Here is a 143,620-nt window from a genome sequence, read left to right as displayed (position 1 = left end):
CTGATGCCCTGCATTGAATAGGGAAGCCTAAAAAACAGCTAAGCTACTTGGACTTAGTCCAGGGATTTTTAAATAGGGTGCCAGGTCCTCCTTGAAAAGGGTTCACAAGCAGCTTCTGATTAATCAGCAAGCATAGGTTTAAGAAATGCAGCTAAACTAAAAACACCTTTAGAGTCTGAGATATAGCCCATAAGGATTCCATTCAGCCTGCAAGCGACCGCTCATTTCCAAACTGAAATGAGAGTTCGACTCTGAATTGGGCAGGAGACAACAATGCAATAAGAGAAGGAAGGTTGGATCAAAGAGGTTTTGTAGAGAAAGCCAGGCTACAGGTTTTGTTCAGAGCAGCATTTACTGCCAGTCCCCCCCCATTTGAGGGGCGGGTAAGACAATATATAAAAAAGGTAAGGTTTGAAGTTGGATTAAGTATGCATAGCATGATCAAGTCAGCTTTGAGTTACTTGGAAAACTTTTGGAAAACTCTTTTGAACAGTTTGCTGGCTAGTGAGATTTCCACGTAACCTCAGCAAGCATGTTTCTGAAGGTAGACTGGCTTTTAATTTCCCCTTGCCTTCAGCCCCCACCCCCCAGCTCCCCATGCCTTTTGGCACTCCTTGGATTATGTGAAGTTGCTAACTTGCAAATGTACTGTTGAAACATCACCCTGTTAAGCTCTAGCCCTGTCAGCTCCATTCCCTGTGAGCACCCTTCAGCTTTCATGTGTGTTCTATAAACAAGTAAAGGAAAGGTAATGCCGTGAAGTGACAGTCCCCCTCTGGTGAGCACTTCATCTAATTCTGCACTGGTCTAGAACTTCACAGAAGCACTTGTAGCCCTTTGTATTGTGTCTCTGTAGCTCTTATCCTAAGCTGGTATAAAACTGACTGTGAATTACTTGCCATTATTGCCTGCAGATGCATGTGTTTCACAAGCAGAGAAGTTGCTTTTAACTCATGAGTGCAGTACTAAAAGAGTTTGTCAAACTTGTGCTTGCCAAAGTCTCTAGCAAAACTCTCATTAGTCTGAATTGTAAGGAGTACCATCTATCAGCATCCTTCTACAATTTTTTGAAACTTTTTTTTCTTTTCAATAAATTAAGGCCAATCCAAACATGTCTTAAGTGTGAGCTGATTCTTTGTTTCAATCTTTTAAATCTTTGGTCACTAATCTTCCTGTTCTATAGTTGCTGCTCGTTCAGTGTAGAGATTTCCATGACATGTCCTCTTATTACTGTTATTGTTAGATCCCACCTCTACCGCTCTTTTGAAGCTTACAAATTTAAGTAGAGGCAGTCATTGAAGACTGTATACTTAGTGGGTAGTTGCAAGTCCGAGAAACTGTCAGGGTTAGACTGTGAAAATCAGTTACCACTTTCTAGGAAAGCATGTTGACGTGCTGCTTGAAAAGAGGTCCTAGAAACACCATGTACTAGAAAAAGCCCAAGCCTTCCCTGTCTTATGATGATATGAGTGAGAGAATTCAGTACTTTTGAAGCTTCCCTGTTGACTTTTTTGAGGTTTTGAGTCAGACTGTAAGTTTCTTAGGATGTGTAACACATTTCCTACTCATTCCCTGTCTGCACATCTCCTACCACAGACTAGCATTTCTCAAGTCTAGAAGCCCAGCTTGCCCTCTCATTGAAGCCTAAAGCCATAAACCCAGCTACCAGTGAGGTGACTGTCAAGGATGAACTGAACCACCCTGGATTTTTTTCACCTCCTCCTTGTATTCATTCAAATTCAGAAACAACTAGTCCTAACATTTGTTCAGTCACAATAATAAACTGCAATGGCTTCCTAATTTTTTAGAAAAGAGGATCCTTGTGTTGCAACTAACACATTATTGTTAAGGTCTGTACTGAGCAATTTACACTGCAGTAAAACTGAGCAGACAAAAAGATTTCAATCCGAGTTCTCATTTTAATTCCAAAATTATTATTTTTAATTATAGTCATTATACAAGCCCTTTTCTAGAAAAATATTTATCTTATCTGAATCTGCTGATTTATAAGAATGACAATATATATATGCACTCCATGCATAGGTAATTTATGCACACATATATCCATACATAGTGTAATTGCATATGCATAGGGCTGCTTATTCATGTTAAACCTAATTCCACTCTCATTTATGGTAATATATGTTGGGAGTAATTTCAATTAATTCAGTAGAACAGGGCATATAATGCTGGAGTCATGTCTCAACAAGGATCCTAAGTTACATGTGTGAGTACATAGGCTCATGTTGGCTGCTTATACTGCTTTGTAATTGCTAGCTTACTGAAGCAGGTCAAAATATAATACTTTGAAAGAACAAATAAGTTTTACTAATTTCTATGCCCCCATGCCCACTACAAATTGCTAGTTTGCAGCTATATTTCTACATGACCAATGTAACAACTGTACTATGAAAAGTGTTATCTTTGCTGGTAAGATAGCATGAGACAGATCCTGTGTAGATGTAAAACACTAGCTCTGAGTGAGCTCTGCCAGTTTAGGCAAGTTCAAAATCTGGACAGATATACCTTATGGCATTCAGACAGTCTCCTCCAAAAATTCTCAAAGACAACAAAATGTGTGAGCGTATAGCATATAGAGATGTGGGAGAACCAGGAGTAGCCAGAGTGACTTCAGAAGAGATGCTAGGAAAACAACATAACTTACCAGAGAGGAGACACGTTATTGCTGCTCTGGGAAGCTGACATCTGCATCTCTGTGTGGGATGATATAAACCTTACGTTGGATTCCTGAGCCTGTACAGAGAGGCCATGTGCAAGTGAGAGGTATACACAGGCTTCTCAGGCTGTGAACAGTTTGAACAGTTTGCTCCAAACTAACAACTTGCCTAATACTATCATATGCACAGTAATGCTGGGCTGCTTAATAGTATCTACAAAAATGAGGGCTTATCTTTCTTCAGAAAGTCACTGTGCAGAGCTTCCAGCCTTCACTGATGTCCTATATTGTGAGCCTCTCTGCCTTCCTAGGCATATGCAGGAAAAATTCATTTGAGTTAAATAACCTACTTAGCTTGCTTTCCCAGCACTCTGCTTTCCCCTGCTTTAGCAAAAAACCCCATGTCTTTACCCTCTTTATACAAAGGATGGAGTAGCTAGAGCTTCTGCTGTGCCCATCCTTATCCTTCAGCTATTTCTCCATCTCCTTTCTTTCCGGGGGGGCACCTGGGTTTCTCTCACTGCTGTGGAATTTGACAAAAATCTCCAGGCTCCTTTTGCTTTTTCTCAGCCTTATCTTCCACAAACAAGAATGAAGAAGAGCAGTAGCTGGGAATGAAACTGGGGGGCTGTAATTTGGAGAGCAACCACATGGTGGTTCTAAAGGGTGAAGGAGTGCATGGAGCACATAGTTACTAATGCAGGTGACATTTGTGTGCTTTTGCGTGTTATCACCATTCACAGAGAGAGAATCTTTTATGAGGGGTTCTTTCTCTAGAGTATTATTTGTGGAAGAAAGGGAGAAGATCTTTCTTTGTTGAAGAAAACGGTAGGAACTGAATGGAGGAGAACCCATTTTGGAAGCTATGTGGGCATGAACGGCCACTGCCGGTGAGCCGATGATGATATTGTGGGAGATGAAGCAGGAACAGAGAAAAGTTTGCATGTTGAAGATGAAAGGGAAAATTTCTGTGTTCTCTGATTCTTTCTCTGTTCTAATCTTTCTCCTGTTGCATTTGAGAAGGCTACTCTCCCTTCTTATTCCTGTATTCTGTCATGACAGAAGAAAAAACTCTTGTAAGGGGACAGTTAGAAAGCAGTCTCAATTTCTCACCCATATCTTTGCAACACTCTTTATGGTAAAGGGCGGGGGTTTTCCCCTCACTCGGGCCATGCAGTTCAGCTGTAAGAAAAAAACCAGTGCCTCCTCTCACGTTGAGCTGCCAGCACTGCATTACACACTCTGCTCTCTCACTGGTGCCCTTGAGCAGATGTAATGTGAGTCTGGTACTTGCTCTGAGGATGCATTCCTCATGCGGAGGAGAGGAAGGGCTATCTAAAGGTAACTGAGCTGGTTTGGAGCTCAGGAGACCTGCCTGAAAACTCCGGCCATAACTTGAACTTTCTGTTTAATTTTAAGCAAAGACCTACAAAGGCATTTTATGCCTCAGTCAGAATAGTAGTTTCTGACCTCGTAAGAAAATTGTGAGAGTAACTGAGCTAACAAAGGTTTGGATGTATGCTGTGATATTGCAGAACATGTAATAATCTGGTTCTATAGAATCTTTTTTGTGTCCCTATGGAAGATTGTTGCAAATGTAGTTTTGGATGACGTTATACTCCTCCACCCTTTAATTCCTTATTTTTAACAAAATCTTCAGTATTCATAAGCAATTACTTCCTCCATCGCCAGTCTTTTTGTTTACAGCAAAATGGCAATAAAAAGTAAATTACTCTGTTTTCAGAGCTAAAGAGCAATAGCCACTGTTTGATGACAACTCTCATCCCCTTTCTATTACCCTTCTGTGTGACTGAAAGAAATCAATTTGTTGTTAAACTGGCATTTATTTTGTTTTACATGTCAGGCCATTATTGCAGGGAGTGAGTGATTCTTTTTCTTTGGCCGTTTTCTGATTCTGTCCTGTGAGGACATGTTCAGCATGGGTATAAACTGCTGCACTCTTCTGAATGGAATTAGAACTGGCCAGACCAGCCTTTTCATTGCTAACAGCAGGAGGTGATTCCAGTTCTGTCACATGGTAGATGCCCGTGTAAAATCTACACAGGCATTCTTTAGAAAAATAAAATCTAAATTTTCTTTCCTCTTGTTTCAAGAGGTTCATAGCAGTAATATCCCAGGCGATGCCTAACTTGGCATGGATTCCTTACAACACACTGTATTTTGTCTTATGAGGCCTGTTGGTCATTGTAACAGACCTAGATCATGAAGTGTGCAGCACAAACCAACTGTTACTGCTTCAAACTTTGAGATAATAAATACACACGATCATGTTAAGTAATGGAAATACATCAAGTGTTGCACATCTGGTTTCAGGGTTGCATATAACCCAGACAAAAAAAATAGTCAAACAGGGAAAGTAGAATAATTTCCAGGTCAGTAATAATAACTGTTCATACAACACTCAGGGGAAATCAAGCATGCGTATTTGCATTCAGATATGTACTGCAAACTCAAGAAGTCTGCATACCCTTCTATAAAAGCATGCCAGAGTTTCTTTGAAAAGTTGTGTTTTTCATCACATTAATTACATGTTGGATTTGGGTAGAAGACCACCATCATGATATGACATCAACGACTTTTGCACTAATATAAATACCACAAAGAATCCTGCAAACTAAAGTGAGCACACTCTATCCCAGAAATCTCCACAGAACATGATTTAGCAGGGCAGACCAGAAATATCACCCTACTTGGTGCCATGCTCCTGAAATTTAGAATACCTCATGAAGCAGTGATGCTCTTCTAGAAAGGGAGAAGGTATTTTTTCTGATTTCCAATTTCTTTTTTTTTTTTTTTGGTATTTATTTTTCTATCTTTATATTAAAACATGGTTTGTTCTTAGGTGTATTTCTCCTGTGCTTTAACATGGATGTAAGTGGAAAACTAATACAGTGCCTTGGAAAGTTCCCAAATTGCACAAATTCTGTGAACAGCAAAGAGTGCGCCCCTTTCCTAACTTAACATCAGAGTCGTGGGGCATTTCAAATGAAGATAAAAATGCTTACCTCTGTGTACAGAAAATACTTTCAAATGAAACATAAATTGGAAAGAGAAAGCTCCCTCCCTAGTGTTTTGGTCTTGCAGCCTTTCTAAAGTCCCAGGACTGAGACTGAGTCACAAGTAGAATTTGAATGCTTTATTTGTTGTTGTTCTTGTCTAAAATAATTATATGCTGCCATGTTAGTGGGAGATGGATAGTGTATGGAAGAAATAGCTAAGGGTAGTTAGATATTCAAGACAGCTGTATGCTTTATAGAAGCTATGTCTAAGCTGGAGGATAGCCCAAGTTTCTGGATCCGGGTGCATGACACTGTGTCCATCCTGGTGCAAGAGTCAGCTTAGAGTCTTCTTGTGTCTTAAGGACTAGTGCCCTAAGGCATACAAGGGCATGCACCTAGAGTTACTTTCATTGCAATCTGCATGGTTTAAAATGTCAGAATAATATAGTTGGGTTGGGTGCGCTTTGAGTTTTTTTCTGCAGAATACAATGACTGACTTTTTCATCCCGTTTTTCCAAACTAGGGTCCTGGCATGAAGTGGTACACTCTACTTAGCAGCTATGTGGCTTCTTTGCACCAATGCAAAACTTCAGAAAAAGAATTTGATTAAATGAATGGAAAAACCAAATGTATTTTTATTCTCAGTCTTCAGAATTCTTGCAGATTCTAAAGATAAGTGGGAATTAGAAATGTGAGAAAAAGGACCCAAGCATAGAGAAATTAGTGCCATTGGCATGTTACAGTAAATGTGGTTTGGGAACGCTCAGATATTCAGTATTGTATTCCTCCAGCCAGCCCAAAACAAAATACATTATAATTCCAAGTGTTGTTAATATTCCATATTTATCTGTTGTTTACAGTGTGAAAACCAAGCCCAGTGTTGCATCCTTACTCAAAGACTATGTTACAAGATCTTTCTTATGTGGACTGTGATATAAGGAAAGATTATTCACATGATAAAATCATGGCCTTCCTACATATTTCCTCAGGCCTTTTGCCCTGAAAAGGTGACTCTCATTTTTGAAGTGCTAACTTTGAGTAGCAGTATACAGCAGAAGTATATTATTTTTTAATTTTTAAAAATGAATACTGTCTGTGCAACTTTATCATGCGTGAAATTGACAGTGGCTGTTGGAATTATACTATCTAATCTGTTGAAAGCCTTGAATTCACACCTGCAGGTAACTGAATTAATAGCACTCAGTTTTGTAAAAGAGCTAAATAATGGCAGTATTATGCCGAATATCTGACAGGTGGAATACATATGAGTTCTCTTCTTCTGCTAGTATTGAAATATTGCTGAGATCTTAATGTTCATGGCTCCAAAAACTGTGAGTAAAGAATTGTAATCTCATGACTTGCTCCTTTCTCCACATTGTTCAGAAATGGTTTTTCTGTTGTTGAGCGCTTTCTCTGTTGTTTTCTTGTGCTGTGTTAAAAGCTGGACCACATTCCAAGTTTAAAAGTGAAGATCTTGTATAATTTGTGCACTTCTGCTTCTGTCTTCTGTTATTCTGAGATTCTGCTCTCGCATAATAAATGTGTATCTCTGCTGAAATCAATATGTAGGGCAAAAAAAATTTTTTTTCCAGGCCAATGGTGAGCTTTCTCAATAGAAGAACACCTTTAAATGTTTTGCTATAGTAGGTATAAAGCAGAAGGATAGATGTTGGGGGAAGATGTGTGGTAAGATGGCTCTGAACCTCTCTGCTAGAATATTTCTACAAAGAACACATGCCAAGAAAAAAGACCTACAAAACCTCTTTACTGGTTGGATTATTCATCACTTTCTGCTGGTCTCATGGTCCATTCTTGCCCTATTTTCCTTTCTTGAAGGTAGCTATAGCCTACTGAAAGGCCTTAAATTTTGGAGCTGCAAGAAGGGAGGGACCTAACTCTTGTTTAGGCACCTAAATAAGGACAGACAGAAAGGTCCTCAGTCTCTCTGCTTCTTTCACATGAAGTGAACATAAAAGCCACTTTTGGACACAAAAGAGGGCTAATGCATCCTTTCTCTTCTTTGTCTATTGCTCACCTTTTCTTTACTTGATACTTTTCTTCTGCATCCTGGTCCCTCATATCAGTCAAAATCCAGTGAATAGTTGAGCTCAAAGCAGACCTTTAATCTGTGATATTCTGGGGAGCTTTAAATCAAATAGACCCACTTTAAGCTTCTTCAGATGCAAAACATGACAAATGTGTCTTGAACTTGTAGCCTAAGTCAATTTTCCTTGCCATTCATTTGATTTCTTCCTAATGTAAGCTTTTTGAATGGTATTGGTCTGAAGGTCTTGGCTCATGGAAACATTCTGGGACAATACAGAATGTTTATGGAAAACTAAAAGAAAAGCAATAAGAAGGAGGGATATGGTCAATTGTACTTACTGTTCCAGAACACAGTGATACTTGTGTGGTAGCTGCAGAGCTTCAGAGGTGTTAATGAAACAGTGTTTGTCATCCTTGGAATAAAGGAGAATATTACTCTCCTTGGTTTTAGAGAAAGGGAAGGATAGTCTCCTCAAACATACTCTCCGATACTGTTATGACTTTTAGGTAATTTTCAGAGGTTCTGAACATCAATAACTCCAAATTAAATCTCTGTGTTGTTCCCAGACAATCCTGCCTCCCACTGTAGCTTCTTCCAGGGTCTTTCGAGTTATAAGATTATCTGGCAGGGTAGAAACAGGAGGGACTTTTATCTACAATGTCATCCAGATTTTCAGCAGCTATGTGGGAGGAAAGCCTCTAACTGCAAAGTATTAGAACTGGAATTGAACCCTGATACGCAGAGATTAAGCAGGCCTGCCTCTCATCTCCCCTTTATCATAATCACAATACATTTTTTCAGCTAAATGCAAGGTAGCAGAACAGATTGGATTATGGTGAGTTCCCCAAAAAGTCAACATACCATCTTAAATCAGAGACAATACTAACAGAATAAGGATGAGCTTTAGCTGGAATGCAGGTATTTGCTGTGAAAGAGGGAGTGAAACATGAATCAAATTCTACCCAGAGTTTGCAAATGAAAGAACTACTGAGTTGCAAGTGAGTATTTTCAAAGTACTGCAAGAATATCTACTAGAGTGCCAAGGGACTTCTGTCTCATGGTGAATTATAAGCAGAACACAGGTAAAGGCATTGATTTGACTGAAACATTCAGTTTGAGACACAGTGGAACTTTTTGCCATTTGATTAAAATTCCTTGTGCTAAACCACAAGCAGTTCCTCTCACTTTGTCCCAGAGGGCTTGCTATAGGGGGGGACACTGAGCAAGTGAGCACATTATCATTCTATTCGTTCAGTACATACACCTTCTGCTAGCTGTGTATGAACAGGAGGGATTGAGTCAAAGCTGAACAGAGAATTACGGTGCTGTTGGAATTTGGCCTGCAATCACATCCATATAACGCCACCTTAACTCCAGAACAATTACGTTGGTGTAGGTCAGAGTAAATTGTGATCCTGTGCTAAGGTAAGTTGTAGGTCTTGTGCTATGTGCTGCAGAGAGCATAATACCTTTTCTGATTTTGCAGTTGTTGTTTGTTGTGTTTTAAGGCTGAATTTGTTTTCAGTATTGTTCTCAGTGCTATAGATGCAGCTTCCAGTACTGCCTCAATGCCCCAACTTGTAATATTTTGTGGAAATGAAGTGAGTGAGAGCATGTATGTAGGCAGAGTTACCATCTAATAATGCTAGAGTTTATGATGTGAGTAAGAGCTATTAAGAAATTGGCTTGTGATTCTTCAGGCATTCCCCACAAAACCTACTGCTGTGAGTCACCCCCCTGAGATTGGTAGGATCATTTGCTCCGGTGATATTTTTCCAGTGGTCTTCTCTTTACAGAAGCTGGTGGTGGTGACACAGATGTGCTGGACTGGTCACTGGCCTTGTTTCAATTTGAAATATGGAACTGTGATTTTTGGAAAGCTGGAGATGAAAGGAATGTGCACCTTTCACATCACAGTTGAAAGACTACGCCGGGATATGTTTCTTGAACAGCTTTCAGAGTTAACAGCCATTAGCAGTGTTTTGCTGTTGTACTACAGTTGTGGTAGTGTTTGCACACAAGAAGGTGTTGCAACTGTACTATGAGCTGGGGAAATCATGGCAATTCTGCTGCAAGACTCTCAGGTCACACTGTTCTCTGCCATAACACAATGCGCACACCGGCAAACGGCTTGGCACAGAGGAGGTTAAAGTTCTTTCCTGAGGTGAGGGAAGGGAACATGCCCCACCCTGATGATATTGTTTGAGCTTCAAAAGAGCCTCCATTTGAGACTTCTTAAAAGTTTCTTGGTAAATTGAGAAGCTGCACAGAGCAATTAGAGACCAGACCTAAAGGTAGAAATGTTTAATCCTTATTTTTAGCACCTTGCATTTTACGAGTGCATCCCACTCAGTTAAGTAGATTAGTAAATAAAATTAAAGATGGGGAAATGTAGGCATAAAACTAAATAATTTTCTCATAAGCAGATGGTATGCTGGTATTAGAGCCAGATGAGAAGCAAAGAGATTGTAGCCTGAAAGCTAAATGTCTCTTGGAGCAGTTCTCCTTGACCGTAGTTAGATCTCAACTTAAGGATCACAAAAAGAAAGAAGAAGTTTCTTTTCTTCACTTGAAATGAACTTATCTGTTTTGCATCCAGAAGAAGTGTGATACTTACAGTTTAATAATTCTCTGATGTATTTAACAATGAGAGGCTCTTAATCCTTAGATTCTTTGAAACATGGTGGGTTTGGAAGATAGGCTATATGTGCAAACCTCAACAGAGTTATTTAAAATATCTTACATGAGGAAACATTTCTTGAGAATCTCTGTGTATATAATAGATTGGCATTACTGCCCTGTGAAGTGGATGGTGATTTCTCAGGCACTCAGATTTGTGAAGTCTTGGTTTTGTTTCTTAATCCTGTAAAAGGACAAAGCCTAACAATGATTTTTGAACCCTGTACTGCATAAGCAGTCCAGCCAAACTTTAATTATTAGTAGGCAGAGACCTCTGCTGGAAATTGTTCAGTACTTCAGGGAAATACAGTTTTCTATTAACAGTTAGAACAAAGCTTGGAAAACCCTCCTGGTGAGAAAGGTTGGAGGTCTGAGAAGGACTACATTAATGGCAGCATAGATATTTTTTATGTGGCTTTTCTCTCTGTACTTTCTGTGAGAGCTGAATGGCTCTCTTTAAAGAACATAAATGATCTAATTTGGATCTGTACATGAGTACAGCAATGTCATCACTTTTGGAAAGCCTCTGGGAAAAAGCAGTCCATTTAACCCACCAGTGTCTTGGCAGACAGCGGTATATCCATGACATTGGCAACAGCCATGCAGGAGTTGCACCTTTGGCTAATGTAGGGGACCCCAGGGAGAAGAGAAAGGCCAGCTGGACAAGTCCTTCTGGCAACTACACCATGGTAGTAGTACCAGCATGTACTAAGTAGATTCAGAGTGAGCCATTAACTGCATCAACAAATGATCAGCAAAATGTTGAAGCCATGATCCCTGTGCTAGTCTGTCCTGCAGAAGCTTCCTCACTGATATTTTCTTTTATTAATAGTTGCAGTGCTTTTGGATGTGATGGTACAGATAGCAGGATGCTGCCAGTTTCTCATCTCAGGGAAGGTTGTATAAAGCTAAAGCAGGACTTGATGCAATAGTTTTTCCCAGTAGGCTGCAAAATTTTGTAGCTGTCAGAAGCATTGTCTTCCCATTTCTGAAAAGGAAACCAATTTTGCTCTGGGACAGCACCAGAAACAGCAAACCGCTGAAGCTCCTGAGATTCAACGAGTATCCACCAGGCATAATTCTGAAGAGTCCCAAGTTTGTCTCCTAACGATAGGATTCAAGCTCAAAAATAAAAGAACACTTCTCATGGTAATTGCAACTTATAAGCCTGTGCTGTTGTTTTCTCGCCAAATCCATAAAAAGTCACAATAAAATATCTAGAAGCATCTGGATTCTTTGCAGTTGATCAGTCAGTCCATTGGTCTAGCACAGTACGGAGTTACAAACAGTACAGTCAATGCAATTTGGAGTAAATTATGCTATAAAATGGCTCTCATGCAAAGTTTACTAGCTAATGGAAAGACTCCTACTGACTTCAAGTTTTTGATTGTGCTCAAACAGAGCATCTCCACCAGCTACATAATATGCATTTATAATAGATCACATTTTAACAGTTTCCCTAGCCATTTACAACTGCAGTTTTCTCTGCTTTAAACTAAGCAGAGTGTAGCTGGTGCCCATGTGTACAAGGAATGGTAGTAAAGTTTTCAGTGTGAGTGACAGTCTGACAGACTTCTTAGAGGGGTTGAGACATTAATTTTTAAACTAAAGCTTCCCAGTGGACTTCCCATTTTTGTTAGAAAAATTTGCCAAAACTTTCTTGGTTTATCCTCAGACTAAACCCCAGTTTAGAAATCCTAGCTTTGTAGTATTTTACGGTTCTGTCTGCTAATGTTTCTTTCAGTTAATTTTCACACAAATGCATTCCTTCTCCTATTGACCTAAATAGCCAATACTGAATACTTGTGAACTTGTTCAGTTCACACACATCTCTTTATTTGAAAGAATATCCAGAGTCACAATTTTCTGATTAAAGAAGAAATCAGATAACTTTGGCCTAAAACTCTTTCATCCAGTCCCCCATCCCAAAGTCCAGTCTCTATACAAAACTGCTTGTTCAAAATTCCTTCTCAGTGAGTTTTCATGTTCTGCCTGTTCTTATTTGGCCCTGTCTCTTTTCCTTTGACAAACCACTTCTCACACCGATCCTAGTTATATCTTAGGAATTCCTGGACTGCTTGGCTTTTGATTTTTAGAAGAAACCATGTGTCTTACAACCTTTGTCTTACACAAAGAGCCCATTGACCTACCCATTTCAGTGACGTTTAATAGGCAGAGGATTCTCTGATACCTCCTTCCTAACGCATTGTTTGACTCTTCTTTGATCTGTGCTAACACCACCATTTTTCTGCAGTAAGTAGGATATGTGGCCTTGGAATATTTAAAATATACAGAATATATTACCTTAAATACAGAGTTGCAGTCATACAGATTAGCTTCCCTGACATGCCAGAACAGAACAAATCACTCAAATATATCTTACAGTATTTACTACTGATCATGAATAAAATTCATATTGTGATAACTCTTGCTATGATATTGGGCCTGCATGTTGTTCACTTCTGCAAATGTAGCCAGTTTTCATAACCTGTCTGTGTCTAGGTTTTGTGACAAACATTTGTCACAGACAGGCTCTACGGGGCTAGGTGCTAGACGTGCACAGCAAAGAGAAAGTTTGTCATTTTACTATACACTCCACCATAACATTTCCAAGCACTGTGCCTGAACTTAGTTTTGTACTGCTTGTCCCTGTGAGCATGCCAATCTGCATGGACATTTTAGGTTACTTAAGCACTCTAGTCGCCATTTTAGTGTTGGAGGAGAAAAATGAATACAAATAAGGAGTTCTGAGTTCTTGGCTTCCATGTCATCCTCAAAAATATTCTAAAAGGTCTAGTGATCCAAACTGAAAATAATTTGAACAGTTTTTGATAGAAATTGGCAGCACGAGCAATGTTCATAAAGAAACACGTGGCCAGCTTAGGACAGTAAGTACAAAGCTGCAAATTGACTCCATTATTTCACAGAGGATCAAACACTAGGCAAAAGTTTACTTACATTGTTGTGCTCAACTCTGGTGAAATAATTGAGATTGCAGCTGGAAGGAACACATAGCCCACCAAATCCTTTAAAATGCCTGTTGTTTTTATCAGTATTTTTACCTGTTATGCACATCATCAGCATTGTAAGGAAAGCAAGAGTCGTAATACATGTACTTCTGAAAGCCAGCTAATTTTAGAGAAAGCCAATGTTATCTTCCTTTAACACTACACATAAGATGATTAGAAGTACAACGGAAAGCAAGAGTGTTTAGAAATTCTGCTTTGGAAGCCACTTTTCAAAGCATTTGTATGTTATAAATGATCACAGAAATGAATATGAAAAAATGCATAGATGAATTTTGAAATTGTAGAAGTTTTGGCAAGCGAGAAGCCCTTTTCTCACAGTGTCATCTGTTTTTACTTTTACACTAAAACAGCCCTGCGGTATCCTTTTAAATAGTGCAGGAGCCCCCAGCTGGGCCTCCCTGACTTCTAGGGCAAAATGCACCAAAACGTAGAAAAAAAGCTTTCCCTCTAAATAGCAAGAGCCATGTGTCAAAAGTGCATATGTATATGCTATAATATAGAACTGAGTTGTATTATTTGAGTAGATTTTACAGATTAGAAGTTAAACCAGTTTTGTCACCATATTGACACCTTCTTCTAGATGAAGAATTCAGACCAACCAGAAAACAAAAGCCCAGCATTGGGACTAATCAGCCTTAAAGATGGAATAAATTAACATTTTAAAAGCAAATTCATTCCCAGCTGATTTGTTAGCCAAGAAACGGAAGGCTCCACTGAATCCAGTAGAGATTCAGCTGTTGACATTGCACAGGCATATTCCAATGCATGGTGACACCATGTCAAGAGATAACATCTTCAGTCTTTTCCTAGTAAAAACCTTTAGTTTGACGCTGCAGGATTTTTCATATGGAGGCGTCTCTACTACAACATCTATTCTACTCTCTCAGTTATTCTTGAAGTTTTTTGTAGGACATCTGAGTCAGTATATGGATAGACAGTAAAAATAAAGCTCCAGGCCTTAGGAGCATCGCAACATAACTCAGATTCCCATTGATTGCAGTAATAACAACTGTACATGTTCTGACTTGGCTTCTGCTCATTACTGTACCAGCAACTCAGAGTACTACTGCCCATTCAGTGGAAGACTGGAGTTCAGCACGCTGTGTGGTGGGGCAGCAGCCTTTGACACATCTCGCAATGAACTACATGCCACACATCTAGAGACAAGCAGTTAGGTGCTCAAATCCCTAGTTTTTAAGTGTTTGAAGCACAAGCTTCAAATAAAGGAGCTTGCAGGGGCACTTCACTAAGAAAAATGAGAGAAATTGCACATTTGTCCTTAATCCAAACCAGAGTGGTTACTGACAGAAGAAGGACACTGATAGGATCAAAGCTGTTGCCAAAAAAAATGTGGTAGTTAAAAGAGAGGGTGCAGCAGTATCCTCATTCCTACAGATACTTCCCTCTCAGCAAAACGCTGAGAGAGACTGCACATAAACATTTTTATTATCATGTCACATGATGGTGCTGCATTGACGGTGATAGATTTCCTGGCAAATGTTTGTGTATAAAGGCAAACATATGGCAGAGTGATCTACTATGAGATGGCTATTTGGACCTCCGCCCAGCCCTTCGGGGATTCTCAGGATCAGTAAGAACCAGTAGGTTCCTTATTGTGTGTGTGTGTGTGTATGAGAACATGTGTGTGAGAGAGAATGAGTTCATATTCAATGAAATAAAGGAATGTGTGTATAACACTCCCGATGTATGAAGATTTACATCAGCTTTGTGTGCGTATACTTCACTGAATACAATTTTACGTGATATATGTATATCGTTTAAGTAATGTTTAGTATAATTTTAATCTTCCAGTTTTTCATTAGTAGTCTGTAAGTGTGCAGAACTACGTAGTATTTATAAGACTGAAATTCTGTCTGGAAAACTCAGATGCAGAATCTTGCTGGTTGTGCAAGTGGGTGGTCAGAATTAATGGGAGTTTTACACTCAGCAGGCTTGCATGAGTGTGCTTCCTTTCATTGCCTTGTGCAGCAGAGGACTGGGTACACCAGGCACGCACTGGCCAAATTATTCCTTGCATTGGTGTGAGCAAAGTTGCTCCAGAAGCATTTGGCCTATTGACCTTTGTTACAATTACAATTATCGCGAACTACCCATTTGCTGAGAAATTAATTCCTCACTTGAATTTGCATACCTGTTGTCACTTTATTAACCTTCGGAAATGAACACAAAATGGAAACATCTTTTGCCTGTTCATTTAAAGTCCCATTGCTGAAACAAACAGACAAACAAATTGCACAAAGTCTATATAATGGCCAGTACTAGATGTAAAACAGCTTATGGTTTTCAGTTATAGAACAGCCTGCTGTTATTGGTTTATATTACTACCCTGAATCTCAGTTGTTCATATCCCTTGTTAACAATGTTAATTTTACGTTACGTAGACATTACTGATATCCAGGTAAATAGTTTATATTGGTTCGAGTCCTTCTATATTGGATGCTGAAGTCTACATGCTATGAGTTGCCTAAGCTACCATAGTAAGGTAAAAACCATCCTGGAAGGCTGGTAGTGGGCAGAGGAGGACTCTGCATGGCAAAGCAAACTGCAACTCATTTCAATTTCAAGTCATTGCTGCCTGAGACTTGCCCTTCACACAATGTATGGAAAAGCGGATCTCTTCCTGTTGGCAGAGTCCAAAGCAACATACAGGTCCAGAGCTAGTCCTTGGTTTAACTCTGCTTAAACTGAGACTTGTGGGGCAGCACAATTTAACTAAAGGTCTGTGGTGCCTAACCAGATGTACCAATTCTTGCCTTTCTACTACTTCTCTGCTAGCCGTGCTCCAGAAATTCACTGTTGATCACTGGATGACAAAAAGCAGCTGTGAGTGTTCAAACTACTTCTCCTCTTTGGGCACTATGGGACACACGGCAACAAAGACTGATTTTTGTCTTCATAGGGCCAGCACCTGCCCAGTACAGCAAGCTGTCAGGCCCCATGAAGTTGCAGAGGGAGGAAGCAATACAAGCAATTAATACAGAATGGACAGAAAACTTGGATATCGCTTTTGGTCCCAAAGTCTCTGCTCATCTCTAGACAGGCAATACGCCCTTTGAAAGTTTCAGTGGGAGGTTTGCCTGAGTAAGACAGAGGCATCGTGTCCAGTGGGAGTAAAAGTCTATAAATACCTGTCCATTATAAGACTATCATTGCCAATTCTGTTTGGCTGCTTCATATCATAATATTCTCTTTGACTTTTCTAATACTAACCAGCCTAAATATTTTATGCTTGTCTTCCAGCAATATACTAAGCCCCTTGCTGCTAGTCAGTGAAGATAGGTATCATTTTTCTGTTTATTCTGAAACATTGTAGTTCTCTGAACTACAGTGGGAAGGTTTGAACTAGTGTTTATGTTCCAGAAGATAGCATCCACTTAAACATAAGTAACAGCTGGAGAAAAAAATAAGCAAGTGGCCAGAAACAAGCCATTTCCTTACCAAGTCACTATGTTCTAATTAAATAGTAATGTTGTCACCTCTCTAGAAATATGTACATTTCCTGGCTTATAATATTTTCTCTGCAAATCTCTTAGGATGTATATTATTTTGTAATATTTATATTGTCTTTGTATCTTACTTAGATTTTACATTTTAGCAACTCAGTTTCTCAGTGATATGAATCAGGAGCAACGCCACTGTATCCCAAGTAGATGAAGTGGCATAAACAGTAGCAGAAACAGACCCTTTGACTTCTAAGAGACCAAGGGCATATTGGCTGTTTGCTAGCAAGTGCAGTAGCCCTGATTTATTATTATTCTATTTATTATTTATAAACATATAACTTTCCAAACTCAGAAGAAGAAAACCATGTCTTCTTTGAAGAGGGCAGCGTTGAGGAAAACAAAGTCAGACTATGGGGAAAGGGATACATTATGCAACAAAGGAATCACTGAAACACTGGGCAAGGTAATGTTAATTACAAGTTATAATCTTAATTGTTATTAAGCATGCTAACTTCCTTTCCTCCTCCACATCCTACTGATGACCTTTTTTCTCATCCTATATACCACTTTAATTCCAGGCTCTTTACATTCCTGTGCTAACCCTTGCTCATTACGGATGTGGTAGACCTAATCAGCTGTCCTGGGTGTCTGGGAGGGATGGAGTTTGGGGAAGGAATTCAAAAGAAATGAGGTTGTGATTCTTGAGAAGCAAGATATGAGGGACATGTCACTAGCAGGGAGTATAGGCTGCTGGAGATCTCTGAGAGACAAATAGGTGAGTGGGATATTAGGTTTGGCGTGGTTAATGGGGAAACAGTCGACATGTGGCTGCCATATGACAAGATGTAAGTAGGAAGGGGCAGTCTTGCGGGCCATCACAAGAAACATGATCTGGAGGTAGTGGGTATGTGGAATGTGTGAAGAAATATGCTTTTAAGAAGTTCTCACGGGAGCCAGCTGGAACCAGTTCTTGCATTGCACAGGGTGGTGTGCTGATCTTTCAGAGTACACCAGAAAGCTTAAGTGACAGCATTTCAGACCGAGTGTGGTGGTGGTGGGTTCAGCAGCTTCAGTCCCTCCCTTCCAGCTTCCCTTCACTCCCAGGAGAGGAAAGGAGCAGCTGCCCAGAGAGCTGGGTCCTTATTTATTGGGAATGAGGGAGGGAGACAAAATAGCTTGCCCCATTTTCTGCCTGGCCAGTGACGAGTTACTTCCCCTGCAACCCATCAGGTGCAATATCACCCATATCCACTTCCCCAAGCACTTCCTCATGCCCGTTTTCACCCTGGAACCCATCATGGTCATCACCCTCAGCATCACCATGGCCACACAGCCTGAGGACTCTCCTCAATGCCTTCAACCCCAGTAATATCTCAGTCCTTACGCCCAAGGCCCTTTGAGCACTAGTATGATCCAGGAGTCAGGGGGATGAGGCAGCAGGTCTGGGCAGGATGAGGGTGGGAAGGTGAGAAAAAATGTATTGCTTTTGGCTGGGATAGAGTTCCTTTTCTTCACAGTAGCTCATATGGTGCTGTGTTTTGGATTTGTGACCAAAACAGTGTTGATAATACAGGGATGTGTTTGTTGTTGCTGAACAGTGCTTATGCAGGATCAAGGTGTTTTCTGTTTCTCACGCTGCCCTGCTACTGACTAGGCTGGGGGTGCACAAGAAGTTGGGAGAGGACACAGCTGGGATAGCTGACCTCAACTGACCAAAGGGATATCCCATACCATATGATCTCATGCTCAGCAATAAAAGCTGATGGAAGAAGGAGGGTGGGGCAACATTTGGAGTTATGGCATTTGTTTTCCCAAGTAACCACTATGGTGATGAAGCCCTGCTTTCCTGGAGAAGGCTAAACACCTGCCTGCCGATGGGAAGTCATGAATGAATTCTTTGTTTTGCTCTGCTTGCCCATGCAGCTTTTGCTTTCCCCATTAAACCGTCTTTATCTCAACCCACAAGTTTTCACTTTTACCCTTACGATTCTCTTGCCCATCCCACTGCAGGGGGGGAGTGAGCAAGTGGCTGTGTGGGACTTAGCTGCCTACTGAGGTTAACCCATAGCAAAGAAGCAGCAAGATGCTCAGTCCAGTGAAGCCAATGTTTAAAACACAGGTATGGCAGGAAGAAGATGTTTCCAAGTGACTCTTGAACAAAGCAAAGTGATTATAAAGAATTGCAATATCCTCAAAGGCACTGCTTCACATGGACTAAAGAAAGAGGGTATGTGGATGGGAGAGGACAAGAAACGTGTAGTGGTCATATCTGGAGAAAAGTGCTGTCACAGGGAAGAAAAATGCTCATGGAAAAAGAAAGATAGTAAGATTTGGATGTGGCCTAGGTAAAAGAGGTGGAGAAAGATGATGGTAAGACCCATTTTATAGATTTGAGTCACTGAGTTTGGTGATGTTGGCCATGGGAATAGAGAAGGGTGATCTGAAGAAAGCCTCAGAGGTGACATCATGAGAAAAATGCTGAGAGTTTTCCTGCTGATTTCAGCAGAGTTGGGATGACATTCCCGTCATTCAGTTTGGATTCTGTTAAACTCTTGTTGATGCTAAGCTATCCAGGAAGAAATTTGTGACTGAATTATTAATTAATTCCTTGTTTTTCCTGTGATAACACCTATGCATCAGACTGCATTACAACAGGTGAGATTCAGAGCTTGGGTTCTGGAGCTGTGAATTCTAGAGCAATAGGTACATTCCAATACCAAACTGCTGCTCCTGAGAGGGGGTTCTATGGTACAAAACAGCCACAATCTCAAGAAGTTGCATGCTGGCCACATTATTTCTTTCTGGTCCCTGGCTTCTGGCACTGTCATTCAGCTGACACAAAAGTGAAGTTACAAAGCTCCTTAAATAAATATGTTCCGTTGTCCATGTTGGGATGTAATTATTCCTTAAGTCACAATGTAATTATTCATTAAGTCACATTCCAAAAGGCACTTTGATGAATGCACCAGAGGGCATATGAAAGAAATCCTTTTCTCCAGTATTTATGAGGGGAAACTAAGATGGGGTAAGTGTCATGAATCTGGCACTAAATCTATTGTTCCTGTCAACTCTCAACGTATTTCTCACCCAATAAATCTCTGAGGCTTTAGATGACACATTTAAAATATCTCTCCAGAGGAGGAATGTCTGTTGCAGGTTTTCTTTCCTAGGTATTATGGCTTTATAGCTTTAGAGATGGAGTTTCTCACCTGGCCATTTGAAGGGACATTTTATAGATTAGTATATCAAATGGGGATGAGATGTCATTAGTTTCACTGTAATGACTGATATCTCTACCAAACACTTCAAAGTATGGTAACAGCAAAGTAAACTGTGCAACTTCTGTCCAACAAGATAATCTTCATAGCATGTGTAATGTTTACTGCATATTAATAGAAATACTAGCTTTTGATGAGTGTTTCTCAACAAATGACTGCTAAAGCATCTCACATGCCACAAGGGAAAACTCAAAAAACAGTGAAGTTGCAAAGTCAGGTAGTCAAATGTTGGGAAATACTTGGGCTCAGGTTGCTGGTGCAACTTTAATTCTGCTGTCTTCTTGGGAAGTTTGTGATACAATCTTTAATAATCTCCTTTTGGGTTGGTTGGTTTGTTTTTCCCCCTCGCCATAGGAAATCTCAGGCTGGTTACCACTTAGAGACTCTAGTAGGTCATAGAGTCCAATACCTTCGAATGCAGTGTCAAAATTTCCACATAAGCAGATGAGTTAACTGGCAGCATAGTAACAGATCATTAGTCTTTGTATGCAGAAGTTACCAGAAGAGAATGAGATGTGCTGGGCAACAGAATTTTGTTAGATAGTGTGGGGGGTTTCTTGATGTATTCTATGATATTCTGAAATCTTTGTCTTCTTACACTCATGGCTGCTTTTACCTCCATCTCCTAATCCCCTTCTACTTTTCTCACGTCCTTCCCAGGCTTTAGCTCCTGCTTCCCTCCCAGCTTTTCCCAGTTCTTTCTCTCCATGCAGATCTGGTCACTCCACTCTGGTATACTGGCTAGGTACTTGTAAGGAGACAGCCGTTTTTCCTCTCATGAGCTTTGCTTCCATAGTCATCTCCAGTCATGAGCTGAATCACATTCACATTAGCCTAGAGCATGTTTAGACCAGACAGAACATCTGAGACTTGTTTATCGACCCCTATTGAGCATGTATGAATGCTTTTCAGACTCCTGCAACTTGGCTACATTTATATGGTACCTGGTAATTTAGTAGTTTTAAAATTATTTCTTCTACTGTCATTGTCAGAAGAGTTTTGATTTCTAGCCACACAATCATCATGGAAAATTTCAATTCCAATGGTTAAATTATGAAAAATATACAAGCAGCTGAAAACAAAGGTTTGAATTGGAAATTGTTAAGCAGCATTGACTGTAAGCATCTTTTGTCTGCTGTAGCTTTAGCTGAAATGCCTGTAGAGAATAAGGAATGGCAGCAATGCATACTTGCTAATAACATTTCCATCCCATGCAAACCTTTCCAGCTAATAGTGGAAAGCTCCCAACCAGAGAGGAAGTTAATTTTAACTGAAGTGCTCCGATCTTTTCTGCCTCTAGGATACGTGTTCACACCTCTGCAACATGTAAAGCAATCACCTTAAAGATTGTCTAATTTAATATGATTAGGAGATTGCTCTAGTGTATAACATAAGAAGATTCATGAAACTGAGTATGGATAACTTGCTCCAGCTATGATACACACCCTTCTGCCTTCTAAGCTTATTACAGAGAAGGCTTCAGATCCCCTGGTGAGCTTCTTATCTCCAGTAATTAAGAATATCCTAATGGGCATGGTAAGTGCCTTTCTGTGCATGTTGGCATGGACATATAACATCATGGCCTTTTTCTGCCTGACATGAAGTAGCTCTGTGATTTCAGACAGTGCTCTCAGACGTGTCTTGCACAAGGGAATGGCTCGGTTGTGACTCAGAACAATTTCCTATTAAAATATTTAACAGACAAGCACTAGCTGACTGCGGACATAGGCAAAATACTAATCATCATAATCATCAATGACACATTTTTACATACAGGAAAAGGAAATGCAGAAGGAAAGAAGATTATATCACCTATAGATAGATAAGTAAAAAGAAAAAATTGTATTTCAGTACTTTACAGTAAAGTTGATTACGCAAGTCGCCATGCTGCAGAGCATTTATAGTCTGATCTCAGAAGGGATTTGAGTGGGGAAAGCAAAAATTGTAAGGTGGCCAGGGACAGAATTTCAGAGGCAAATGCAATAATCTGTGTGGCTTCTACAGACACAATATAGGTAGCAACTCACAAAATGGCAAGTGCAAGATAGCAGCATGAATAGTGTCCACATACAAGACAGTTTGCATACAAATGTCCAATATATGTGTGCAAAACTATGATCATGGAGTATTTCATGCAAAACTTACATATGTTTAAAAATGTATTCAATACTTTGGAGGGTGCTTTTGAAATTAGGCCTTTTATGTCCACATGCTCTTTTCTTAAAGATTGATCCACACTTCTGAATCAATGGAATTCATTCTCCATGAAAATTTTCAGCAAGGAACGCAGTTACTTTTCTCCTCATGAGAATAGGGGGGAAATGATCAGGACTGGCTTAAAGCTTAAGAACACTATTTCCTGGGAACTACTGGCAAAGCAAAATTCAGTAGCGTGGTAGTGGCCTCAAAACAGTTATCTCAGGCACCGTCTGTCCTGAGTGACTCACGGTTTCACTGCTGACCACACTACTGGTCCTGCCACCTCTCTGCACGGTCCTGCTGGGCCTCTGCCTTTACTCCCTTCCCCTGCTCATACTTGTATATGCTGCCCTGCTCTGGAAGTAAAACACTTGTCTGGCAGGGTGAGAAGTGAGAGGGAACTTGGTCTTATCGTTTCAGGGAGCTTGGGGGGGAAGGAGCGAGACATCCCTGCTGCAGGTCTCCCTTGCTCAGTAAGGACGTGGTGCTGCTGCCTCTGTGACCTGCTGATCTTTGTCTGTGCCCAAAGCAGACTCAGCTGTTGACTTCTGTAGACTTAGGACCTGGCCTATATACATGTAGTGTATATATACTAGCAAGCCTCCGCACTGCTCCATTCACAGTTATGATCTGAAACTGCTCTTGAAGTGTTTGGAAGAAACTCTCTCCACTCCTCTTTCCCACTTCTGCGTAGAAGGGGTAGATGAACTCTCCTTTGTAACAGAAGAGAAAGGAACAGAATACAGGCAACAGAGCAGGAGTTCTCAGGCTTTGTATGCTCTGACGAGTGGCTGACAGGGTTAAGCACACTAAGAAACTCCTTTGCTGTTTGTGCCAAGGTGGTTTTCTGTCTTGTTAATGTGTGGAACATTTGATTTGTTTTTTCATTTATCAGCAGGGAAATTTGCCTTTTTCTTCCCCATCCTTTCCCAGCATCTTAACCATGGCTCGATGGAGAAACTGTCTGCGAAGTGTGTTTAAGAGTTTTCAGCTGGCCAAACCTGAGCAGAGTTCTTACCGTGGCAACTCATTTATCCTTTGCAGCCATACACAAGAGAAAAAGAGAGCTGCATCCTTGCATGTCTATGGGATGAGTTTTCTTTGGAGCTCTAGTATGAGATTATCTTCGCTGCAGACTAGAAACATGATTCATTGACCATGTTCTCTGCAGACACCAATGCTGGGACAAAAGGAAGTTAAAAAGTGGACATTTCAATGAGATGTTTCAGTTCAGTATCTAGTCACTTTGAATTTTGCTATTCTGACATTAGCAATACATTGTTGCATGGATGTGTATATAACGTGTACAGTTTCCTTTTGGAAGAAATTGGCATACGTCCTGCTCCTTTCTGACTTAAAGTCGCTAAATAACTTACTAGAAAGAGCTATTCATATCTGAGATGAAAAGCAAATAGTGTATTTAAAAACAAACAAACAAATAAACAAAGCAGCTCCAGCTCTCTAGTAAGTATTCTGGAGATAAGGCTCATTTGGGGACATATTAGAGGTATGGGAGGTAAGACACAGCACATAGGATTATTCTGGACAGACTTGGATCAGAGTCCACAGCTCCTATACTCAGAGATTTTATAGTACATTTTTCTGAAGGGAATTTACACTGAAAAGAAGTATCAATTTAAAAGGACGCAAAATCCTATCTGATGTGAAAGTGAAAGTGCGTTGCTTGGCCACATGTCTATACTGAAGGTGGCTGCGTTGGCAACCCTGTCACTGATCTCAGTACTTCAGGAACAGATAACAACATTGAGCACAGTGCAGGCTAATCATCTAAATGTTTATCCAGCTTCCTGGATTTTTTTTTCCTTGTTAGTCTGCTACTGATACCCGAGTTAATGATTTTACAGCACTGCTTCCCCAAACAGAGAAGTGCTTATCCTATTTTATGACCCAGAGTGACAAATTTTATTGACTTGTGCGCTACCAACAGCAGCACTTGGGTACCAGAACCACATCTGGGGACACCATAAACAGTAAGAGTCTTCTTGGTCCTGTTACAGCCCAGGAACAGGTGCTGGAAGAACTGTTTCTTTCTCTTCTTTCTCTGCCATTCCCAGCCCTTATAGACCAGTAGTGCTCACTATGGTCCACCTACTCCCTCCCCAAAATGTGACCCTACAAGTCTTCAGCCACCTATTTCTTTCTTCATTGGCGGGAACTCCCTGTGGCCAGGTGCTTTCCTGGGGACTCAGAGAAGCACCCAGCCAGAGCTGTCTCCCTAAACTTTAAGGGGATAGTTGCCATCTTGCATGTGAGAGTGGCTGGGGAACCCACTGCTACGGTCTCAGCCAAACCTGCAGAAAAACCTTTCCTAAACTTTTCTGCTTGTGGCGCAGCTTGCAGGTGCCTTCCTAGTTTTGCTCCTCTGGACGGTACTTAGGTATAATAAGTGTCAATAATAACTGATTTCCGAACATTACAACTTAACCGGCAACATTATGGTAAAAACAGCAACACCTGGGGTTTGGATTTGTGAGTTCCACAGAGGTGCATGTTTCTAAAAACTGGCATCATCTGGCAAGAGCCAGAGCTGTGCGGGGAGGCCTCTGTCGTGAATCTAAGCAGATCCCAGGTCCAGGTCTTTGCGGCTGTGGGTTTTTTTTGAGTCTTAGGCTGAGAAGGAAGGTGGAGGGTTGGCGGCGGGGAAGAGGCCGGGTACGGGAACTGGGAGAACCCTGTGCCCCGGAGCGGGGCCTTTGCCCGGGCGCCTGCTTGAGGCCGGCTGTTTGGCTGCAGGCTGCCTTTGCCCGATGCCCGGGTGCCAGGGGAGGCCTGTCGACAGGGTCTGCACCAGCAGCACTGGGGGGCCGAGGCACCCCGTGGGTCCGGTCTGTGCTGCGGCCTGGGCCTCCGTGAGGAGGGGGGACAGGGCACCCCCCCGGGCCCGAGGGCCGGGAGCCTCCGACCAGGGGAGCTCGGCGGCCCTGCTGCAAAATTCAGCCGGGCTCAGCCGGCTTCTTCCTCGTCGCCCAGCCTCCATGTCGGGCGCGCATAAAGAACCATGTCATGCTTCAGCTGGGAAGGAAGGGCCGGGAGGGACTGGAGCCGCTCTCTGCTCTCCTATTTTCATAGAAACCGATCTGTGTACCTAGAAAATAACAGGAAGGGAAAGCGCGGGGGGGAGGCGCGGGCGGGGGGGGATAAGAAGATCCTGTTTTCGGTCGCTGCCCGAGGAGTAATTCGGAGGAGACGGCTCCATATTCCCGGGGCCGCGGCGGCTGCGGCGGGGATGGAGCGGGCGGCGCGGGCGGCGTAGCCAGCTCGCACGGGGGGGCCGCGGGCAGCGCCGCGCCCGCCCGCCGCCGCGGGGTGAGGGCTCCCCGGCCGCCCCCGCCCGGCCAGGCGCCCCGCCGCCAGCCGGCTCCCTGGTACCGGGGGCTGCTGGGGTTGTGTCCAAGGCCTCCCCCTCCCCCGCGTACACACTCACACACACAGACACACACACACACACTCACACACACACACCCCATCTCCTCCTGCCGCCGCCGCCGCCGGAGAGATCGGGGATTGCCCGCGGCCCGGCCCTGCTCCCGGCTGCGCCCCGTGCCCGGGCGCATCGCACCCCGCGGGGGCTCGCCCGGCTGCCCCCGGGGCGGCGTGTGCGGGGCGAGGGCTGTGGGAGGGCGGGGGGACACACGGCGGCTCCCGCGGCGGCTCCCGATGGCTCGTCCGCGGCCCCGAGAATACAAGGCTGGAGACCTGGTGTTCGCCAAAATGAAGGGGTACCCGCACTGGCCGGCCCGGGTGAGTACCGCGGCGGGGGCGCCCGGCCCCGGCCCCGCGCCGCCGCCGCCGCCCCCCTCGCCCTCCTGCCGGGCGGGCAGCGGCCGGGCCGCGGCGAGCCTCCGCCGGAGGCCCCGGCCCCGGGCCCGCCGGACGGGGGGCCGCGACGCGCGCCCACCCCGTTATTATTGTGCATCTTTTCTTTGATCTGCAGATTTCTCCCCGGCCCCCCGGGAGGAGGAGGAGGAGGAGGAGGAGGAAGAGGGAGAGGGAGGGAGGGAGGGGGGCGAGCGAGCGCGGGCTGTACCTGGGTTGTTATCGCGGGGAGGAGGCTCGGGGAGCCGGCAGCCCTGCCTGCCTGACAACGATGCTGTTTATTATACGCCCTCCCTCCCCCCGGCTCCCCCGTGGGGCAGAGGGGCCCCCACCTTCCCCCCCCCCCCTCCCCTCCCCTCCGCGGCCGGCGCCTGGGGCAGGGCAGGGCAGGGCAGGGCGGCCGCCTCCCCCCGGCCCAGCGCGGCCCAGGGCCCGGGCTGAGGGACGAGGCTTCGGGCCGGGCCTTGGCGACCGGTGTGAGGAAGGGGCACGGCCTGGGGCAGGGCCAGGTCTCGAGGGGCCGTGTGGGGAGGCGGCGAGGCCTGGTGGCACGGAGGGGGAAGGGGCCGAGGCCCGGTGGCACCGGAGGGGGAAGGGGCCGAGGCCCGGAGTCGGGCTGCGGTTGTCCCCCGGGTGGCGGGTGCGAGGAGAGCCCGGCGGCCAGGGCGCCGGTGGGAGCGGGAGGCATGGCGCGGTACGGAGAGGTTGGGTGAGGTGAAGCTGGCCTGGCTCCGAGGCGCGGCGGGGTCCGTGCTGGGTGCTGGCATCCCCGCAGCTCAGCGGCCGCCCTTCCGTACGCGGGGTTTTAGGGTGTTGGGCCTCCTGCTGTATTGTGTCTCTTACTGTGTTGACTTTCTTTCACAGTCCTTTGTCATTTTTTGATTACGCTGCCGTGATGTAACTGAGGTGGAAAGGCATCGTGGGCATTCGGCAGTCAGATAAGCGCCCCGTTGTATTTAAACATCCATTTTTGGTGCTCCTGCAGTAACGCAGATTAGAGCCTTCTCTTGCTGCTGGGGGGTCTGGTACCGTGGCACCCTTACACGGCCTGTCCCTTCCCTCCTTTTCGGTCACTGTTGTGTAAACTCGCTGTGTAACACGTGTCGTGTGAACTCATTGGCAGGCATCAGCCAGTGAGAGTCTGTATTTACTTGTCTTCTGCGACCTTACCGGGACGATTGCGATTGCCATCGTTTTCCGGTCAAGGAAAGTTGCTGGTCTTTGCAAAGAGCATGAAGATAATGAAGTGTTGTGTGCGGCGCGCAGGAAAACAGAGATGGGCAGGATAAAGATGGACTGACATTTAGCATTGCCCTTGACAAGAGAATCCTGGAAAAGGATGGGTGTAAGTGGTGGAAAGGTGTCCTTAGTATAACCAACTGAGGAAGTAGGTGAAGAGGTGTTGAAGAGCAGACACCATACAAGGAGGGAAGGCCAACACCACAGGCTTGAGCAAAGGTTGGTGAAGAAAGGATAGTTAGAGGGTGCTAAATATCTAGAAGCATGTAAATAAGGTGGTGCATTCAATTATTTTGGCAGAGCAGGCTAAAATTAGCATGCAAAAGGCCGAACTTAATCAACACTGGGTTGCGGTTTTGTTAGTCTATTATTATACAGGTTGGTGGATATACTGCCTAAAAAATGGCAATTTATGTCAGCAGAACAGCATGAGCCACTGAAAATTGACTTCTTTCCTACCTCTGTCATGGTTTAATTTACTGTGAAAATTTTAATGTGAACAGTTGAGACCATTACCACGTTGAAGCATGTTAATCCCTTTCCTTTTTGAGCCTTTGTAAAACTCCCATTTGTTTACCCAGAAGCAGAACAGGGCCTTTTGTTTTAATGACGTTTTCTTTCCTTTAAAAAAATCATTATATGCTATGCAGCTGGTCATAGCCTTCGACTGGGTGTCTAAATAGGTACCTGAATGGCAATAATATCCAACAGAGTACATCTTCACTAGGAAAAAACAGGTGTGTTCTTAACATAACTTACTTCCTTTGTGCAAACTAACAGGATGTAAAGTTCAAGACAAAGCAGTCTCTAGTTGTAACATGACTTAGCAAGCGGAGGTAGAAACTGTAGAGACCCTAGAATCTACCATCAGGTAGGGAGAGAGCAGTCAGGCTAGGGAAGCATTAGTACTGGGTTTTAGTTCACCTGAGTGTCAAGAGGCACAGAATGTGCTCCTGTAAGACGTGATGCCATTACATACAACTTCATGTTAGATTGGGCTGATGTCTGCCTGAACCTAACGTATTGCTCATGAAAAATATAGTTCATACCATCTTTACTAGACCTTTTCTTCATCTTGGTTGCCAAGTTTTGCCTGATGCAGACTTCCTTAAGCAAAGGAAAAACCTAGTGAGGACATTAGTCTTTATTTCGTTTTGCAGAAAACATCACATATAAATAAGAAGAAAAGAAGTATTTGAGTTGAGAATGCAACTCAGATACTCTGATTAAGTGAATGCCTTTTATCCAGGGGGGTCACTTGTTTCCAGATCCTTGACTGTTTGCTACCCACTTCTTCATTCATTATGCAATTAGCGTCTTTGATCTTTGTATTGTCATGTAAAAACTTACATTATTTCATCCTAATATACTAGCTTAATAATACGAGTAACTACGTATAAATGGCAGTGTTATTGCCCCTACCAAATGGTGTTTTGAACCTCTGAGACCTTTGGCATGAATTTCCTGTCTAGGGACAAACTTCTTAAACTGTGTTTAATAAACCTGAGAAGTGTTAAAGCAGGACAGAAGGACTCTGCCTACCCTTTAAAGAAACACACAGACATAACTGACCTGGCTCAGAATCAACCGTGTATTTTTGTGTGCATGCGTAGTGTCATACAGAAAATCTAACTCAGATCCCAGAAGCAGTCCAGCTGCAGTAGTGGAGATCTGCACCTAGCTCAGTTACTCTTGTCTCTCATTAGGTATAGTGCTCGTGGGCTCAGCCAGCTCCATGGGGCGCAACACTGCAGACATATGCAGCGTAGGCAGCAATCTCTAGTCCTAGACTGTTAGCTTTCCACCCCCCTCTCTTTGGAAGTATGTTGATAGAGCAATCAGCAAGAACAGGACTGGCAAGCCTGACTTTCATCACTGTGAGTAAAGAGAGAGAAACCGTGAAGAAAGTGGCCAGATAGTGATGGTACGCCCAGGGATCATTGAAGAATTTTGTCTAATAATTGATGGTGCATTATAGCAGTCAAGCTGCATTTAAAGTTCCTTTGTGGATTGGTCTAGAATTAATTTGGACCAAGCTTGCCACACTTAGCCAAAACGGTAATGGCCAGTAAATCTTATCTTTACATATCCTGTTAAAATAGAATTGGTGAATAAAACCACTCACTTCAAAAGATGCTTTTAGATACTTGGTGTCTGAAAGATGTCACTTAGGTCTTATTACCTAGAAGGGCTGCTTTGCATTTTGGTATCACATTTTCTTGGGCAAAGCCAAAATTTCCTTTAGGTTAACTGGAGGACAGTGAATAGGTTTAGGGTTTAGGCCCCAAGAATTCTATTGAAGCTTAATAATAACAGTAGATAAAATACTGGCAGCAGTTTGGTTTAACACGGGTTTTATGTCAGCCTGTGATGTCAGTTGTCTTCAGATGTTCATCAAAAAATGCAGAATAAATACCAACTGGCCAGGTCATCAGTCGCTGTAATCCAACAAATAAGCAATTGTGTATCCAGGGTACATGCAAAAATAAAGAGAAGATGCTGTTGTGGTTAAAATATAGGAAATAAGGATTTAATTAATTCTACATTTCATGAGTCGTCTTTGCTTTTGAAGCACTAAATCCCTCTGTGTCTTAGTTCTCTGTTTGTAAAAGACAGTTAACAACACTTTTCCCTTTAAAAAGGTGTTGTGGAGACAAAATCACTAACATTTATGAGTTGCTTGACTACTGCCGTGATAGGAGCTGTATTAGCACACATAGACAGAAGAAATCTCTTTCTTCGGATACCCTAGTTTATCTAGGATAGATGTCCTGGTTTATTGAGAAATTGCCCCTTCAATAGTCACTCAGATGAGATAAAAGGGAAAAAGTAGTGGTAGATTCAGAAAGATCAATAATGGTGTTTGTTTTATGAGTGACCCTGAAGAAACAATAAGCACTTAGTTGCTGAAATTAGCTGCTGATTTAAAAATAGGAAGGAAGCTGTTAATGCAACTGTAGAGAGCGGAGGAGAAAGTCTGGAATGACCTCAATAAAATAAGAGTGTGCCCAAGTAAATGGCTGATGCCATTATTGAACAGAAATCTAGGATCATACAGCTGGGGAGACAAGAACTGTATTTGGGTAAACACAAGTAGTTTGTGTAGGGATGATAGAGTTGATTTGGGACAATACAAAAGAGATCCAAGCAGGTAAGACAATGTATTCTAGTGTAAAACACATGGATGTTTAGAGCTGTTCAGAACATTTTGTGCTGGGAAGAGAACGCAGCCTTTAAAGTGATGGTGTCACACTAATTATTATGAAGGTGTATTTACTGTCTTGTGAAGGTGAATATCCTGTTTTCTCGACTCCTGTTTGCCTTGTGCAGTCCCTTTATTGCTACTCTGAATTAACACCTACTTGAACTCTGGATTTGCTGGTTAGCTGACAATCCTCATATGTGAATGTCACTATTAAGCATCTGCCAATAGCAATGGCAAAATGGTATTTGGGGCACTTTAATGTATTAGAGTTGCAAATGGGTATGAAATTTTCAGTATATTGCTTAGAGTAATATATAGTAAATGCTGTCATTTTAATGGGAACTAGTGTCTATGGTGGGCTGAGCATCATAAATGTGATGATTAAATGATAGTTTTTAGCTGAGTGCATTTTTTTCAGTATTGTTGGCTATGCCCCCCATCCAGCAAGGCATGAAAGTAAGACACCTTAAAGTAATCCAAGGGAAGGGCTTAAAGGTGAGCTTATGCTTAAAGACTTTGTTAGACTAGAGCCTAAAAAGATAAGGCTAATAACACTATAGTATTATAGTGTAATATAATATTATAGACTGTTAAAAGGAATTACTACTACAGAGTGATAGAATTCCAGAAGACTTTCAGTATCAGTAAAAAAATGTTAAAAATATATTTTGGACACTGCTACACAGGCATTTTACTAAATAAACCTCCCTCTTCCAGTTCAGTGAAGTATGGATGGAGCTAGTGGGTTGATTGTGGTGAAGCTTGTGGTGTAGGACCAAGGCCTATGTTATGACATGGTTTGGTAAAATACAAGATACTTAACCAGGTCAGTTATAATTGCAAATATGACAGCTTGGAAATATCAAACTATCAAACATATCACAGAAGAAAGATTCTACATAAATGTTTGATATTTAAAACAGACCATTTGTTTTCTTATTAGTATAAGGATAAGGGAAGGTAGGTTCCCTGGCAAGGTTTATCTTTTTTGGCAAAGAATGACAGACAAAAATCAGATTAGATCCAGAAAACTTCAAAGGGTCCATCAGAAATAGACAACAGATCTTTCTCTGTGTTTTTCTGCCAAAACCCAGTCTGCAGTCTTTCGAGCTTTTCTCCTTGGCCATTTGGGACCTGTCCAGTCCTTCACCATGTGCTTTTCTCCTTTTTCCCCTTTTGGTTGCTCTGGTTTATGACCTCACTTTTGCCGTGTTACTAAATATGAGTCTCCTGTGACTTCTCCTTTACCAACTCAGCTTCTTCCATCTCAATCCCTCTTTAATTATGTACCTCACTCATACATCACTCCTCAGAGATCTGCAAGCAATTTTTCATGGCAGGTCTCTGTTCCTTTCTGAGATGAGACATGATTTGCTGATCACTGCAAAGGTCTGTCTTAACCTAGGAACTGAGGGTGAAGTCATGGCTTCTTCAGGCAGCACTCCCATGACTTCTGCTGTGGTGCATCTGAAAAGAGCACATTTGAGGCAGCGAGTCCTTTACGGGATTGTTTTTTACTTTCTAAACCTTCTGCACCAGGTTGACACATGTTCCTTAGATAGTATTTAAACTTTTATTTGCAGATATCTGGTCATATTTAGAGTAGGTGTGAGTGCCTTTTCAGTGACTTCATCAGCTCATTGAGTACTGTTTCCTTCATATCCTAAAACAAAAATAACAAGGAGTGAAGTGTGAATTCTCCTAGTGTTCAGAAGGTGGGGAACCTCAGCAGCCGATGGTCTTTCTCCATGCTCCTGCATTCTGCTTTAAGTGTGACTTAAAAACAGATTTCATCTGAGGATTGCAGCATAAAATGGGAGTAATTTTTATACATAAAGTTGAACCATAGCTTACAGTAAAACCTTTCCAGTTGCTGTTGTTTGGCAAACGAATAATTTTGGGGCCAAGATGTTTTATGTTTGTTGTTACCACAGCAGGGATATTTGGTGAAACTTCTTTTAAATTCAGTTCTTTAAGTCTCTCTGGTTTGGGTGTGTTTGGTTTTTTTTTTCTTTGATTAGTTTAAATAACTAGCCCCAAATGTGCAAGTCTGATCTTTCTGTGTAAATGACAATAGATGAATACATTTTCTTCTGCAGTGTCAAGATTTTAAGTCCAAATGAAGCTAACCCAGAATGAAGGCAGTTGTCTCAGAAGTTTTGAGGCAATAAGCAATTAAAGTTTTTCATACTGTACAGACTTTTTGTTAGTTGTTTTTCCTTGTAATTTTGAAGCCAGTGAGTAATTTGCATCAGCTGATCTCATGGAAATCATTGGATATATGTTTTGTCTGAAGGAAGGGTGCCCCTTTCAGTGAAATCTGTAGCCTCTCAAGTCAATCTGTATGTTCTTACTGCAAAAAGATATGAGAAATGTTAGTTTCCATTACATTAATTGACAGATCACCTCTTTTTATTATCATGTAAAGAGCCTTTCAGGACCCCCAACTGGAATGAATTTTTTGTAAGCATAGACAGCAAAACAAAGGCTGAGTTTTCAGTCTTAACTTTTCATTTCCTGATTTCCCCATCACAATAATGCATTAACGAGTCTTCATACATTTAGGGTAATAAAAATCTTGTAAGCAAGTGATTCTGACAGTAAGTATATACAATTGTCATTTGAGGATAGATGAGAGGATTTCCTGATAATGCTGGAAAAGTGATGACAATGTAGAGAGCTTGGACATTATAACTGTTTGAAATGGTGTTGTCTGAGCAGTAAAGACCTTTCCACTATATGCTCGAGAGGCGTAAGGGAGAATGAGTCTGCCTGAGGCCTCTCAGTAATACTGTAATTCAAGTGATAAATATAGCAACAAACACTGGAAAGTAGCCTGTGTGGAGCAGGCAGGAAGAGGTTGTGCAGCCAGCTTTTTAAAGGTGTTAGGAATTAGCTGAACATCAGTACTTCGCTGTGTCTTTAGGTACCTTGGTACTTTTCAAGTCTACCCCTGTATCGTCTGTATCTCTGATCTCTACATACCATGGATATGTATGTGTGTGTATACACATACCTATTCTGTGCATAGGTATACAGACTCCCATAGAAAAGATAGATGCTTAAAACATAGGTGTAGCACATTGCCATGGTAGCACATCACTTGGCTCTGGACTCCAATAGAGGCAGCATCAACAGAGAAAGGCCCAGTAGTTTGGCTGAAGCACAATAGGAGCAACTAGAATGAACAGTTACTTGAAAGATTCCAGGAAATACTTGGCAAACAAGAGAGTATCATGAGGTAAAGCTTCTAAAACTTAAAGAAGGAAACAGATCCTTGCTTCCTCCTCTTGGGAAGGTCTCTGCATTACTGGCTTTGCACATCTGAGATTGTTTCATTCATTTGTGTAACAGCCAGTTCTAAACCTGATACAGAAATTGGAAATAAACTGCAGATTCATTTCCAGTTTTCTTTTATTCTACTCAGACTATTTGATATGACAGTCTTGATAATACCTACTTTTACCTGAAGCATATATGAGCCCTGGCTTTGGGGTTGGGTTTTTTTGGTTGGTTGGTTGGTTGGTTTTGGTGGTTGGGGTTTTTTTTGTTCTAGAAAACAAAAGGAAGGTAAGAAATTTGAGTAAATACTACAGCATCTTAACAAAACAATGAACTTCCCATGTAATGATGTAGTTCCTATTGCCCTGTTCTGAAGTTCCTCATCCTTCAAATGGTCTCAGGCCAACCCAAATATTATCCTTGGCATCATTGCTGCTCCAAAAAGACACATTATGTTCTTGAATTTCAGAAGGATTTAATCTCTGTCTCCTGGCCTTTTGTAAAGCCCTGCTGAAATCTGAAAATGCCTTCAGAGTCATCATAAAGGGAGGAGACGACATTGTACTGTGCTCTGGGTAGGACAAAGCCCAGCGTTAGAAAGGGCAGGTGTCCATAGGCTTTGGTCTCTGCCTCAGAAAAGTACATCTAAATCTCCTTCAGTTTTCCATTAGCAGACTGAAAGGATAATTAGCATAAATCTGTAGCCCCAAAAATGCAAACTGGAAACAAGTGTTTATTTTGCCTTGCAGCAATGTGTAAAAAACCTAGAGAGAGGCTCTTTGCCAGCTCTAGTTTGGCTGCTTGAATAGAAGACATCATGTAACAAAGGAGGAAAAACAGGGCAAGGAATATCATACACCAGAGAATTTCTTTAAGACCATCAGTTAACAAAGCATTCTATGTACAGCAGAGTAAGTAGGGCCAGGGAGGAAGGAAAAAATTCCAGACTGTTGGGATCTTACAGGTATCACTGTGGTGTCACTGATGTCAACTAGGAAACAGTGTGTCAGCCTTTGGTCAGCAACTTTGTACACCTTGGGCTTGGAAAGCACCTACCTGTGAAGCCACTCAGAAAGTAAAACCACACTGAGGCAATGAGTAGAAGAAACTTTAAGTCTGGGAGAGCTTGAGTCACAATTGCACAATAATGCAAACCGTTTCTGGGAATCAATCCCATATCAGACTGGATTACTAAATGTACTAAGTATAAGTACATATTGAAGCTTAATAATAACATAGGGAGTGACCTTACAGAGATATGTAGCATCAGTCTGGAGGTGCAATCCAGGTGGGAGAAGCAGCAAGAAAGTATGGATAAAGGAGCAAATGCTATAGGTGCAAAGAGCAATTCTGGAGTTGCTGTCCTTCCTTAATATGTTTGTGTGTTTTGCATAGAAAGTCATTGGATACAAGCAGCTCTTTTTTGCTAGTTTTTCTTCAGCTCCACAATTCTTACATTTACAGTGTTCAAGCCTCCATGAAAGGGATACAGTGAACCCCTTTTTTAATTCCTGGAGGACGGGGTATCCTCCTCCACATGAAGACAACAAGAACACAGGTTTCCGTTCCTGGTTGTTACCATAGTCCTTAACCTATTGTTTGGTAACTAGGAGGCAGTTCCTTCAGCTCCTCTTCCACATATCCTTTGGGAAAACTTTAGATGTAGGGCACTTACGGTTCACTTTTTGTATGGCACGTATTAGTATCTTCCCATTTCAGCAGCTGTGGGGTGGAGGGGAAGGGAGGAAGGCACTGATGGAGTGGCATTTAGACTAGCACGTGCCATGGGTTGGCCATCGTGACAAAGCAGCATAAGATGATGCCAGAAAGCAGAGCACTCTGCCACAAAAGGAGGTTTGTGTCCTTCCTCCTCTCAAGTTTTGCCTTTCTCTTTCCTACTGCTTGTGCAGAGACCACCCAAGCACAATGGCTGAGGGGGCTCCAGAGCCAGGAGGCACCGAGGGGTGTGATTTGCATCCCATAGCAGAAGTGAGGCCGTCCATGCATGGCCTGTCTTCCTTCCTTAGGATATAGTTTATTATTCATCACTGTATGTAAATCAACCCCTCTGGCCCCATCGATTGCTTTTTGGTGTGTGTGCGTGTTGACATAAATACCTGTGTATTTTTCTTTAGCTTCCTTCAACTTGTTACCAGCCTGTACGGGGATGACCTGCACAGGGCCAAAATAATTTTCCTGGGTGCGGTCGCACCACGTGAGGGTTGTCTGCCAGCTCTCTGGCAGGATGTGTGTTTGCATATGGGGATTTCTGCATATTGCCTTGACCTTTGCAGCACATTGGTTGTTCAAATGTAACTTGTGGTCCACTATTGGCTTCCTGTAGTGTTGCTGCTTCCAGCTTTCTCTCTCTTACATTGCCAATCCTTTTTCCCAGATGTGTTAGCTTTTTCCTTTTGCAAACTAAATTTTGGGTTACTCGCAGCTTGTATTTCTCACAGACCCAGGACTCTGTGAGTCAGTTGTCATATTGGTTTTACCATCACTGGATGTAGTGACGTGACTGCATGTTTATACATACACACATAGGAGCATAAGAGACTATCTTTGTCTTAATATTTGCAAAGGTTCCCAGCTTGCTGTCCCACATGCCTCTTCCAGAACATGGAAGAAGGTGTTAAGTGGGGCAGCTCCTGGCAAGGAATACACCTAAGCAAGGCATCTCATGCCAGGCACTGTGCCCTAGTGTAGTGGCATCTTTTGTCATCTTTTTCTTAAACTAATTAATCGCTAGTCAGTTTTCAGCCCAGATGTCGCTGTTTCCATCTGAGCCAGTGTAAATTTGTATTTCTGTAAGGATTTCTTCAGACACTATTATCTGGAATCCAATTAGGTAGCGTTCATTCAGGATTAATCACATGTGGAAGTGTTTGCAGAATTGAGGTTCCTGTGTTCTTAGCAGCGTCCTATTACCACTGTGTTTCATTATCCTCCAGCAGGCATGGGCGTGGGCTTTTTATGTGTTCTAGAAGTAGCCCTGTGCAGATCCACTGCAGGGCTGGAGGCTTGCTGTTCTGGTTGTTGTGGAATAGCGGAAGGAAGATGATACCTATCCCGTGTCCCAAAGGCAGCAAATGAGTTCGACTGCATAAAGATTCCTTGATTTCAATAAAACTGCTTACATGTGTGCTGCAGTGCCTGTGGAAACATAAAGTAGGACCACAGCCTAAGGGAGAAGGCAGACGTTCATCTTAAAAAAAGAAAAAAAAAAAAAAAGATGACATTCCTTACTGCTGTGCCTCTCCAAATACCAGGGCTTTTGAAAGATATTAGTGGTGCAGCAAACTCAACAGATAATTCTTTTCGTATGGTGTCTGGATCAGGTGACTCACATATGTTCACATTTTCAGGTATCCCTTTTGCTGCTTTTTATCAAGAGTTCTTTTTAAAAACCTTCCTCTTGTGCAAACTTTATTTTACTTCATCACAGTCAGTATTTCTATCACAGCTTTTAGAAGAAGGTAGCATAAAGTTATTAAGCCTTGCGGTTAGAATTTTAATGTCTGTGAAGATACATCACCAGTAATAAGCTTGTTCTATCTGTTATTATTTTGTTTTCTTTGCATTTATTTCAGAGACTCTGTATGGAGCTTTGATTGTTGTTAAGGGAGTGGGCCAGTTTTCTGAGCAGGTTTTTTGAATTGGTACTTCTGGTAAAACGACAAGAATTCCTTGTTAAAGGATGAAAATAGGTTAGAGAAGACACATTTGTCAGATAGGGCTCTTCAGCATTAAAATTCTGTGAATGTTTTCTCCTTATCTTTTGGAAGATATTTTATGCCATCTCCTGCCTCACAAATGAATGGGTTCACCTGCGTATATAATTGCCATGTTATTGTGCTGGATGGGATCTGATCATACAAAGACAATGGCTTTGTTTATGCTGCCAAACTGTATGCCCAGCTGTGCTTGCAGGATCAAGCCTCTAGCTGTTAAGTTTCTAGAAGCCCATAATAATAAAGATTTTAGTGGCAATATGTTAAGAAGAAACACCAGCTTCTTTAGCAGATGTGGGAGCAGGGGGAACAATTTTTTAATGAGAAAATTTCTGAGTTTCTGAAACATTTGCTGCTAGATGAACGTGTTAGTTTACTTGTTTGTCAAATGTCAGCAATACAGTTGACCTGGTATAGTAACAGGAGTGTCAGGGATGTCTCCAGTGCAGATTTATTGAAAAGGATGCCATCATGATTGCTACATGTAAGACTGAACTGGGGATCTTGACAATTAAAAGCAATGTGAGCTAAAACTCGTTGGTTGTGGAGCATGGTTTGGACACGTCATGTGTCATCACCAGTGCATTAAAAAGTAAAGGCAAGTGACACTTAGAGTTAAAATTTTGAATACTGACTGAAAGGCTTTTGGTTGGATTTTGTTGATTTGTATGAGGTGTATATAAACACTGTATCTGGATCCTATGAATAATTTGTATGTGCAGTGTTCCCTAATGTCCTTCTTAGTTCCAGATATGTATCTCGCTGACCAAGTTCTCTTTTATGTGTAATTGCCTTTTCCCAATTATTTGCACAATATGAGTCAGAATAATACACTTTTTCTTTACAGCTGCTTTTTAAAACAAAATGGTAACCTGATTTAAAACACGTTTTTTTACTGAGCTGCCAAGGGAGAGTGCTAAGCTCCCATGCTTGGTATGGATGCCGTTCCTGATTCAGAGGTAAAGAGTGTTTTAAAAATTTAATATTAATGTATGCGGGAAAACAGCTATTACAGTTCCACATGTATAATTTGTCCCTTGGCAGCCTGTATCCTTTTAAGATCATAATTTCTTTAAAATTAATCTTCTGGTTACCCCTCCAAGTCCAGTATAGAAATGAGAGAGAGCAATGGCCAGAACCCCTTGGTCTTGTTTAGAGAAGGGAAATTAGAGAAAATCAGAGACTTTGGGAAGAAAGCAGATTCTGGAGTAAACTTTGTGACTTCTGTAACTTAACTGCAGCTGAATCACCAGGTTTTGTAGATAACTCGTGCTCATGGAAACACGATATTCTGAGAGGTTATTTGAAAGAAACATAAAATACTTACAGATACCTCATACACATATTCATGTTAACTTATTGGATAGAAAGAAAGGATGTTATAAAGTAACTCTTAATCCTACAAGTATATAAACATATAGGCAACTTCAAGCCCATGATTAATCCATGTAAATTAAAAGAGAGTACTCACATGTTTGAAACTCATATTTAGTGTTTGTGATGTGAAATATATTTTTTAGAATAATGGGCATGCCACCCTAGCAAGTCTGATCACTACCATATTGATATTTTCATCTTGTCTCTGACATTAATGCCACTTACATGTCTAAAAATACATCTTTTTGTCTTTCATGTTTTTATTATTTCAAGTAATTTTTCTCTAACATGATTTAGTAATTAGGATTTAAGTTCGTAGGTCTGCATTTACATAATGGAGTGCTTTGTACATTTTTATGTAAAGAGTTTCATTCCTGTAAGCTGCTGCTTGAGGGGTTTTGGGGGGCTTTGAGGGGTTTTTTTGAGGAAAATGTTCGTTTTGATAAATGAGGTTGTTAATCTTTTAGGGACTATCTAAGTAAATTTCAGCAACATTATATTTTTGGTCAAAACTAAATGAAAACTCTCATTCTGAGGTTTTGGAAGCAGAAAAACAGGCAGGTGGGGAGGAGTATGACTTGGCTTGGAAAAACTTGTTCCTGAGTCTCTTTAGGCAGACAGATTAAAATTCCTAAGAGTTTAACCTAGACTGAGGGACTTTGCAAAGAAGGTATTTGACACCATAATGACAGCTCCTGGAAATCTTGAGCAGAGATTGAAAGCAAACCCTGTAAAAATACCAAAGTTGGGTCCAAGTGCTGCACAGAGACCACTGTGACTCCACAAATCTCTTTTCATTCCATGGTTTTAGCGACCCAGTCAACACAGGCAAAAGTTCCATCTTAGCAAAATAGTCTGCCGTTTTAATTGGTTGGTTTGTACCACAGATGGTGGTTAAGGCTGCGGGAGTAATGGAAACAATTATTTACAGACAGTTGTTAGGTTTATAGCAACCCTAGGCTTTCTACAGATGCCAAGCTTTTCTGCAGGTACAAGTTTGCTATTTGTCAGCAGAGTAAACAGGAAAACCTGCCTTTGAAAAATTATTGCAAATCACTCCATTTCATTGGCTTTGCAATTAGATTTCATTGCTTCTCATTCCCCTCAGATTGTGTACATGTTGTTGTTGTACGTGTTACTTGCATCACAACAAAATAATTGGCCTGTGTGCTGGTGGTGCTTGGTGATTATACTTATCCCATAGTCTCAAAATCCAGACTGAGGCCTCTCCCCAGCCGAAGAGTCCCAGTCCACCATCTTCACACGAGCACCCTAAGTGCCATGATTTGGTGCTCTGAGCATGCCTCTGCTTCTGCAGTCCTCAGCGCCAGAATGTAGTGTCTGTTCAGGGACCTCCACCATACTCGGTGCCTGCAGAAGATCCCACTTCGTGTGGCTTCTGTGCTGTGTATGCAGCTCAGCTGGTGCAGACGGCCTGTGCCTGCAAAAAGGTGGGTAGGTAATAGGTAAATTAGTTTATGATAATGTGAAACAGAAGTTTATGTTTTGAAGTAGTTGCTTAAATCCTGTAAATAGGGATTCTGGTGTGAACACATACACTCAGGTATTTAAGATCATGAGTCTTTATGGTCCGTGGGTCCACAGAGAGCAACATAATGAAGACAAATATATGCTGAGCTGTGTCTCCATTCCCTCTGGAGGATTGGTCAGGACACTCATGTAGTCTCATCAGCACTGCTGCACCCAAACCTCAGAGGGCTGCAGGAAACTAAAAATGTTCTGTGCTTTTAAGGGACACAGATTTTGTGTTCTTTTCCCATGTAACAGTAAGCATTTTTCCTATGCAGGCACTTGTTCAGTGACAAGGAGTGTTTCAGTCCCCTGATATTATACTCCTTAGCTGCAACTGACGGTAACAAAGCAGGTCACAGAGGAGACAAGCAGGAAGGTTTTCTGTACCCAGAGGCCCAGATGATAGTTGCAACCTCCAGAGTGTCAAGCTTGAATTCTCCTTAGCAGGAGCCTGCGGTCTCCAGCAAGCGAAGCAGATTGTTCCCTTCGTTGTCTCTAGTATGTTTGTGTCCACCCTGACGCAAAGTGGAGGCTCGTGTTCCGGGACCTGCAGTCTCCATCGATCACGTTTCCTTACTCAAAACAATTTTAGCCGCAAGCTGTAGTGTCAACAGGGTTTTGTGTACTTTGTGGGAAACTGGACCAAATATTGCACGGGGACACTCGATATTCTTCAGCCTGGAAATATTGTGCCAATCCAATTTTTTTAACTGACTTTTGGGGGGAAGTAAATTACATTGGAAAAAAAATAGTAAATTAAGCCAGCCAATTCTAGGAGAATGCAATCTTCCAGAAGTTTGCTTACCTTTTGGCTTTAAGTGTGCCAATATGAGTATAAGGACTAGCAACACTTCTTTTAATAAAAGCTTGAACAGCGGAATATGGAGCTTTGGATATGTTGAACAGATGAGCCTCGAGTATAAAATTTGGTTGTGTGTATTTGACCAAATGTCAGTGCTCTAGGCAGGCTGCATCTGATTGAAAAGATTTTGATCAAGTTGACTGGCTAAAAATACCTATCTCATAAATATAACATTTTTCCTTAAAAACAAACAACATCAATGAATTAGTAAAATTCTAGTGTAAATATTGGAAGGCCAAAAAATATTCCTCAGACGAATGAGTTCTTACACCATTCATCCCCTCTTTCTAGCAGATGTGCTACGGAAGGTGGCAGGGTTTATCTAAGCACTTTGGGGAGGAAGATGATATGACTTTTCATGTCCCTTTGGCTTATGAGAAGAGAGTGGCAGGAGAAAAATATGGTGTTTGTGAATGTGCAGTCCCTAAAATTCCTTGTTTGTTGATGCCTTGACTGGTTAATTAGTTTTTATTTGCTGTATGTCTTCCAAACACATTTTTATATGTGCATTTCTTGCACACTTATATTTCAAGACAAGTATATTTGTAGTAAGATAATAAAGTAGGATAACCAGATTTTGTCATCAGAAACTTTCATTTGGTCTTGGTGGGCTCACTAGAGTTTGCTCAGGTGGATGTACATTTAAAAACAGCATTTTGATGTCTGAGGAATAATTCAGACAAAGGAGAATCAAGCTTCACTATGCTTGAAGGGAAGAAAAGTACACATGAAGTGCCTCAGAGCTGGCAATATTTGTTGAAAATGAACAACCTCTCCCCACCCATCCACAAATAAAAAGTAATTTTGTGAGCCATGAAACTTAAGAAGCTTATTTTTCTCTGGCTTGCCTTTATGTAGATTCCTTGTTGTCTGATGTTTTGGTTGAGCCTGCAATTGCAAGCTGTCTTTCAGCATATGGACTACTTGTCTGTCCATCTTCTGATGGACAACCTATCTATCACAAAATGTGGGGAAGCTAAATATCTTTGTCCTTTCTCCTTTTGGCTGGTTTGGCAACATTGTCTGATTATGTCCCTGAGTTATTGCAGGTGAGAGTCAGACTGAAAATAGTGTGATCACATCCTTTCCTTTCCTTAGGGAACAGACTGGGGGAAAAAAATCCTAGTGGTGGCACCATTGCTTTACTCACAGTGGCAGGGAAACACTTCATTTGGAGAAAATGGAGCATTTTTGCAGCAGTCTGACTTTGGGGTGTGCTCAGTGGGAGGATTTGATACCAGTTTGGTGCCCTGAAATCCTCCTTTGTCAGAGCTGGAAGTATGTTCTTAGTAATACCTTGCATTTTAGCAGTGGATCTCAAGTGCTTTGTAACGAGAACAGTATCATAGTCCCCATTTGTAAAAGTGAGACTGAAGGGGATGCAGTGATGTGACCAAAGTCATCCTAGAGGCCAGAGGCAGAGATAGGACTATTCTTTGTATCCCCCGAGTCTCCTTTTCTGACAGTCGTCTTGTCCACCAGCCACAGAGGACTTGAATCACATGAATAGATCTGTTATCTACAAAGTCATGCATATAGATACCAGTCACGCAGAACTAAGCTTTGGCCCCATTTTCATATTGAAGATTAAAGCAGCTCTGCAGAAAGTGTATTTCAACTTTCTGTCTTAAAAATATGCTGCTAATTAGGGATGTAAAGGGGCTGAACTCAGCTGCAAGACTGCTGATCTTTCCCAGTGAGACTGCCTGCCAGCATTGTTTGGACTCCAACTAACCCTTCATTGTCTTCTATCTCGTTGAGGTCCTGAGCATGCACAGAAAAAAAGGAGGATTGATGTCTTTATATTGTCATTTCTGGCTGTCTGCAGGATACCCTTCAGCCATTTTCAGCAGTGCTCAAAAGTATGCTCTGCTGTTTTTAATCTTTTTTTGCTTTTTGTTTTTGCTGGTGGCACTCTTCCATGCCCAGAGAGTTTTTTAATTTTTACTTTTGTAGCTGTGCAATTCCACCTTATTAAGTTGGATTCTGCTTCCAGTCTCACCCTTCACAGGGTTATCTTTTTTAATGGGTGAAAAAGTGCATATGCCAGCATTCCACACTAGAAGTTCTAGTATGTGATGTACATCGGGGAAGGAGTTGTGCTCTACTTCAAATGTCTTACAGTCCTGATAAATGAGAGAAAAATTCTGCAGTCTCCAATCAGCTTTAGTTGGATTGCTGTTCAATTTAAGTACTACAGAATCTGAGTCACAGTTTTTAGCTTGAAGGAGGTTGGATTTTTTTTTTCTTTTCTTTTCTTTTTTTTTTTTTTTTTTACATTTTAGGATCCTCTGGCGGGGGGGGGGGGGGGGGGAATTAATATTTTACATTTTACAGAACAGTATTTTAAATAATGGTTTAGAAAAGATACTGCCATGCTGCTGACTCCCAATAGCATTAGCTATTAAAAACCATATTAAATCCATCTGAATAAAAACGTTGTAGAAAAGCAAAATATCCTATTTTAATAATGGATTTTGAAGAGTATTTCTTTTATCCATCTGGAGTTTTGCTAATAAGCTAACTGCAAAATATCAAGCTGCTTGCATGTGTTGGGCAATAATAAGCAACTTGAACCACTTTCCAGCAAAAATACTATAGGCCTTTGCTCGACTGCTGTGCAGTGACTCCAGGGATTTCAGTGGGAGATACTGATCTCTGCAATGCTTCTGTGTGCTTTTGCCAATCAAAGGCATTTACAGTATGTCAAAACAATCAGCGATTACTGCTCTGCAGTTTTAATTCCCTCTTTTTGCAAAATAAAAGGACTTGTTCTTGTGGTTTCAATGCCCACCTAAGCATCTCTGCATGCTGAAGTAAAGCTTTCTTGTCTGTACACGTGGACTGGATAGGTATTTTTGCATACTACCTTTTATTTGCAGCGTGAGATTCTGTTGGAACATAATGGAATAGGGTCTGGTCTGAAAGCCACCCTGACAGCCTGGAATTCCTGCTTCTGAACAGCAGCTTATCCACAGCACAGAGATTTTGTGATAGCCATACAACATGACACCTGCTGTCCCTCCAAGTGGAAGAAGACGCATCTGGGATGCCCTTCCGCCTTGATGGGCAGAACTGCCCCTTTCTTGACTGCTGCAATAACGTAAACCTCACAGAAATCTGCTTTACACAGGCAAGCTGAGAGACAAAGCTTGCCGTTTTCTCTGTGTGTCTGTCGGAGAGACACATTTCCCGTTTTGCAGGGGATGTAGAGCTCTGCGGAGCAGAACACCCAGGAGGGGGTGCAGCTTCCTCTGGTTCTGCACCAGCCCTCCCAGGGCGCTCCTCCGCCTGTCTGGAATATGCCGCTTTATCCCACTGGCAGGCACGGGGATGATTTGTGTTTGTGGGAGCCACTGTTGTTCTCGGAGGGCCGCTCTGCGCTGTCCTCCTCGCAGGGCTGTGGCTCCGCAGCTCCAGCCCAATCCACCCAGCCGGTGCCTCTCTCCTCAGGGTCCCTAACCTCATGGCAACTGGGAAGAAAGTGGTGCGGTATGAGTACTGCCAAACCCAGCCTGTGAGAACCAGTTGGAAATACTACCTGAGAAGTCAGTAATTGCTCAGCACCACTGAGAGCAAAATATCTGGGCTGCGTCTACATCCTAGCCTGTAAACTACAATGTAAGGAGACAGATTTCTTGCTTGCACATTGGTAGTCCCTAGCAACACCATTTGATGAAGCCCTGCTCCTCTGGTTTGAGAGGTCCAGGCTGAATTTTCTGTTCAGTGTTCCTGACCCTAGAAGCCTGGCTTTTGTTTACCAAAAAAACCCAACCCAAAACCAAAAAAAAGTACAGTTACGTCTTTAAAGCTCTGCTGCTTGGTTGGCAAACGAATGCTGGGAAGTGCAGCTCTGCTGAGGTTGTGCAAAAAAAAAAGCAATTGTTATTCATTAAGCAGATGACAGCAACGGGAGCAAAGGGGATAAAACTCGAAATCTGAAACCACCTGCTTTAATTTTAGCCATAATTGAAGTGGCTGCCCATGATGTTGCTGATGCACGTATCATATTTGCACACCATACACTGCTGTCACTGATTTCTGTGGCAGCAAGCTCCAGCCCACTGTCTGCTGTGGTTCAGGAGGGGATGGGTCTCCTGTTTGATTGCAGGTTATAGCAGATACTTTAGAATCTGTTTGTTTCCTTCCAGGAGCAAAATGCAATCGCAGTCTGCCTCTGATAGATGCTTTAGTCATTAGTGAGGTTTCTGTGACTACAACACAGTGTCCTAGTATGGGTGCACTTATCTCTTTTGTTCCTGGTTCGAAGCAGTGATGCTTTCCTTGCTCTTGTGCTTACGCGTTTGCTCTCATTCTCTCCCTCCCTCTCTCTCTATCTTTGATCTTGCTGATATGGGGAAAAATATCAGATCCAAATCTTCAGCATATTTAACCAAAACATCTTGTAGGATGGGAATGCATTGTGACTGAGTGCAGCAGCAGGAGGCTGCAGTATGCTTGCTTATACTGCTTGCTTTCTGTTACTACAAAACAGCAGCAATCACCAAGGAGTGCTGGGCTTGGTCTGCAGCTAAATAAGCACTTAGGGGCTCAGAATTGATGGAGGGCTAAGGTGTTTTTGCTGGAAATGGGTGGACTCTGCAAAGCCCTCCTCTCGTGGTCTGTAATGCAGGGATTCATGTGAAACAGGTAAAAAGGGAAGAGATTTTTCCTAGTGGCAGAGAGGGTCTCATCCTTCACTAAATTCCCTGGAGTTTTTGCCATGGAGTTAAATGGCCGTAAGATAGCACTGTCATTTCATATTCAACCTCATTACAGTACTAGCAACATAAGCCTGAGAGCTGGGAGCTCACAGCAAAATCAGTGAAGGCAGCAAAAGTCTTGACCTCAGCTGCACAGTGAAATGTTAGAGTGCGAGCATTAATGGTCTATCCTTGAGCTGTTTAGTGCAGATTTATACTGCATGTGTTTGTATGTGTATGCCAACTTTCAAAAGCTATGAAAAGCTTTTTTTATGGTTTCCTGTGATGATACGTAGTCAGAGGGGATACTCGGATGAATAAAGAAATATGCCACAAAATGGGGAGCAGGTGAGCTGCATGACAGATGTGTGTGCTGTCCTTTGTTGTTTTGGTGCTGCTTCTCAGCTAACGGTATAAAGTGCTGGGAATACAACATGAGGCTTAACTCCCCTTGGGATGTTGCTTAGGAGAAGATCCTCACTGTTTTGGAGCATAGCACGTTGCTTTGGAGCATATCCCCATTCCCTTCTGATCAGCATTCCCTTCTAAGCATGTCTTCATTCCTCTGCTTTACTGATCATTTACAGCTGTTCACTTTATTTCACGAGAAATTCTTAAAGGGCTGAGACAGTAACTGGACTGCACTGTTCTGTAATGCAGCCCAGAACTGGCGCCGCGTTTCAAGCGGCCAAATGAGATTCATACTCAAGTCCCAGCAGACGTTGTTTGTCTCAGTCACGGGAGTCCACATTTTTTCTGGGGTCTAGTATCTCTCTGGACATCTTCCTTGTCATAATAAAGAGGAGGATGGCTATGGCATCCAGACAGTTGAGGTGTATTGCCTCCGTACTTGGTAAACTGCCAGCACAGCCTTTTTTGGTCTGACTCATAGATAATTCCATCTTTAAGGAGGCATAATATGTGTTGCACAGTGGGACATACTATCCCCATGACTTGCTATCTGTTTGTAAAGTAAGTTATGTTGGTTTTCCCCTGCAGTCTTTTTATCACTGTTACAGTCTAATACCTTTATTTAAGTCATTTATTAGTGAACAAATAACCACATTATGGGTGGGCACTTACTTAAAAACAAATAGTTAATGTCAGAAAATAATGAGTTCTAAAAAAACATCTTTGGCAGTGTTTCCTCTATGTATTCCTGATGATGAAGAGGACACCAAACAGCCTGTCATGTCATTTCAGTTCCTTCTTACACACAGCTGAACTAAAAGTGAATGCACGCTTCCATCTTCCACTAGTGTGTATCTTCCTTCTATGTGCATTTAAATAATAGATTCTCCTTTTATTTATCAATTCATTAGCCTTGTTAAGTAAGAGAAGTTGGGTAATGGCGGTGCCCACAAGGTGTGTGACACCTGACCATCGCCGATTGTCTCCTGCAGACCGTGCTGGGCAGTGAGTGCACAGTGACACAGGGCCCGGCGTGCCAAGAGCCCCACCATCCACATGCCTAAGTCAGGCCGCAGAAAAGGGACAGGGAACGGTTTGGAAGTGCTCTTATATCCCCTGATTTTGGCATAGCTTCAGAGGATGCTTCACTTAGACCTAAAAGATAGGCATCCATTTCTTTTGCAGAAGGGAGTCCTGTGATGTTACAGCTCCACATGTGGCTCTGGTTTCTCTGTCCCCAACGGGTGTCCTTGCAGAAAGACCAAAAGGACTTGAATCCTTATAAAAGTTTGCACTCCTCTGAAAGCTACGTAGCCAGCAGATGCTTTACAGTGAAAGAGAACGTCCTTTGAAAACAATCTGGTGTTTATTAATCAACAAGAATTCAGTGTTTGGGGTCCTTCGGCACGAAAAGAGAAGGAAAGCACATGTGGGCCTGGCCTCCTGAGTGAAAACATGCAGGTTCCATCCCCGTACTCTGCTGAGGAGCAGATTTCGTATAACGTTGGTATGTCAGCACTTTGCTCTCCGTTCCAGTGACATTTGGCAGGATTCAATATGCTTATGTTTAGATTGAGTTGCCTAAGACCCAAGCAGCAAGCCATTCACCTGCTCTCTGGTGTTGCCCTATAGATAACTAGATTCATTAGGCTCCCTCTTAGCCAGAGAGTTCTCTGGACACTTAGTTTTAGACGCCCACATATGCTCAGAAGTGCCATTTCTGGGAAGGCAGGCACTTAGACAGTATTTAAAGCTGTGCTGTGTTTCTGGATTATGTGGGTAGGCACCGGGACTCTCTTGTTTCTGTTCCAGAGGACTGAAAAATTAGATATGGACAAGTCGAAGTCATGGGCCTAACCTCCTGCCTTGTGGCCAACGCTTTCACTCGGACATTGGAAGACGGGGTCTAGGCACTGCTCAGCACGAGGGGTTTGTCCCAGTCCCAGCTCTATCTCAGGAGAGCACCTTCACCATCCCTCCCTTAGCTGTTCGGCATCTGTATCTTGAGAAATACAAAGCCAGGGATAAAAAGTGAAAGGAGAGATGGAGTACAGAGGGGAGTGGTGACCAAAAACAGTTATTAGGATGCCGCAGTGGAAGGCGAGTCCCAGGCCCTCCTCCCTGGTGTACGTTACGCATTTTACACTGCATACCATCATCACCACCCGGAAGCACCGATGGGAGATTGTCCGGTTTTCCGGCTGCAGAGTCTCAGAGATACCATCTGTTCCCCATTTGTTGCAGAAGTTATTTAGGTGGCTGTGTGAGACAGACAGGATTACCCTCTGGGCTTCGGTGCCTTTGATGAGCAGCATCTGAAGTTAACACTTAAATTAAGCAGACTTTATTTTATTGCCTTTGTGTATTATAATGCCCATGAAATCATTAAAACTTTTTGTCTGCTTCTTGGTCTCCTGTTGTCTCCCTGTAGTGTTTCTGTTGTATCTGACTTTGTACAACCTGCCTGCCTCAAAAATCAGCAGCCGTCTTCCCTTCCCCACCCCAGCACACAGGGGACCTCCCAGGCCTGAGGGATACCTGCACTAACACTTCCATGGCTTGGTAGGGATTCTTGGACAAGGGACACCACATTTGGGAATAATCCTTTTTCCATTTCTGTCTCACAGATTGATGAACTCCCTGAAGGAGCTGTGAAGCCTCCAGCAAATAAATACCCCATCTTCTTTTTTGGGACTCATGAAACGTAAGTGAATGAACACGATCTTTCTTTGCAAATGTCTTCTACTGCAGCTAACGTCATCTCCACTTATTTTATTGGAACAAATCCTGACTGAAGCCATTGGGAGGCTAGAGATAGGTCCTACAACCCTAGCTCTTTTGCATTAAGACGTGGAAGTGAAACCTGAAAGTAGGTGGGAACACTGCTGCATGGATGGGATACCATGATCTGAGCATAAATAATAAACAGTGCCTGTGTTTCCCATAAAGAAAAGTGTTGGCATCAATTTATTAGAGGGTCATCTGAACTCAGATGCAGGGGCAAAAATTTTTTACTTGGATGTACATGATAGCAGAGATCAGGCTGCTGTATTCGGACATGTTTAGGTTTGTATTGTGTGTGAGAACTCGCTTGGTAGTTTGTAAAATGAAAGGAAGGAGACCCCAGCGTCTCACGCAGTCCTCACATAGTTTTAAAATATATGCATTCCTGTGAGATTTGTGCTGGGGATATTGTAGGATGGAGCTCTCAGAACTGATAGAAAAACTGAGCTGGCTGAGCTCATAGGGAAAGAAAGGAATCAGAACAGAAAGGATAAGTTAGGTCTCGTAGTAATTGCTACAAAGTACAGAGTTTCAAAATTATAATGTACTTGTCTCTATTTTAAACTATGTCTGAGGTAGTTAAAAAAAAAATCACAGTTTCCATTTTGCATGAAATGCTTACATTTTAAAACTTTTCCTTTCCCACTTGCAGGGAACATGTTTTCTAGAATTCCTTAAAAAATGAAAAAATTAAATTCTGATGACATTTTAAATTTAATTTTAGAGGTTTGAAGCTTTATTTAAAATTATTTTTTAACATTATTCCAGAACATAATAGCTCATGCATCACATTTTTATTGTAAAATTCTTTAAAGGCAATTTCTGCTTAATAAAGATCAAAATAGCCTCTCTTTAGGTAAAATATTTCTGCCTATTGCTGTAATGAAACAACCTGATGTTTTGATATATTGTGATCTACTACTACTGTCACAAAATATTCCCAAATGAATAACATTCAAATAAATTTATGCTTTAAAACCAGAAACCAAAATGTTTTTGTTTTTTTTTAATGGAAACATTTTTCTTAAGAAACATTTTTATTCTGAAATGAATGAATCCCAAACTGCTAATCTCTTTTGTTTTAGATTGTGTTAGCCCATGATCTGACTGTAACATCTGAAACAGGAAAACAGTTTGTAGCTGCTACCTTAATAATTTAAAAAGCATAACTGTTAAAAATGAGCTGTAGATTGCAGCTCCTTAGTTTTATAGCAGAGCAGTGGAAACTGTTATACTCTCCCAGTGGCAATGAACATATTTCAAACAAAGATGTAGACAATTTTTCAGTGTTTACTGTACATAAAAGGCTGTAGAAACATTTCCATACATTACTGTTGAGCTAAATTAAGGTCTCTCATGGTAAGTTTCATACAGTTTTCCTTTGTTATTTGTGTTAGAACTGTTTGTATGTATTTTTGGCAACAAGGAGACATCTAGTATTAGCAAAAGCATAGATAAAATAATTTATTCAGATCCCTTGCTCTATTGTAGCTTTTAATATTAACAAGACATCTGTTAGTTTGGAAATCACTTTTGGCTTTCAGGTAGAAATGCATTCTTAGCTTTGTAATTATATAATTAAGATATTTCTCAATGAGACAACTGAGTGTGGATACCCTTCTGTCTCCTGTGTAGTTAAAAGGAAGCTCTTTCTCCAGAGACTTGTCATCTGATGCCTTTAGCCACCAGTTGGCTCTGTACTGGCAAACTTCTTGGCTGGTGGGATGATTTAAGTGAATGAACTTTGCACATTCATAAATGCTGGGAAGAATCAGAGCATAAATCGGGCATTAATCTGAAATAACGTTTACAGCACGGAAGAAATATGATCCTGTAATTAAGGTATTAGACTGAGACTGAAGAGAGTTGGGTGTTCCTCTGTACTCTGCTATCAGTTTGAGTTTGACCTTGGGCAAATCTCTGTACCTCAGAAGTCCATCTGCAAAAAGGGGCAACTTCCCAACCTCATGGTGATCTTACGAGAATATATGTGTTGTAAATGGTGGAGCTCCACGGTAACGGAGACCATAGAGTTAACGTTAATTGCAAAGATCATCATGAAAGTAGGACAGTGATTATAGTGAAGGACACTGTGACTTGTTCAGCTCCAGTCATTGCTAACATAGAATCTTCCATGTGGGAATGAAGGGGGTTTTTTCGCCTTCGCTGTTTTTAATTTAACTTATGATTAGCCATCCCAGTACCATGATACAGAGCAAAGTCAACACACTGGATATAGATACCCAATGAAAAGGAAATTATGCTTTCTTCAGTTTTATATAAAAAGTTAGACTTTTACTGTAAAGTATGTAGAAAAAGCAGGATAAGTCACCACTCTTCTCTTTTTTTTGTAATTATTTTCCTCTGCATTGTGGTGCCTGTGCCTGAAATTAGTTGGCTCAGTCCATAGCTGACTTATGCAGCAGCAGAGCACAAAATCCCTCCTTTGCTGTGCTGTCTAAAAAAACAATTTGGCCACAAGCACCCTGTGTGTCTCATTGTTTCCTTGTGTTACTCATCTGCCTATATTTACCCATTGTTTCTTGTCTTATATGAAATTATAAGATTTTTGGGAAAGAGAGCACTTTTATTGTGTTTGCACAGAATCTAGCATGTGGGGGGCTTATTCGAAGAAAGAAGCTCCCAGGCTTACTGGCAGTATAGATAGATAATAATAAATGCCACTGTTTTTTCTTTACTCCCATAGTTCAAGGAGTAAGTTTTGGCTTATGGGTTCTCTGCACTCCATACATGCTTTAACTTTTCATATGGTATTTTTAGGCCTTTCTGGATTTGTAACACATAGGATTGGAAGCTTGGTCCCTTGCTATTGCAGGCAATTACGTCATATAATCCCTTTCATAAACTGTTCAAGTGCCAGTTCCCAGCAGTAGTTAATATAATAAATGAGACTTGTCTTAGTTGTTTCTAGAGAGACCCAGCATGATTTTGCAACATCAACCATCAGGATGGTGAGCCAATCCATTAAATCAGACTCAGAGCAGTAACTCAAAGCCAGTGTGTTAAATAAATAAATAAATAAATAAACAAATAAATAAAACTGAAAAAGAAATGATGGAATGAGCAGAAGAATAGGGAAAACATTTGCACTGTTAATTTTTTATTTTTTTTTTAAGAGGAGGAATTTAAGTCCTTTTTTGAATGTTACCTTTGTTAAAATGCAGTGCATTCCTGGGGCCCAAAGACCTTTTCCCATATAAAGAATATAAAGATAAGTTTGGGAAGTCGAACAAGCGAAAAGGATTTAATGAAGGCCTGTGGGAAATAGAAAACAACCCTGGAGTAAAGTTTACTGGATATCAGGTAAATGACTTTCACTTCTATTCCTCCTTATCTTTCTTGTTTTCTTCTTTGAAGATTTCTTGTCAATGCAAACATTGTATGAGTGATGTGGAAGGTCCTAGTTTTGGTGGAGCTAGAAAGTTTCACAGCTTTTGTAATTGCATAATGTAAATACAACTGTGATCTTGCACTCTGTGACAAATTGAACTTTAATCATACTGCAGAGCCCCTTGCTTTCTGTGATATTCTGGGGTGGTGAAGTGGAAAATTCTGCAGCAGATTTAGTTGAATTAAAAATGGAAGGTTTTATTTACTCCCATATAAACATGAATAATTTCTGACTTCTTCCTGTTGTTTATTTTTATATCAGGTTCAGTGTATTTTACACAGACCTTAAGGTCACTGCACTTTTGATTTTTACATTGGTAATGTATAACACATAGGACAGCACTGCCAAAGTTGTGAGGGGTGAGAAGGTGGAGGTTTAAGCTGCTGTTAGGAGATAGTAGCTGCTGTACAACAGCTCTCCCTGTTGGATGTCCGGAGCAAAAAGTCAGTGAAGGGGGAGAAGAGTAGTTGGTGGGCTGTATAAAACCAAAGAACTTTTCTTATTAAAAAAATGTGGTCCTTTGAAGGCAGAAATCACCTCCAAAAGCAGGCGAACACCTATTACATTATTAGCACAAAACCTTACAAACCAGAGATATGGACCACCTGCAGACAAGCTGCTGCCCCTCTCAGTTCCTGTTTCATATTTTCAGCCCTACAGATGTTTTGCATACGCTTAGGGATTTAAAAAAATCTAGTGAATAGTCTGTGTGAGATGGACTGTCAGAGAGCTCTCAGCCTTCTGGTCAGTGTTTGCTTTTTCCTAATACAGAGATCTTGCCCTTTGAGGGGGTTTTGTAACAGCCATCTTCTCTCCTGAATACGTCTCTCCTATTGCAGCCAAAGTCTGAAAGTTTCCATAGTTTTGCCCAAAGTAGAACATGCCAGGTCTCTCCACTGAGCAACCCTTAGTTCTCCAGCAAATACATATTTGTTATCGGCTCTCCTGTTTCTGTGTAAACCCTTCAGAACATGCAATCCCAGAATCTGCATCTGATAACTATTTTCAAGTGGTGACTGAGAAAATTGCCTTTGCAGCCCTTTTTCTTGATAATTCCGAGAATAACCTGAGTTCTTCCTGACTATAGTGATTAAAGTGTAAGTTGTCTGTTACCAGTACTTCTCTCTTCAATACAGAACAAAAATTAAGTAATAGATTTTAGTGATATTTTTTGTTTATGTTATTGTTATTTTAAAGGCAATTCAGCAACAGAGCTCATCAGAAACTGAAGGAGAAGGAGGAAATACAGCAGATGCCAGCAGTGAGGAGGAAGGTGATCGGGTAGAAGAGGATGGAAAAGGAAAAAGAAAGAATGAAAAAGCAGGCTCAAAACGGAAAAAATCCTACACTTCAAAGGTTATCTTCTGAGTTTTTCCATTGTTACCCATGTGCATTCATAATTAGACTACTGTCCACCTCATGGCAATCTGTTCTTCCTTTAGCATTTTGATTCCAGTACCATAACAATGGTGTTCAAACAGGCAAGGAGAAGTGCTCTTGCTTTTGTAGACAGCCTTGGTGAGACAGCAGTTGAAATACTCTGCCCTGTTCTGGTGCCCACACTTTGAGAAGGAGATGAAAGTATGGGAAGGAGTTCAGAAGGGCTGGAAAGAAAATCCATGCAAAGATGGACTGATAGGTTTGATCATCTTAGTATTTCCCCATGAAGAGCAAAAAAAAGCCTTCGGAGCATGCCTCCTGGAAGACATGAGTTCAGGTTTGGTTCCTGTCCAGGAGAATTCAAGCTTCCCTCTCCCATCTCCAGTGTGAGTGACCCAGTTGCTATGCTAAAAGACACAGTAGGGTCAGATGTGCTCAGCTGCTCCTGTTGTAGCTGAGTGTAAAATACTTCAGTACAGGATACAGAATGGGAGGGAAGAAGAACTAATTTGTTAAGCAGGGAGTAAGGCACTCAATTTGTAGATAAAAGACCTGCATTGTAGTACCTACCCGCCCTATCAATATCTAAGTAACAGCATAGATGAGGAAGCTAAGAGTAATGTGTCTCAGACTGCCTCATAATGGCTGGTGAACATAATCACCTGCGCAGTGACAACTTTGGGTTCAGATACACTTCTCACTTGTCACCTGGGTGAAAAGGACCAATATTGTAGTCACTACCTCCGGTTCTGTGTGTACCTCCAGATCTGTACTTTGCTTAAAAAATTGTGGAAAGTGTGGCAGAGTCATGTTCATTCACATTCCTGTTATTCTTTGAAAGTGAAAACTAAACAAAATGAGAAGAAGCGAGCAAACAGTCTGATCCAGGCTCAGCTTGGGGGAGAGTGGGAATTTTCACGGTTCATCCACTGAACAAAATGTATTAAGTAATTTCACCCCCTTTGTGTGTTTTACATTAGAAATTCAGGTCTGGTCTACCACCTTCTTTCCAGAAGACTCTGGACAAACAGAGGATTAGGAAAATGGTGGCTTAATGCCACAATTTATCCTTTTGTACTGTAGAATTGCATAACATAAAGGGAGCAGAGGAGATGTATTGGTTCCACATGGTTTTAATGTTAATATATTAAAGCTGACAGCACTAAAAAAAGTATGGAAAGCAGCTCTGCTAATGTTATTCTCATTTTACATCTCTGTGTTTAATCAAAACTTCTGTCAAGCTGGCACCATCTGTTTCATTAACTAACAAAACCTACAGGTGACCCAACACTAATACCCATCTCCTATTACTGTGTCTGTCTCACAGTCAATTGTGCTACCAACCTGTGTTCAACACAGAATTTCTCCTTTTGCTTCATTGAGGGCAGTAACTCCTTCACCTGAAAAACGCTTTTCACCCCACAGATCCTCCCCAATATTCACCTTGAACAGGGAACTGCATGTTCAGACAGCATTCCACAATCACTTCAAAAGCATCTTTCTATGACTGAAGCTCAGTTTTTACTTTTTAACTTTGTTGTTGATCATTTTAGAAATCCTCCAAGCAGTCACGGAAATCTCCTGGAGATGAAGATGATAAGGACTGCAAAGAGGAAGAAAATAAGAGCAGCTCTGATGCTGGGGACGCAGGCAATGACACAAGAAACACTTCTTCAGATTTGCAGAAAACCAGTGAAGGGGTAAGCTTCTGTTAATATCATTCACTTCCCTTGCAGTTTGCTACTGGGGGGCTTTGGAGCTAGGGGTAAAAGGCATTGCATTGCAGTGACCTGTGCCTACCACATGCGATCTTTTTACATTGCACTTCAGTGCTCAGAATGTGTCTAGAACAGAAACATGGGACTGGTCCCTGCACTAGTACAAATTTTGCTCTAGAGAAATGACTGAATGAGAGAAGATACTATAAGCATTATTTTTGTTTGAACACTTGCATGGATGTCAGCTGACAGGAACTACTGAACACCATGAACTGGAATGAAGCAGAATTGATGTGAGAGCAGAATGAGACTGTTTGCATAATGCATTTTGGCTAACTAAACAGTGGGAGCCTGCTTATCCTTTCACACTTATTTAAAATTTGTGCAGTCCAACTGACTTCTTTGGAGTTCCTGAGGGTTCATGTGCACGTTACAGACTCTGCATACTGTGGGTTTCAGGGCAGATCCTGCCTTGGGATATGACCTTCAAGGAGGGGATATACAGTCTGCTCCAGAGCAGCTTCATACAATCTCCTTACAAGTTTGTGTCAGTTGTGTGTTCATATCAATATTACTTTGTTGTGACCACAACAACAGAAAGGAAGGCTGCTGAGCAGGACAGTTAGCATGGGAATTGGTTAATCGTCAGCCACCTTTAACAACCACAACTATTTCTGAGCCTTTGGAGCAGCACAAGCCTCCCTGCTCCAGGAGTTACAGCCCCAGCTCAGAACCAGTTCTTGTGCGGTTCCCATGCCAAGGCTCTGCCACGTGGCCAGCAGCCAGGCTGGGCTGTCCCAGGAGCTGCTGAGTGACACGAATCCCCAGGTGTGAGAGGAAGCCAGCCAGCACAGGGTCTCATCTGACATTGCCAAGGTGCCTTAGCACCCAGCTGCATGCCCAGTGTCAACCCTTTCACACAAAACACAACCTCTGGGGAGCTGCTGTCGCCTCCCTCTTAAAGACTCCTCCCAGAGCTTCCTTTCCCCTTGTCTCTCTATGGTACAGTGTTTGTGGTTTGTGGCTCTTCACCTTTTAAAGACTTTGATATGTGGCTCGTGGGGTCAGGAAGATAATGTGCCCTGAGCCTCTCCCATTCACTCTGAACAAGCTGCTGGCTTGAGCCAGAGACTGACACAAGGAGACACCATGCCTGGCTGTTCTTTCACAGCACCTCACCCACAGAATTTGAGAGTCTGGGGGTGACAAGTGTGGTGACTGCATAGTGGATGTGTTGCCCAAGTTCTGGCTGGTGAACCCTGTGACACTTCCATGTCTTCAAATAGGTATTTGAGTGAGAAAACTGGCCATAAGGTTCACCCAAGGTGGCAAGAGGTTCAGGAAGGCCTGCTTTGTTTCCCGTGTTTGTAGCAGTGATGGGGTATGTGCCTGTGAACTTCAGGCATGTTCTCCTTGCAAGGACCAAATGTTTACTGAGTTAGGTCAGTTGCAGACTAAGTGGCTAAAAAGTCATATGGGATGTTGGCTTTGTGGCTGGTGACATTCATATAGCTCTTCTTCCGTACGTGACACGCTCGTAACCACTGGGAGGTAGAGTCCAGCATGCTAGAACATCATGGTGCTCTTCAGCATTTTCAGGATTGCAGATATTTTAGCCTCTGTGCTGAAATATCATCAACAGTCTGTGTCCTTCCTTCCAGCATTGACTCCACAGAAATACTCACAGTCAACACTGTCATACCCATGTGAGGAGTTGGCTCTGCTCTGACTTCTGCAACCCCAGCACTCGGGCCTGACCTCACACTTGAGCGACCATTCTTTAACTAGGTCTTGGGTGCTTTTAACATTATGGGAAAGGTGGAGTTTTAGTAGCATGTACTAAAGAGAGATGAAGAGATGGTTTTAAGGCAGCTTGAGATAAAAGCACTGATGAGTTTGGAGAAATTCACATCCTGATCCAGATATTTCACCTTGGGGTTTTCTGCCGCTGAATCAGCATCTCGCACGTAAATAAATCCTCTTCAGGGTTTCTTTTGAGATTTTGTCAGTAGTGCAATTCTCTGTAAGGACCAGGAGGGGACACTCCATCTCCTGGTGTCCTCAAAGCCAGACGAGGTGTCTTTTCAGAAGGTATGCCTTCATCAGACACAAGGCACTCAGGGAAAGAGTAATCAGAGGTTGTTTTTTTTTTCAGCTGGTGTTAAACAGCCAGCCACACAGCGTGTGTCTAGATTGACCTCCTGGGGTACAGGACAGGCTGTCCTGCAGCCAGGTTCTGCCTGACATCCAGACTGGGAGTCTGCCGGAGGGCATTGAGCTCCTCCAGCGCCCGCACTTGGACTTCTCTTCTATAGAAAGGAAGGTCAAAAAAGACCGACACATGCCTGCGGAGTTGGGATATGGTCCTCTTGTTCACACGCGTGAATTCAGAAGAATGTCTAGGTCTGCTAAAAGACACCATCATAGATGAGATTATGGTCTCTTTAAAATCATTTAGCTTGTGAGAAGAGCATTGGACCAACAGCACGCAGTCTGAAGAAGATGGGCTTCCTCCTCCCCGCTGTGCAGCGCAGGAGCTGCGTACCCGCCGCTTCGCCTTCCTGCGGGGCCAGCCAAGCTCAGGACGTTTAGCTGGCCATGAGATGGCGCCAGGAGCACACCAAAATGAACCGGGGTGCAAACCTGCGCCCTCCCCAAAAAGGTAGGGTGCTGGGGTCTGCGTGAGACTCACGCCAGGACAGAGTTTGTTTCAGAATAACTTGTAGAAAGGTACCGAGAAGGCAAGGAGACAAGAAAAACAAAGAGTTCAGAGCTCTGATCTCGAGGATAGGCGCGTTTCATTCCCCTGGTTTTGCCACTGTGACCAGCTGCTTAAAAGATGCCTGGTAGTGGAGGCTGGGAAGGGCTGTGGAAGGCAGGTGGGCAGAAGGCTGTGGGCTCAGCTACCCTACTTGTAGTGCTCCCCACGGGCTGCGTCCCGGAGAGCCTTTGGCTCCTGTGCTCTGCACCTCCCAGGTCTCTGACCATGCAAGAGTTGCCTAAAGGGCACAAGCAGCTTTTCTCTTAATGATACTAATAACAATGAGGTAGTGATTGTGTTTTATAATGCTTGGACTGCAGGCTGAAGACTCATCTCCCCTCTTCAGATCAGAGGGAACCTTGCCTTTTAATCACACGTTTACCCTCAGCATTATGGGGATCTTCTCGAAGGGTTAACAGCTGAAATCAAATGATTGCAGGACCATCTTCACCTATATTTTTTAATGAAATTTCTAACCTCCAGGTGGTAGAGGAAAGCTTAAAAATGAGAAGTGATGGCTTCCTAAAGACTCAAACCCAGAGCAAATAAAAGGACTTCCAAAGCTATGATATTTTTTCAGCCAATTTCATACTGTTCAAGGGCTCAACTTGTGATTTATTTTTTTTTATCCCTGGGGTTGACAAAGCTGCTTTCTTTTCTTATCTCCATCCCTTAGTTTCTCAACTGTTCTTGAGGACTACAGGCACTCTCAACAGAAGAGACATTAACTTCCTCAGACCAAGCCACAGTTTATAATTGCATCCTGCCACTCCCTGTTTCTCAAGCTCTTTCCCTCACTTCTGTTCTTTGGCTGATTCCTTCCCCAGAAAGATGCAAAGCCTGAACTTCAGAGTTTTATTATCTAAAATTAATTAACTAATAATATATTAGCTAAGACATCCCATCCCAGAGTTTGCTCAAGTCAAGAGTCACAGAACCCCTCCATGACAGTCCTTTGCTGTTAAATACTAAATTGTTTTGGCTTTCTCAAAATATCACATAAACAGAATATTCCAGTGGAAAGGTATTCATGGCTCTGTGTTGTTTACTTTCTGTGGTACAAAATTAGCTCCTAAATCAGTGAATTCATGGCAGCAGATTTACATTCCACATTTATATCTCCAGTGACTTGTGTGTTTGGTTCTTGGCTGGTTTAACTCTGAATCTTTATAACTGAACACCTAAGTCGCTTTTTACTTTTACTCTCTGGATACCCATATAATGACATTTGAAAGCTGGCTGTAGTCCCTGCCCTGTAGAGAGTATTTGAATGTTAAGGTCAGCACTCAGGGTATGTGGCAAGTTTTTCTTTTGGTATTCATTATTTTAGTTACAGTCCAGACATTGTGTTGGTAAATGAGGCATTCTCTTTGTGTACAGATGCATGTGGTTGCCTTTCAGGAGGTGAATGATTTTACTGAGTCTTTGAAAAATAATACATTTGTTGGAAATGAAATACATTTTTTAGTTCCTGGTACAGCCCGAATATTAAAGTGGGGTAAAGGACTGTGATCTTTTTACTCACGCTGACAATCAGTTACTAACATGGGAGTCAGTGGATCTATTTGTGGAGGTGACTGCTTGCCAGCATGAATAAGGGGATCAAAATCTGGTCCAAAATTACTGCCATCTGATACTATTGCAATTGGGAGAACATATTTAAAACAGCCTGTGTCCGGGACATATTTTTTTGTTGTGATGTTCCTGTGGGGTAGCAACAATTCCATTTACTGCTGTGAAAGACAAGTGCTATGGCCAAACTGGCCAGAGTACACAGGTTCACTGTGCCCTTCTGATGTGGCTTTGAGATGTTTGGTTCCTTTGCTCTTCCTTCTTTACTTCTCAATAACATTGGTTAGGCTGTACAACAGGTTTGGGGTTGTATCAACATTCAAAGCATAGCATTTAGGGCTCTATTCAATGTAAAAGCATTTATGTGAGCATTTTTCCAGAAAATGAAAACAGAGTATGTATTTCTCTCTGATTTGTTTTCTGCCATTTGAGGTAAGTTAAAATCTACCCCTCCAAAAAAGATAACATTTGTAAAAATGTGTTTAACTATTGCACAGTAAAAATTTCTACGTAAAAATCAAATAGTGGCACACTCTCTGGTGTAAAGAGTTGTGTTGTCTGCTGCCTTCCTAGAGCTCAGGATAACAGCACCGCTAAGTAAGGCAGTGGGACATAACTCAGGAGAAACATAAATGTCTGAATGCAAGTTGAGATTAAAGCAGCCAGTATAGATGAAATACACTCTTTGCCTCTCTGTGTACATTGAATCCTGAAACCATCTTGACCTCAAACCAATATGGAATAACAATGATCGTACAGAGCAAGTAAATAATTATCCTTCTGCCCATCCAGCAAGAGCTTTTAAAGTACAGGATGGCTGAGTCAGTCGCCAGCCACTGTTGAGGGAGGAATTTTCAGTGCCAGAAAAGACAAGGCAATTTGTGGATTTAGTTTTTTTCCCTGCTCTGTGTTCTCTGTCCTTCAATTTTAGTGATGGCTGAAATTGTGCACTTGAATCAGTCAGATTCCCTGCTATTTCTTTTGTGTGCAGTAGCGTTGGACAGTGCGGCACACGTTGTGCCATATCTTACAGTAAAGCCGAGAGACTTGTTCAAACAAAGATGATGCGAGTTTATCTGTTTCTGAAGAGACGTGAAACCATGGAGACCGTGGAAACTGCTCAGCTCTGCCGCATCTGCCGCGGGAGCCTGGCAGCACGTGCTGCCAGGGTAGGGGAAGGAGCCGAGGTCCCTGTGCAGCCCCGCTGGCCCCGGGGGCTGCCTGTGTCTGGGGAGAACTGCTCACTGCTGGGGCACCTAGGAGTGTGCCTAGGAGACAAAATGTGTGTCGCACTGGAAGATGGTACTGGAAACTGAAAATCCTAGAGGGTGATTTGCATACCTGGCTCTTTGTTGTCCCTCCTGTTCCACACTGTGGCCCAGTGGACCTATCTGTGAGACAGTGGGGAGTGGAAGTATTAATATTCCCAGCACCCCACGTAAGAATGGTGCCTAGCCAATCTTCTGGCCTTAGCCCAGAGGAGAATTGTTGTTAATAAGTGCAAAGGTTTCATACTCCAAAGGGACAGCTTTCCTTACTGGGTCTGAGAGTGATACCGTAGGGACCGACTGTTTCACCACCCATCCTGCCTGTCAGTGCTGGGTAGCAGCTGTCATTAAGAACTTTAGCAGAAGGCATGGTTTGATTGACTAATCATTTGTAGTTGTTTTAATGGGTGTCTGCACTTCCCTCTGAAGGGAAAGAAACGGCAGTGAATCCCTCCAAGCCACGTCTCCAAAGCATCTGTAAGTACAATCTCATTGACTCTTAAACAGGAGAGAGGTCAATGGAAGTGTGGTGCTCTGGATGAGCGGTGCATTGTTACACCTTTTGGGGGGAGGCAGGGCTCAGGCAGTTCCTGTAAGCCATCATTACATGCATGAGGATTTTATAATAACCCCTTATCATGTGTCATTAGTCAGGACGTACCAGGACCTCCCACACGGAAAGTGCAGGTTTCCATTACTTACTGTTGGCAAAGCCCTTGTCGTAGGAGAGAAGAACCGCACTGAACAAACACAGCCCTTAGTTCAGAGGTGCAGCAACCAGACTGGGATCCCAGACTGCTGTGTGGGCCCTCGTACGCTCTTACCCTCTTGGACAGAGAAGCATAGTCCACTATAGCCATGGCATCACACACAGCAGGTAGGATGGGCCAGAGGGGGAGAGAGCGTAGGCAGCAAACTGCTAGTGCAGGGATGTTAAAATGTCTTCTTTTCATGTTTTCCTCCGGATCCTGTGTAAAATGAAAATTCCATCATCCCCAGTGGATTTAACCTGTACCCTCTCACTTATTTCCTGATGTTGATTTTTTTCTTGGATGAACGATCACACCAAATACAGTACTAATTCCTTCATACTGCTTGTGTGTTGTGTTTCTTTCCGTCTGTCAGGGTGTGGGTGGACAAGCATTCACGCTCTGAATTCTTTACAAAGGAGAAGGGATGCCTGGCTCAGGGTTAGGTAGTCATGTAGCATTGCACGTCGTCGTGTCGCTGGACAAAAGTATTGTGTCCCTGTGCCTGTAGGTGAGTTTTGCTATCTCTGTTTAATATGAAGAAACGGAGACTTGGAGACACTTGCCATGATCACACGAGCACAATCTGATCCTGTTCCCACTAATGTCAGTGGAAGCAAGAGCTGACCTTGACTCAGTCATGAAGTGGGAGTTTCTTCCTTTTCTGTCATCACCTTACAGTGAACTCCAAGCCAAACTGTTTCCTTTTCAGAAGCAACATTCAGATACGTTAGCTATGAAAACTGTTTATCTTTCTTCAGGCCTGCTGAGTGTTCATTGTTTGAATGAAAGGGTGTTCTCACTGCAAGGCGTTCAGGAATACAGCAGTGCCTGAGCTTTTGCATGAAGCATATCGGTGATTTAGCGTAGAGGAAAAATGCAAAATTTGGTTGTCTATGAAGTATACTACAAAATTCTTAACTAAGTGATTGGGGAAAACAAAAGAACAACCCGCATACATGACTGGAGCTGCTTATTTGAATAAACCCCTGAATGTTTACTTTTAAACTGTGTTCTTTAATATTTTGTAGTGGCATGTTTAGCTGATCTAATGTAAGCAGTTTTCTCTAGAAAAAAAATCTTGTTCAAACAGACCAGGTGGTTACTTGTACCTGTGACTTTGAAGTGTGGGAATAAGGCATTAATGATATCGTTTGTTATAGCCTGCTTTTTCTTACATTAAATGTGATATTTTTCTCTCTCTCTCTTTCAGACTTAACCAACATAATGACTGCTGAATATTAAGGGAAAACACAAGAAGGTTACATGTTTGGTTGTCTAATATTCTTGGATTTGATATGAGTCACCACATCTGTTCATTAGTATCATCAACAGCATCCCAGTTTGTATGCACATTATTCACATTCCTATCTGTTGTGTTTGCAGAAATGACATTTTACCCTTTTTTCTAAGGGTTACTTTTGGATTTTCATATTATTTGGTTGCATGAAGTTGCCCTTTACCAGTGGCTGAGGTTTATGAAGATACCGCATACTTGAACATGTTTTAGATTCCTTTTCTAGAAAGAAAAGGTGTAACTCCAAATTATATCATTCTAAATCAGCATTTTTTTAAAAACAAGTAAATCTTAGAAATGAGTCCCCTCCATACAATACAATATCTTCCACATACAAACATAATTTTAAATTTCCCTATATCCATACTTTCTTGATTTTTGATCAGTTTACAACATAAAAGAAAAATTCTTCTTCAGTTGAGATCACCGCCAAGTTCAATAATGTAATAAAATAACCTTTCCTTATTAGAAGTACCTAGCTAGTTATACTCTTAATACTTCTCAAAATCATGATGTAATGTACACTATCTGACTTAGTTCCTATATGTGGAGTTAGTGAAAGTCTTTTTGTGTTTCTTTAGATTAATACAAGGATTTTTTCCAATGCCAACACAATTTGAAATCATTCATTTGGATGCTTTCCATTTTTAAGCTTACTGTGATATAGAACCCTATGGGAAACCAAAAGAAAACATCAATTTTAAATAATGAAAGGCTTAAAAAAGGATGCTGTCATTCTGGCTTTTTTTTTTCCTTTTGGAAATAGAACTAGACTAGTAAGTAAGCATTCCAAATCCATTATTCTGTGTACATTATTGTTGCTATTGTGATAATAGAGATTTTTATTTATTTTTATGCCAGCTTTTATTGTGAAAACATATTTAGTCTGGTTTTATCAATCCCTGTTATGCTTGTCCTTGGAACATCTTTTGCGTATTCAAGGTTTGTAGTTGATGAGTTTACTGTAAAAAACTAAAAAAAAACCACAACAAAAAAACAAAAAACTAAACAAAAAGAAAACAAAAAAAATGTATTGTTTTTACAGAATAAATTTATTGGAATGTGTATTGGGAGTAAGGTTTGAGGTTGTAAGCAACTAAGTTAGCGTCATATTTGGCTTCATACGTGTAATAATGTGAGGTATTAATGTAAGTCAAGTATTAAAGCAAAACATTCTGTTAACATGAGTTGACCATAATAGATACAAGTGCAGGTGAGATCTTTATTTTTTCTGTACTTTGCCTTTTCTGGATAACAGGAGGTTATTAAATTCACCTTGAATGTATTCAAAGTTTCTTTAAAAACATTAGAAGTAACATCGGAGGCTCAAATACCTGTTTGTGAGCCAGCATGTCCTATTACAGCCCACCAGCTCTGGGTTGGTTTTCTTGGGAGGATGCGCTGGGATGGAGCTATATCCCCAGTTCTAGTGTACATGGAAGGAGCCCACACCAGGGAGGCTGGGTGCTGGAGGAAATTATTGCTAAGTTCCTTTTTGCCAAGAAGCATTGACTGAGATGTGTTGTGGTTATTTTGGACCTGCCCCTTTGGCTGGAGGTATAAAACGGTGGGTTCTCTCTTCTGAGCACTGCTGTGAACTACACCTCAGTGTTCAATGGGAGAGTGTTAAAGCATGAATTTCTTGCTGCTCTGAAAGTCCCCTTGTGCAGGGTGCAACACGCATGCGCATGAGCTGATGCTTTCTTGTTACTGATTAGGTTTAAAAAGAAATTTAAAATTCTCTAAATCAAAACACCCAAACATCAACATCCCAAAATAAAGTGTTTCCAGTTAAAATGTATCAGCTAATTTAATCTGTGAGAAGGGCTCTAAGTGTACTGCTTTTAGTATAAATACACATAGAAGGCATAGAAACAGTTGTAATGGCAAACAGAAACATAAACTACACAAACCAAGGTCGCTGTATTTGCTGCTACTTGTTTATGACCCAACAGCATTAGCAAAATTAGCTGCAGAGAAGAACACGGCCAAAAAAACCTCCTCTCTGAAAATGCATGCTATGGTGTAAGGCCTGACTGTTCAAGATAATGAGCCCTCCGTGCCCAGTTCAGAAGTGCTAGTAAGCACATGCTTAACTTCAAGCAGGTGAGCAGTCCTTGCAGAAGTGAATCCTTAAAAGAATTAACAAAACTCTATCATTCGCTTATCATATATGGAGTCTTACCATAAGAGTTGATTGCTTCTGAAAAGATTTCTTGGGATTTTTAACAAGGCTGACCCACGAGACATACTTTTTGACAAATAAAACCTGTGCATGTGACAGAGTTATGTATGTTAATTTTTCACACTTTAAAATGTTGTCCTTCACATTCTATGGTAGCTCTGTATAGGGATTGCTAGCGCTGATATTCTTCAGTGTGTGGAGGCTGAACACTGACATCATCATTATTATTATTTAACTTCATGCAGTATTTCTAAAACTGTCAAAGCAGCTTACTTAAAAATAGCTGTGTGAACTAGCAACTCCACTACAGCGCAAAGTCAAAATGTTGAGAAGTGGTATTGAAGGCAGTCATCTTTATTTTCCCTTTTTGAGTAGGATAAACAAAACAGACCGTGCAACTTTACACAATTGTGCAATTTTACACATCTTACACGCTTCATTTGGGTTCTATCTGAGCAGTTCAGTTACATCCCAACCCAATAATATACATAGCCAAAAAGAGGAGCTGAAAACAGTTGTGCTATTCTGTTTTTTCTTCTTGTTTTGTTTTCATAAAAAACTCTGGCTTGTTGACACACCTGTAAGCCAACAGCTGGGGAAGAATCCCATACATTATGTTCAATATCAGGAAAAACTGTTTTGCTTCTTCAGGGACTCTGTAGATGTAAGGAGTTCGAGCATGAAGAGAAGCACCAATATGGGAAAATTGAGCCTGTGGTGTGTATATAACGTATATATTAAAAAAAGGTAAAGTTGATGTATATTTTGGAAAGACAGCATAATCTGCATGCAAGTATGCATCTCCAGTGACATTTTCCAAGCCAGCCCTTTTATTCCAGAGTTATCCATCATACTTTTGCACAGTGGTATAAAAATACAGCCTAAACTAAGGTCATTAATATCTTGGTATAAGAGGCATAAATGGAACCATCAGTGGCACAGTAGGAGGTTTATTTTATGCACATGGTGGCACTCATCTTTATATCAGGTACAGGATTTCACCCTTGGCTTATAGGTGATTATTCATGCAAACAGGGTCCACAATCCTTCCCCAGGCAAATGGCTGCTGAAGTGTCCATCACTGTAGAGATCTGCACTCCTAAGCCTCAGCCCAGTAGTGGGGCTAGGACTTGCACACACCTACCTAGGAATGTGGGGTTTGGCATCAACAGGAAGCAGAGAGACACTCGCTCTGAATAAAGTTAGAAAGGGAAATTCTGGAAGCTATGTTAGTTCTGGTTTGGGGGATTTTTTGAATCTTAAACCCAGTCTTCCAGATTCTGATCCCAGAACTCCTGGTGACTTCAGAAAACGTCTGCAATATTTGGCTTTTGGGCTCGGGGCGGTTCTGAAGTATAGGTTAAGTTTACAGTGAAGGTTATACGCAAAGACAAGCTTGCTGAGCTGAAGCATATTTTTAGCATAAACAAACGTTTAAAGTTAGAAGCGTCAGGATAGTCACTGTCTTTTGTCTCCATCTGTTACCTGCTATTTCAAGCCATGGCTCATTCACATCAATTATTGTGTGTCCAATTTTTATTTTTTTTTATTCTTAGTTAGCAGTGGAGGAGATCTGAGAAGAACATCAATTTGATCTTAAGCAGAGCAAGAGAAAGGGACACCGGGATTTTAGTAACGCAGAGTAGTACACTCTGGCCAAATCACATCCTCTGTTCTGGCTTCAGCAGGAGTTATTTTGGACTCAGAGAACACAGTTCCATTCACAGTTAGCAAAGTAGAAAGTGTAATACAGTGCAGGTGTTCTAATACACACCCCTCTAGCAAAAGGTTAGGCTGAGACCATACATCAAAACTGAAAAGGAAACTGGTTTTCAGGTGATTCTAACCACCTCCACTGAATAGGGAGAGCTGATCTAGCAAACCTGAGTCAGGAAACGGAGTAATCAAATCAAATACAAACACACTTCAGTAGAGTGCCACTTAGCATGTTTCTGTAAATAGCTATTACACAGTAAACAGATGTTCAGGGGCATGCTATCAGCAGCCTTTTTATACCGGCCTCATAATTCAGTCTGTCTCTTACAGCCTGTTTGTTCTTGCCTGTCTCAGGCAGGAACTGCCTTTGGCACCTGGGTGGTCTTGCTCAGAACCCTGCTGCCTTTCCTTGCCTTAGAAGCCATCTCAGCCCAGGCAGCCAGAGCATTAGCGCTCAGCAGCAAAGTCCTCTTGTTATATGAGGTAGCTGTTTCCCAGGCAGATAGCCACCCACCATCAGGCTTCAGGTAGGAGGTTTGGGTCTGTCTGATGTTTACCTGGACATAATAACAGCCTCCTGCTAGCATTTTAGAGCCTCTTCTAGGGTGAACAAGATGCTAAGCTATGTACCTCTCTGTGGAGGGCTGCAAGGCCTGCCTGTCTCCAAGAGTGGCCAGCTGTGCATCATAGTAAGTTAATAGTAAATTCATAATAAGTTCACAGTGAGCCTTGTCAGAAAGAGCTGTAAGGGGCTGCTTCTGAGAGACCCGAACTCCCACAGCCTCCTAGATGCCTTTGAAGATCTAAGCCTTATTATGTGGTCTTGTTTCTTAGAAGAGTTGTGGTGCATTAGTAAGCTTTGAGCATTATAAAAAGAAACAGTTTGTTCTATTTGTAGCCCATGATGATTTTTACTAGCTAATGATGTACCATATAATAAAATTATTGTTTATTAGACTTGTTTTTCGATATAACACATTGCTCTTTCCTTTCATTACCAGGGAGGATATTTAGGTCTGTTAAAGTCACTTTTTTTTTTTTTTTTTTTAATTTGATTTCCCTCTGTGGAAACTGTGTTATGTCTTTAATCTCGTGTTTCCTTTCCATGACTGTACTCTGCTTCTGCTCCACCCCCCACCCCCTTTTTTTTTCTCCCTTGGGGCAGGGGGTGTAACTTAAAAGCAAATCTCTCACTCACCAGTAGCCCAGTCCTGCTCTTCTTTCAAGTACCAGGCAGACTTGTACCAAAATCATGATCTTAAGCAGTAAGAGCTGTTAGTTACTGCAGATCTCTGTGCCTGTTGTGCAATAGGCTGGCATTGCAGTGAGTGAGAGCAACCTTGAGTCTGTTGTGTTACCTCGCTGGGATCAGGTCCTCTCAGTGAATAAGCCGTTCCTTGGTGCTTTCTGTTATTGAACCCACTCTAAGTGGAGAATTTTGAGGATCAAACCCTAAACCTTGGCTGAGAAATCAATCAAATGAGATGCTGTAGGTGAGCTTCTAAGGTAGCCTTATCTGTTTAACATACAGCCTTTGTTAAGCTTGAAGCCTCGGCCAGCCTGCTGATCAGGCTGTCCCACAGCAATTGGAAGCTGCCTGGTACTGGACATGGCACTGCTCAAATTGACAACTGCAATTTGTGTATGCCTGCTACTCATTAAGCTTCTTGTCTTTATGAATTAGTTTGGGTTTGGATTTTTTACAATATTTTTTTGTCTCTAGCCTAATCATAGGCAATGCTTCAAATATTTCTTTACCCTGCAGTCAAGAAAGCCCTCCAGCCAGGGACAGAGAAGGGCCTGGAAAAAGGTTAGGAGTCCTTCTTCACTCTGTGCCTTCTCTCTAAAACTGACTAAAATCAGGCAAAGACTGTAACTTATTTTGGAGGGATTTGGACCAGGTCTTTTGAGCCTAAGGAAAGCTATCAAATATGAGTGGGGAGAAAGTAACTTAGAAAAATATGTTCCTTGGGTTTCAGTTCTCTTGTAGACAAGAGACACTGCAGCAAGTAGCCACAAAAATTGCAGGATTAAGGAAAACACATGAGGAAGGAGTAGACAAAAACTTTCTACATCTGAGAGAATAGGAAAGTAGGCTATGGAGAGTTGGTGAGACAGAATGGTTTTGGATAGCAGGACTATGGCTCTTCATCCCTTCTCATGTGGCTCACTTGCACAGGGAGATAGCAATTTAATCAAAATCAAAGGCTATTCCAACCCTTTTGTATAATCAAAGCTCCTGGTACTTTAGTCGTGTGACATTTAAAGAGTTCTTCCTGAAGCTTCAGAAAGTCCAGTAAGGGTCACAACCTGGTTTTGGAGTTTGAATGTTCGTAACAGAATAATTCAAGCTGAGAGCTACATGTAACTCTGAAACACAGTAAATATTTCTCTTTGTGTGTGAGAGGCTAGGCACTTTTAGAGGTTATTAGTTTAGATGCATCACATGGTATTTTGAGACTTGTTTTTGTAAAAGGGACGTACTTCATAATGATAGAAATAAAAGTAATTAAAATCTCCACATTCCTTATCTGTAGGAGCAGTGTTCATTCCAAGAGAGCAATGCCCACTGTTTCCATTGTTAGATACTTACCTTTATTGGACCTTTGTGCATAATAGAAAGCAAAATGTGTTTCAGTAACTACATATGTTTTAATTATCAGTTACAATGTTTTAATTTGAGAAAACACTAGACAAACCTGGAAATGTGTTTTGTGCCCAAAACCAAAATAATATAGGAGTCCTCAATTCATTGTCGCACAGGTTTTTCATCCCAGGTTGCTCACCAAGCCAAATCAATTAAATTATGTTCAGCTGTGGGATGACTGAAGTTCATTCTGCAGTGCATTAAACTAAAAACTACAAAAAAAAATCCCAAACCCTCCCAAACTTAAAGAAATGTTTTTTGAAACAGGATAAAATGTGGGAGTGTGCAGCAACATACAGTTCTCTTAATCAGTTTTTGTCAGCCCACAGTTTTTGCTTGTGCCAGGGACAAGCTTTAAAGAGTAAAATGGGAAGTTTTGAGTGTTAGCTTTGGGTTACCAGTAGCTTTTCTTCTCCTTGTCTAATGTGTAAATCAGCATTATCCTGAAGCCAAACCACAAGGGACAACAGAAGGGTTTTAGGCTTCAGCAACAGAATCTTGCTTGTATTAATTGTACAGCTAAAATGTACAAAGTGCCATTACAAAAAAAAAAAAAAGTGAGTGTTTGTTATGGGAAACATTTAAAAGAAGGGGGAAAAAAACCAAAACAAACCAAAGGAAAAAAAAACCCAAACCAAAACAACCACCAAAACCAAAGCAAACCCCAACAAACCAAATCAACCAAACAAAAATTGCCTCCAATCTGGGAGGCTGTTGTTTTTGGTAAATTTGCAAGATTGTGATAGTCAGCACACTGACGTCTGGTTTGCTTTTCCTTGTGCTAAATAATCTTTGAAGGAGCGGTTTCTTTCCTGACTGTCTGGGGAATTCATGAAACCCGAGTAATCTGTCAGTAGAGAGAGGTTCCTGACACTGGCTTGCCTACTTTAGCTAGCTTGCGCTTTTTTTAGATTAGATTTGGGCCACACAGAGTTGTATAATATTTATGATACCTTTTGAGCACCTAAACCTCCTCATTAATATGCTTGCCAGATCCTGTTTTGATATAATTTGGTAACTCAAGATTCTCTATAAACTGTTTAGAAAAAAAAGTCATATTCTCTGTGATAATTGCTCACAAACAGAAAATAAAATGTCACTCCCCCTCATCCTTACTGGGCAATTTAGCTGGATCATAGTTTGTATCCCTGATTGTTATCTCAGGCCTAAGGAACAAAGTGTTGGCCTGTGTTTGTCTAATAGTAGTACTTGAATTACACTTATTGCGACATCCCTATGTTCTCATTATTGTTGCAGGATTATGTGCATATTTTTTGCATTGTCTGGATGCTCAGAGCGCATTTCGTTTCCTACATGCAGTACAAATCAATTGACACTCTGTCTCAACTGTTTAATGCTCATCTGTGTGTCATGAGAAGTCATTTACTAGCTCCTGTTGAATTTTTTTCTTTTGGTCCGTCTACTCGTAAGCACCAGCACCATCTAGTAATTAACTATAGTTGTTTATTTCAAAGAATCAGAACAGAATAAGTTAAGAAATATGATCATTGGTCTGCCTTTGGCAGTACAGGCATGTCTTAGTGTTACCGTGGTTTGTGGTCCAAGAGGTTCCCAGTGTTATATCGACATCATCAACTGATGTCATCTGTTTTGTGTGACTAGTAGATACTTTTTCCATTTATATTTTTCAAACTACCTAGCTGGTCAACACACATTATGGAAACAATGTATTGTACTGTTTTGTTGTGTTTGGGGTTTTTTTACATGGTTGACTTTAAGACAGGCTTCCTTCACGGTCTCAGCTAAAGAGTGCATAGTGCTTAATAAGGTTTAAATGAGCCCAATAAAAAGATTCGGCAGAAGGAGAGAAGTCTACTAAAGCAAGAATGCAGCCATTAGAGACATGTAATAGGTTTGATTCTCCACTTCCTTAAATTAATTTTTTACAAATACAAAAGGTGATCTGAGTTAGAATGGCATAAAACCTGCATGGGAAGATCAAGCCCTGGGCCCCTTATTTATTCCATAGGTCTCTACTTATGAACTTGTAATTCAAGAGCGAACATTTTACAAAGAAATACCTGAGCTAGTCCTCCAGCATGTATAAGGGTTATATCAGGCATCCAGGAGCAACCAGGCACCAGTAGGCCATACAGAGCAATCACATAGTATGGCACAGAGTAGAACATGTATGCCAGCATCTGCATTTTAAACAGAAATATTAGTTGCTTTGCAGCGTGAGGGAGATGCATTTCAAAATTAGCCAGCTGCTGACTGAGGAGTTGAGACTATTCAAAACTACACTCCTGGCAGCAATGATTCCTGGGCCTTTTTGCAGCTATAACTTCTTTGAGAAAAGCGTTTCATACCCAGATGCTGTTGACTGAATCCAGCTACCCTAAGGCCTCCACTAATATTGATGGCTGTTGTTTCTTTGCCCCCTCCAAATCTACTTCATCCCAGGACGTGTTTTCCTACCCCTTGCCATCTTGAGACCATGCCAATAAGCATGGCTTGACCTAATTTGGTGTCCAACACAACATGGGTGTCCAGTTCTCAAGCTCCGTTGCACTTTCAGCTGGGAGGTATGAGAGACACCCAAGCCACCCCTTTCCCAGAAAGAATAGGTCCGGCAGAGATACTTGTTTTCTGCTCATTGCCTCCCCTGTGAATCCTCTTACTGCTTCAGGCCCTGACCCCATGCAGCAGCCAAGGTTGCAAAAGAATGGCAACCTTGCAAATAATACAAAACTAAAGCACAACATTCCCTCCTCTGCAATGCTTGTGTAAATAGGGTTTGTAAAAAGTGTCACGTTTCAAGGAGTGTGTCACTAGTCACAGAAGTGTAACATCAGCTTAAGGAACATAGTCCTACTACACCCCTTTTTGCTCCATTATTCCAGACTGAAAGTCTACTTTGCCCTTCTAAGGAAGGGGAATGATCATAAAAAGCATGCAGATCTGCTTCATGGACTATATTAAAAGAAGCCTGAGTAATTAGGATGTGTAACTCTAGGTAACTGATTTGAATCTAAGTTTATCACAGTGAAGATTTGGTACCCTGTAATGGCTGTAGTAGAAAATACGAAATACCGTTTAACTTGCCATGAACAAATACTTCCCTTATTGATCTTGCCATCTGTGAAACCCATGGCTTCATCTTTGTGCCAGTCAACAAATCACTTCTTAACACTCTATGCTCCACAGTCAGTGCTTTACCTGAAGCTTAGGATAGGCAGCAGGATCTTTTATATAAGGCTCATGAAGTTGAATATATAGCCGGCAGAGTTCAGCAGGGCAATCCAGAGCAATCTAAGAAGAATTTTTAAAACTTCCTGTGAACAAAGAATTTGTTCTAAAACGAGCTAACCTGACACCTGTTACCAGCCTAAAGATTCACTAGTGGTCTGCAGCACTGCTACCCTGGAGGCTTGCTCACAGTCTACTGCAACAGTGATACATCTGATCACCGGTTAAAAAGCTGAAATGCAGCCTCCTCTCAGCTCCTGCTCAGAAAGTTTGCAAGGAAATGCTGACAGCCTGTTTTAAAGATTTTGACTGGAAAAGAATTCAGTCAGTTGGCTATGCTGTACTAGAAGTATAATTGCTATTGATTTGCTCTGATAAACAGACTTTGATCCCAGCAAATGAACTTTCCAATGGAAAATTGTTCAAACAGTGGAAACTTCAGGCTAAGCACCCAATTTTAGGATAGTAAGCTATAAATGTAGTCCAACAAAAGAGTTGCATTGTGGCAAGGTAGCAGTGGAGAGCAATGCAGAGAGACAGGTGTTACTCAAAATAATAATAATAACTTTTAAGAGAGTAGCAAGAGAGAGATTTTTGGATTTTACATTCCTATAGAAAGAACAAAATTCCCAATAAACATGAAGAGAGACCCAGTTGCAAAAGTAGTTCTTCTTCATAGTAGCCCTTAAAACTACTACAAAAAAATACTATTCTCAAATGAGTTAGCAATCTGTGTCAACAGCTGTCACTGTAAGTGTTTTATGGCAAGGCATCGTTAATGCCTAAGTTACAGGACTGAACAGTAAGTTTTCCACAACTCAATTTCATGTGTATTTTTTTGTGTGACTTCGAGAAGAAATGCAAAGATTTACAAACAGTGGATATTCTTCCCTGTTCTTTTCCAACATGAGCATCCAAGAAGCAGGTCCGAGTAGACTATAACGGATTACGTTTTATTACCTTTTTCACAAAATCATGGTTACTGCAGCTTACACAGAGATGTTCAATTGATCTCTGTATGTGTAAAGTAAGGCCAGTAAGCAGTTCCTGTTTGGTAAAGGAAATATGTAAGGAAATGACCACACTCTCAAAATCAACAAAAAAATTCCTCTGAGAAATGAAGAAGTGGCATTGCAGAACCAAGTTAGATGCTAGAGCATGAGATTAACATTTCCCACAGTGAAATTACAGGTAAAACAGCTGATTAACCTGCATCAGTGGTGCTCTGAAATAGCATGATCTATAAGAAATAAAGCAGTCTGTGACAAGTTAGAAGAAAAAAAATATTTTGAGAGGCAAGTTTTCAGAGAAACAGCAGAAGATGACAGAGTAATGTGAGCAACAGAACTACAAAAGAACAATCTGTGCTAGGTAAATAAAATGTTGCTTGGGTACTTATTGTCCCCTCTTGAATTATTCTAGACAGAATCAGATCTACAAATCAAGCAAGCAGGCATTTGTCTAAGACACCTAAACAATTGAGTTCTGTTCACTGAATGATATACAACTTCCCTTCTGCTTAAGACAGAAAAAGCTTTAGACCTGACAGGACTAGATTTACCTACTACTGGATTTATCTACTTCAAGCATTTTCAGTACTGATTCATTCCCTGCAAAATTTTAATTCAATCAATCAGCTATGCTTAAAAAGCAAACATTTTTTAAAAATTAGCTCTTGGTAAGTAGAAACAACATGTGTTGTTCAGGTAATGTGGATATTTTTTTCTTCAGGTGGACATGTTCTCCTCTATCTCATGCAGTGTAAATTAACTTGGTTTCCTATATAATTTTAACTATGCGTCTGTGTTTAGAAAAACATGAATACAGATTTAATTTAGTTGGTTTGTCTCCATGTTCTTGGCCATAAATGTAACACCAGACCAATGAGAAGAGTTTTCATCTGCACTTGGGATGCTATTTACTCTTGTGATTCTGCACCTCCTTTTGAAAAACATACTTTACACAAGGCAAAATGGAGAAGCAAAGCACCACTAATTATCATAAATAATCAATTTGTCCTTTTTATATCTAAGGCCTATTTCAGCTCTGAAAGTCACAAGATTTCCCTTAACCAAAATGTACATACTTTTTCACACAGACACGATTTCAAATTTAAAAGTTTGACTGAAAATTAGAGGCCAGAATATTAAAATATCTTCAACTTACCATGCCCCTAAATATGCAAAACCCCGTTGCTAGAATGAGGTATGCAGCTAACATTAAATCTATTGGTCGTCTTAAGAGTCCTTTCTTCTGAATTTCTTGAACCACCTGCAACACAGAACATGTTTAGTGAGTACAACCAGGTTCCATATGACATATATTTAACTCCAGATCAGTCACTACAAGAAGGGTGAAGTGTTGAAACATTATGATAGACGCAGTTAGTTATCAGTTACATTACCCTATTTATCCACTGATTTCAGAGACAGAAAGATTTCCACATCTAAAAAGGTGACTTCAGACTTTATAGGATGCAGTGAGGAAAATTAATCCAAATAAACTCTAAAAATGGATAAATCCAATTAAAGCCATTTCAATACAGATTAGTTTACTTTCAAAGCAACCTAAATCAAATGAACACTAACTCTGCAATCACATAAGGCTTTAAAGCAGCATAACTAATTTCTTCAAAGTTGCGTCTTTTGTTAATTGGAATGAATTAATTTTCCTGAATGTCCCTAGGTAGAAAAGCTTTGGAAATGTAGGTTTGTCTCAAACATTTGAAGTTGAATCTAATACATTTTGTAAAAGAACTGTTTGGAGGGACAGCAAAATGAGGGTCCATCTCATTATTGACAGTGAATGCTGGTTTTCAGCAACCTGTGACACTATTGAAAATAATGGAATATCAGTGGCATAAAATAAAAGCCTTTCTGTGGCCAGTTGAGTTCTCTGCTCAGTTCAGTGAGCAAATAATATATCTTAATATGTACTTCAGAAATCGAGAAATGCGTGTGTGCATGTATGGACCATATGGAAAATCCTCCTTTCATTCTTTTATTACTTTATGCTATGGATTCCTCTGACGGGCACTGAAGCGCTTCTCGGCATCTGGATCTGATTTGTTCTGTACCTCCTTTCCTCAGCCTCAGAACAGGAATCCCCCTGCTGCACCACATGGGCAGATGTGAGGGGTTCACACTCTACAGTAGAAAAGGCTATATAGATACCTAACATGGAAGATGGCTTGGAGGAACCAAAGTCATCTCTTTGCCTACACAGTAGAACTTACAAGACCCATGGAAATAATTCAAGGTACACTTTCAGCACTGTGTAGTCACAGGCAAAATTATAAGCACATCAGAGTATCTTTATGTAGTTCAGAGGGAAAACTTCCCCATTTATATGTGTTACTCATTTCCTCTTCCTTTTTTATTAGCCATGTGTTGGCATGCAGACAGCAAAAGAAAAACCTGATTTCCTTCCTGTTATACACTTGTGGAATTGTCTCCAAAGCACAAAACAATAATTAGGATGTAGAAGCACAGTTAAAAGCAGTCAGGATCAAGATAGTCACAATACAGTTATTGAAACTGGAGAACTGATCTTGCAAGCACAATTCCTGAGTAAGAACTGCAAGATCTGAATTGTAGGTTAACAAAAATAAGGCTATTTGAAACAGATAGGCTGTCCCTTTCATAAAACTATTTTTTTTCTTTTAAAGGGTCTTTTTCAGGAAAAAAAGAAGTTACACCTTTGTTTGTTTTTAAACACAAATAACAGGTCTGTTTTGGCAGTATGGTGTCACTTCACAGTATTTAAAGAACTAGTGCAGGAATGTTTATAATATTACCTGCAAAGAATATCTATATTCTAATATTTATTCCTATGAAAGACAAAGGCCTCCCATGGCTGCTGAGTTGCAAGTCATTTTCAGATGTAGACTACCTAAGGATAATGGAAAGTTTGAGGGTTGATATATTTTCTTTCCACTTTTGTCTAAATATGAAGCTTATATATATGTATCACTCCTCATTTCAAAATGTATATTAAATTAACGTGCATATTTACTGTGATCACAAAGCCACAACCAGAACTTTGTACTTAGAGGTTCTGGAGACAAAGCCAATATTAGTGGAAACGACTTTTAGCACAGTATGAGTTTGTGAAATTGCCATGGTACAGAAAACTCGCACCTTTTTTTCTCTATGCATACATTTATGCAAACAAAGTGAAAACACAAACCTTAAAAAAAACCAGAAGCAAGAATTTGGAAGACAGTATGCGCTTTGCTGACAGACTTCAGCTACATAGTAATTTTGCCTTACCTTTCTTTTATACAGCAAAGTTGCATCAATACATGCTAAAATGAATTACATGTTAAATATGCTGGCTGAGTAGAGATGACCCGCCACAGGTTTCCCATTTATTGCAAACAACATTGAACTCTGCACAGATCTTGCCAACCCTGCTGTTTCTTTTGTGTAGCAAGGAAGTGTGTAGGCATGCTTTGCAATTTCTCTCACTTCCAGGAAAAAGCTATTTTCCATAACTTCTGAGAGGCTCCTTACATGACCAGTTTTAAGGAATCAGAGTAGTCTTGTGTGCTGTCCATAGAAGTCAGTCCCTTCAGAATTCATGTGCAAATCTGAATTTATGTGTATAAATTGTTAATGAATTTTAAATTACATTAAACTTTTCTGAGCTGATATACTTGTAGATAAATCTGCTGGGCTTTGTAAATACTGCAGCACAACTTGGTTTGATTCTAAATGAGGGCATAACTCCACTCCTCTCGCATGCACCCACCTCTGTTAGAAAACACCCAAAACTTGATTACCTCTTCTCTGTCCCCACAGTGATTTATTTATTTTTTAACTAACTGGTTTATAATATTATAGCAATTAATACCTTGGCCAACAGAATATACCTTGCTTCTGTTCCTTTCATGTAAGTATTTTTCTATATACTTGCACTATTAAGTTTAAAAGCATTATTAAATTTTCTTCCTAAATCTTTTAATACCAACTCTGAATGATAGCTAAAAAAAGTTCCATTTTATAGCTAATTGCAAATGATCTATTGAAAGAGAACTAACTATTTTCAGGACTTACAATGACTAGCTAACTGACTAGTAGCATTACACACAGTTATTTCCTGGAAACAATACTTAATTTGGGACTGAGAAAGTTGTATAAAAAAAAAGAAAAATTGATGAGTTAAATCATGTTAAGATTTAAAGGCATTTCAAGGTATACAGTTATTGAACAGTATTTATGCTTGGATATGGAGCATAAAAATAAATACGACTTCTAAAAAAGAAATTACATAGGAAGGGTAGTAGGCCCCAGGGAAAGGAATCAAAGCTTCTTCTATCACCTTCTGAGCAAGGAAGTGTAGGTTTACAAGAAAGGATTCACTAAGAAGTGCAATGTTAAATTTTCAGATCACCAGCTTTTTATGCACTCTCTTTTTGAAACAGAATTTAAAAAACTAAGTTTCTCTGCAATATATACTGAAGTAGAATATCAAACCTAGGTAAGCAATTTAGCTCCTGATAAGCTTAGGAGCTGATAAGCTATATTTCAGCAAATAAGCAGTCCATCATGTATTTTCTATAATAGCAATTTCTGTGGTGTTCTCAGTACTAGGAAAAAGAACTGAAACCTTCATCCATCCTCCGTGGAAAGGTTGTTCTCACTAATATTATATGGCAAAATTCGCCATCACTACCTTTAGCTACACTTCTCTACCCTGATGACTCTAAAGAATGTGTTTCTGGCCAGAACTAGTGACACCTTTAAGTAAGTCATCTCAAATTGCTTTGGGATGGATGGGACATGTAGTTTCTTGTAAGCCTATGCAGGAGGGTAGAAGAGGGTTTGGCACCTGAAGTCTCTCTCCCAATTTGCCTTTCACAGGGACTTGCCCTAAAGGTGGTGATTCTGTAGCAGTTCTTCAAACTTCAGGAGATACTCATATCTATCTATACCTCTCTTTCCTACTGAAGAATCATGAATGGATGGCTGAATGTTACCTTTCATACATTTCTAGGAAAATCTGTCAGTGCATCATCTGCTGTTATTCTATGCCCTAGGCTATGCCACTTGCACACTGACTGCCTATTAGCTGTGGAATAGGAACTAACTCCTTCATCTGTGTCTATGTTTTCAGTTACAGAATGAACCTGACTGAGACTCAGGAGCTCTTGTGATGCAAAAATATTAATTGATTATATTACTTAAAACTGATATGGTGTGCTGTGGCAATAAACTGGCTTGCTTATAGCAACAAAGAGTTAAAGATCTGTTCTGTGCTTTGTACTGCAGGGATTTTTTTTTTTTTTTTTTTTTTATAAAACAGTCCATAAATTCTTACTGCATTTCTTGATTGCTCAGTTAAACTTATTATAGCCCAACTATTCAATTCAAAGGCAAAGGTCTAAGGAGTTTTAAGCAAACATTAATTTCATGGATTTTTTTTAATAAGAAGTGTGTAAATAATTTTCATATCAATTAATGTACAGTGTCTTACTTGTAAAATCTATTATTGCAGAATGCACATACAAAAAATTATTAAATTACATGAAATCTGTAAGTTGTCTGCAGAAGAATACTTTCCTGCAGAGCTTCTGTCAGGATTTTGTGGTGCTTTATGAAGCTGGTATATGTCAATATTTTCATCAGCTATGAAATTGAAACAGAAATTGAATAGATAGAGGTTAGTAACACAATTACACCTAGAAATGGGTTCTTTACTCTAAACATGAGATTCTTTTGCTTTTTCTTTAGCCCACCATAATTAAATGGTCCCACAGTATAGATATTTTTACAGTGTCTACGCAGCCTGGCAGGAATTGTCATAACAGTGAACAGTTACAGTACATTCCATGCTCACCAAGGGACCTATAAAACTCAGTAGAAACAGCCAAGCATATTTCATTTTTCCTAACAGCAGCCAACACTTAAATACAATAATATTACCTTGACTGGAGTGTCGTGAGTCACTGAAGGTTGGTTATAAATTCGGAACCCAGCCCATATGGGAAGGCAAATATATGGCACACTTAGGAAAAAAGCAGGACACACTTTTGTTCCATATTTGCCTGTTAAAAAATTATCATAGGATGTATGAGAATTTGTAAGCTGTGTTGCAGAAGAGTTAAAAAATGTCCTATGTAATATCAAACCTGAAGCAGCTATGGTAATGTAGACATAAAATATTAGAAATAGCTCTTAAAGCAACACACAAATCTTCTTGAAAATCATGTGCTCAACAGTGGTAGAGTCACAGGTGACAGAGAGCCATCAGACAGGAAGCCATTTCAGAAATTAAGGGAGTTTTGAGGGGACAGGAAACCACTCCTGTCACTCTGTCACTCCTATAGGATGGGACAGCTTTGAAATCTCTTAATGGAACCTGTTTCAAATACAGACATCATTCTTTTAAAAATGGAAAAAAGGAATGCATCCATTTTTGAAGATCTGATATTGCATTTGTTTTCCAAAGTCCTGATTTCTCCTGCAGGCCTGTACTAATATTTAAAGACAAAACATAAATTCAGAGAGCTATCCTCAGCACAAGTAAATCTGGAAAATCCATGTCCTTTACACTGGCTACTCCCTATGTCAGAAAGGAAGGCAGAAGGCATGCTCTTGCGAACAAGTTTCTCAGCCTTCTCTAGAGGAATGAGGAAAAGGTATTGTAGCGTTAAATCTGCTGACTGTTTTATCTGTGGTGCCTGTGTATCTACAATGGAGGGAACTGGACTGGCCCCAGGCTGCACCATGAATATTCTTCCTCTGTCATAAAAAGCAGTGCCATCGTGAGCTTTTCTACAGCTGACTACAGGATTTGGACACATCAACATTTTTCTTAGTTGAACACTTGTCAACTTTGCATCAATTTAAGCTTTGCTAAAAAGGAAATCTTTAATTGAGGGGGGTGGCACTCTTAAAGGACCACCTACCAGTAATAATGATGTAAAATTTTGTATTACAATTCTCAACCTCTAGCAGCACAGCTATGCACTGATTTATGTTAGAAATCTAGGAACGTTAAATTTATTTTGAAAATAGAATCACTTCCAGATTTCAGTTCTAAAGGTGATTTGGATGCCTCTTGTAAGCTGCTTGAAATATTAAGTAAATTGGAAATTTTATGCAAAATAAGATTTATATTTTTATGATACTAAGAGACAGTTATTGTCTCATTGCTTAAATTAAACTTAGTTTGGATAAAAGCCTTATGGGTGTCACAAAATACTTTTCTTTTTTTTTCCTTGAAAGCAATGTAAATTGAAAGGGTTTTTTTTTTCTGGTCTCCATCTTCCCTTCCTCATATTTAAATTTCAAAATATCTTGCATCGCTTTACTGATATTCCTAAAATTCCTCTTTCATATTATTACAGAACAAACCAATACTGCAGTAATATATAGATAGCCTAATGCTGAATTTAGAAAATGTTTCACAGGAAAAAGTTAGTCATAAAATTATGTCCTTACCCACAATGTTTCCAGGCATAAAGACAATGATGCTCATGATAATGGAACCTAGCCAGTAGAGGCCAATGGTTCTATAGCTTTGTCTGTGTAAAAAAGAAAACAAGACATAATTATTGCACCATCCCTAAAAATGCCCTACCTCAAATCACCCTAAAATATGATACTAATTGCCATGGTTGTATCTTAGTAAGTAAAGGTTTTAAAATCTGTACCACAAGTCAACAGTGGATTCTTGCCTCTGAGAGGGGGATATGGAGAAATCCTACATACGTGTGAGAAGGTTATCACATGACCAGTACAGGATTTGTGCATAATTAGTTATTTGCTGTTACGTTTCACTCATTTGAAGGCTGCATGATTTTGCACATCGCAGGTTGTACAAAACTATAAAAGAATTAATAATTCATTTCATTCTGTTAATGTTTTTATTACCAGTGGATACATTAGCCTCTGGAATTTAAATACATATTTTCTCAAACTCTTTATTCAACAGCAGGAAACATAAGAATCTCTAGAAATAACCATTTTCTCTTAAACTGCATGGTACTCTCTACCATGGATGAGAGATCATCATCATGTTAAGCAATACATTATTCCTACCATAAATATGTTATTTAGGAAAAAGAAATGTTTTCGCACATGGTTTTAACATGCATCATCTTTAAGCTTTCCTTTTAACTAACACAAAGCATGCAGATGGGCTATGCTCTCTGCTGCAGAGTGAAGACAGACTACAACTCAATGTATTTGCTGGGCTTATTCAGGTAAGAGTAATTTGGTGAGGGTACAATTCCTGAAAGTAATGGAATTTTAAAAGCATTGCTTTGGCCTAAGGCATGAAATGGTCCTGAAAGAAAAATCTAAATACTGCATAGAAAAGAAAGCCCTTTGTAGTTTATATGAGAATGCAAGCAAAGTAAACAGTACGTAAATCAAAATTACTTACTCCCATGCAATAGCTGCCACCATCAACAGATACATCAGATAATGAACAGAGCCATCCCAATAGCAGATCACATGGCCATATGCAGTGTTGAGATACGGTTCACCCTACGGAACATTTATTTTAAAAAAGATACACTGATTAGAGGAAGAAGAACAAATAATTAATAAAAACCAACAGGAAACAATTTCAGAAAAGTAACTGATGTTCTTTTAATCCAGAGGTACAGTTTTTGACTGATGATACACGTTGCCAGGCACAAACCTGATTTAGGTAGGATTAGGTATAATTAAATCAGTTCTATAGTTGCACAATAGAGTGCAAGATGGAAGGGAAAACTCCTATGTATGACTGTCAGCATTGTTCTACTTACATTATGGAAATATTACTTTTGCGTATTTTAGTGATAAAAGCTAAACAAAAAGAGATATATTTAGCAACCTAGAGATCTAAAACAATATTGAATATATCGATGACAACGTATAACCTTGTAAGGTCCAACTCATTTCATGCTAAAGTTCATGGAATCTTTTCAATGACTTCAGTGACTTTCATATCAAGCTCTTACTGAGCTATTTTTGGTGGATGTTGATGTTCAGCAGCCAACAGATTCTGCTGACTACGTATCTGGTCATCATTTTTTAACTCTAATTCCTTTTAGTAAAGTGATTAGGCAAAAAAAAAAGGAGCAATTTTGTTTCCTTCTTGGTAACACATGTAGGTACTGCAGTACTCATCCACTCCTGAGTGCTATCTATGGCTTTCTGCAAACATGTACAGTCCATTCAATTCCCACAGAAGTTAATACAGAACAGTATTATTTAAACTAAGTGAAATACCATTGGAGCTTGAATGGTATGCTATTTTTCCCAAATGAGTCAGTGATTTCAAATCAGTGAAGGTTTTGTCCATAACAATAATGAAACAGGTCAATGACCAAATTTGAGAAAACCCTTTTGAATATGTAAGTGGCTATTTTTCTGTGACAAATACCATACCAAGTTATTTATAGTAAAGATTTTATTTACATTTGTAAGGCAAACAATTGTTTACCTCTCTCAAGTAATGAGTCATGAATCCATCAATAATTCCATCCTGCTCCAGTCCAATTATTAGATTCACTACACTGGTAAAGGCAAATACAGCATAAACTGTAATAAGACAAAGGGGAAAAAATTTAATGAATTAACAAAGATTTGGAATCATGCAGTTGCTTCACAGTCCAATAAATTCAGTCAGGCAGAGATCTATTGGACTAGATGCATCTGCTTGGAGGTCACAGATAGTTAATGTACAATATGACTTTCCTACATAGCTTAGTATTTTTTAATTAGTGGTTAGTCAAGAGTTCTTAGGAAGCTTTTCTTAGGAACGTGAAATCCTGCAGAACTGTAGGCACAGCCTCCGTGGAAAGTCAGTGTCTGCAGAAAGGACTATGTAGCCGTTCAAAACTCTTGGTCACACGAAGTAGACAACCTTGACTGTACTCATCTCTTGGAAAGGAGAAAGGACAACAAAAGCGAGGTGGAGAGGGAAAGGTGACTTGCCATTTTTGGACGTGAGCAAGGCAAACTGTATTAGCCACAGCAGTCCATAGGAGATCTGTCTGGCAAGTTAGCGAGTCACTCCTTTGAGACAGGAAATTTATTTGCAGTACGTTTATGTTATTTATTTCCTTTGACTTCAGTGTGAACTGAGAGTTCCTGGCCTCACGCAGAACACTGGGGACAGATGCCTACGAGTTGTCATGAGGAGGAAGACAGAGGGCAAATATACGTGGTCCATACGCTGCTTTGCCTATGGGCCCATCTTGTAAAATTTAGAAAAACAGCAGTGTTTTTTCTTCCAGATTTTTGCTATAAAGTAATCTAGATCTAAGGTTTCCTTTTCAAAGGTAATCTAGATCTTTATGCTTTTATGGCAAAGTATCAATATAGAAATGTTTGCCCAAGTCTGCAGACAGCCTGAGCCAGGAGTTGGGAGTGCTTGGAACTTTCTTATGTATCACAAAGATGAGTTAACACAGAAGCCTAATAAAAATGGCAGAATTAAGGAATTCAGTCATAGGAAGAACCAAGCCATAGAGGCCATTGATCCAAAAGATCCAAAAATCCCTAATGAGTCCACTCAGGATGAGACAGGCATAAGAGATCTACTGTGGTGCCTAAGTACTGCTACAAGGAGGATCTTAACAGAGCAGGTATGACAGTATTTCAAACACTTCCACAGCCCAACTCGAGTGTTATTCTTGTCAAATAGGAGGTCTGGGTTGTCCCTAAGCTGGATCTCCTATTTGAGAAGAATAAAAAGGTTCGAAAGAAGCATTATTTCTCCTCTGTTTTCTCCAGTCTTTCTTTCTTTCTTGGCTCCTTAGCACCTCACCAGACTGGGTTCTGAAGCCCTGCCTTAAATGTTCAAACTGAAATAACTGTCGCATATTATCATTTACATAAATTAACACTTTCTGAATTTAGCTTCATTGTTACCAAGACATACCATAAAACAGCGGGTCTTTTGGTGGTTTTCTTTTGACAAGAACACGAGCCAACAGAGCAATAAAAACCAGAACCAGCAATCCAACTGCAACAATTACCCAGGAACTGTAACAGTATTAAAAAGAAAAAAAATTTAAAAGACAGAGAAAGAGACAGAATTTTGCTTCTTCAGCTTTTCTTACTAGCTATCCTCAAATGCACATACTCTCAAAGTAACTTTGAATACTTTAAAAGGCTGTTTTTAAAGTCCATCTCATAGTCTGTCATAGTACCCATTTTATAGTTTTGCAGAATTTATGTGCCTGTCTTTTCACACGTGATCATCTAAAAAAAAGAAAATATGGAAATAGCTAGATAAATAACATATCCAGGAGTCTAGATTTGTCCGACTAAAATCATTTTCATACTAGTATCTGCAAAAATAAATAAAAATGATGGAAAACTTAAAGGCCAACAAGAGGTGAAAGTCACAAACAGAGAGATTTCAAAGCCAAAAAGGATCATTAGGGACATTTAGTCTAATCCCAGCAATAAATTATCTACTCAGGGAACTACATATTCACAAATAAAACACATCAGTCCCATGGAATACGAATAGCAGTGTGGAGCGCCTATGATGGATCTAGGTTTAATTTCCAGTGTTGGAAGTGCCAGGGTCTCTCTGGCCCTATAAAGCAGGATCACTTTTGGGGGGGGGGGGGGGGTGGGGGTGGTGGTGGTGGTCAGTAATCAACCCAGGTGGGCTCGGCAGAAAAGACCGTTTCTCTGAAGATGGGGCTATAATGTTAGTGCATGTAAAGTCATAGTAGCGGAAAGCACAAAAATCTTCAGCACAAAGCAAATTTGTCTCCTTCCCCAAGAAAACGCAAGTTAAGAAAATCAGTTTGAAATTGGTCTATAAGCTCTAAGTGCATCAATCGTATTTAGTTCTCTTTAAGACAGACTCTCCTTCTCAGTCTTCATTTTTGTGCTTGTGTATGGGGAAAAAACAGGAGGGGGAAGGTAGGTAAAGTTCAGATGCATAAGCTAAAAATATTTGGTACATAATTTTATACATAGTACCACTCTGCGGGCCAAGAAAACAAATTGTGTACAAACAAATAACATTATGACCATTTCAGCCTTAGTGAAACCTGACTTAAAACTATTGCAAAGAACTTGTAAGATCAAATATTTCGGAATATCTACACACATACTTTCTGAGTCAGGATGAGCAGTACTAGCTTGTTGATTTTTTTACGGTTTGAATCTTCTGCTAGTCTGTTTTCCCAGTGATTAATTTCTTCATGCCGTTACAGCTGTTAATATCGCAGTGACTTTTCACTGCGGTCTATCAATTTGAAATAAATATTGGCAACGAATCAAGTAAGTCAGCACGTGTTATTCAGCATTTCTCTAGCAATGAGAAACAAAAAATTAAGTTACGGGCCAGAAGGAGGAAAATGAGGAAGGAACAGATGTAGCAAAGCCTTAAAAACACAGAGCAAATATTTGTGCAGTAAAGTTGCAAAACACCCCAGGCTGTGGGATCACAAAATAGCACACGGACCTTTAAGTACACTGGTTTTTCCATGAGGAAAGACCTTGCTTTTCTAGACCTGCGGTTTACCCTGGGATCCTATTTTTTCGGCAGAGCGAGGGCATATGGGCATTTCCAGTTAAAACTCGCACGTCCTACGGGCTGCCGGAGGCGCGGGGCTGGGGAGCTTTCCGAGGCTGCCGAGTTCTTCCGTTCGTTTTCAAATAGAATTGGATTTTGTCTGTGAATGCCTTGACAGGGGCGCCGGCGGGAGGCCGCGGAGCCCCGGGACGGCCTCCAGCGCCCGCTGCCCCGCGGTTCAGGCGCGGTGCGGGCGCGGCTGCCGCGGCGGCCGGCGGCACCTTCCGGGCCGGTTTGTCCTTTCGGCGTTACCAGCCGGCCCCGGCGGCGAGCCGCGGGCGGGAGCGGCGGTCGCCCGAGCCCCGGGGACGCCGGGACACGCTTCAGGTGATGCGAAAGGCGCAGTTCCGAGGGTCCTGGGGTGAGGGGCCGGGCCGGGCTCCCGAGCCAGGAGCCCCGCTCGCCTCTCCCCGGGTCGCATCCCGGCACGGCTCCCGTCAGAGGACGCGGGCAGGACCCGGGAGCGGGTCTCCGGCTCCCGTCAGAGGACGCGGGCAGGACCCGGGAGCGGGTCTCCGGCTCCCGTCAGAGGACGCGGGCAGGACCCGGGAGCGGGTCTCCGGCTCCCGTCAGAGGACGCGGGGAGGACCCGGGAGCGGGTCTCCGGCTCCCGCCCGAGCCGCTCCCCGCCGGCGCCCGGCTGCCCGCGGCGAGGCCCGACCCGCGCCCTCCGCTGCGCTGCCCCGCTCCGCCTCCCGCCCCGTCCCGCTCAGCCCCGCGGCCGCAGCTGCCCTCTCCCTGCGCCGCCGCTAAAAATACCCGCCGGGCTCCCCCGCCCGCCCGCACCTCCCTCAGCCCCGCCGCTCCGCTCCGCTCCGCTCCGCTGCCCTCCCCGCCGGGCGGGAGCCGCCCGGCCTCGCCCGCCTCACCTGCCGCCGGCCGCCAGGCAGTTGAAGAGGTACGTGACGGGGATGGCGGTGAGCGAGAGGACGAAGACGCCGGTGGCCGCCGAGGCGCTCATCCCCGCGGCGGGAGGCGGCAGCCGCCCTCTGCGCCCCGAGGCGAGCGCCGCGCCTTGCCCGAGGCGCCGCCTCGCCTCAGCCCTTCACCCCCCGCGGAGGGGCGCCCGCCGCCCCGCCGGCCTCTGCTCGCCGCCCCGCCGCCCGCCCCATCGCCGGCGCGCGCCCCGCGGCGGGGCGGGCCGCCCCCTCCCGCCCCGCGCGGGGAAGGTTAAATCCGCCTCAGAAACCGGAGCCGCCCGCTTGCTCCTCCGGAGGCTCGGGGAGGGCCGTGGAGCTTTCCCCGGGGGTAGGGGGCTGCCCCGAAGGCGGCGCGGCGCCGAGCCGAGCCGAGCCATGATGCCGGGGGTGATGCCGCCCGCGCGGGACCGCGGGCGTGGGGCGTCGCGGCGGGGGGGGGGGGGGGAAGGGGGGGGGAGGCGGCACGGCGGCGGCAGGGAATGGGGGGGCTCCTCCGCCAACCGCCAACGAACGACGGGGGCGAAATGCCAAGTGGATGCTGTAACAGTTGAACTAAGCGTTGTGAAAGAGGCTTCCCGGGTTAATTATTGACTGATGGCACCGCAAGAAACGGCAGGCGGATGCAGTCGTGTGCGCGGTGCCTTTTCGGAGGCGATCCGTTTTCGTGAAAGGTGGTAGGTGGAAGAGAGGTTCCCTTGATCCGACTAGTGCAGGAGTCTCTCTAAGAAACCCGTGAAAAAAATCATGCTTCTCTTTTTGCGTCAGAATTTAGCTGGGTTATTAAGAACAAGGACATGAGCGTTTTAAAAGTGTTTCAATTGCGAACTCGCCTTTTTTTCCGTTTAAATGTCAAAAAAATAACAAAAATCAGGCATACGTTTGAATTTATCCATCAGCATTTTCTTCTGTCTTCAAACTTTGTTTATACATGAGTATCAACACTAAACTGTCAGTGTGCAAACAAAGGTGGAATGAGTCTTGTGTGCAAGGCAAACAGAGATGAAAGCCATTATTCCTAGAAGTTACTGGGCATTTAAATCCAGGACATTGGCAAGAGAGAGTGATCATCCTGTGTGGCTTGGGGAAAAACAACAAATGCATCTCTACCGTGCCAGGCCAGCTCTTTCTGGTAGTACCTCGGGAAGTATTAACACCATTGTAGAAGCACCCGTCTGCAATAATGGGCACGATTCCGATTCCCTCGTGTTGAAACGATACAAAGGAGGACCACTAAGGTGGCTGAGGAAACAGGGCACCTGTCCATCAGGAAGAGGCTGAAGAGCTTGGCATACGAGTGCTCTCTGTAAATACTTGAGGAGTTAACACCAGGGAGAGGAAAGAACTCTTTAATGTGATGGACAAAGCTGTGAAGAAACTTTCACTAGCTCTTGGAAAAAGATTTTTAGCTATGAACAGTAAAAGGTCTTCTAAGTCTTTTACAGTAGAAGTAATGAATAAATAAAAAAAAAAGAGTTCAGTTTTAAGATAGTATTTGATAAGTTTAAGCAATAGACTAATTGATATGATTGCCTCTGACAGAAAGGAACTTGATGACCCAGAACATATCTATGTCCTATACATTACATACAAACAAATCCTTGCATAGTCACTTCAAGTGAGAAAGGTCTAGAACCTGGCCATAGGTATATGAATGGGTTAAATCATGCTCAATCAAACTATCTGGTAAAAACATGATGCAACTCCTAAAAGTAATTTAGTCCACCCAAGTGTCAAAATTGCCATTGGATGAGTCAGGGCTAAATTTACCACCTCCAAATGCCTACCTTTCAATGCACAGCCAGTTTACTTCTCAAGCTTTCAAACGTATAGGCTGCTTATTTGTATGCAGCTGCCACAGTGCAGGCTGAAGATTCATGTCTTGAGCTTCGCTTCTTAGTTCCTGTGTCCGTAAAGTCAAACGCTATATGGGAAACTTCTTATCACCCTGCCAGCATATTCCACCACTGATTTACACCGGGCTTGTTAATCAAGTCCTGTTTCGGCTTCTGAGTAGAAACTGTCAGGGCACATTGTGTGGTAGGCCCATTGCGTGGTAGGCCCATAGCAGCTCACCTGTATGGGATGCATTGTTTGATTCTGTTGTGTTGAGATCTATCACCTTTTGATTTAAAAAATAATTATGAGCATTTGGTAGCATAAACGACCCCTGAAATTGGATGTTTGAAGTGTTTGTTCAAAAGGACCTGTTTTGTCCTTTCATTTTCATCTCTCGCCCTGTGAAAGAAGCACTAGTGAGTGAGCCTTTTCCAGCTCCATCGTTCCTTTCCACTTCCTCATGGAGGAGGCCCCCAAGTCTACCCATGATGGTGTTGAATATGTGGATTCTGGTATGCCATGCTTTCGTTATCAGAAATCTTCATTTCTAGTAGCTACAGATCCTTCTAATTCCAACTTGCCTTCTCTGTGCTGAAATGTCCTGGCTTCTATTTCGGGCTTTATGAAGAAAATAACATCCCCAGCATTCCTGTTGACTTTATTTGTATAGTTGACACCAATTCTAGAGAAAAAGGGAAAACTTGCTCAGTTAGCACAGCCCAAAACTATTGATTGACTTCCCCAATGGCAAACAGTTCAAAATTTGGCTTTAAGTCAGAATTTAAGTCAAACAGCAAACTATCTTACTGATCAAACAACACCCTCAGTTTAAAAGCAGGAGTCCTCAAAAACTAACACATGCATTTCTTGAAAGCTTTAAGTGTTCTTGTGGGGGAGGAAGGGGAAAGAACTTCAACTGTATGTAATACCACCCTCTATTCACATGCAATATAAAAATGAAGGTAGGAACAGGGTGTCTTTAACAATATAATTACTAATCAAACTGCTACATGAAAGCGGTGTTGATAAGCTGCTGTCACCAGAATGTGTAACCTCTCAGCTTCCTGTCATTTACTCAATTATATTCATTTCTTGATGTTGCAAAATCATTTGTTCTTTCTTTTTCCTGAATTTTATAAATGGCAACATCATCATGAGGCACCTGGATGCGATCACTTGTAGAAAATCATACAACTATTTAACTATTTAGCAATATTAGATGTCAGATTAAGATTGAAAAACATGTATATCCTACATAAACTGCAGTGAAACTTAGGAAAGCAAAATGGAGTAGTGAAAACATGAAAATTAAGACTCCTCCCATGCAGAAATTGTCAGAGGTTCATACTTATGACGACATGAGATTCCTAGAGTTCTGATCTTATGTTTCATCTGAAAGACAGTCCCTTCAGCAGCACAGTATCAAAATTGACGATCCTTCACCACATTGTAACATTCCTGTGTCAGAAACTACATTATTTGTGTTTAAATGGTCATTTTTAGTTAGGTAGTCCAACTCCCTCTCAAATCACAAGTATCAGCCTTATGCCACACGACAGATTCCTCACTGGGAATCCTGATGGCAGCAACAAACCAGACTCACTTGTGTAGCCCCTTGCCTGGTAATACTCAACTCACAAGCAATATGCTCAGGCTGATCTTGATTAGACCTTACTGGATCACCAACCAGTATTTATAATATAAAAGATATATATGTTTCTCTTCAATCATATATATTCTCTTCAATCTCTCTGTTAAATGGTGGCAGATCAGGCTTGATGTCAGGACTAAGAAGGCATTTGTAAGTGTGCCAGCAAAAGAATACTGTGGAGGACATAAAAATGCTTATTTATTAATAGTCAGCTTCAAAGTAGGAGACTAACTGGCCATTAGGTCTTTGCGTCTACTTTTAGTCTGGGAAACAGCTCTTATCTTTAATAACTGCCTGTTACATCATGACAAATTGTAGTGTTTAACATTATTTTGAGACATAGCTGATTTTATTTTAAATCAAAGAAATGACATTAATCTATACAAATATAGGTAGGTGAACCTTAAGCAAGCACATGAAGATCAATGCAAGGATTAAGAGGTGCTATTTATAGCTCATGGAAGCATTGCTCATGTGTTCACATATGGCTCTGCCAAGCAGCAAGCTTTCATTGCATTATGATGCCAGCTACAAAATACCGTCCTGGTACAAAACAACTCATGTCATCCAATTTTTATTGAACTAAGCTGATACATTCTTGAGACTGTACTTCCTGTATTTGCAAGTGAGTTTTTAAGGCGAGAGAAGTCAGTAACCAATAGTCCAGATAAAGATGGTTTAAAAGGGGAACTAAAAGATGAATTGAAAGCTTCATGTTTGGGACTTCTGTTAATTTGCTGGGGAAGCAGCTTAGACCACACATAACTGCAATCCTCTAGCAGCTTTAAAGCCAAACTATTCTATTTCTGAATTTCTTGTTAGTTGATGCTGTAAGACCTAATAAATGATGCTGTATAGTGAATCACAGACTGCATGGTGCACCAGAGGCAATATAATGTAGTTCATATGGTATGCACTGGGGGTCAGGAGGCCATGTGCAAATGATCTGCTGAGGATTTGGGGGTATTCGGGGAGATTCTCCAGCAGCAATCACAGCACCAAAGAAGCATGCAAAGAGGAATACATGATTAGTGTCCATTCCACTTAGAAAACTGAATATCAGTACCTCAAAAATGGAGCTGCTTCTTGTGCTACAGCCTGTCTATTCACCGACAAATAATCTTAAGAGGGAAAGAGACATGTCAGAGTAAAATTAATAGGCATTACAGTAAAAGGGAGTACGTTAATTTGACTTAAACTGTAAATGGCAAGAATGTGGCTTCTCAGTAAGAATTTTGTTAATCATGTGGAAATTGAACTGCTAGCTAAATACCCTGGTAGAAATGGAGGAAATGTGTGCTCTGTCTGGAACGCTGCTGTGCCTCAACACATTTAGCAGCAATTGAAAAGTAAATAGCTTCACAAAATAGTCACTGTTCAATCATAAAGATATGCTGGTAATAAATAATAAAAGAATTTCCTCTCCTTTGCTTCTCCAGCTATGCAGTAACAGAACATTTTTAATTATTTTAAAAATATGTCAAAGTATAAGATTTTTCATAGAGCCAGCCATGTCAGTATTTGAAATTGTAAGTAAAATAGGTATGTGGTGAGTAGAATCTTCTAAGTCTTAATTAATTGGGTTTGTTTTGTAATTACTTTCAGAGAAAAGTGTGAAGAATGTTGCCATTGCCATTTTTTTAATATTTCTGAAATATATAAATGTGCAGAATGAAAAATGAAAGAGCTACCTCCACAACTGGAGTAATTAAAAACTTCCATGTGATGTTTGCATCAGTTGTGCACATCTCTGAGTCAGGAGTCTGAAAATTTTCACAGAAACACTTTGATTAGCAGGAATGTTTATGGCAACAATGTACAGTAAGCAATAATTACAATATATTAAGGGAAATTAATGTGGAAATTATGAGTATTATCAGTAAAAATCAGAAAAGGACACTAATATAATTGAAGGGACAAGAGACATAATAACCTTAATACTCCAGAACAACTAACCAGCACAACTGAAAATGCACAATGAAGTGCTCACATACAAGCATTACTTGTAGAAATGATAGGGCAAAGAATTATGAATTTTAAAAATTCTGAGAAAGTTGCATACTTATTATGGCTTTTTAGTCAATGTTATATAGGCACTTTACAAGACATAAGAAAAAAAAATGTAATCCCTGCCCTTAGTTTTCCTCAGATCTAAGACTCTAATTTGTTTTCTGTGCATGGATGGATCCAGTGCTCCAAAAAGTGCAAGGTTATGTTACCTGCAGACCCCATATCACAACAGTACAGGTTAATGCAAACCAGAGAGAAGGTAACAATAATAATCACAATAAAAAGCCCAAGGAGATAACGTCTTTACTGTTGTTGTTGTTGTTGTTGTTGTTGTTGTTGTCATCATTATTATTATTATTGCTGTTGTTGTTATAAAGCTACTAGTAATTCAGTCACAGGAATGGTCATATGCATGTCTGTCATTCACAACAATGGTATGGATCAGAGGTAGGGGATTTTAAGAATCTAATTGAGCATGGAAAGGAAAAGATGCCATTGAATGGCCCCAACCAGGAAGTTTAATCAGAAACAAATCTGTGATTTACTCTGAATTATTCTCTTAAGCAGAGAAAGGATGCTAACCACTTATGAGAACAATTGCTAATCACTGTAAAAATATGTGCCAGCTCAGAAACTCTGATCATAACAACAATCAGCTCCTTAGAACATACACAAAGCTGTGTTCACGTGGAGAAAAGAAGGAAAGGGAGGAGAATTTAAATAATTTCAGGAACAAATGATTGAAAACAATATACTTTGTAACCCAAACCTTTTTGATGGCTCTCGCAGAACTGGCCCCGTTTCTCTGGCAGGGAAGGCCAGGGCCACTGGGCAGGCATTCCTGTGTCTGGGACATCCCTGGCATCACAAGCACCTCAGAGATCCCTGCAGTTTGATCAGGACATTCTCTGGTTCTTCTTCAGTATATGTAAACCCACTTTGTCCTCTCTCTCCCTGCTGACAGGTAAAGGAACCTCAAAACTTGGAGAGTACTTCCTTCATGAATTTCCAGAGAAAAAAGGCACCAGGTCAGCACGAGCTTGCCCAGGCCATTATGTAGACCTTGAAAAGGAGTTGCTCAAAAGTGTAGACACTCCCTGACCTTCTGTTTTGCTGGCTAGTGATCAGGACAACCTTCACAGCTATATAATATAACACTGTTGAACTTTTGTCTGCAGCCCTTGATTTGTAGCCATTCTGTTACATGAGATCAAACAAAAAGTTGTTCTTGGGCCAATTTATACTGCTTATGTTATATAAATATTTTTCTGTATTAATTTCTGCTATATTTCCTAGAAAAAACCCGAGCATGCTAAGAAAACAAACAACAGGACAGCATTTTAGTGACATTCATGTGTAGCCCTTTTTGGGAAGAGCATTGTGTATTATTTCTGATCTGGACTGGTGAATACAATCCCATGACATCACATTTTAAAATGGCTATGATCCACCTACTGATAATGCCAAAGAAAAACTGGCTGATTTTTTTTAAGGAAGCTGGCACAAAGTTGTTTCACAAGGTGAAACAACTGCCTGAGGCTCATTGTCTACATGCAGAAAAGCCCAGTTTCAAAGGGAAATCTGTTACTTAGTATTTTCTTAGCAGTCACTTCCAAAACTGTTTAAATTAGTGCATTTGGCTTTTAGCTGATCAGATCTGATGGGCATACAGGTGGCATTTCTCCTTTTCTTTGTCTCCTTTCCTTTGTCTCCTTTCCTGTTTTTCTTTTTTTTTTTTTTTTTAGACTTTTGATTTCTTTCATATTGCTTTTTATTTCTGTTTCTTTCCCCTCATTTTCTCCCTCAGCTTGCTTTCTCAGCCCATCTCATAGGTCTTTCCCCTTTTTCTGTCTTGCATAGCTTTGTCTTCTTAGGATTGATTTCTCATCCCTGAAGCCATCCTACACACTCTGTCTGCCCCAGCCGCCCTCCTTCTAGTTCTTTGGCGTACCTTTCCCTCTTTTTTTCCTTAACCCTCTTCCATCTTTGTTAACTTCCTCTAGTGTGTTACTGACAATACGTTGACTTTTTGTAAGCAGAGCAGTCATGGCTGTTGGTTTTCAGCTGACAAACTAACCCGTGAGTGAACACAGAAAGGTAAAAGCAGAAAGACAGCAATGACGGAAATTCTCATTAATACCCACATCATCCCATGACTGAAAAAAATACCCCCAGAAAACTATTTATTCGTGTCCATGGTGTCACTGTTTCCGTCACGATTTTTTCCATCTCTGTCCCTAAGCTACTGTAGGGAATCTGGGCTTCTCCTGCTTTCCCTTCCTTGCCCACCTTGGGACAAGAAAAGCGCAAAGGTGATACCTTCATTCTTCTAAGTCAGCAGTATGATTTTATTTTTAAATATAGCCTCTGTGCAAAGCTACTTGCTGCTTTCTGGTTGGTATACTATGTCTTCTTGTGCCCTTTCCCACTATAGTTTACCGTGCTGAAATTGCTTCCATCTTGCTTAAGGTTCTCTAAAACTTGTTCTGCGAAACGGACCACACTTGTTTGCTCTCAGTTTTGTCCTAATTATAAACCTAAATGCAGAGTGGTGACATATTCTATTCCTCTTTTAGCCACACGCTTCCATAAACGCTGACAAGCGTGATAAATAGCTTTCAGCTCCGTAATTTAAATTGCTGCTGTATTTACAGCAGAAAGCCAGTAGATGGCAAAATTCCACCTTATTTTTCATCCGACAGGGTCTGGTTTGACAGGACTCTGAAAAGGCAAACATACCTTTTTTTTTTTTTTTTTTCTTTCCTCTTTCTTTCCCCAGAGCCACCAAGACAGTACACTAAACACGATCGTATTTTGCTTGTCAGAACTTGCCAGATTACTTCACCACCCAATATTCCCTGGTCCAAGGACGTTGAATTTGATGGCTACTGCGTTAGGCACAAAACCTGCACTGCCTCTCCGCTACGTTCACCGTTGCCAGTTTTGCTTTGTTTTTTCTCCTCGGAAGTTTAAAACACGTAAAGCCGCGACACACTGTAAATGGATTTCACTGTATAAAAACTGTAAGCCGAAGTCATTAATGTTTCAAGGCTGCCCGACTGTCACAACGCTCTGTGCTTGGCATGCCTGGGTTTTCCCTCTTCGCGGCTCTGGAAGCGCATTCCCACTGCACACGCGGGCACCGGACCCCTGTATAAAACTAACGAGCGACACGGGTCGCCTCTAGGCGCGGCCTAGACGACCCGGCCGACGCCTGGGAGACCGCGCTCCCGCCCGCGCTTCCCCTCAGGCGGCCGCTGTGGCAGGGCGGACGGGCAACGACGCCTCCGCCGCCCGCCCGCGAGCCTGCGCGAGGCAGAGGCGCATGCGCGGCGTAGGGGCGGCTGAGCGGCTGACGTCGGGGCGCGCGGCGGGGGCTCGCGTGCCGCCGGCGGACGGAGCGGCCCGGCCCGGCCCGCCCCCCCCCTCAGGGCGGCGATGGCGGCCGCCGGGGGCGGCTCGGGTGCGCCCGTGGAGACGCCCGCCGCCGCTACCGCTACCACCACCACCGCCGCCGCCGCTGCTGCCGCCGCCGCCGCGGCGGAGGCCGGCGCGGTGCTGCAGCGCGAGCCGCTGTACAACTGGCAGGCCACCAAGGGCTCGCTGCGGGAGCGCTTCGCCTTCCTCTTCTCCAACGAGCTCCTCAGCGACGTGCACTTCGTGGTGGGCAAGGGCAGCCCCCGCGGCGGGGGCGGGGGGGCGCCCCCCCGGGCCCGGCCAGCAGCGCATCCCCGCCCACCGCTTCGTCCTGGCGGCCGGCAGCGCCGTCTTCGACGCGATGTTTAACGGCGGCATGGCCACCACCTCGGCCGAGATCGAGCTGCCCGACGTGGAGCCCGCCGCCTTCCTGGCGCTCCTCAGGTCAGGCCGCGGCCGGGCCGGGCCGGGCGGTCCCGGGCGCGGTGGGGGCTCCCGGGCCGGGGGCACCGCGCCGCGGGGCGGGGGGGGCGGGCCTCCCCGCCCGCCGGGCCGGGCTGGGCCGGGCCGGGCCGGGCCGTGGGGCCCCGCTCGGCCGCTGGTGTCGTTTCCTCGCTCCGCGGCCCCTCCTGGCTCCCGTCCCCAGGGAGCCCTTCCTTTCCCGCGGGCCTGTCCGTGGAGGGAGATGCAGAGAACACGCGTAACCACCTTGCGGGCCGGCACGCAAGGTCAAACCGCCCCGCGAACATGCTTTGCTTCCTTCTTGCTCGTTCCCCTGCATCCTTTTTGCCGAGAGAAGCGCCTTGATTTTAGGGCAGCCGATTGTCCATTCAGAAAAGTACTTTGGTAGTGGTGAGGGTCTGGTTTGGCTTTTTGATTCCGTGGAGTTGTTTTAAGTAAGGTGGTGGGAATTAGTGGTTGCTCGGAGTGTTGCAACTATCCATCCACCTTCTAATAATGACTAAGAAAGGACAGAGGCTGTCGTACCAACCTTTTCCTTTAATTTGATACTGACTTTGAAATTGTTTTCATCTTACTGGTAGCTTTTCTTTTTCAGCCGTGGTAATGAATTGTTGTATCTTTTTAGCAGAGGCATAGCCATTGTAATCACACTTATTTCAGACACTTTTGGGTGGAGAGTGAACATGCAGCAGAAGGCAGTAACTGATTTTTACACACAAACCACCCAAGGGAGACCATGAGTGCAGTGATGGCAAAAAGTATGTAAAATAGGTTAGTGATTTCTAATTTGGGCGGAATAGGATCTGCTGCTTATCATGCTCACAAAACTGATGAGTTGATCTACCTTTGCTTTTCAGTCACTGTAGTCGTAAATAAAATTTATGGTGTTCATAGAAACAATTACTGATCATTTCTTTGTGCATCGGGCTATGGTGTGGTAATATGACTAAACTGCTTAACCTTAAGGTTTCTCTCAAAGAAACTCCTCTGTTAGGCAAAACCTTTATAAAATATATGAAACAGATTTCTGTAATGAGCATTTGAGAAACAAGTAATATTATTGCCTGGAAAAAATATGTAGTGTCTTGAGGCTTTCTGTAATGGGAAAAGCTCCAAAGTCTTAGCAACTTTCTCTGTGTTTTGAGGCCTAACAGATAAGAACAGTGAGAAGAAGAGTCACCTAGTCTTTTTAGTAATCATGGACACAGAAGTGGCAGCAACTGATTTGAAAAAAAAAAAACAACCAACAACAAACCACCATGCAGCAGCAGTGATGTCTCTGTTGCCATTAGCAAATGAACTGTATTTATTTTGTGGATGCTTGGCAAAGAGAGAGTGGCAAAGTGAAGAGTTTGTGTAGCAGAGTGGGAGATGGAGGGAAGCGTCTTTCAAGCAAAATGGTTTCAAAGGTTAAAAGTAAATGACTGTGCACATAGGTGTGTTTGTCTATATATATGTGGAAAAAACACTGGACAATGAAAAGCGAATCTAGTGAGAGAAGTTTGGGTAAAAATATGAACACGGAAACAGGAGAGTTCTAAGATAAGAAGGAAAGTATTTGAAAACTGTAGAAGTGAATGAAGAGATGTTGTTATAAGCAAACAAAAGCCATCTTGTGTTGGTAGAGCTGCTAGTACGTAATGGCCAGGGGACTTACGTAAGTAAACTGATTATACTTGTATCTTGTCTAAATATCACCAGACTGATGAACTGCTGAAACATCTCAGGTTTGATGTCGTCTTTGTTATGAAATACATGGCAGCTTTTTAGGGCATTGTTCCATATTATATATATTTTTTATCTTATATTGGAATAAATATACATTGCAACACCTTCTTAAAAACATATCTAAGGAGAACTTCTATAATACAGACCAGTACTGGACTTCTTCCACGCTCATATACACTGTTTGTTAAGTACACCAACTGTAAGACAACCTGGGTTTTTTCCTGGTGTTGGCCAGAAGAGGTGAGAATTATACCTTGCACTGTTGGTCTCTCTTATCTATCGTTAGTAAATTGGTCAGATAATAATGGTTGCCTTTTATAGGACCTTTCTTTAATCTTTGCAAGGGCCAATTTGAGGTGTATTGGCTAGAAATTATGTTGGGATCTCTGAATGCACATAGCAAATGAACATGAAGGTAAAGGAAACATTTAAGTGATGCAAAAACTTTTAGGGATAATTTACTAATCATTTAATGTTCCACAGCTCGTTTCCATTTTATTAACTCATGTGGTTTGTTAGGTCCTATCTGTAGTTGATGTGTTTCATAAAGATCTAATGACAAATGCTACTTGTAAATTAAAGCCAAAGGAAAAGATTTTCTGATGAAAAATTTTCCGATTCACTTAAAAAATTAATTCCATCTGTATCTGTGCAGCAAGGCTGAATGTCATTTCTCTGTCCTATGATGTCAGTGTTAATGTTTCATCACGAAGTAGATGGTAGTTCAAGAATTATGTTTATGGTGAAGAAAAAACTAGTTAGAAATTGAACAATTAAAACATCTGATAGTCACCAAGTTAATGTGACACCTGGTTTTTTATTTTTCTTCTGGGTGTATTCACACACAGTTTAAAATCGGCTCAGTTGCTGCCTTTTTCTGACAGGAGACTCTAAACTGATAAATTTGTAGAGTTAAAGTATTTAAAAATAATGAAGTGAAACTTTAATAGTACCACTGCAATTCCAGTAATGCATTTTAGGGTTTCTTTTTTCCCCTAGAGGAAGTTGGGTAGTCCTCCTTGTCTGTGGGCTAAAATCTTAACTGTAAAGATGGGAAAAGGGAAGCCTTTTAAAATTGGCTGGGGAAGGGGAGAGAACTTTCTTAGAAGACAATTGGCTGAGCTCAAAGGCTTAGAAATGACTGTGGTGTGTGTTTTGGATTATCATCCCGTATTCCTCTTGCCTGAAGAGTTTTTGAGCATGAGACAGAGGGGTTCTTTAAAAGCAGCTGACTACTTCAGTAGTTTGACAGATTAAATCCTTAAGAGCTGAAATAATATCAAAGTCACAAAGTTTGAATCTGCGTCCCAGTTAAACAGCGCTTTTGTTTCCTGTTTCTGTCTGTACAAATTGAATAGCAGTGATCAAGAAAATTAAAGTTGTCTTAGTAGGATTCTGCTTTAAGTTTTCTTTTTGTTGTTGTTTTTAGTAAGACTTTTTTAAAATTTCATTTACATTTTACAGTAATTTAATGTGTCCTTTGATCATAGTATAAAGGAAGGTGATGACCTGGTACAAATTTAGCAGTTCATCTTCCAAATGTCTTTGCAGAGGACTTTGGCGAGCAGTAAATAAAGGGGTAATTGTAACTAACTGGAAGAAGATTCCTGTGTGCTTTTATAATGGTGAAAGTATTTCAGTTGTTGGGAAGATGCTAAGACTAGAGGAGAAAGAAGTGCTAACCTGAGAGGGAAGAAAAGTGGCACAAAATGTATGAGAGGCTTATGTAAATGAATGATCAAGTGGTCACTTGGAAAAATTGTTTGTTCTGGTCACTAAAAGTGTTCTCCCACTATGCAGATACACACACACACCCCCCATCCTGGATGACAATAAAATTAGTCAATATCTAAAGAGCAGGTTGTTTCTGTAAGTCTGTCGAAGGGAAGGAGAGGAGGGAAGGTGGAGGGGAGGAAGAATAAGTGATCTTGAGCCCCACTGAGTTAAGTGGAGGAGGAACAGTGGTATAAAGGTGTGCTAGTTCAGGCATGCCATGAATGGGAGAGTTAACACAGAGATAGAGCTCTTGGCACACGAGCAGAGGGATTTTTAGAGAGAAGACACGCCTAGAGTTCCTCTTTTATGAGTAGATGAATACATCATGATCATCCATCCATATACTTGAGGGAAATAGGATTATACAACATCCTAGACCAATGTACTTTATTACCACTTCTCATAGTTTTTACAGCTACCTTTTAACTTCACAAATTCACACTTTTTAGTATTTGCAGAAGACTACTGTTTGGCTTTGAAAATCCCAGAAAAGTATTGGCATTGTCAAAAACTTGAAATATTAAACTCGAAAAACTGATAGTGTGACTTTGGGCACTTCCTGCATGCCCCATCCCTGGAATTGTTCAAGGCCAGGTTGGATGGGGCTTTGAGCAACCTGGTTTAGTGGAAGGTGTCCCTGCCCATGGCAGGGGGTTGGAACTAGGTGATGTTTAAGGTCCCTTCCAACCCAAACCATTCTGTGATGCTTGTCATGAGTTTTCTCAGTTTCAAAGTATGTAACTATGTGCTCTGTAACTATGAGTTGTTAGGCCCTGGGGTGATCAATGTCTACAAACAGATAATGAGGTCAATAGTACCCAGTAACTCCATGCAACACACCACCTCTCCTGTCCTGAGTGAATACCATAACAGATGGAGCCAAAAGTTGTAGGCCAAATGAACTCAATGAACATTTTATGGATATTTATGTACATTTTACAGACATTTTATGGGGGAGGGGGTGGTTAATGAGATTGTGTTGCAACAGTGTGGGACCTGAGCATGATATAAATGGTACACCATAAAGGGTGGCGAATGTGCTGGATTTGGCTGGGATAGAGTTAAATTCTTTAGAGTAGCTTGTATGGGGCTATGTTTTGGATTTGTGCTGAAAATAGTGTTCATAACACACTGATGTTTTAGTTAGTGCTTGAGTTGCTGTGCAAATTGTACTTGTCAGAACTTCAGTCAATTAAATCCTGTTAGTTTATCATTGACCCACTTTCAGTTGGGAGTGTCTCTTAATGTATATCCAGCCATACAGCAGCAGAGGGATTGGAGCATGGAGCCTCAAGCGTGTCCTTTGTGGCATGAAAATGCATCTTGTTAGCTCAGGGAACTCACATGAATGAAAAATGTGCATGTATGTGCACTGTTGCCACATTTGAATTCCTGTCATTTGGCCATGTGATTGGTTTTTGATCGTATGAGGAAAGAGCCTGCAAAATTTCTGGGAAAGCAAGGGTCAGAAAACTGCAGTTTGGGACTGCACCGTGGTTCTTAAGAAGGTGCAGTAGAAAGTGAACCACAAGCCAGATAAGCTCCTCTGGTGTGTCAGTTCATTGGCTTCAGATTGGACGCACTTTAGGAATAAAATCAAAATCATGTTCCAAAAACAACTTGGTGGGGGGTTTTTGGGTTTGTTTTTTTTTTTTTACAATTAGGTAAAATTCATTTATAATGTAGTTTGCACAGTAGTGCTGGGGTTTTTACACCCTGTTAATGTTCACCTGTTCTGTGATTTGGACTCCAAGCTCCTATAAAGTCATACAAAGAAGGTTAGGGCATTTTAAACAGTTTTTTTTAAAAATCTTAGAACCAAAATCTAAATGCACTATTCTAGTGCTTTAATGAACTATTTGTCAGTTTGGTACACCAAACTGTACTTATGAGATCTTAGTTTCTTAAAAGTAAATTAGTCAGTGATTATGACTGGCAAGTCACCCCATCATTGTCATCAACAGATAATAGTTTATGGCTTTCATAAATCAGTTCCAAATCCTAAAAAAGTTAGGATTTAATTAAACTCATTCTTTCTAAAAGCTGTTTGATGTAAATCCAGTTTAATAAATTAATCTAGAGCATCATTCACGTTTCCTAAGTGCCATGAAAGCTGGCCGTTTGAATAGATTGGAGTATTGTAATGGTAAATATGTAAATGTTGCTAAGTGGCAGCAAATTTAATGTTGAACGCCACGTTTAGTTGTGTGTTAGCAGTTGCCAAGAATGAGAGTTCTCTTGGAATATAAGAAATACGAATAGTGAAGAATTTTAGTTGAAACTTTACTTAGGTTTCTATTACTTAGATCTCCCCAGATTGCCAACAAGTTTGAGTCCATTACTTTCAAGAGTTTCTTCTGTTAAATACAAACTGCTTATTGTTACATTTAAAAACCCTTCTAAGCACACCTTCCGTCTCTACATGTTGTTTGTCATTCATTTCCAGGAGGTTCTGAAAAAAATATTTAAAAATATAAAGAAAAGGCTTGGTCTTCATTGTGGAATTTCTGCATTTGCTAATGTGCCCTGGTTTTTTATGTTTAATCACCTGTGTGCTGGGGACAAATGTATTTTTGTAAATCACAGGCTATTCTTGATTATTATCTGAAAAACTGATTTAATATTACTAAGATTATCTTCAATGTCACCTTTAAGAAAAGTTATTTTTAAAAAGTCATGTTTTCCATACAGAACCTTAAATGAAATCTTATCTTGTCTGGTCTCGAATAACAGCTGCTCAGGGAACAGGTTTTTTTCCTGGTTTTGGTGGAGGCTTCTGTCTTTTGGTTCACAGCTTGTGCTAAAATCTCAACCAATCATCTAGCCTCAAACAGTGGAGGCAAGCCAGAGTGTTTTGCTATGGCAGGAATAGAAGAGTCAAGGTCATCTGCGAGAATATTACTCTCTTTCTTCTCCTCTGAACACTAAGAATGGTAGTTTTGACATAAGATGTTATCACAGTGTAAGTCCTTGACACTATTCTCATGGTGGGGAAGCTGGTGTGCACTGTCAGTAAATTAAGTTCAGTAATATAGCCATAGAGGGTTATGTATTGATATTTAGAAATGCAGCTCTTCCTAGTGAATCAAAAGCACATGCATTCATTCATATGTTAAGTAATTCTGCAGCTCAGCTGTTGTTTACAGTTCAGTAGCTATGTATAACTGGTACAGCCAAATCAGTCTTAGGGAGTAATACATACTTAAAACAAATGTATGCCATTAGGTTAACGTAATATTCTTTCTTCAACCCTTCAACTAGCTTATTTGTAAAAATGCTACATGGTCAACTGTTGCATGTTCACAGTGCAAATCTTTGACCTGTTTTCTAAATGCAAAGAGACCATTACGTTGTGCTTGACTGCCCCACTCAAGATACATTTTTATGGATGTGTATTTGTGTATTGATTTCTAGGTTTCTTTATTCAGATGAAGTTCAAATTGGTCCAGAAACAGTCATGACTACTTTATACACTGCTAAAAAGTATGCAGTCCCAGCCCTGGAAGCACATTGTGTAGATTTTCTAACAAAGCACCTCCGAGCAGATAATGCCTTTATGCTGCTTACTCAAGTAGGTAAATTTAAGCTTAATTTTGATTTACTAGGAAAATCAGTATTTGGAGGGAAATGACTAAATATTACTTCAGAGGGGAGTTACTATTACATAGTCTAATTTATGTATGAAAATGTCTGTTGCTCTGTTAGCATTTTTACAGACTTAGCTTCTTATTAATGTGGAGGAAAGGCATCTTTCTTGTCTTTCTTTTATTTTTTTCTCCCCCCCCCCCCCCCCTTTTCTTTTTTACTATGCAGTGGACTGGGACATTTCAAATGGAGCAAGTGTATTCTACAGTGTATTTCCATGGATCTCTTAATTGTCTTTTGTTAAGACTGTGCTTCAGTTCACTATAGCGGATTTGATATGTACTTTTTTTCTTATATTGCCAAAACTACAAACATAAGGATGAAGGAAGACTTGCATGTAGTGAATTCTCCTTAATTATGTACTGTTTTGAGAATTTAAGTGCTTTTTAAGGTATAAACACAAAAAGTACTTAGACAAATAAACCTATTTTAATTTAGATGTATTCTATGGCAAAAATACTTGCTTTTTAAGATTAGTGGTTTGTCAACTTTATGCTTAAGATGTTTTTCTTTACCTTTTTAGGCTCGTTTGTTTGATGAACCTCAGCTTGCTAGTCTTTGTCTTGACACAATAGACAAAAGTACCATGGATGCAATAAGTGCAGAAGGCTTTACTGACATTGATATAGGTAAGTTACTTTGTGTGTTCTAAGCATTAAACTTCTGAAGGGAATTGTAGGGCACAAGAAAGCTTTGCTACAGTAACCCAGGATAGTTTGCTTCCCCCATCTGAGCATGCAGAGTCCCAAGCACGTTACCTCCTTGTCAGGGTAACCTGGCGTAGTTCACTTTTCCCCTCATCTGCACCCACCTTTGCACAGGCGCCAACACGATGTCCAGCTGCAGATCTTGGAATTTGGACAACAGCACCTGCATTACATCAGTGAGTTTACTAATGAGCAAAACAGGATATTGCATATGTATGAAATGTTAATCAGTGCAAGTTTTGTTATCCACCCCTGCAGTGCTTTCCTTTGAGCTTCACTTCCAAGCAGGGTTCCACTGCGTTGAGTCCCCATTTGATTAGTGTCAGTGTCCCGGGGCACCCACCATGGCAACACTAAGCTTTCATTAAAGCCAAAGCTTTCACTCACTGAATGTTGTGCCTCATCCCTGGGGGATCCACACCTGTTTTTCGTGTGTAACAAGAATCACACTGTTTTGTTGCTGCGTGGTACTTCTCTATTCAGAGTTGCACAGATCAGGTACAATATATGAAATCTGTTTTAAAAAAAAAAAATCTAAATTGCTGGTTTCTATGTTTCATCTTTTATGAAAGGTAGCTGTTGCAAATTTGCTTACTTAATTTCATTGTTACTATATGTGTCTAAGTCAAATTCCGCTGGAGTCTGTGAAAAACTCAGACTGAAGGAAGGTATTCCAGCTGCTTAAAGAAATAGTAAAGTCATTGTTAACTCATGTTCAGACTGAGTGTTCATCTCTGCTCTTGATAAGTCCGAATCTGGTTTGACTTTCCAATATGATATTTTCTATGACTTCAAACATCCCTTGTCTATATTCAGGGCATTTAAAAATTCCCAAAGAAGACAGAAGATTCAGAATATGAAAACACTTTTTTTTTTTTTTCAGGCTTGTGTTCTGTGATAAACTCAGAATTTTTGCATAATTGTTATTCATAAAATGCCATAACAAGTCAGAAATACAGGAAGACTTGCTTTTGTAAAACACATGAGAGTACCTTGCCTCACATCCTGTGTTCCACCTTCAAGCTTTGCAGGTGGCAAATACGTCAATGTTTAAGATTACTTTCATGTATGTTTAAACTGGTTTTGTGTGCACCACTGCTGCTTGTGTTTATAGTAGATCCAGATTGGCAGGTGTCTACTCAGATGAGAATATGACATGTCATCATGAGTAACTTGGTTTTTTTAGTAGTGTTCATTCACCACTTGGTCACTTCCAGTTTTGATCTTGCCCTAGCCATGGAAATTCCTTAGGATACTGGTTGCCACTACATAGATTATATATAGTCACACTCTTGGGAATCCAGAAGAAAGTTCATATGCTGTCTTCATAGCAGGAAAATTATTTTTTAGTTTGAAGTCTATACAACATTGGGAGATTTCTTTATATATAAGATGTCTTATGATGAACGTTATTCATGTTTACTTAACATTTTAAGCTTACTGAATGTGTAGCACTGTTACTGGTTTGGATGAAAACTGATCTAATCTGTTAACTTTTTTTCTTTAGACACATTATGTGCAGTTCTAGAAAGAGATACCCTTAGTATTCGAGAAAGTAGACTCTTTGGAGCTGTTGTTCGCTGGGCAGAAGCAGAATGTCAAAGACAACAACTGCCTGTGACATTTGGAAACAAACAAAAAGTCCTTGGCAGAGCTCTTTCCTTAATCCGTTTTCCATTAATGACTATTGAAGAGTTTGCAGCAGGTGAGTTTGGGGGTTCTTTGTCTTACTGTTAGACCATATTTCTGCACTGTTCACCTGTGAGTGTTGAGATGCTTAACAGTCTATTCTGTTATTAATATCGTACTAATAAAAGTTGTGATGCACAAATGAAAGCAAAACATGCTGCTGAATATGCTCTGGCCATTGGAAAATATTATTGTCCTCTCAGTTTGCAAATACGTGTGGTGTAAATACAACAGTTGGAGTAATTCTTCAAATCATCTTAGAAGTTTTTTCTTTTCACAGGCCCTGCTCAGTCTGGAATCTTGTCAGATCGGGAAGTAGTAAATCTCTTTCTGCATTTTACTGTCAATCCTAAACCTAAAGTAGATTATATTGACCGACCAAGATGCTGCCTTAGAGGAAAAGAATGCAGCATTAACAGGTTCCAGCAAGTGGAGAGTCGCTGGGGTTACAGTGGAACAAGTGATCGGATTAGGTATGGCTTTTGAAAGTATTTGGAGGAGAGACAGAGAAGTGTGGGAAGAAAGGGAACATATTACTCAACTTCGTCTTCTTGTCATAAGTTACAGTAACAAACATACTGGTTCTGTTGGGGCACGTTTGATCTTTTCCTTTTTTTAAAATAACTTAGGCTGTTGCACACGTAAAATATAAAGTAGCAAAGAACAAAGTTCAGGAGGATTGGGTGCATTCTAGAGTGATTGGGTGTTAGCTGCATATTTCTTTTTAAAATACCAAGTCTTGATCTGTTTTTATTTTGGAGATATTCAAAAGAATCTGGTTGTTTTGTTTAGTGATACTGAATATATTGGGATTTAGCAAAGCTCTAACCTATAAAGCTGATACCTTACAAAGCATTTTTCTTACTATAGAAATCTATATATATAGTGTTATTAAAAAAAAATAAATGTCATTTTCAGTTTACTTCCCTACTCTTCAGTGGGACTCTTTTTCCTACTTGACTGGGAATAAGCTAACACACCCATCACAGTTGTTTAAATTCCTGTCTTGGCTTGTGTCTTACTAGGTTCACAGTTAATAGAAGAATTTCCATAGTGGGATTTGGATTATATGGATCTATTCATGGACCCACAGACTATCAAGTTAATATACAGGTACAGTATATTCTGTTTAAATAGGCTTATGCAGGAACTGCACTTGTAGTACTTGCAAGAGGTTTCGTGTATATTTGGGTAGGAGCAATTGATAGGCCAGGAATCTAACCTGTGTTTTGTCCCAACAGTGGTCATAAGCAGATGATTAGGGAAGAGTAAGAACAGTATGAAACTTTCTTCCCTTTCTGCTGTATTCTTCTGTCCTTCAATTGTTTTCAGTATAGGTGTTTCCCAAGACCAGTTTGTTTTTTCTGTTTAGTAGCTCCCAGTGAATCTTTCTTCAGGCTACTTATCCAGTCTAACCTTGAATTCCTCCTGTAAGCTTTTTGCAGAGGAATTTAATAGCTTTGTAATCTGTTCAGTTGTGCACAAAGTCTGTCCTTTAATAAATTTTCTAGTAATTCAGGAAAGAGATCTTGGATTTGTCATCAACAGCTCTCTGAAATCAGTGACACAATATGCAGTGACTGTCATTGGGAAGATACCGAAAACAAGATAAAAGGTGACATTGTGTTGCTGTATGAAAGCCAAGTATGCCCACATCTTGAGTATTGTGTGCGGTTCCCAATCTCACACAGCAGAATTAGAAAGTAGAGAAAAGGGTAATTAAAATTATTAAGGGGATAGAGCTGCTGCTTTATGAAGGCAGACTAAAAAGTCTAGGACTCTTCAGTTTGTAGGGGAGAAGGCTGTGGGGAGGTGCAAGCAATGCTTCTAAAATCATGAGGGCAATGGATAATATAAATGCAGAACTGTTATTCACCAAGCCCCAGAATATTAGAACTAGGAGACTCTTACTGATACTAGCAGAAGATCAAAACAGATGAGAGTGGGTTTTTTTAATGCAGAGGATACTAAACATTCTGCCACAAGAAGCAGATCCCCCTGTTTTCAATTTGGTGGCATTTGAACATGTTGATTCATCAATAGCAGATCCCCCTTCTGTTCCTTCCAGAATCTTCTAGTGGATGTGCACTGTAGCACCCTCAGTAGAACAGTTGTGGATGCTGGGGGAGTGGACAGCAGAGCCCAGACTTGTGTGATAACCCTCAGCAACATCTTCTCTTGCCACTGTCAGAGCATATTGGACCATTTGTCTGACCCAATTGGGTATTTATTACGTTCTTGGCTTGCCTGGTATGCCTGTTGGGGCATAGAGGCTTGTCCTTTCCCAGAGTTTTTTGGAAAGATTGACATCTTGTTTGCTACTGATTCAGTCTTAGGCAGAAGGTTGTATATCACTGTTACCTTTAACTTCTTCCGTAAAGTTGCTTCAATTTTAGGTTTGGTGTAAACTTCGTGCCAGCACGGGAATCTCCCCAGTTTCTTCTGCTGGTAAATGATTTATTTGTATTGCTGTTCTCCAGGCTCCTACGTGAAGGCGTTATCCTGCTGCTACTCTTATATCTTCATGCTGTTTAGCCCACCAGAGAGTCTATAGGGCTTTTTGCTACTGCTGTGTTGAAACAATGATTTAACATTTGTTTTGATGCTTTCAGATAGCTGTTCCTAAACCTTTTGGCCTGCTAAATTGTACTTTTTACATTTTAATCTGTCAGTATGAACCTTTCTGTTTCAATCTGGAGACAACTTCATATTACTACAGGATGCCCTTTTTTGTTTGTTTATTTCTAGTAATAGCCTTTTGCTGATCAGCCATGCCAGCTTTTTTCCCCTTTTCTCAAGCCTTTCCTAATAGGTGATATGTACTGATACTGTACTTGGGCATGTGATGTCCTTCAGTAGTCTGCATGTTTCTTATAAAGATTTGATGTTCTTAATTGCTCCTTTGAGCTTCTTTTGAACAAGGTTCCTCATTTTTCTCTTTTTTGAAATTTAGCACAGCTGTGGTGGATTTGCTTTTGTTGTTCACATGGGAGTGTTGACTCTTAAGTGTATTATGAACACTGTTACATAGTGTTTCCATTATGAAATTTTGAATCTGATCCTGCTCATCACTCAGTACCAAATCAAGGGTTGCGTTTCTTCCTACTGAGCAATTGGTTAGCAAGCTCATGAAATGGTCAGTGATAGCATCTAAAAATGTCACCCCTGCTTCATGTCCTGATATGACATTTGCCCGGTCTGAGCGGGTAATTGAAGACACCACTAAAATTGTATTTCCTGCTCTTGTAACCTGTTTGATCTCTCTTAGCATGTTGTGGTCAGGATTATCTTCTAGTAATACTGATCCAGCACTATATTTCTTCCTTTTTTAAGTACGGAATTTCAGTCCGTTTGAATTCTCTTTCTTATTGAGATTAGTTTTGATTTGATTCTAAGCTTTATAACAAGGTATTAGCATTCTGTGACTGGCAGTTTTACTCTGTGCTGTGTATTTCGTAACCTGGTACTGTTGCATCACATTGATTTATTAGGTGTGTGGCAAATTTTGTGAAAGAATGAATCTGTGACTTCATTTAGGGACAGAAATTCCATTGTCTCTACCTTGTTTCATAGACTTCTAGCATGTGCTGGAACTGCTGTTTCTGTTAATTTCTGGGCATCCTATTTAAGTGACAGTTTATTTGTCTTCTGTTTCCTATTTGATGATTACTATTCTTTTACCATACTGTACTTAAGGATAGGAATTTTGTGTCTGTCTCTTAATTAGAAAATGTTGTGTTATGATATTCCAAACAGAATGTATCTCAGATGAGGTTTTGAAGGAATTTGGTGGCTTTTCCACATTCCTCAATTTAAAAGCTCTCTTGCAAATTTCTTGATTTGAAGTGCCATCAGTTTGGTTTTCTCAAACTATACATCTGTGTAAATGAGTAGCACAGTGCACTAGACTGGATCTTTAGAATAAAAGAGTTGGTGCGGAGGACCTAGCAGCTATACTGTACATATTTGGGGATTTTTACTTTGCACTAGCTGTTGTTTGATCCTCTCAGCTAAATTCCTGTTAGCAGATGAGAGCATTTAGTATGCTCCCTCAGCATGGTTGCTGGATTTATTTTATCTGAAAAGAGTTTAGTTCTTACAAGGCAAACCAAAGCATATTAAATGGGAATGATCAAGAGATTCACTTGAAAAACATGCTTCTGATCCAAACTGAAAGGCTAATGTACCTTTATGGTTCAGATGAAGGCCATCCATCTTATATAGGTTCTCTTTATTCTGGAACTATCCCCAATTCCTCGTGAATCTGAAACTTTCTTGTCACAATGTTTTCAGACAGGTATTTAAGTCCTGTGTTTCTACCATTCTTCTTGGACCTGCATCAGTACTAGCAGAGCTTCAGAGAGTAAAACATTTAATGCTTGTCTTAAAATAGTGCTAATGTATATTGCAAATACATCTTTTATGTGAAAGGGGCTTAGGACTTCAGCATTATAATTGTTAATATTTCTATTGATTGTGGCTGGGGAAAAAAAATTGGAGCACATTTTGCCTAGAATAGGGCTTCGTCTCATATATGCAATGTTAAAAATTATATGGCAATTTAATAATAAAATATTAAAATTGATAGGATTCTTGTTAGCACAGTAATAATGAGAAGTGTTCATGTTACTCTAAAGCTCTGATATCCAACTTCTGCAAGAGGGGTTCGGCAGCATGGATGATCAGGATTGCTATCCAAAAAGAGAAGTGAGGTATCTGCTATTACTAACATCTTAGCCAGTGATTCTTATTCATCATTAAAATTGAAGGCAAAAGAAATAATATGTAGTCTGAGTGTAATTTTTAAACTGAATCTAGAATAGAAATAAATTGTATAAAACATTGCAGCGCAAGTTCTTGTTTTCTTTTAAGAATGTATCATTGACTGCTTACATTATCTGTAAAAACTTGTTTTCTGGATTAGTCACGGCCAGCAAACATGCTTCCCTCCTGGGCTGTGTAGGTGTCTGAAGATCAGCAAATCTTAAGTACAGGATTATATGTAGTATATGAAAGTCAGAAGCTAACGGTCTAAGAGCTGTTCTTCATCTCCCAAGCAAAGACTATAACCTGGTTGGAGCAGTGTTGAATCTAGCCCACAGATTGGACAGCCTGTGTAAAACTTGCAAGCCATCGTTCGGCATGCTGCTGGGTCAACCCTAATGGTATCAGGAAATTACACCTACTTTCCAGTTCTGAGATTGCACTATCCTTGCAATTAAGATGGGTGGAGTAGGCAAGTGTTTGCTTGTAATCTTCTAACATGCATACAATAAGAATCTTTCTCAAGCTCATAAACCTAAAAATACTGTTTTCATGTTTTTGTACAGATAATTGATTATGAGAAGAATCAAACACTAGGACAAAATGATACTGGATTTAGTTGTGATGGAACAGCCAGTACATTCAGAGTTATGTTCAAAGAACCTATAGAGATTTTGCCAACAGTTTGCTACACAGCTTGTGCGACGTTGAAAGTAAGAATGCCTAACTGTACAAAAGAAAATGTTATTTTGATGCAAGTGTTGTTCTTTTATCTGTCTTCTGATGGGAAAGTGTCTCCTAGATCTTGAATTTGTTTTAAGTTTAGCACTAAAGAAGGATGTAGTTAAACTGCACAGTAACTTGTAAGACTGCTACCTGTCTTCTGTGCCACAGCACGGAATTCAAAACTGGATCCTTTGTGGCTTGGTGTAAGAGTTAGAATGAGTCCTCATGGAAGTCACTGGTTCTGTGTGGGCAAAAGCACTATCTAGAATATCTAATCTGACAGCTCTCTATACAAATTTAAGTTTGATTTCTTTTATCAAGGGTATTCTAACCACTGACTAGAGTCAAGAAAACAGAAAGCTTTTTTTTTTTATCACTTTTTATATACTAGTGCTGAAATACAGGAAAGAATTATTTGTTCTGGGAAAGTCTGCCCTTATGGACAAATTTATTTATTCAATGTTTTCTCAAAAGTCTTTTAATATTCTTTTAAATATAATCCCCTACACAGAAGTCAGAGCTGAGTGGGTTGGAAAAAAATGTACATTAAAAGAAGCTGAGGCAGGGAACTAAGTGAAAATATAGACAACTGGTAGGAGAAGGAGAAATACTAGAAAACATTTATTCATGACTAGTTGGATAAAATCAAGTGGTTTAAATCTGCTGTCAGAAACTTCTTCTATGTTATTTAGACATAGGGCACTTCTGTTGTCTGTGATTTTGTATATAACTTCTATGATGTGGGTACAGAAATTTTCTACTACCAAAATAATCTGTCAGTAGTGCTTGAACTTCAACATTTTATGGGTCTTGCTGCCCACTTCCATTCAGTTGCTAATCTCTTCCGACGTTTTTCAGGGTCCTGATTCCCATTATGGAACAAAAGGTTTGAAGAAAGTGATCCACGAATCTCCTACTGCTAGCAAAACATGCTTTGTATTTTATAGTTCACCAGGTAACAACAATGGTACATCAATAGAAGACGGACAGATACCAGAAATAATATTTTATACATAATTTCACATGACCATTTTGAATGTGTTAGTGTATCAGTGGGCTTCAGCTCACTATTGGCGGCAGTTAAAAAATTCTGTGAAATGACATGAATGTGTGAGGGGTAACTTGTTTGAGAGGTACCAGAAAAGCTATTTTCTCTGCAGTGTTATTGGCAGAATGTAATTTGGCTTTTCCTCTTAAGGAAGTGTCAAGTGGAATAAGTACTCTGTATATTGAAGATTGTTTTAAATAGTATCTTGTGATTAATTGCTCTGTATTTTCACCCGTTCATTTCTCATGTAGTAAAATTCATTTTTTGAACTGGAAAATCCTTACTCATTATGAACTTACTGCTTACGTTTTCCCCAACTTGTCCTAAAAAGACAGTAAAGCTGCTGCTGTGGTCCCAGCTTACACTTCTTCCCAAACTGACCTTGGAATGACCCTATGGACATGAATTGCTACTGTATGTTTTTTTGAAATACATCGGCAAAGCTGAATTCATATTGCTATCGTCTTGACTTTTTGGATGAGCCGTGGAGAATTAATGGACTTGGCACTACAGACAGCATCTGCAGCTGCACCGAAGAAATACTAAGTCAAATTCAGCAACATACAGATCTTTTCCAGAATCTCTTTTAATTCAGAAGGGCTGTTTTGGAACATAGAGCTGGTTATGGAAATAGCCATTGTATATACAGCTGTGCCTGTAAGAAAATGTATAATGTGAAAATGAGAATACGAGACTTGTAATGATGTTATTTTATCATTGGACAAAATTAGTATGAACTAAGGATTATTTGTGTGCAACTACTTTTACAGCTTGCATACGCTAATTTGATGCAACTGATGTATGTATATAGTATTCAGCATCTTGCAATATGTACTGTGTAGTAGTAGAATGTCTTCCTGTACAAAATCCTGTACCCTTCCCCCAAATTGTACCGAAGTCCTACTTCGAGAACACGGGAGGCGAAAAAACAAACTAAACCTCTTCTCTCTTCCCTACTTTCTCTTCAAATGCCCGCTCCGGTGCAGGCCCTGCACGTCTTGCATCTCAAAACAGAGCCTTCAGACCAAGCCCTGTATCTCGACCCCCCCCCCCCCCCCCCCCGCTCTGTAGGAATCTGGACCCGCACCCTCCTCTCCCCCCGCCCCGCCCCTGGGCGGAGGTTTTTCATTCCGTCATGACACGCAAAGCGTTGCTCTAACGCGGCGGGGAGGGGGGCGGCGAGCCGGCCGCCGGGGCTGGGCGATGGCGGGCTGGGCATTCCGGTCCCGTCGCGGTCTCCGCCGGGAGAGGCCCGCGGCGGCAGGAGCAGCCCCGGCCGCAGGGTGCCTCGGGGGGGGGGGGGGGGGGGGGGGGCCGCCGCCCTGGCGGCGCGGACCCGCGCGCCCCGCCCCGCCTCTCCCCGTGGCGCGCCGGGCCCCGCCCTCCCCGCGCCGCTCCGCCGGGGCGGCGGGCTCACCGGGGGCGGCGGTGGCGGAGCGCGCAGGCGCGGCCGGGGCGGAGCCTGGCGGCCGGCGCCGCGGGGGCGGAGCTAGGCGGTGTTGCCGGAAGGGCCGCGCCGCGCTATGCTGGCCCTCGCCGGCTTCCGTCGGCCGCTGGCGGCGGCGGCGCGGAGCGGCGGCGGAGGGGCCATGCCCCGGAAGGTGCAGGGAGGGGAGGTCCGCGGCGGGGGTGGCGGGCAGGTGGCGCCCGCGGTTGACCGCGCCTCTTCCTCTGTTTCAGGGAAAAGCGGCCGGGAAGGGGCCCGCGGAACCGGGCGCCGCCGCGGGACCGGTGGTGGCGGCGGGCGAGGGCTGCGTGAGGGTGGCGGTTCGCGCCAAGCCCGGCTCCCGGTGCAGCGCCGTCACAGGTGGGGCCCCTCCCCGCCTCCCCGCCTCCCCGCCTCCCCGCGCCCGGGACGCGGCGCTGCCGGCCGGGAGGCGGGATCTCGGGAGAGGCTGCCCGGCGGCGTGCGGGGCCCGGGGACGCGGGGCGGGGCGGGAGAGCTGCTGTCTCTGACGGGGCCTCCCCGGGAGTTCTGCAGCTTACCTCTGGCCTCTGTAAAACCAACCCCCCAAAACAATAATGAGAAAAACCCCCAAGCCCAGAGCACCAGGAAACTGGCGAAAGTGGCCGTTTCACGCTTTCCTGCCGCCGGGAGCGGCTCTGCGGCGCTCCCCGCCGGCAGCGCCGGGGGGGAGCGGTGAGCGCGGCGGAGCTTGTCCCGGGCGGCTGCTGTAGGAGGGGGCTGGGGCCGGCGCGGTCGCTCCGCGCTTCGGTTTGCGGCGTGTCGTCTGGTGCACGCCGGTGGTGAACCGAGAGGTCCTGCGGGGCTGTCTGAGCCGTGACAGCTCCACCTAGCAAGACGCGGTCTGTTCTCCCTCCGCACACCGGGACTTGCTTATCTACAAGTTCGGGCTGCTTTTTCTACAGACGCGTGTGCGAGACTAACGTGGTGCAGCGTGGCGGAGCATCCAGGCTCAGCTGGCAACGCGAGGGAGTTTTTGATGATGGCGTAGCTCTCTGGGCAGGCTTGCTTATCGTGCCTTTTTTTTTTTTTTTTTTTTGTGGGGTCACCCCGTTTGCATTATGCTGCGTGACGCCAAGCTGGGCTACGCCCGCGTCAGAGTGAGAGGGGCCTAGGACAGGGCCCCGGTTGTGCGAAAACCGAACACCGGTTGCGCACAGCTGCGCTCTGACACGGGTCCGAAGGCTTCGCTCTTCTCTGTGTCAGAAGGTTTTCTTTGTTGTAGTGGCTAGCAGCTTTAACTTCAGGGAGTTGGTGAAGTGTGGAAATGCCATTGCCTGCTAGCCTGTAAGTTTCTTTGGGTTTTAAATTAAAATGCTTTTGAAAGCGTAAGCGTTCATTTTTAGGAGACAATAACTAGACGTTTTGGATATTTTGAGCATAAAATCCTTAAAATATTTGTTACAGATGTGACAGCTGAGGCAGTAGGTGTAGCTATTGCTGCGCCTCCATCAGAAGGGGAGGCAAATGCAGAGCTGTGTCGCTACCTCTCTAAGGTGCTAGAAGTGAAGAAGAGTGAAGTTATTTTAGAGAAGGTACTACTTTTTTTTTTTTTTTTTCCTTTCCTTCTTGCCCTACTACAGTTTAAATTCAAGACTTTTAAACTCGCTCATTGCGTACAGGGAGCTGCTCTCCAAGTTCAGTCCAAAAGACACTTTAAAGGTGTTTAGCTGAGTTAATGGAATGATTCATTGAGAACAAACCTAGTGTAGGAAGAACCAAAGCTGACCTTGAGCTCGTTAATCAGAATAGTTCTCATTGTGATGCATTTTCCAAATTTGTGTGGTTTGTGTTTTCTGTGTTCTTCAAAGATTCTCTTGTTTTCATGTCAAATGCAGTTCATAAAATCTGTGCTTCGCAGAGAATGTGCATTTTTTAATAACTTTTCATTCATTTTTTAAAGTAACTTCTGTATTTGAGTGAAAACTTTCTGACAACCGTTATATATAAGTAAGAGCATATATAAGCACTCGGATTATAGCTGGGCCTCGAGTTTCTTTGTATTAGAATGTACATGTCTTGACTTCGGTGAGTGGAAACTCTTTGTTTTATTCATTGCACTGAATAAATAATTTGTTTTATTAATTCATTGTACTTACAGTCAGTCCTTCCACCAGTGTTCATTTATAGTTTATGAACATAAGAGCCTAATGAAAAATTGTGCTACTTATTTTTGTCTGTTGGTTTAATGTAGTAGTTGTAGAAGTCTGTTAAAGGATAGTAGTAAATGGCAACAGGATCAATCAATTGACCACTGTGTTGCCAAAACGTAGAGATGTGAAGGTTTGAGTTTTGTTTTTTCCTCAATCATGGCCAAACTGCTTCATTCGTTTATCAGCATTTTACAGATAACGCTGTTTTCCTACCTTGAAGGGGTGTTCAGGTTTAACTATATTATTCTCATAAGTGCTAAGCAGAGTTGAACATAAAAGGGGCCAGTGTTGTCTGACCTTGGCGCAGTTGTTCTGAGCTACGGTGTCCACATAATTACATGCTAGTGTTTGTTTTTCATAAGCCACTGTTTGTTCTCAGTCAAGCATTATGGTAAAGTCTGTATTTTACCTGTGGCTTAGATTTTTCCATCCTGATCTGCTAGGTGTGAACAGCAAGTGATTTTTTGGTACTGCTTGCTCTCTGACGTGCTGCTTGCTTTATGATAAGTGCTAACATTAACAAAACCAATTCAAGTTGGGAAATTGGTGGGAAATGATCCAGTATAAAACTGAGGTTACCAGACTTCTATGCAAGGGCCTTGATTTTCATCATCAGCTGGCTAGGCTGCTTCAAAAATCTGGTTTTAATTTTTAAATTTCATGCTATATTTCTGTGTAGTAGAATTAAGGACTTTTTCCTCCTTGAGGATGTCCCTTGTGGGCTTTTCAAACTTTTTGCCAGGCTGCAGATTAACAAGCAACTTGTTTCTCATGGTTTACTGAATACTAGCAAAGTTGTGTCTTCAGGCAATACGAAATGAAGTTGCAAGTTTGCCAGTTGCTATGTAAAATAGCCTTTTTTTTCAGTAATGCAAAAACAGGTCAATATTTCAAGTAACTGCTGTATGAATCTGAATGTCTTATGGGTTATATACGATGTGATTTCATTTAGTTGATGTTATCAACCTGAGAACTCAGCTTAAGAGTAACTAATACTCTGTGGGAGACAACTCTGAAGAAAGATCAGAAAGTTATCAATTATACATGCATATATACACACCCACTTTTTAAAAACAAAAATGCAGATTAGTTGGAGTCTTGCTTCTGGATGACACAAGTCAATTATGGAAACTTATCACTCCTTGCTTTTTGTTCTAGCCTATAAAAAGAATATCAATTCAGGGCATGCTCTGGGAGCTGTATCCAATTTTAAAGGGAGAGTAGATAAGACATTGTTTTCCACCGTTCAAATAACTGGAAAGGACATTGATGAGCTATCTCTTACTGCTATTAATTCTTCATACCCACACTTTAAGAATTATTTTTAAAGTATCTGATATGTTGGCATTACAGTGAGATTATTTTGGAATGTGTATTTAGTGATGATTCTCTGAAAGATGTTTTTGTGTGTGTGTCTAAACCAGGGTGGTAAATCACGTGAAAAAGTGGTGAAGATTTTGGTATCAATGACACCAGATGAGATTTTAGAAAAACTGAAAAAAGAAGCTTCCAGTTGATGCAGAACAAGAGCGGGAGATGGGACAATGCATCTTGGTAAATAAACTGATATTCTTTCCTGTGTAAATCTAGTCCTGTTGAGAATGTGGGTAGTGACTAGGGAAGGATACTTCTTCCCCCTGCCCCTCCTTGTTAATATAGCTGCTGTATAGTTTAAGTTTTTTCTGTAGGTTTGTTAGAAAAACTCGTCTTTACAGAGGCTCTGTGCCTGCTTCTGTCACTACAGACTTTTTTCCCCCTCTGGAGAGTTTCATGTTGGTGAATTTGTCCTCTTTGCTGGTCCCTAAACAAATGGTTTAGAAAACTTGTTTCTTAGTGAAACAAACTTTGGTTAACAAAGTGAAAGGCTTGGAGTGACAGGCTTCAGTGAGAAAAGTGGTACAAAAGGATGAGTCTGTCTGGATGGTAAAGACCCTAGAATAATGTTCTCTTCGATATCTAGTGGCAGTTACTGGATGCAGTTTTGTACTATGTGCACATATGTACATCTAAAATAAATTTATTTGAAGCCAATACACTGTTGTTGATCGCACAGGCAAGCTAAAAGCACAATCACCTGAACAACTGAAAGAAAACCAGAAGTTTGCAGTATGAAAAACTGACCCAGAACCTGGTAATTGCATACACGGTGTCACTTCGTAAATAGTCTGTAATTAGTTTTCTGAAGAGTAGAGATACAGTCATGTATCTTCGCCAAATGTATGTCAAGTGTAATGACGGTTTTTAATAAAAAGGGCAAAAAGTATTATCAAACTTTGTTTTGTGCTTATGTTTTTAACAAAAAAATTGTTTCCTAGAAGTCACTTATTAGAATGTTATTTTTAAATGTTTTTGCAATCTTTCCTTGATTTAAAAATGAGTAATATTCCAACCCATAGAGAACCAAGCAGAGTCATTTGTAGAACGGAACAAGAAGTCTGAAACAAAATGGGCAACTACACTCCACTCTCAGGGCTAATGAAAAGAAGACTTAACCTCTCTCTCTCTATCATGCTTCAGAGGTCAGAGTGAGTTTTAACTAGTATTTCCCAAAAATATGTGATATCACACATGTCTCTGGTAGGAGTTTGCTTTTTCATCTGCATCACTGCTAATGGCTGAAATTGTCCTATCTTTACTACGGTTGTCATATTTTAAAATATATATATATATATGTAAATGTAATGCCTAAAGTAAAAAAAAACTGCTCTGAAGGTTTGCTTAAGGTTTGCCATACCCTCTCCTGGAAAACAATGTTATCAATGCATAAGTTACAGCTAAATTTCTCTACTAGTTTCATGCAGTACAGACTTAATAGCTCATAATTTAGTCTTTCATGAACAAAAATCTTTTGCTTTAGGAAGTTCTTTCTGCTTCCTGTTATCCTAAATATTGCAACAATTGCTTTTAGAGTTAGAGAACTGGTGCTTGTCAAGATGACAGCTCCTTCAAGGTGACTCATTTTAAACATGTTATGAAAAATGTTACTTTCTTGTTTGGAGAACTAAGTCTAGATAGTGAATGCTGTTTGCTTAATGGTTTGCATCTGGGCTCCTTATTTCCCCAGGCTTTTGGTCAGCCATACATTGCCACAGTTGCTGTTCCTTACTTGTCATTTTCAGTGTGCACAGGCTGATTTTGTTCTACTGTTCAGTCAGTTTTGGTACACAGCTCCTTGCTGTTTCATCTGTTCTTGCCCAGCAGAGGGGTACCATGTCTTACAGAAAAATTAAGGCGAAGCAAGCCAAAACTAAGTGTTCATGGGCTGGTTTTCTAAATTATTTCCTAAACTTCTTTTTATCGTGAGTTGAAAACAGCAATCCAAAGATTGCGGGATCCTGCATTTATAGGATGCTGGAACAGCCATTATAAAGATTTCTTTGGAAGCTAATACCATGTGTTACATTACATGTATTATATACTATATTGAAATAATGTATTATACTTTCCCATGACTTCAGATCCAGATTGAGACAGGAGCTGGATAGGTAGGTACAGTCTCTGAAGTACATTGGTCTTGAATGATGATTATATACAACAGTAGCCAATTTAATCTTTTAGTTTCCTCTCTGTCTCGTCAACATGTTCTGCCTCGTCTTTGCTAGCTTCTGCTTTAGAGGTTTCACCTTTCCTAAACACCTTCAGCTGGCATTCTGCATCTTTTCTTTCTAATCAGTGAAAGTAACTTGAAGACAAATAGGGTGCCTTCACATTATTATGCTGTCATTTTTATGTAATGTGAGTCAGGCATATTGTCATATTCATAACTTGTCAATCAGAAGACAAGTACTGTTCAGCTAGGAAGTTTATTAATCCTTGGGAAAACAACCACTGTGCCCTCCTCCCTATTGCATTTCTGTTTTCTATTGCATTTACAAGTACGTGTGTGGGGAGAGAGGGAGCCATTTATATAATACTGATTTTTGTGCTTGGCCAAGCCAAGTCCTTTTTCTTTCATCTGGATTGTAATATGGTATTGAAGACTCACTTCAATCTGTCCAGTTCAGTCATCATACGGTATTTTTTCAAAACTTGCTGCAGTTGGCTCATTTTTAGCATTGCTTCTTAGGAAGCAGAAATATTATTGGTGGCATGTATTGAAGCCCTAGCTTCTGTGCTCAAGGCATTACTTGGTTGAGGCCTCTGTGATTCTGTGAAAAAGCCATGGCAGATGGAAGCCCCAGTAGCAATCAAAGCAGAGGGATGGAAATTAAGTTCTCCAGGTAGTAGTGCCCCATCTCACCTAAGGCTGAAATAGCAGACTAGCTTGTGGTGTGGCAAATAAAGCCTTTATGTGCTGGGAACAGAGAATATACATTTAATAGGAGTAACCAAAATTATTTTAGAAGGGTAGTATAACACTGGCATGTTGCCATATCTAATATCTGAGAGCCTCTTGTATCAATGTTTTTCATGCAGTCTTCCAATTATATCCATAATACCGTGGTTTTGTGTACATGTATCCTAGTGAAATTCCTGGGAGGTAGGAATTGCTGGACCATTGTGTAACAAAATTGAGGTACAGAAAAGTTAAGCAGCTTATGTGACCAGACAAGTCAATGCTAAAACTGATTTAGGCCTAGCTCTTTCAAATATTGCATTAAAATCCTAACCTGTCAACTATCTCTTCATGAACACAGTAAAATACCTTTCATTCTATTGAGAAAATTGTGCTAGCAAATATCCCTAACTCTTCAGCAGAGTATATTTTTAATAGAACAGAGCTTTGTGATATTGTAGGAGGCTTCTTCCAAGAATTTCAAAACACTTTTCACATCCCCATCTCAAAATAAAACTTAGCTCTTACTCCTAGACCAGTTTGAAAACACCGTGGTGCCAGTTGCTACCCTCCATTTACTTGTTGGTCCCTGCTTTATCCATGTGCGTTAAGCTACATGATTACTCAACTACTTGAAATCCTACTATTGACTTAAGTGCTGTCCTCTTTTCCTAATGCATTGTCTGACCAGTTTCAGTAAAATCTGCCTAATGGTGATTTAATATCTTACTGCTTACAGACCTGGGCAGTCAGTGCATTTCTTATATAACTAAGTTATTTAAACATTAGCAAAATAGAAGTTACCTGAATAAATTCTATGCCAAGCAGTCCTATGGCATAGAACATTCTTGGTCTTTCATCCACTCAGTTACATTTATTTTCTAAAATCCAGCTTTGAAAGTAGGTAGATGGTTTCATTGCAGTACTCTGATATGCTAATTAGGGATACTTAATTATACCCACTGAAGCTGGCCTCTTTGGTCTTTTACTTTCAATCCACTCCATTTATCACCTGCAGCACATTCCTCTCTCCTTTTAGTCCCAAGTGTTTCTAAATCCCCATTTCTTCAGGTATCATAATTCTAAATAATCCTTTATAATTGACAACTTTGTCAATAACTGGCAGTGACAATTTACCAGAAAGTACAGTTTAATATCTTCCTTCTTTCAGCCTCCAGGAGGATAGATACACCTGATCATTCTGCTCATTACTTCAAGTGTCTCACTCTGTGTTTCCCCTCTCATACTGTTTATTTGCATATGTAAAACTTGAACCAGCTGAGTCCCTTTTTAAAATTTTTTACTTCAACCTACTATATTCCCCTCTTAATGTTTTTAGTCTTTATGTCAGGAGGATGATTCATTGCCATATTAGCTATTATAAAAAAGTGCTTCCCTCTCTTCTTCTGGGAACACAGTGCTTCACTCGCATGTAGAGTGTATCATGGTGGTTATTCTCTAGGAACACTGCTGCACTTGGGGCAAAGTGCTGTTAATGTAACCAAGGCACAATAAACAGTCAAAAAGCTGCTGAAGAAATTAAATACTTGCCTGAAAGGAGGAGTCTGATACTTCTCTAAGGTACTGGGAATTCATTTCTTCCTGGTCCTTTATATATTAGCTTTTCAAGTAATTGTGAGCCATGAAGAATTTTGCTTTTGTCTATAAATGCTGCGTTTATTTGGTTTTGCATTGTTGCAAGAGCTGGGGAGGTTAGAGCAATGAAGTAGTCTACCATACCATCTTACTACAGCTCGAGGCTCAGTTTTTGGAATGTTGTTTAAATAACATTTTGAGTTCCCAAGTCTGAAGTGAGGCAGGTGGAAAGGGAAAGATATTGAATATCTATTTAGCAGTTGGTCACTATAGAAACATGCTGTAAAGAGAACAGTTAACCATGGACTTAAGGAGAGTGTTGGAATGAACAACAGAGGGTCAAAGGCTCATTTTGTGCTGCTCAGATAAAGCAGTTGTCTGCCTTAAGAGAATAACTGGGGTTACAAAGTGTAATTCTGAGGTGATTATCATTAAATTGCCTTTTTTCTATTACCTAGTATGTGTGCAATGCACATGGGAAGGGCTGCAGCATATTGTTCCTTTGGCCAGCTTTCATTGCTGTAGTGTTTTGTAAACCAGGATGCATTGAGGCATAATTTATAAAAAATTTCAAAGCTCTCAATATGTGTTTGGATGTACTTGGTGCCCATCTGTCTGAAAGGGCCGTTAGCAAGTTGAATTTTACAGAACAAGCTATTTCTGTGGAACCTCTTTTCTTACTGGTGGTACTTTCAATAGCTTGTCTTAAAATCTACAAAGTTTTCTGCTGCTTTTCTCTTGTTCGGAAGGTCTGAGGGGTTAAATTTGATAGTGATATCACCACACGTGCTCAGCTCAAGCAGGCATCTTTCTGCCATCTCCGGGCCCTGGGTTCGTATGCCCTCTTGCTGCCCCTCACGCTCAGTTTTGCTGCTGTTGTTTTAGGTAAGCGCCCTCCAGCAGGACCGGACTCTCTGGGGTTGTTTCTGCTCTTTATTTGTCACATCAGCATTGTTGCTGATGCTTACCTCCTTAGACGCTGCTGCGTTTCTTTTCTGTTTCTTGAGCCCAACAGCTCTTTGAGATGCATTCATTGTGGAAGGGGGAAAAAAGACCTTGTGATATAATCTTGGCAATCAGGGGGCAAACCTGTCCCTTCCAGTAAGGCCCTGTAGCAGCTGTGTGAAGCTTCCTGGCGTTTGCCCTTTAATAAAATGTCTCCTTTTGTCTTCAGTAAATCTGACAGCAATCAGCTATCGAGTATGTGAGGTCATGTTCCTGCTATGAGGAAAGATTGCTATTAGCTACTAGGATGCACTTCTGAACAGACAATTTTCTTCAGTTTCTTAGCTGCCTTTTTACAATGGAAGTGCAATCTGCTACTAATAAACCTGATAGGTTTATGTTTTCAGGGGGCATTTTTTCTTTTTGTTTGAAAAACCTGATTAAGCTCATCACTGGCTGAATATAAATGCTAATACATAGAGGGGACCAGCCAGGCAAATTGCACTTGGCTAATTTTACTTAATGAGAATGTCTGATTCTGCTCAGTCACTTCCTCGCTCGGTTCAGGTTCAGCTACTAAAGCAGACCCAGGAGCTTCTTGTTAAATATTTTTAAAAGATGATCAGCTTATAATGATGTTCTCAAACTGTATGACTTCTGTTTGCTGTGATTGCTGTCACATATCAACTGGAATAATTTTTTTTCTTCATTTAATACAGTGCCAGGCAGTAATTCTGGCAAAAGATAAATGTGAAATTGGAGCATCTGAAAGCGCTAATTTGACAATAGCTGTCATTAAATTGTGGATGCGTGGCAAGGCCAGTCTTTCAGTAGCCAAATGCCTGTGTGTGTAGAAGTAAAGAAGGTGCAAGATCTAATTAAACACAATTTTCAGTAGTCCAAAAAGTATATAAATCCTAAATCTGCAAAAATAAGTAAAGTGAGCCTGTCAGCGGAGGTGTTGGTATACATGTGTTACACACTTAAAGAAACAAAGACAAAAAGAACATGTAACACCAGAGCTTGCCATAAGCATTTCTGCCAGCTTTATGGGCTTGCCATTGCAAATCTGAATTCGAAAATTTTTTTTTTCTCTGATCTTGCTGTAAGATAGACCTCCACAAGAAACAGAAAATTTTCTGCATCACTGTTCATGTCACAGGGCTGTGAAGAAAAGTTCCACTGAAGCATGTTTTATGGCAAATGGTGTTTAACAATCTTTTCTAAAGAAAAGCTTTGGTTTCTCAGCTGCGTATGATTCCTGCTCACTTCAGTGGACCTACTTGGTTGTTTTACCCAGGGAAGAATTTAGTGAAGTGCTCCAAGTTTTACACGCTTGGGCTTATAAACTTAAATAAGCAACTTCTGTTAGTTCATTTTCAGATCTTAGATATTTCCAGGCTGGGTTTTAGGCTTTGTCCTGCAGTTATCCAGTGGGAGGTACCTTGATTAGACTCTCTGAAGAGACAGAACTTGTTTGTTTGATTCCTGGTTTTGCGTACTAGGTGAACTTCACCAATCCAAAAATAAAGAAAATAAAATATGGGGGGGGGGGGGGGCGGGGGAAGGGGGGGGGATAATTTACAGTACTCAAAGGACATTTATTGGGCTAGGAATAATTTTGCTTTGTTTGTTAAAAGTATTTGCTGCATGTCCTTCTAAGCTCTGTTGGGGAGGAACTTGCACAGGATAGCAGGTGTGATAGACTCTAGATGTTTGATAGCACTTGCTTTGCTGTTTAGCACTCAAGTCAGAATGGGGAAAAAAACCTGTCAGTTCTTCAAAAACTGTGAATCTAATAATTTGCAATATAACTTTCAGAGTTATTTTTTACTTGCAATCTATGAATCTAGGTGGGGAAAGGATATTACCTATGGCCTCTTAATGTGAACCCTGAGCCCTTAAATGCCAATCTGAAAGTTTTCAGGAAGGAAAGATTCATCTTATGAAATGATAGATTCATGTAAGGGCCATTGATGTGTAGTATAGAAAGAGCATCTACTGATGCTTTTGTTATTTAGAGTTGTATGGGTTAAAATACAAATTCACTTGGAAAAGTTGGTGAGCTGCTCGTAACTAGTTCATCTATTCTGCCTTCCCAACTCTTTTAAGTAAATTGATTCTACAAAGGCAGCTACAGTTTGCCAGTATTTTTTCATGTTAGTGACTGAACTATTATCCTTCACAGCAAGTCAGGACTAACACTTTGTAATTGCTGTGAGAGGCTGGCACATCCCCTCGACACCGGAGTCAGCCAACTGCAACTCCCAGGGTCTTGTCTTATCTGCAGAGCTTTGCCCAAAGTATTGTGAAGTCTCCCACAGGTTTCCATTACGCTAAATTGGCAGCCCTGGGAGCCCAGCCTCCAGCCTTTTGCAGTGGGAGGAGCTGCTGCCAGAAATGCTCATTCAGGTTAGTGGATACAGTGAGAGCTTGCTCTGCAGGGGAAGGTAACTGTGGACTGTTAAAAACGGTTTCAAAATATGAGACACTCTCTTCTATTTCTGTGTCGGAAAAGAAAGCATAAGACTCTAATTAGAAGAGAAATTTGAACTTGGAGAAATTCATACCCATCATTGCCACCTTTCTTTCATCTCTGAATTTTAGACCTAGCCCCTCTGCTGTATTATTTCCACTGTTGAAAAGGTACAAATACCAAAAGGGGATGACACTTCAAGGTTTAAGTGAAATCACTTGGGAATGGTAAAATTAGGTCTTCTGATTAACTGACTCATTCAATGGTGTAGTACGTGACAGGGTAAATCAAACACTTGTTTTCTTTTGCTTTACTGTCTGCGAACAGCATTGAGCAGAAGAGACACCCGTCTTTGTTTCTTCCAAAATGATGGGCTTTCTCCGCAAAGGAGCTTTTGGTCTACTGCTACATGCCTGTTCAGTTCCAGAGGATAAATACAGCCCACAGTTTTAGAGGATAAATAAATCTGTGACTTCTTAGTTGCAACAAAAAAGTGTGACTGGAGGCAGGTTTGGCAGCAGAGAGCTATCAAGACTGTTGTAAATGTTGGATTGGCAGCAGGGGAGATAGCTGTATTTAAGGACTTTAGGGAAGAAATTGTCCTAAACAATAAGGTTTGAGCCAATTCTAGAGACTAGGACTGCTGATTATCTTTGTGTCCAGTTTCATGAAGGACAGAATCTTTTCCAAAGAAGAATGTCAGACTTCTAAAGTAAGAAAATGAGAGCATATAAACTAGGTATAGCAACCTGTGTGTTTTGTCCTCTTTCCCCAGTCTTTTCTGTTTGTAATAACCTACAAATTCTCATTCTAGATTAGACGTGGGTTCTTGGAGATGCTCACTCCTCTGTTCCTTTGGTAAAGCACTAAGTCTCTTGTTGCCACTGTAATACAAATAGTAATAAGAGCATAATCAGGGTTGTATTTGTTTTGTGGTTATTCTGAACGCTAGAGACTTACAGTAATTATAATACCATTAAATAGTAATGGAAAAAGATTTAAAAGTAGATCATGAGACTCCTGGAAGGAGATGAAAATCTTGCTCAGTTTTCTTCACTACCCCAGGCATTGCTTTCCTCTCTTTTATGGCAAAAAGGGCAACCTAAAATTATTTCCAAAATGCTGGGGCATAGATCAACCCCTCTGTGCTAGGGGCCAGAGTGCTATATAAAAGACAGGTTTGGGGGGGAGAAATTAAATAGGAATGAATTCAGTTTCAAAAATTAGTTTTCTGTAATTTTGGAAGTGCTTTGCATCTGACTGCATTTAGTAGTCGGAGATACTGCATTTAGTGCCAGGAGACAGGAATATAACTATGAAGAAAGCAATCCTTCCATATACCTCTCACCATGGGATCCGATTGCTTTATAAATCTATGCAGCCAGTGTAATGACTCTATTTCAAATTTTTTTTGGAGTATGCTGCTGTGAAAACATTATATGATACGGCCCTATGACCCAGCCCTCTGTTTCATGAAACAACACCCAGCTTCACTCCCGGATTCTCTACCTGCCCCCCCCAGGGTTTATGGTCAGTTCATCACACGTTATTTCTGCTGCTTCATCCTCCTCGGAGGCAGGACTCCTCGCACTCCTCCCCTGCTCCAGTGTGGGATCCCTCCCACCGGAGACAGTCCTCCATGAACTTCTCCAACGTGGGTCCTTCCCATGGGCTGCAGTTCTTCATGAACTGCTCCAGCATGGGTCCTTTCCACGGTGTGCAGTCCTTCAGGAGCACACTGCTCCAGTGTGGGTCCCCCACGGGGTCACAAGTCCTGCCAGAAAACCTGCTCCGTGGGCTGCTCTCTCCACAGATCCGCAGGTCCTGCCAGGAGCCTGCTCCAGCGCGGGCTTCCCATGGGGTCACAGCCTCCTTTGGGAACCCACCTGCTCTGGTGTGGGGTCCTCCACGGGCTGCAGGTGAATATCTGCTCCACCGTGGACCTCCCTGGGCTGCAGGGGCACAGCCTGCCTCACCATGGTCTTCACCATGGGCTGCAGGGGAATCTCTGCTCTGGTGCCTGGAGCATCTCCTCCCCCTCCTTCTGCACTGACCTTGGTGTCTGCAGGGTTGTTTCTCTTACGTGTTCTCACTCCTCTCTCCAGCTGCCATTTCTTTCTATCCCGCAACTTTTTTTTCCGTCTTAAAAATGTTATCACAGAGGTGCTACCGCTATTGCTGATGGGCTCGGCCTTGGCCGGCGGCGGGTCTGTCTTGGAGCCGGCTGGTATTGGCTCTGTTGGACACAGGGGAAGCTCCCAGCAGCTTCTCACAGAAGCCAGCCCTGTAACTACCCCCCCCCCCCCCCACCGCTACCAAAACCTTGCCACACAAAGCCAATACACCAGCTCCAAGGAGGCTTTCAGCAGTTGCAAGGCTATTGCCTTGCCCTTTTGTTGAGATGGATATGCTTTAAGGAAAACAAGATTTCTTTTGGGTAGTTTAGTCTGTCTACTTTGTCTTGTGTGAGCCACAAGGTCTACGTTGGGCCCTGATTGTAGTGTCTGTCTGTGGTTGTTGCAGTGTTTACAGTGTTTATTTGTGAGGGAGGGATGATGTATGTGACTTTGGTTAATGATGCTTTAACACATAGTGCTTCCAGTCCAAATTGGAAGAGCGCATCCAAAGAGAAGGACAGGCTATGCATGATAAATACCTCTCCCACTGCACAGTTAGAATAGGCTTCATAACAAATGTGAAAAATGCAATTTCATTTTCCTTCAGCTTTTCAATTTCCTGCTAATAGCTTTCATAGAGGAAAAAATGTTTTTTGTCAAAATCGTTGTCATTTAAAGCCATAGAAACTTGAAAGCTCTTAGAAGGTTACAAAGGTAAATTAAAATACCCATTTTAATTGTTCCTTAAGCATACTATGTTTGATTTTGGTTTATTCCTTTACTTCCTCCTGTGTACAGTGAAGTTTCCTGACAAAGGGCCAATGAAGAGGATTTATAAACTGATCTTAGTATAATCACATGCTGGCCTGTATCAGTATTCAGGATGTATTGCTTATCTTAACCTGAAGTGATGTGTTAATTTGACTTGGAAATGGAGAAAGATGTGCACACAAAGTAAACAATTTATTGAATTAAATAAAATCGTAACTACAGATCAGTGATTCTGCTGTAGTGTTTTGCTAGTTAAAATAGAAGGCCTTGCTGTTACCGCATGGGAATCTGCAGTTTATCATCTGCCGGCAGATAATCAGCCCTGTTACCAAATTGTGCGCTTTCCAGCTTTGCCTGCAGGCCGGCAATGTCACAGGGACAAGCAGGGCATTGTCAGCCGCGGAAACAGCGCAGACCCAGCGTGGCACTTCCCCACCCCAGTTGCGATGCAGATGTTACATGCACGAGATCCTTCATGCGTTATAACATTGGCTTAGGTTCTCAGCATGCTGCAGTGGACTGACTGCTCCTATATATTTATATCTGTTATGCTCACAGGAAAGAATGTGGTTTATTTAGCAGCTTAATCCATAGGAATTCAAATAAATTCTACTCTTTGGACCCTTTGCTTGTTTTCAGGTCTGTAGGGTTCTCCACCCCTGTCTGTGTTAACCCAGACAAATCCTAGTGAGGTGTCAGTGACTTTTTATTACGTACAGTCATTTTCTTTTGTTAAGTAGCCTCCTCTCAGCTGTTGAAACTGAGGCGCTCTTGTGTAGTTAACTATGAGATTGCCATATTCAACTCTACTCCTCCCTCTTGCAAACAATAGTAGGGGAGCTCGGTAGAGATTTCAGTAGGTGCCGTAAGGATCCTGGGCTCTGCTGAACTCAGCTGGGACCTCCAAATAGGCTGCTTTTATCCCAAGTGGTACAGGCAAACATACTATAAGGTCACTGCCACACGCTATTCAGCAATGAAGCTGTCCCAAAGTAACAAATCAATAGTTGATGATAAACAGTGTAGAGGAGGCAGAGGTCCCATACTTAAGCCATTGTTAAGAAAGAAGGAATTGGCAATGAGCTCCAGGAGGTCTGGAGAACAGCTTCCAGAGGAAAGTGTGGAAAATCTGTCCCTCAATTAATCTAAAATTAGACTGGACAAAAAACCCCAAACCTCACTATAAATGTGCTATGTATGGAGGGATGGGGTGATGGTATGGTGGCATCACAACAGGTAGAGTGAAAGAGGCTGGTGATGGACAGGGAGTAAAGATTTTTCCATTTAGAGACTATTCTAAAGCCCTGCTCTGATTTTTCCAAATGAAACCAAGGTATTTGATATGGTCTTAACTCGGGGTTGACGTTTTGGTCATCTTGATGCTCACTTTGGGAGGTGTGAATAACCAAAATGAGCTGATGTTCACTTGTTAAGATTTCCTTTCTTAATTCTTAGTTAGAATTCTTAGTGTTTTCTAGCAATCCTTAAAGTTTCTATACTAGAGGCAGGAAACATGAAGAGCCAGAGGTTTTCAGAGCCATGTCTTGGGTGGCACGGTTACAGACAGGTTTCTGCCGTTTAAAACATAGTAGAGGAGGTGTGATCTAAAGAGACAGCAATTAACAGTTAAAAGTCATTCATCAGCCAATGTCCTGTAGCACTGCTGCGTGCCATATGCATGTGCAGCAAAAGTGGAGTTGAGCCAAAGAGCAGCTGAGTTTGTGGACAGCTTTGAATCCAAAGTCACGACGGGACCTGCTGGGATGTCTAGGATCCTCCCCCGGAGCATTAATCCGAAAAAGATACCATCTGGAGGAATTTTCTTGCCAAGGGACTGTGATGCCATCTTTGTCTTCCAGTTCTTATCAATCACAAATGGCTTTTAAATAGATTTGTATTTTACCTTCAGTCAGATGATTTTGTCTTCTTAGCTACTAAGGACACTCTGACCTTGCAATAGACTTCTAGAAGAACACTTTTTATTTCTGATAAGACACATTTGTTGCAACGGCTGCTCTGTCACTCTTCTCTTTCCTTTTCCTGCACCAGTACCTTCCCTTTTTTATCATAGCTGACTTGTACGCTCTTCTTAGCACTGTATTTTCTTTTGTCTTCTTTTGCTGTGGGGGCAAAGAACAACTTTACCTTTAACGTTTTTGAAACTCAGGTTTAACTATGTAATTCTAGTAGTTTGCATTATAATTTTTGCATCTACTTGATTTAAAAAAAGGCAAGCACTGTAATACTTCCATAAGGCTGGAATTTTACTCATTCTTGCCATGACTGTATAGTGTGTGCATGAATGTTTTTAAAATCAATTAAATATAAATTGATAGCACCTTCAATACAGTAACCGTCACAAGTTTTATTGATGTGGAATCTAGTTTGCATAGATTGCCCCCTCATTTTTAATTCACCTCTCTTTAATTCAGTGTTAACTATCAAATTGGACTACCTATACCTCTTAGCTATGTGAGGCTGTCTTTATGCTGCTTATGTTTTTGAAGGGCCTTTCTACTACACCCATAGGATTAAAGTCACTTGTTGTGTAGAGCAGGGCTAGCTTTGAGAGCTTGCTAGGCCACAGAATCCCAGCTATATGCCTCTAAATACTATGCTCTATAACTATAGAGTGACATAAGGGTAGTGTTTAAATCAAGTCACTGCCTTCATAGTATCTCTAATGTGTTTGGTTTTAGTTTAAAAAATAAATATTTAAAAATCAGCAAACAAATTAATTCACTCACCAGAATGTTTCTAATGCATTGTGTTGGGACATACAGACCCCAGCTGAGGTTGTTATACACCATACCTATGCTTTAAATGGAGTAGCCCCTGCTTGGGAGGATTTGTACAGCACACGGAAAATACAGCACACGGAAGAGGGAAACAGGGCAGACTTAACCACAGTTTTATGGGTGGAAGCTGAGACACAAAAGCATTAACAGTGGTTTGTAGCTAAGCTGGGAATCAACACGTGCCTGGTTCTACCTTTGAAAACCTCCTTTCATTTTAACTTCCTTTTTAGTTCAGGTAGAATGACTGGCACTGCGGAAAAGTTGTCTTTTAGAATTTTGAAGTAGCTTTAAATGGTTTTGTCTTCAGGAGTGCTCAACAATACGAGGAACTAGGAAAATAGATATATCTGAAATAAATAGCCTGGTGCCTGAGAGGGGATAGGAAGGAAATAGTAAAAACAGTATTGGATTTAAAAAAAACCAAAACATTTTTAGGCCAGTAGTAAGAACATGTCTAATGCAGGTATGGAGGGAAGTAAGATTAGGCCGTTCTCTTATTACCTAGCACTAAATCCATTTTGTCTCTAAAAACTAAAATCCTGCCGGTGAGGTCTAAAGAGGTTCTTCAGTTGGATTTACTAAGACTGCAGGATACGTGGTCGATAACTATTTTTTCATCATCCTTTAGATCTCTCCACCTTACTCAAGACTTAAACTCTGCCAGTATAATGAGCCAGCTGCTTAACTGCTTCCAGATTCCTTGGTCCATATTCTGCTGGCTTGTTTTATGCTGGGGAGGTCCCTGGAGTCTGTGGAGGAGGAAGGACTTTCTCTTCTGCCCCCCTCCTCCCCTCCTCAGACTGTGGTGTGGCAGTAAAGTCACCTGATAACCAATAATCAAATCTCAAAACTTATTTTCCCCTACAGGATTCGGGATACACGAGGAAATGGCCACAAAACAACTGTTCCTTTACCTGAGCCATGCTTCTTCCTGTCCTTGCCTGGGCTGTACAATGTCCCCTTTCACTCCCTTCTTGCCTTAGAACAACAGAAGAATTTAATTCTGGTGATGGAAGTATCCTCTGAGCTGCAGGGTTGGAAACAGGGTTTGCCCATGTTGGCAATTTAAGGTAAAGCTCCTTTACATTCTTCTAGCAGTTTAGCTGTAGCTGGTATATAGAGGAGGGTAGGTGTACCCCAAGCTTGATGCTCCATCAGCTCACTTCAGAGTGGGTGTTTCAAGTGTGTGGCTTCTAAATGAGTAACATGAACTTGATCCGAGAAGAACATGCGTCCAACAGAGCTCTTGCACTAAACTGATGTAAACTCCAGAGGTTTTGTACGCTGTATTTAAATGTTCATACCATTAAAAGCACTGAAGCAGTATTCTTAAATGTACTTTGTTTTAGGTCTCAGCGGCATTCATAAGTCTTGATGATTACAGAAGGATAAAACTTAAAAACCAGGCCTTTGCTATGGAAAAAAAATAATTCTTTTTATTTTGTAAAAAAGAATATGTAATCATTTGGGGCTGGCTGCCCTTGGCAATTATTACTGTTACTTTATTTTTCCTGAGCACATTTTCAATACAAAATGTATCATTTCAAGCATTTCTTCAGAAACAGACTTCAGGCATGACTTTGGACAAAGAGCACCTGCTTTCTGATCAGCTCTGATCATGCTAAACTTGGAACATGGTGGCCAAAAGCTATGTGAAACTTCCTATGGTATGCTTGGTTTTTTAACTTTTATCTGAACAGTACTAATTATAATCTTAAGTATTTAATTTATGTGGGTATATAAATACCAAATGGTCTTTCCTCACACTGAACAAGAGCTTTGAAAAAGCTTAGTGTCTTAATCATTCTTTTAACATATCACATGTTTCAGTTTGAAGATTCTGCTTGAGTCCTTGAAGATTCTTTCATGGATAAGGCTGGGCCTTGGTTATTTTTGTAGTTCTATAACAAATAACTAAGTTTTTTTCTTAACTTCAACTCATCTTTTGAATAGATAAGTTTTTTCTTCAGTGAGCAGAAGCAGCTTTGATACTTGTTACTGATACACTGATATATCTTTTATTAGTGAAGCAAAGTTTGAATTATGCAATATGCAAAAAAAAAAAAAAAGAAGGCAGCCCATACTTGTGGAAAAAAGTTACTGAGCTGCTGAAGTATTATTTGGAAAAAAAAAAAGCATCTCTGTGTTAGGAAAAAGACAACATTCATTTGTATTCCTGCTAGTCACAAATAACACAAAAGGTAACTATTGGGGATGATGATATAATTTATCCTGTTGTGTGTTTATTAGACTTAAACATAGTTATTACCAACTTCCACCATCTCTTGTAATAAATTTGCATTTTAACAGGACAGAGTACTTAAAAAGTCAGGGGGTGAGCTGTATAGAAATAACACTTTGATACCACTGTTTTGCATAAGCAAATGAGGACGGACAACCACTAAGTGCAGCCATGCTTTACTGAAGAAAAATATAGGCCATGGTAAACACAAAAATAAATTCCAGCCTGCGGGGCCTAATGTCTCGAATCAGGCTGCATGTTTCCTAGGTACTTTCAGGGAAACCTGATCTGCCCTATAATCTTGCTTAGCTTCTGGTCATTAGAGTATCAGCGCTGTGCATAATTTAAGCAGGGTTATATAGCTCTCTTCTAACATACAGGGGCAAGGGGACAGAGTATAGTAATTTTTCCTGATTGGCAAATGAAAGGCAAGGGAGGTACTGTTTCGTTAAATTGCTCCTAAGGCGGTCAGTAGCTGCTGTAAGGAGTAGTCCTGTTTTTTCTTCCTTCTTGCTCCATGTTCCTACCGCCTCTTGTTTGTCAGAGTTAGAGAAGGTGTGACTGCCCAAGCTGGATCAGCTAACAAAATTCACCCGGATTTGTGTAATTCAGAGATTTTTTTTTTTTTTTTCCTAAGGAATAGGGGTGGTGCCAGGCAAAACCTTTGCTTAAAATTGATACAAAAAGAATTTTCCTTCCAACATCTCAGTATAAGAAGCAAATGTGAACATGTTTCTTGGTTAAGCAGAATATTTATTAGCAAATTAATAGTATGAGTTTAAATATATTCAAATATATATAACTGCTGCAATATATTAAAATATATTTAAACAGTAGATTAAATATTTTTTTTGTTCTAAAAGTTAAACGTTGATTATATGTGTATCAGAAATGACACTTGTCTTCCCCGTCTGAAATCTCTACTAGAGAGCGTCTTGAAAGTAGTTCAGCTTCTAACTAACTAAACTTTCAAAGCCCGTCTGTACGTTTCTATTCCCAGCTGCAAAGCTAGGATAAAATAGAGGTTCAATAGCAGTGAACACTTGTAAAATTGTATCTCACAAATCACACTAAGATTTTTTTTTTTTACTATGCACTTTCTTTTGCCTTCAAGTATCTAATGGCTTAGCTGTGATTTGAAAGCCTTTAGCATTTTTTAAAATGCTAGTTAAGAAATTGTATAAAAGCTACTGAGTTTTCTTAGTTGTTTGCCACAGCACCTGTAATTTAGCATGATAATTCTTCAGTATCAATTAACAGTCCATACAACAGTCCAGCTGTATGTGTTCAGGAACGGATTTAGAACTGCTGCAAGAGCCATATTCAGAACTTCTGGGGTGTTCAAATTCTTGGTAATGTGGCATCATTTTTTAATACATAACACTTATCTTTCTTTTGTTTTATTCATGGTGATAATAATGCTGTCTGAGCAAATGTCAGATGGAAGAGATCTCTTAGTCAGATTCGAGACACTGAATTTTAATGTTCACCCTGCAATCTCCAGCATAGTTAAAGCAAACACTTTCTGTAGTGTTTGAAGTTGCAAATGTTAAAGTTACTGAGCTTCAGTTTCATCATCTGTAACACACTGTAATGCACAAACCGTAATAGCAGGCAATACTTACTGGTTTTATTTAGCTTGTTGGAAACAGTAAACCGGACTTTATCATAGATACTAATTCATCTAAGTGGAAGCTGCTGGAGGCAATATATTTTGAATTCTGTTTACCTTTCTGTCCAGTGCAAGGCATGCATTTATTTAGAAATGTATTCCCCCCAAAAAAATCAGATTCTTGCCATAATTAGTCCAAGGAAAAGCTTTGTAAATCACACAGGTCCTTAAAGTTGAACTGAGAGCTCTAATAGTGAGGAAGATGGAGTCAAGAATGTAAAGACAGAAACTGGGAAGCTGCACTGGCCTGTGTTTCTCCTGGTCTCGCAGTCGAGAAACTCAGAATAAAAGAGCTGAGATCATGAAATGTGTGATTCTAAGTCACAACTTCCACTTAAGCCATCCTAATCTATCTGGTCACAGTGTGTTGTAGATTCTTTATTCACTAGCTGAAAGACACTAAAAATAAAATAGTAATTGGGCTTGAGGAAAAGCAACAGATGAGACAGAATCCATTCCTTTTGCCAGGTTTTATTTCAGCCTCAAATGCTACTCCAGATGGTAAGGAAGAAGAACATCCTGGCACAGCCTGACTTCCGTGGCATAGCTGGCAGTGTCAGGCTCTTTGCAGAAAAAGATGCACTCCCTTCTTGGAGGTGGGAGTCTGGGATATCTGGCACTTTGCATGGGATTCTGCATTAAAAGGGAATTCCACCATACCAACTTGCAGGCTCTCCATAGTGCACAGATCAGAACTTTGCATGATCTTATATCCTCCAGTGTAAAGGCTCTGCCATATTAATGAGGGTTAAAAAGGGTGTGTTTCATCCAGTAGAACTCCTTAAGGAAAAACACCTCTCACTGAAAGATTTCTAAAGTTAAATAACTGAATTCAAGGCAACTTCAGGGAGTAGGATATTAGAAACTCTATCAATCAGAGTTAATATTATATAAAAAGCAGAAAACAGAAATGCTTAGCAGGTTTAGGTGGAGACACTTGGGCCATGGCTTTTCTATCACAGACTATGTAAAAGCTACATATAGTGTGTGTTTCTAAGATCAACAGTAAAGATAACCTTTAGCTCTTAAAAGCATCTTATGAGCTGGAAGACTGTGCTTTTTCTATATTTATTATTTGTTTTTAAATCAAGTTGCACTAATTTGCGCTCCTTATCATGTAATGTCATGACTTTTACAACAGTCAGCATGGATGGTTCTGTGTTTCTGTACAACAGCTGAAGAAAATGTCAAGTACAAAGAAATGCACTGCTCTCCTGATACAAATTAGCTTATCACGTAAATGGTGAAATAGAGGACTTTGAACTCTATTATAGGAGAATGTAAGATAGCGGATTAACACTACAGACTTCTAATTAATCACAATGTGTCTTATCCTCTTGACTGTAGCTGAGTAGGCAATTCTTCTAACCAACAGCTGTCCAGTATTAACACTTACCTGTTAGTACTGCTTCTTGTGCAGCTGTCAGCCTAGGTGACAGTGTTGCAATTGTTCCAAAAGTTCAAATATTCAGAAACATCCTTACATGAGAACTATACTTTATTGTGTGAATTCTTAAAAACCCCACAGAATTTAAATACTAAGAACTGAATAACACTCTGCACTGCTTATGCTACTTTCTCATGCAAAAAAAGTACAGAACAGTACTGATTATGGTTCCTTTCTTCTATAACATGCACAAAGTACTCCATACAAACTAATCATAATTATCATCAAAATTTTACAGCTTTACTGAAATGGGAATTCCAAGATTTGTTATGCATGTACCAAATTTATTTTAAGATGATACAAATTCATCTAAGTCTGATATCACTTCTCAAGGTAAAACTTGTATATCACTGAACTACTACAATAAGAAGATACATATTTGAACTACTTCATTTTTATTCCAACTTTTAGACCATGTTTTAAGAGGAATACTGCAAATAAATTGAAGTCATTGAGTCAACAGACACTATGCTGACCCCATAAAATACTTCTCTGATAGCATTTCTTGTCTCAGTTTTAAGGCATCTGAAATTCAAACCAAACTGAGCTTTTCTCACTATCAAAAGCCAAACTAAGAAATTCTCTCCAGAGAAAGACACAATATGTCACTTTCAAAAAGAACTATCTTAAGGCAATGTGCCACTGCTACAGGCTGCACACAAACCACAGCTCTTTCCCCCGACCTGTTGTGTTTTCAAAAATGTAACAGAGAAATTTCAGTGATGGAAAAAGTCTACTAGTATGTATTCAGACAAAAGAATGAGATAGAAATTTAATCTAAGATCTACAGACTAAACAAACTCCATATAATACACTTTTATTATTCATAAAAGGTATTCCCTTTTTCAATTCGCACTACAGGTAAACAGCAATGGACTGATTCTTCAGTTATCTATAAAACTGGAAAATAAGAAAACTGAAATCTAACTGAATTTGTTACACAGAATCACTGGGCTTTCAAACCACAAGTATCATCAGTAGGGATGGTAACGAGGCCCTGGGTTGTAGGAGTTGTAGCCATATTGTCCATAGTGGGAGGAGTACGATTGTCCTTGTCTGTGCTGCTGGTAGCTATTACCCCAACTTCTTTCTGGCCTCTGATTAGATCTATAGTCACCTTGCCAGTTGTATCTGTCTCCTCTAAAATATCTACCATCTTGAAACCTGCAATGAAAAGAAATGTCAAAGATTCACACAAATTGTGAGTGTTTAAAAAGACGAATGGTAATGAACTCTTGAATTTTACAGTTTTCATTAAAACTGTCATATAACTGTTTATACACTCAATTACTTATCTGGTTTTATGACAAACTGGTGAAAACAAACATATCTACAGTCATCTGAGATCATTCATTAATTTCTTACTACTACCCAACACACTATTTGCTAAGCGATGGAAGGATAGTCTGTTTCCTAACAAAGTATTCACAGGCATTAGGTGAACTCCTGGAACTTTGAATAGATACTCAAACAGACCATATATCTGAAAAAAAACCAGAAGATACATCTATAGCTGTATTGAAGCCAGGTTCGATCTAGTAGCTTCATGGCTGAAAGCTGTGGCAAAGCAGGCTTAAGCACAATTTAGCTACCTAACAGCATAAAGTCCTGGAATTTGCATATTCCCTAAAATACATACTACCACTGCTTCATGGTCTTTTGTAGATTCCCATATTCAAGAGGGTGTATCTTATCAGTGCTATTTAGCCATTGTTCCATCTAAATTTTGGCTTTTCAGCTGTATCTCTATTCCTATCAACATTTGAGCTGCCTCACAGTCATTTTCTTTGGATATCTCAGTGGTGTGGTGTAGACAAACCACATTTACATGAGGTTCACTTGGTGACCAGACTGTAGATAGAAGAATTCATCAGTTCAAAGAACCACCAAGTTTTGTAAGAATATCTCCTTAAACAATCACCTTTTCTTTTAATCTGTAGAAACTGAATCTGTGTTTAACTTAATGACAAGCTTCTAGGGTGAGAAAAAGTTAGAATGTTGTCCTTTTCTTCAGATAAGGCACAAATCCTACTTAGGTATTTAGCTAAGAAGAAATCTTCCCAACTGTTAGTTGGACTGGAGTTTTACAACTTTATATTAAAGGCTGATGTTAGTATTACCAAACATACTACATGCTGTAATCATTGTTTTTCAGTCACACAAAAATCAGATGTTACTGTCCAGAATTCAGTAAAAAGCTGCTATTACATCCTGAAGAAATAATTCAAAATATTTTGTAGTAGGCAGATAACATTGCACTTGCTAGACAGATTGGATGATGGATTTTACAGTCATTTCTACTAGATAGAAGAAATACAGGCTAATTAACAGAGTACAGCAAATATTTAGGTTACAAATTAAACGTTCTTCTGGACGGCTAGCAACAGATAATCACACTATTAGCCTGTTCCTTTGCACATTTTCCTGCCGGTTATTATCCAACAGAAGATAGGCTGCTTAGTTTTGCAGAACTCTCATCTTTCCCGTCTGGAAAAACATTCCTGGCTGAGCTGTTACAAACCCTAGGGCAATGGGTTCAGTGGTTCCAGCTCATTCCTTACTAAAAAGCAAATTACTTAGTACTTTTACATACAACGCAAAAACTTTGACTACCAATACAAAGAAAACATAAAACCTCATTACTTTTCAGAGAAGACTATTTCTCTTAAACAGTTACCTATGAAGTAACAAGAAGATATTTCTGTTAACAAAACAAATTCCATCTTTCTTCTGAAATAAATGATCATTTAACTATATATTTGTGAAACTACCAAGATTAAAAAAGAAAAAGAAATTGGTACCGATCTCTGTTTCTCTGGTTGCCACCAGATCTGCTTCTCCATTCTTCAACTATAGGAGGGGGATCTGCAGGGTGTTTCAGGTATTCTTGGTATTCTTCGTCATCTGATGTGAATCGATGAGCAAACATCTTTTCATAATTCAAGGGCATGTCAACCAAGGAAGTCATCCTGAAAACTTTAAACGTGAACACAATAAAAGTGGCTTTAGCAACATATGAAGACTCTTATTGTAATAGCTACCAAAATCCACTTAGGGCAAATGAAAGACAATGAAAAGTTACACTCGGATTAACACGGCAGTTAAGTTTTGGGCAGACAGCATGGATGACTGACTTGTTAAGTGACTGACTTGTTTTGACGATCTAAAACTGTAAATAACTCTCTTGAATAGGTTATCCCTGATGGATTCCATGTGCAGTCTCTGGACATCTATACTGGCTATGCAGGCACAAATCTGTATAAACACTGGGAATGGTTTTAAGGGACGCCATCCACACAGGAGAAATTCAACTCAGATTAATACCTGATATAGTCTGCCATTACACAGCAGCATCTTTGAATCAATTTTCATAGACCTAGATTAGATGAGCTGTAGTAGAAAGATATGGGACATTTCTGAGAGTTAACAATGGAACAAAGTATTTCTTCAGAATGTACTCCCAATCTATTTCTAATCCATTTTTGACAGGAAAAACATTACTACAATCCACTTGAAAAGTTTGCTAAGGTAGAATATCATGCAAAGCCTACAGCAAAGCAAAATAATCACTTATTCACAATAATTTATGTGTTAATAACTTGATTCAGGGAAAGGACAGCAACCTAAGATAAGAGGATGTTAAATTACCTCATAATATACCTCTCTGATGAGATTTGTGTTTAAGACCTTAGTTTCCTTATTTACCTGGCCATATATGCATTCGCCCTTCAGACGTTGGTGCTATCTAGTACTGTCCATCAGTAAAAGTCTGGCCCTAATAGCAGATGCTGAGAAAGGCTCTACACCTAACTGTTTTATCAAGCCCTGGGTAATTTAGAGCATTGAAGGTCTTTGCCTCTAGACTTCCAGATAAAGCTCTTCCGCTATCTCCTGAAGATTTGCAGGCCGGACCAATATTCACCTTGCAAACTGGAGGGAAGGAAGGAGGAAACCGGTTTCTTCTGGACCCTGAGAGCTAAAATATATACCCTCAATGACCAAGCCCAATTCTCCTCCCCGCTGTACCCATGAGCAGCTTGAGACTAGGGCAAGTAGGATGTTTATGGAGAATACAGCACTGTACTCTTTCTGTAGACTGAACCCTCGCCAGCTTCAGAAAGTTCCGTGTCTGGTGACCTCCAGAGCCCTTCTGCAGCCTTCCCCCTTCCACCTAATGACACAGCGTAAATCTTTCTGAAGCAGGTGTAGGAGTTATTCCCGCAGGATGCCCAGTGACTTCATCCTCCTTTTTTGCAATGAGCTAACCTCGTTAGTTTTAACTGTGAGCTAGCCCACCCCTCAGGAGCGAAGTTCCTTGGAGATATCTCAGTCGGGGAGGGGGGTGGATAACACTGCCCTGGGGACCCACCGCATACCACTACAGTCTTCTCCAGAGAGCAGTGGGAGCAGCTCTCCTCACGATTCATAATTTTAATATTACTGTTCATCCTGCGGGGGCCTGCAACAGGGAAGACCCGTCACCTTCTTCCGCCTACGGCCAAACACTGCCTTGAGCAACGGACGGGGCCCACTCGCCTCGGGAGGGCTCGCGTGGAGCCCTCTTCCCCTCACGGCGGGCCGGCCCGGCCCGGCCCGGCCGGGGGCCCTGTCCCCTCACAGCGGGGGCCCTGTCCCCTCACAGCGGGGGCCCCCCCCAGCTCTGCCGGCTCTGGCCAGAGCCCGCCGCAGGAACAGCTGAGGAGAGCTGAGTGTCTCGGCTGCCCGCCGCCCGCCACCCTCCTCCCTCACAGCCGCCCGCCGCCGCCGCCCTCACCCTGCGCCGCCAGCCGCCGCCGAACCGCCGCAGAAAGCCCGCCTCTTCCGGGCCGGGCCCCGCCGCTTCCCCCCGCCGCCGGGGCGGTGCCGCCTGCGGCCGGCGTCCTCACGGCGAGCCCCGGGGGCCCCAGAGGGGTCGCCGGCCTGAGGCCACGCCGCCCGGGCGGAAGGATTGATTCCCACAGAGTAGGATTTGATACAAAGCACGTTGACATAAATAGGATTGAGGTTTGCGGGGCGCTTTCCTTGGCTCCTACGCAGGTTTTAAGGAGGTGATGCCTGAAGTATTTGGATTTTAACAGGAAGGTGCGACTGAAAAGTGCAAAGCCAACGTGGCGCCTACAGCTGTAGCGCTGTGGCTGTTGATAATGCGATTTCAGTGTATTTCAGGCGTAAAAAAAAAGCTTGGAGATGTGTTGGCTGCTGCGTGAGGAAAGTAAGATGACATGAAGCCTTTTGGGCAGCTAAGTAATTATGCGTAAACCAAAATAATTCCGTTTTGGCATCTGCTTCAGCGACATATTTACGCTCCCACCTGGTGCTGTAGATCGTGGTTAGTCCTGTCACCTTTAAAACACGTGAAGTGGTGTGTGAGCGTCAAAGCTGCCTGAACGAGGTCCTGTGCGCTCCCAATAGCTAGAGGCAGGGACCTGCACCTCCCCTCCTGTAATTTTGTGACCCCGGGTGTTGTTAGTAATTTATGAAGTGCTACAGCAGTTATTAACAGCTCGCTGCCCAAAGGATTTGCAGTATGGGGATGTGGTGTTGCCTCTCTCCTCTGAACGGCTGTTGGCATTAAGACTTTCCTCTAGAAGAAACGGTGTTGGGGTCCCTGTTTCCCTGTTTGCCTTGTTTGCACACCGCTGACGTCTTTGCATTGCTGACTATCTTCCACCTCTCCTAAGCCAACGATTTTTCGATGGTCTCTCGTGCTGTCTATAATAAATTGAATTTTGTAGGACCCCTTCAGAAAGCAATGTTTTTTTTATGAGCCCTACTAGAGACTCTATCGCTCAGGCACTAGCAAAGCATAGAGACTGAAAATTGAGTACCTCACTTGAAACAGAACACCCCAGCGACAGCGGCATCCAATTCTCCAAAAATATTAGACTAGAATAAGTGCCCTTTGTTCGATATAAACAGCAATAATTACAGTCTGCTGTCCTGCCTGACCTATAGCAGGAGTGTGTTGTCACTTGCAGAATAGAAATTATGACCTCGATCCAAACAGTCTAATGCAAATACCTTAGCCTGGATAGCTAGTTCTAAGCCAAACAAATTGTCATTGAGGCTGAAAAATAATATATTTTAGCTTAAGTTTTCCCCATATAATCCCTGTTCTACTGACTGCCCTTTTAAAATGGGCAGAAGTAAGTAGGATTTTATTTCTTCCCCAGGCATGTTTCATTTTGACCACAGGATATTGCAGTTTCAGGTGTGTCTACAGAGGATTTCATGTATAAAACTAATGAGAAGATTCTTAATAAAAGGGAGATATTTGGGTCTTTTGAGGCTCTAGTCTGCTGTTTCATGGGTGACATTTTTCATTAAAAGACCGAACTTAATTTAGTATTAAACTTTTAATTATAGACTCAAGTCATCCATACATTTACGCATATACTTAATCTAAGCATATACATCAGTTCTGTTGAAGGCATGGGCCCCTTGTAAATGCTGTGAGCCATGT

General features: G+C 41.2%; 5 protein-coding genes across 17 annotated transcripts; 3 read left to right on the top strand and 2 right to left on the bottom strand.

The window, feature by feature from the left end:
- The first annotated feature begins 25,684 nt into the window (after positions 1 to 25,684).
- Positions 25,685 to 64,715, top strand: HDGFL3 (HDGF like 3). Of its 3 annotated transcripts, XR_007507392.1 has the most exons (7): positions 25,685 to 26,155; positions 49,204 to 49,280; positions 52,546 to 52,684; positions 53,970 to 54,128; positions 55,706 to 55,852; positions 58,329 to 58,532; positions 63,434 to 64,715. XR_007507392.1 is itself a non-coding variant. In XM_049811531.1 (6 exons), exons 1-6 carry the CDS (start codon positions 26,072 to 26,074, stop codon positions 63,437 to 63,439), a joined length of 612 nt encoding a protein of 203 aa, XP_049667488.1. In that variant the 5' UTR covers positions 25,685 to 26,071; the 3' UTR covers positions 63,440 to 64,715. The 3 variants fall into 3 exon arrangements, 2 of the variants coding, with proteins under 2 accessions (XP_049667488.1, XP_049667487.1); XM_049811531.1 differs by lacking the exon at positions 58,329 to 58,532; XM_049811530.1 differs by lacking the exons at positions 58,329 to 58,532; positions 63,434 to 64,715 and adding an exon at positions 58,026 to 58,322.
- Positions 39,138 to 87,890, bottom strand: TM6SF1 (transmembrane 6 superfamily member 1). Of its 11 annotated transcripts, none has more exons than XM_049811518.1 (12): positions 87,690 to 87,890; positions 85,162 to 85,265; positions 83,719 to 83,816; positions 82,669 to 82,772; positions 81,723 to 81,805; positions 80,202 to 80,323; positions 75,442 to 75,546; positions 74,236 to 74,322; positions 73,246 to 73,338; positions 72,108 to 72,227; positions 62,174 to 62,439; positions 39,138 to 40,508 (listed from the first exon to the last, which is right to left on the bottom strand). In XM_049811518.1, the coding sequence occupies exons 1-12, from the start codon at positions 87,779 to 87,781 to the stop codon at positions 40,340 to 40,342; spliced, it is 1,443 nt and encodes a 480-aa protein (XP_049667475.1). In that variant the 5' UTR covers positions 87,782 to 87,890; the 3' UTR covers positions 39,138 to 40,339. The 11 variants fall into 11 exon arrangements, with proteins under 11 accessions (XP_049667475.1, XP_049667479.1, XP_049667476.1 ...); XM_049811522.1 differs by lacking the exon at positions 87,690 to 87,890 and adding an exon at positions 86,357 to 86,651; XM_049811519.1 differs by lacking the exon at positions 74,236 to 74,322 and having other exon boundaries at positions 87,690 to 87,889.
- An 8,749-nt stretch (positions 87,891 to 96,639) lies between these two features.
- On the top strand, positions 96,640 to 113,647 carry BTBD1 (BTB domain containing 1). The gene is given in 9 exon segments (XM_049812587.1): positions 96,640 to 96,912; positions 96,914 to 97,098; positions 104,035 to 104,191; positions 104,789 to 104,894; positions 106,480 to 106,677; positions 106,942 to 107,134; positions 107,687 to 107,774; positions 111,992 to 112,138; positions 113,010 to 113,647. Coding segments are annotated over 9 exon segments (1,470 nt in total). The 5' UTR covers positions 96,640 to 96,675; the 3' UTR covers positions 113,169 to 113,647.
- Positions 113,648 to 114,680: 1,033 nt separating this feature from the next.
- On the top strand, positions 114,681 to 119,080 carry C10H15orf40 (chromosome 10 C15orf40 homolog). The gene is made up of 5 exons (XM_049812911.1): positions 114,681 to 114,800; positions 114,880 to 115,006; positions 116,072 to 116,199; positions 118,242 to 118,371; positions 118,871 to 119,080. Exons 1-4 carry the CDS (start codon positions 114,723 to 114,725, stop codon positions 118,332 to 118,334), a joined length of 426 nt encoding a protein of 141 aa, XP_049668868.1. The 5' UTR covers positions 114,681 to 114,722; the 3' UTR covers positions 118,335 to 118,371; positions 118,871 to 119,080.
- Positions 119,081 to 137,190: 18,110 nt separating this feature from the next.
- Positions 137,191 to 141,971, bottom strand: RAMAC (RNA guanine-7 methyltransferase activating subunit). Its single transcript, XM_049812788.1, has 3 exons — positions 141,932 to 141,971; positions 139,959 to 140,133; positions 137,191 to 138,321 (listed from the first exon to the last, which is right to left on the bottom strand). Exons 2-3 carry the CDS (start codon positions 140,123 to 140,125, stop codon positions 138,132 to 138,134), a joined length of 357 nt encoding a protein of 118 aa, XP_049668745.1. The 5' UTR covers positions 140,126 to 140,133; positions 141,932 to 141,971; the 3' UTR covers positions 137,191 to 138,131.
- Between the last annotated feature and the right edge of the window lie 1,649 nt (positions 141,972 to 143,620).

The sequence above is a fragment of the Accipiter gentilis genome, chromosome 10, assembly GCF_929443795.1.
Source record: "Accipiter gentilis chromosome 10, bAccGen1.1, whole genome shotgun sequence".
NCBI lineage: Eukaryota > Metazoa > Chordata > Aves > Accipitriformes > Accipitridae > Astur > Astur gentilis.
This window is presented reverse-complemented; position numbering and strand designations above follow the sequence as displayed.

Bases quoted from the DNA above. Each gene is read 5' to 3' on its own strand.
- HDGFL3 (XM_049811530.1), top strand. From the start codon at position 26,072: ATGGCTCGTCCGCGGCCCCGAGAATACAAGGCTGGAGACCTGGTGTTC. The intron at 49,281-52,545 runs GTAAGTGAATGA...GTTAAAATGCAG, and splicing joins TTTTTTGGGACTCATGAAAC to TGCATTCCTGGGGCCCAAAG. The intron at 55,853-58,025 runs GTAAGCTTCTGT...TTTTTTTTTCAG, and splicing joins TGCAGAAAACCAGTGAAGGG to CTGGTGTTAAACAGCCAGCC.
- RAMAC (XM_049812788.1), bottom strand. From the start codon at position 140,125: ATGACTTCCTTGGTTGACATGCCCTTGAATTATGAAAAGATGTTTGCT. The intron at 138,322-139,958 runs GTACCAATTTCT...TTTTCATTGCAG, and splicing joins AACCAGAGAAACAGAGATCG to GTTTCAAGATGGTAGATATT.
- TM6SF1 (XM_049811518.1), bottom strand. From the start codon at position 87,781: ATGAGCGCCTCGGCGGCCACCGGCGTCTTCGTCCTCTCGCTCACCGCC. The intron at 80,324-81,722 runs GTAAGGACATAA...ATTTTTTAACAG, and splicing joins TATGCCTGGAAACATTGTGG to GCAAATATGGAACAAAAGTG. The intron at 74,323-75,441 runs GTAAGTTGAAGA...TTTACCAAACAG, and splicing joins TTTGCATATTTAGGGGCATG to GAACTGCTTACTGGCCTTAC.
- C10H15orf40 (XM_049812911.1), top strand. From the start codon at position 114,723: ATGCTGGCCCTCGCCGGCTTCCGTCGGCCGCTGGCGGCGGCGGCGCGG. The intron at 115,007-116,071 runs GTGGGGCCCCTC...TATTTGTTACAG, and splicing joins CCGGTGCAGCGCCGTCACAG to ATGTGACAGCTGAGGCAGTA. The intron at 116,200-118,241 runs GTACTACTTTTT...TGTCTAAACCAG, and splicing joins GTGAAGTTATTTTAGAGAAG to GGTGGTAAATCACGTGAAAA.